Source organism: Chroicocephalus ridibundus, chromosome 19 (assembly GCF_963924245.1).
Source record: "Chroicocephalus ridibundus chromosome 19, bChrRid1.1, whole genome shotgun sequence".
In the NCBI taxonomy this organism is placed as follows: domain Eukaryota; kingdom Metazoa; phylum Chordata; class Aves; order Charadriiformes; family Laridae; genus Chroicocephalus; species Chroicocephalus ridibundus.
In genome coordinates, this window is record NC_086302.1 from 4311729 (window position 1) to 4445334 (window position 133606).

Consider the following 133606-nt stretch of genomic DNA (forward strand, 5'->3'; position numbering starts at 1 on the left):
TAACGCTGCTCTCGCCATGGGGGGAATTATTCTCCGCTAGGTTCTGCGAGGAGAGAAATTTTGCACACTTGCAGGCACTGCACAGGATGGAGATTGTCCCTGTGTCCCGGCCGTCCCTCCAGGCACAGAGTGCCAGACCAGTTCAGTTACTCTGAGATCCCTTTGTACTAGTGGCCGGTGAAGGATGCACATGAGCAAACTTTCCCACAGCATGACTAACCCGCCGGGCACCGCGATCCATAGATATTAGTGTGCAAAATCCCTTCTCAGGCTGGCTCTGTCCTTCCCCTCCAGCCGAGACTTTCCTTCTTGGGTAGTTGACTCGTTGCAGCAGAACTGGCTCAGCTTTCCCATGAAACTGCCCGCTGCAGATTGGGTTTTGCGGTGGCTATTGCGTTGGTCCCAGCCAGTTGGCATTTTGTGGCGTCTTTGGGAGTGAAGGATTTGGGGGAGTCTGGGGGAAGGAGAAAGGGATTGTGGCGTTATGTGCTGTAGGCGATGAGGAACTTGCTGGGAGCAACTGAAGGGTGGCTCCTGGGGGCAGAATCGAGAGCCTGGAGAGCTGAGATGCAGGTGCTTGACGCTGGGTCCAAACGGTTAAGCCCGTGCTTAAGCAGGGAGAGGCTCCCGAAAGCGTTGGATGGTTGTAAGAGAAGGATCCCGAGTATCATAACGCGACTCAATGTATTGGAAGTCTTTGAAGTCTTCTCCTGACATCCATCCCGTACCAGCATCTTTCATCCTTCGCCAGCGCTTCCCCAGCTGAAGCTATTAAAGGGAAACTACAGAAGCCATAAATCCTGGCTGTTAACATCTCCAGCGGTAAGATTTCACAATGAGCCCAAGTTGCTGCAAAAGATAAGAGAAGGCCTTGAAACCGAGGCAAGTTGGGACTTGGTTCCCCAGAATAGCTGAGCTTCACAGCTTCGTTGGGGGTCCCTCCAGGTTACTCGCTTTCGGGCGCCGAAGCTGGTTCTGCTGGCGGGTCTCCGGGTGCCCTGGTGTGAGTCACCCGGCGTGTGTCTGCGCTGGGCAGCGCAGCCCCAGGAGGGATCCCCCAGCTCCGACCTGACCCCAAGGGGTGAAACACTATCTGGGGGGGCTGGATGTGGGCTCAAACCCCCGCAGCTGCAGCGCTGTCCTGCTGCGGTTACGCTGCTGCCAAGGGTTGATCTTATCACATCCGCGGGGAGCTGAGTTTATAAATGCACCCGTTCCAGTGCGGCGGGGGCACATGTGAAGGACCCCCCCCGCTTTTGCATGTGCCTCCCCCAGAGTCTGCGGAAGGGCCAGGAAGGAATCCAGGAGTCCCGATTCCTCAGGATCCCTGCTTTGGCCACGCCGTCTGGTTGGAAGAGGCGACGAAAGGCGAGGTCTCTTTGTATCTTCCCGTTGAGGCGGTAGCCGGAAGGCTCCCCGCTTTATCGGCAGCGTTGGTTCAACAGAGGAGAAAAACGCAGCCCGAATTGCCAGACAGCAAATAGGAGCCATTCCTGGGAATGATTCCTTGAGTGAATGGGAACGTTGTTAGTGGGCAAACTGGAATCAATGTTACACTCATAATTTTATTTACACCCTTGCTGTGATCCTGATCTCTGCCCAGCCTGGAGCGCGTATCTGTACAGAGTTCACTTCAGTGTAAACACTTGGCTCTGCAGCATGTGTCGGTACATCAAATTGTCCGCCAGGCGCCTTCCTGAAGGATTCTTTTCATGGGAGGCTTTTTTTTTTTCTCACGTCTTCTTCACAGCACTAGTCTAGCAAGTTTCCTCTTTCCAGCAGCAGGCCAGGAAGAAGCGACGGGTGGCCGCCGGGCAAAAAGTCCAGTTACCCACATGAGAGGGCCGGTGGCCTCGTGGCGCAACGGTCAGAAGGTCTTTGCCCTCTGTTTTCCCATCGGTATCGCTTGTTCCTGCAGTTCCCACCCGTAGCAGCGAGAGAAAACCTGCCTCTCGGTGTGCTGGAGGTTGTGCTGGGGATGCAGCTGCTCCTGAGCCCTCCGAAGGGTGTTACCATCTCGCTGAAACGACTTTGGGTCGTTGTGGTGGGACACGACGTCACGGCGTCACTGCGGGACGACGGGGCTCAGCGAGACCCCACGGGGTTGGTCAGGGCGTGGGGTGGGCTGGGAGGGAAAGCAGTGGCGGGGGGTTGGGGGGACAGGGAGCAGCTCACGCCACGTCCGGCCAACTTCCTCATGCGAACATCTCAGACCTGTGAACCGCTCCATCCTGCCATTTCGTTGGCTTTGCTCTGCTCGCTCTCCTCCTCCAGGCGTTACAATGAGTCTCTGAGGCTCTCTGAATTCCTCCCCAGCATCGCCAGCTTACAACTGCCCTTCTGGGGGGAAGCTGCCCACCGCTCCGGCCACGCACGGCTCCTCGGGGCCGCGCTTCTCCGTTCCCGTCACATGCTGTGCCCCGGGGAAGCTGGTGGCCGCCGGTGGGGCAAAGCATATGCGCTTGGATGCGGGCAAGCTCTTGGATTTGGCGCTAACGCCCAGACAAACCCTAGGCTTTGAGGAGGCAAACGCTGCGTCTAGGAATTCGGATCAGCAGCTGTTAGGGAAAACCTCAGCAAGGCAGGAGGCTTCGGCGCTGCCGTTGCCCTCCAGGGATGACTTTGCTCTTTGTCAGGGCGTACGCGTTGCTTGCTCAGACTGTCTTGGAAAAAGAAGCCTCAATATCAGCTACACCGATGAGATCTGTTTTTTTTTTTTTTTTTTTTCTTTTTCAGCTGAAAGCCAAATCCTCGGTGTTTGCTGCCCGACTGACTAACTGGAGACATGACGGACCCCCCCTGGGCATTGCGTTAGTGCGAAGGTGCAAACGACCCTTGTCTATCGTTGTGTTTTCTGAGCAGATGAGGTGGATCTTGGGGAATCGGGACTCCTGGCCCTGAAGCTTTATCTCCTGGGTGCAAAAGGGGGTCCTGAGGGCCCTGGAAAAGGCCCCATTAGACCAAAAGCTTAATGAATTGCTGTGAATCTTCCATTTCTGCAGCATCCATGTCCTTAGCATCCTTATGCTAAGGTCTCTTATAACCTCTTAATTTCTGGAACAAGGGAAGGCAGCAGTAAGGGAGATGTGCAGGAAGAAGCCCTGGATGAATGGGGATGATGGAAAGGAGAAACAAGCCCAGGAGCTCCCGTGTCCTGAGCTGGCAGCTCCCCTACGGACCTGTCCTTGCTGGGACATGGGCAGGCGGTCCCAGATCCCAGAGGTGCCCACTGTTTTGGGTTGGTTTTGGTGGGGAAAGGGGCCTGTTTGCACAGTTTGGGAATATTTCCCTGGTGCTCCTGGTCTGGTGGAGCAGCGCAGGGCTGTTATGATCCAGCTGGCCTGTGGAGGTCAGCCTCGGCTCAGGGAATCTCCCCGGAGCAGAAGGGTGGCCCAGCTCCTGCCCCTCTACACCCTGCCCAGGTCAATGGCCATCAATGGGGCTGCACCTTTCCCCCCACCCAGGGTTTGGTGGGTCTCTCCGCCCTCCCGTGACATCCCGCTGCTCCTTCTTCATGGTCCAGAGGGGGAATGCAGAGAGGAATGTTTGACTTCTTGTGGGGTAGAGAATGAAAGAAATGAAACAACCAGAACACTCGGTTCTGACCCCATTTTAACAGTGCGGGTGTGTTCGGGCTTGCCTTAGAGAAACGTTTGTCCCCATGTCCTAAGAAGATCTGTGCCGCATCTCCAATGTGTTGACCCGTGTCTCACGTTTCTGAGCGTGCAGGTCGGAGATGACCACAGATGGCTATCAGGACTCTTCTTGGTATTTTTCTGTGCTTTTGGTGTTGGTTGGGGGTTTGTTTTTTTTTTTCAGATCCCACCTCATCCAGCGAGTGAAGAGCACTGGAAATTGATGGGCATTTGTTTGCTGTTGTAGGAATCCCCACTCTTGGAATGCTACAAACCCCTCCAAGAGCTCTGCAGCATGGACAAAGCACAGCTCTAGAGGTGGGATAGTTTTTGAAGGACCCGGGGAGCTGCATGATGCTTCTCTCCAAATCCTACCAAGCAGGCCAGTGGGACAAGCGCCTCTTATTACGGCATTTTAAGACCATCTCTTTCCCACAAGGCATTTCCTTGGCCCATCCCTGATGGATCCCCACTGAGGATCCTGAAGCATGGTTAGATACTTGGGTGGTTCCTCTTGCTGCGTGCTGTCTGCACAGTGCCCAGTGCTAATTAGCAGAGCTGAGTTTAGGCTCCTGAAATGACCTCTGCTGCTGGGCTCCTGTCCTGCCCACGGGATGTGGATTTTATGCCGCTTTAGTCACTAATGACAGTGATTGTGGTCATTATGGGCAATTGGGTTGCTGGAGCTCTGAAGCCAAGAAGGTCCCCGTTGCAGGTGCGCAGTGAGGCTTCAGGGGCAATGGAGAACCGATGGAGAAGAAAAGTACATCTCACTCCTTGATGTCTCCCGTAGCACTTGTCAACCCCTTTCAGGAAGGCTGGAACAGTGAGATCTGAAGGTCTCATGTCCCTGTTTTTCTGGTAATAGATGGGACAGGTATTAAACCCAGCTTTCCGGAGTTGGTGCCTGGTGCTGCACCACAAGCCCTTGCTGCCTCCTCCACCTGACAAGGGCCATGTGGGAGCCTCTGCCATGCAGAAATACATTTTTTCTTTTTTTTTCTTTTTTTTTTTTTTTTTTTTAATGCTGAATGAGCCTTGCCTATGGCAATACAGAATTATCTGACGTGGTAAGTTTGGTAAAAACCAAGGCCAAGGAGTCTGTCGGGCCTTTCTGCTGAGCTGTTCAATGCTGGACGTTGATGATGCCCTCTGGTGCCATATCATGGGGGATAAGAGCTGGGTTTAGGATGGTGTTGAAGGTCCTCGTCTTGCTGGTCGATGCGGCAGAGGTTGCTGCCAATGCCCTTCGCTCCAAGCCCGGTGATGATTTGGGTTACCGGGTTTTCCTCGGGGCTGTGTAGGAAATTCCCCTGGTGAAGATCCAGGAGTTTCCCTGGAGCTGGGCACTTTGGGTGTTATCAAAGCAATAATTCTTCCCATTTCCCACCTAATCGAGCAAGGAGAGCTTAAACGATGTGGATGCTGTTGGTAACCCCAGCAGACGCTCCAAGACTTGCTGCTGCTCCCCGGCTGGGTAACTGTCCTCGCTTTGTGCTCCCGGGGCTCCGTCACAGCCATTAATGTGCGGAGAAGTTGGATTCACGTTTTAGACGAGCTCAGGTTCTTTGCTGTTAGCAGGTTTCTATAGATGCCACAGAAAGCGTGTTATTAAGGCAGATGAAAGGCCAAGGAACGAGTTTGCTGTGCTTGTGCATGCCCATGGGGTAAGCTTTCTGCCCCTCCCCCAGGTTTTTTTGGGTTTGGTGTTTTTTGTTTTTTTTTTTTTTTAATTTTATTGGATCCATCCTGCATCAAAGTGGCTTCAAGAAGCGAGCGAGCTCCCCAGAAGGGCCCTGCCATGGTGGTGATGGAGCGAAACCACAAAGTGTTTCACCGCTTGTGAAGTCCCGGGCTGATGGCTGGGCCGAGCCAAGCTGGCAGGTTCATCTTGGGCTTCCTGCAGCCTTGTTCTTCTACCAAAAAAAAAAAAAAAAAAAAAGAAGGAAAAGGCAGCCCCCCCGCCCCTCCCCTTCTCCTCCCCGGAGCCTCCTCCACCTGCCCCGTGCACTTGCTGACTTGTGCATTCCTCCTTCCACATGTTATAAAGATTAATCGCTCCAGTTGGAGCTCGGTGTGACTGGGCAAGGCGAGACATTCCTCTGTTGACATATTGCTGCTTTTGACTAAGGGAAGCCAGAGGTTTTGAGCTCACCCCGGCCAGTCCGCATGTGGGCAAGCTCCTCGGGGTGTTTGGCCACCTCTTGTCTCGGGCACGAAGGGGACTGAGCCCCCCCTGGGCACGACGCGGTCCCTGGCAGGAGGGATTTCTGTTTGCAGGATGCGCGGCTGCCTCTTGCTGTTGCAGATCCCATGGTTTTGCTCTGGAGACCAAAGGGACAGCCAGGTCCTTTGGTGGCGGTGGTCTGGGCAGGTTTGGAGATCACAGAATGATGGAATAGTTTAGGTTGGAAGGGACCTTAAAGGTCATCTAGTCTAACCCCAGATAAACATGACTCTTTGCTTTCTGCCTCAGGAATGGGAAAGCGTTGCTGTGCCGTAGGGCAGGAGTGGCTGCGTTTGGGCAGCGGAGAAAGCAACATCTCTGTAGGACAGTGGGGAGCCTTGGTGGAACCATGGTCAAGGGTCTTGGGTCTGCTGCTGCCATGGTGGGCTGTCCTCTGGGCTGGCTTCTGCTGGCTTTGCCAGTGCTGGAGGCAGCTCTGCCTTTGTCCATGCTTAGCGTCATAGAGTCATAGAACGTGTTGGGTTGGAAGGGACCTCTAAAGGCCATCTCGTCCAACCCCCTGCAGTCAGCAGCGACATCTGTAACTAGATCAGGTTGCTCAGAGCCTCATCCAGCCTGGCCTTGAATGTCTCCAGGGATGGGGCCTCCACCCCCTCTCTGGGCAACCTGGGCCAGTGTCTCACCACCCTCAGTGTACAGAACTTCTTCCTCATGTCTGATCTGAACCTGCCCTGCTCTAGTTTAAACCATTGCCCCTCGTCCTGTCGCTACAGGCCCTTGCAAACAGCCCCTCCCCAGCTTTCCTGGAGCCCCTTTAGGGACTGGAAGGGGCTGGAAGGTCTCCCCGGAGCCTTCTCTTCTCCAGGCTGAACCCCCCCAGCTCTCTCAGCCTGTCCCCACAGCAGAGGGGCTCCAGCCCTTCAATCATCTTTGTGGCCTCCTCTGGACCCAGAGTCGCTGCTGGAGCTCTCAAGCACCTCACACCCTGGGGAGCTTTTGGCTGAGCGCACGTACCCTCTCTCCAGACCCAAATCAATCTCACAACCATACCAGATCTTCCTTCAGGTCCATCCCCTTACCATCTCCAGCCCTAAAGAGAGGAATGTGGCTCCTGCCTTGCCCAGCTCCAACCGGGCACAGGGAGAGACGGGAGAGGCTGCGGCAGAGCTTCGGGAGAGACGAGGTTTTCCTCGGGGCTTCCTCTGGGTGTTTCTGCACCACCTCGTGCCGTCCTCTCCTCTGCACGTCGGCCCCGAGCTGGGAAGGCAGGGCTGGAGGCTGCGAGGTCAAACCTCAGAGGTAAGTGGCTATTTCTGGAATTTCACAGGAGAGAGGAGAGAGCGGGAGCGGGATGCACGAAGGGAAAGGGTCCATCACCTGAACGAGGATGGGGAAGAGGCAGAGGTCTCCCCGCGCAGACGGAGGGGAACTGCTGTCGGGGTCGGGGGGAGAGGAAGCAAAAGCTGCAGATTCAGGTTAGATTTTAGGAAAAATAAAATCTCCCACCGCCTGGGCAGGCTGGGGAACGGCCGCCACGGGGGGGTGAAGGACGTGTTGAAGCGCTGCAGACAGATGTTTGTGTAAACACCCGCCTGCCCTGGGCGAGGGAACAGGTTCGGCGGCTCCTTGGGCTCCAGCCCTGTTTCTCTCTCTCGGCGATTTGTGTGCGCAGCTCGCTCACCGAAGCGCTCGTCCCACCGTAAACACGCGTTTTGGATCTGGAACAAAAGTTCAAATACCCATTGCTTTTGTTGCATTTTGTCATCTATTTCTAGTCTCCTTGAGCGCTGCAAAACAGCTCCTGGGTACGAGCAGGATTATACAAATGAAGCTGTTGTAGGACTGTAATTTCAGAGCTTTTTTTTTTTTTTATTACCATTAGTTTTTTCTTTTCTTTCCTTTTTCCTTTACTAAAAAAAAAAAACAAACACCCTTCTTTTGTGCACTTTGGACCAAGCTTGCCATATTTCTTAGAGTCTCCAGTGACTCCTTCATACTACAGACTTTCTGGAGTCCTCCTTGTTAGACCAAGAACTGCATGATTCATTGTGTGCTGGAGATTTAATACTGCACGTAAAACATTCCCGGTTCAAATTTGTTTTCTTTCTTTCCCCCCCTCCCCTCTTCTTTTTTTTTTTTTTCTTTTTTTTCTTTCTTGGCTTCTCACTTACATCCTGGAATTTTTTCACGCGATATAAAATAAATACATTCCCAAATACGTCCAGTAGGAAACGATCCACTTGGATTTTTCGGCTGCTGTTTTAAAGACCTTAAAACAATTTGGTGCTGTTCGTCCTTCTCCAGGGACGGCTGTGTGTTGGGAAGACCATCATCTCCCACCTCTCAGACCATCTCCCGCCTCTTGTGGCCTTCTGAAGACGCGCATCACTTTGTGAAGAGCTCGGCCTCTGCGTGCAGCCGGGCGCCTGCGTTTGGAGGCAGATATTGCTCACGGAAGACTCCGGGGATTTTTTTTGCAACCGTGAGATGTAGGTTTTTTTAGTGCCTAAATGGACCTTTTTGGTTATTCAACTTGGCTGAATCCCATCCTCTAAGGTCACCAGTGGCAGCATGTGCCCTCCTGGCGTTAATCAGTAGGTGGTTCGTGTCCGATGTCACCTGTGACTGGATGGCCATCACAGGAGCTGTGGCCGGGGTCAGCTTCTTCTGAGGACAAGGCCCTCTGACGGGCAGTTAAATTAATGAAAGGATGAGGGGGAACAGTTTTAAACTGGAAGATGGTAAATTTAAGTTAGATTTTAGGAAGAAATTCTTTGCTGTGAGGGCGGTGAGCCCCTGGCCCAGGGTGCCCAGAGAAGCTGTGGCTGCCCCATCCCTGGAGGGGTTCAAGGCCAGGTTGGACGGGGCTTGGAGCAGCCTGGGCTGGTGGGAGGTGTCCCTGCCCAGGGCAGGGGGTGGCACTGGGTGGGCTTTAAGGTCCCTTCCATCTCTAGCCATTCTAAGTGATGACCTGAACCCAAGAAGGATTAGTTGAACCCTTTAATTACAGGTTGCCTTATGCTTGCCTGTAGCGAGGTCTATCTGTCCTGCCCAGGCTCCTCTCCATCTGCATTTTTTAAATATATGGTAATGAAATTAAGTCCCTCTTAGCCATGTCCTGAGAATCAATTTTTCAAAGGAGCCCAAGGCTGCCTTTCCCAGGACTTGGGAAACGGGTGCTTAGAGCTGCTCTGGGCCTTTCACAAAGCCCTTGAGGAGTCTGATTTCCAAAGGGACCTCAGCACCCCGGCAGTTTCCATCAGCCTTGCAGTCCAAGGAGCCTGTCCCCAGGGTGCAGGGTGCTTGGAACAAGGTGGTCCTGCCTGCGGACATGCTGCCTGAAGCAGCGCTTGCGGCAGCGATGGAGTCACATCACCTACGGCTAAGGGTGGGTTAGCTTGGGTGCAGCAGCACATGAAAACTCCTCGACTTCTTGAAGGCCAAGAGCACCTCCTGGTTCTGCACCATGCCCTGGGGACACGTTACCCCGCTAATAACGGTGCTAACGATCTTCTGCTGTTCCCCGGTAGGCGCTTGCCTCCATCCCGCTCGTTTCCCGATGGAGCGCTAGTTTGCATCGCAGTTTGGGCTCAGGATGCAAATCCCATGACTCCTCTCGTTAACGTGGCGATCTGGGCCCATGGCGGAGCTGGTATCTCTGTGCTCGAGTGACTTGAGCAGCTCCTGTGTGTGTGTGTGAAGACAGTTACAGGGCCAGGCAGCGTTCCTGCTTCCGTGCCTTCTGTAAACACCTCGGGGGTCTAATGCAATTCCTGGCTGCCATCACTCCTCTGCTCCGCTCGAGGAACTGCCTGGAAAGACGGCGATAATCGTACGGGTTTTGCTGGACTGATGCGTGCTGGGACAGGCTCAGCTTGGAAATGGGGACTGTTGGAGCCAGCGGCAGCAGGATGACGGGAGATGCTGCCATTGGCCCTGCACCAGCCACAGTCCCGGGGGACTCCTCCAGCTGGGACCAAAAACCGCCTCCGCAGAGGTGGGGATATTTCGGGAGGTCAGCTCCTGGCTCTCCTTCTCCGGGTGACCCCAAATGAGACCTTTGCAGCACCTCAATCTTGGAGAAGAGGGTTTGCCGTCCACCTCTGAAGAGCTTTCAGCCACCATCATACCTCCACGCTGGGAGGCCCCAGCTCCTGCTCCCACACCAGGCTACGGACACCCAGAGATGGGGGCTCCTGCCCCACGGTGCCATCCAAACCTGCAAAACCTGGGGAAAGGAAGGGAAGGTGGCGAGTGCTGGACCAGAAGCTGTAGGGTCAGTCTCGTGGCTTTTTCCTTTAGTTTTGTATAGGGTCTCGGCTTCTTGTTGGCCAAGGTAAAATTGATCCCAGGGCTGTGACCACCCTTTGCACATTCGAGAGCGCTTTTCCAGGAGAGGTTCTTCTGCAGGTGCATCAGCTGCATCTCCACCAGCCGTGCCGGCGGTACCCGGGGGCTGCAAACCCCGCCGGCCGCCGGCGCAATCAGCCAGCCATCGCGCCGTGGAGCCTGTGGATCCCGCGGTTCCCGGGCTGGCTCGGCGGAGGAACCCAGCGCCGCTTTCATTCACCAGCCTGTAAACACCCGGTGGTTCAGGCGTTGCTTCATGTGTGGTTCAGCCATGGCCGCTGTGGGGGCTGCAGCTTCCCGGCCGGGGTGGGGCAGGCAGCTGGGGGCTGTAATTGCTCCAGCCACCCCACTTTAATCCACCTCTGTTGGTGAGTCAGTGCCCCGAGGGGCTTAAGTTAAGAGCTTGGGCTCACTATATATAGTCAGCGGGGCTGCGAGGAGGCAATTCAGGAACCTGCCCCTCCCCGTTGGCTCCCCGGGTACCGGAGTCGGGAGAAATACCCCAAGATGGGGAGTTAAGCAAACCTGTTTTACTTAATGCTGGGCCCAGACAAGGAGCCCATCTGCGGTCAGTCGTTGCAGTTCAGCCGTGGCTGAGGCAACTTCTCAAACCACTTGAATTTGCTCTTAAGACGGCGTCTGACGGGGCCGTCTCGTGGGGCAGAGCTCGGGGGCGGATGGGTCCCGGGAGCCAGGGTTTGTCCTCCCACCCCGCAGCTTCACGCTCTGCTTCTAATTGGGGTGGGGGGGGTGGGGGGCGCTGCTCGTGTCTCCCCTGTCCTGCAGCCCTGCGGGCTGTTCCCGTGCCAGTGTGGGGGACCGGGTGTCCCCGTCTCCCCACGGCATCTCCCCCAGCATCGCAGCTGCTCTTCATCGACTTTTGTTTCCACTTGCGGAGGGCAAATACTGAGCTCATCCGCAGCCGTGTCTCCTGCAGAGCCATCGCCGCACCAGACGCAGCTGCCCCGGGGGGCTGAAGCTCCTGAGGACCCAAACCTCCACCCCCCGCAAGGTGATGGAGAAGGGTGGCTTTACATCGGGGCTTCCTCTGTGCCCAGCTTGGCTGCGTTGGCTACCACACTTGGCTGAGCGCGGGGATGTAGCAACTCCCCAGCACACATGTTAGTGGTTTTGAGGGCTAAATTGGACCTTGAGAATTAGCAGCCTTGTAAGTCAATAACAACATGTCCTAATGAATGCAAGATGTCCCTAGGAAATGAAGGCTCCTTCCCTCGACTGGGATCCTGTGACTGGGAGAGGACCAGTAAACAAGAAGGAATGCTTCAACTGGAGATGAGCAGGAGATACAAAGTCGACATCTAGATCTTTCAAACACACCCCAAATGTGGGTGGCGGCGGGGGGTGGGGGTGGGGGGGAGCGCGAGCCATTTGCAGTTGTGAAACACGGCGGCGTCTGCCGCCTGCCCGTCCCCGGCATCTCCCCTGGGCGGGGTGGGCTCCCAAACCCGCCTGTTCCCTGCCGGACGGTGCCTCTTGCCCCTCGCCGTCACCGCCTGGGGTGGGACGGGTCCTGCAGCCATCCCGCCAGCAGCCCCCTGCAAGGGCTGCGTTTCCCTCTGCCCCTTCTCCAGAGCCTGCCCTCAGAACCGCCCGCGGCCTCCGCACGCATCCCCCGTGCCCGTGGGAGCTCCGGTGCGTCCCGCGGCCGTGCCGTACGGGAAGGCCGCGAGCAGTTGCGAAGGGGTTTGGAGGATGGAGCGGCCGGGGGCTGGGTGCGCTTGGGAGGAGGTGGAAGGGGCTGGTTTGCAGGTGCTGCCATCTCCCCTTGGCTGCCCCCATGGCGGAGGCAGGAGCTGTGGGTGAGCCGTGCCGGGGGGACAGGCCGCGGTAGGGCTTGGGGGCTGCTCCTGTGCCACCTCCCCTGCGGGCAGGGGCCAGAGCGGGCCACCAGGGCAGAGCAGGAGAGGCAGCGGGTCTAGCTCAGCCCTCCCCTTGCCACAGCGTCCCCCACCAGCGGGGACAAGAAGCTGCCAGCCCCTGGCTGCAGCCCGGGCACCGCCAGCGTCCCCAGGAGCTTTCCTGGCCACGCTCTGAACCTTCCCACCCCCAGCCCTGGCGCTGGTTTCACCATTTAACTGCCCCCCATGGCAAAGCTCCCCGTCCAGGGGTTTGCAGACTCGCTGCCGGAGCCTCTGGCGCGTTAGCGCTGCTCTCGATCAGGAGTTCCATCCTCCTGATTCCTCCGTTCCCCTAATTGCACAGGACTCGTCCACGGGGCTCTGCCCTGTCCAGAAGCAGCAGGAATTTCTGTCCACGGCTCTGGGCCCCGAAGCGTTCCTCGCCGTGCTGCCTGTCGCCGACACCCCCGCCATAACGCATCCCGAACGTGGCCTCCATGAGGGACACACACGACGACGTCCTTGCGGCGCGGTGGCTGCTGGCAGCGCGCCAGCTAGCTGGGATTAACGCCCTGCTTGCAAGCGTGGGTGATGCTCGGGGGCGACCTTGAAGGAACGGGAGTCTGCACCCCCGGGGCAGCGGGATTTTGGGGTGTGGGTGGCCCCGAGCGGCTCAGCATCGCTGGGAGCACCGGGGTTCATGCTCTGCACGTGTGGCCGGGGCGAGCCGGCTGCGACGTCCCGGGTTGTGCTGTCTCTCCGTGCCTTCTCCAGCTCGACCGCACCGTCCTGCCCGTCCAGTCTGGGGCTCCGTGGCTAAAACCGCTCCAGGAGAAGATCTAGGAAAAGGCCAGCCTGGTTTCACCGCCATCTCCTCCTCCTCCTCGCGCTGAAGTCGTCGTAGTTTCAGGTGAGTTTAACAGGTGTTTTATATTCACCACCCATTAAGGGCAGCACTCGCCGCTCCGTCCTGCCGGCTGCCTGCCTCCTGCTGGCACACCGCAGGGAATTGCTCCTTGACCCCAAGCTTTCCTCTGCCAAATCATCCCGGTTTGCTCACACGCGGCCTCGGGTGCGGAGCATGGAGGGGCTCGGCCGCGTGCTGGGACCAGGGTGCTGGGGCTGGGTCGGCTCCTGGCCGGCAGCAGCTCGTGGCAGCTCTGAAGTCAGTTGGGAAGAAAAAAGCACCGATCTCGTAACGCTCCTCCAGCACTTGCCGTGGTGTGCGGCAAACACCGACTGGGTCAGCGTAGAGTGATCCCCAGAGTCTGGCTCGTGGAGCATCACCGGTGACGTGTCCTCACACCTGCAGATGACTTTCTCTTATGGCCGTTGGCGCGAGCACCTTGTGGTACCTGTGCCAACCAGCTGGCCAGAGGCCGGACCTTGGTGTCCCCTCCGGGAGATGGCACCTCTTGGGTCTCTCCCCTCAAACCAGCCGTTTTCCCCAAACCTGCAGGAACCTGCCACCTTCAAGACCTCACCCAGCTCCACCAAAACCTGGGGCCGAAATTGTCCCATCTCTCTGCGTTTCCCACCCAGACGCCCCGACATGGCCACGGGGATGAAACCTGGGAGACCCAAGGGCCGGCGGTGGGTCGGGGCGCTGCCACTGCGCAGCCCGGGAGCACGCGTGGCTGTGGCGGGAGCAAGGAAGGGGCCGCGGGAACGGCGCCATTGCCCAATCCACGCGCATGGAAATGAACTGCCTTGTGCGCAAAAAAAAAAAAAAAAAAAGAAAAAAAAAGTCATCATCATTTTGCAGAGGTGCTGGGTGTGTGCGCGTGTGGGTGTTCAGACTCTGCTGAAGCAACCTTGGATGCCTGGAAAAATCTTCTTTGTGCATTTAATTAGCGGTAAATCCGATTTACATGCGAGATGCCTCTTGGTCTGAAGCTGCTCGTTGATTAGCAATTGCAGCCAATTTATATTGTGTACTTTGTTTGCCTTAGACCACAACGGCACTACCTGAACGTAACAGAGCTTTCTGCCTTTGCATTTCAAAGCTGGGCTGGTACCGGGCTGTTATTGCACAACCCGCTGCCCGGGGACGGGGAGTTTGGCCCTCGCTCCCCCGCTGCCGGCCACGGCTCTCGCCTCCCGCTTTCCCTGCGATTTGGGGACGGTGCAGCCGCTCGGTGACTCACGTTGGCTCCCCGCTCCCATGGATGGTGGGTCCGGCAGAGGAAAACCGGATTGTAGGGCTGAGCCGGGCTGTGTGGCTGATGGCAGTGAGGGGGGACGGCTGGGGACCACGCTGCTCCCCGGCAGCTGGCGACGGCTCTGCCCAAGCCAGAGGCGATGCTGCACCGTGGGTCTCAAACCGCGATGGGTCTCAAATCCCGCTGGCTTTGCTGGGAAAGAGCCACGCTGGCAGTGGGTAGGGGCTTCTCCAGGTCAAAAAAGCCTTGCTGAATTTTGGTGCGCGCGGAGGGGAATCCAAAGCACCTCGGCAGCTCCGCCGGCGTGTTTTCGGAGCGGGGAATGGGGACGGTTCCATGGAGCACCCCCGAAGCGGTGGGGCTGGGCTCGGCGCATCCCTCCCGCCTTCCCCCTGCGTCTTTCCTCACCGGTGCCACCGGTGCCTCGTCCTTGGCCGCGGGCTGGGCTGTGATCCCCGCGGCTTCTGCCCATCTTGCCTGCCCCAGCGCCGCTGCCCCATGTCATGGCCCCGCAGAGGCTGCAGGGCAGCGCTGCCCGGGCGCGTGTGTTGTTTCCTGTGGTCAATGCAAACCATTCCCGTAAACCAGCAGCGTGTGGGTTTGGTTCAAGTTCCTTTTTTCTTTTTTTTTCCCCTCCTCCAGTGTCTGCGCTAATAAGCCGGGTCCCCTGCCCAGGCTGCAGGGGGGGACGTGGGGTGTGAGGGGCTGCGCTTTCCCCCTGTCCTGGCAAAGCCCAGGGGGGTGTCGGGGAGAGCCGGGTCCAGCCCACTCTCTGCCCACTCCATCCACAGCTGGGGGGTGGGATGGGTCCCTGCGCCGGGAGACGGGGATGGGCGAAGCACGGCCGGTGCGGAGCCGGGAGTGAGTGTGACCCCCCCAGGTGCCAGCCCCGGGGTTTGGGGCCCAAAGGGAACCGCTGCTGCCCGCAGCTCCCTGTCCTGCTCCCTGACGCGCCCGGGTAGGGGGATGACTCTGCAACTGCTGCTCCATCCCGTGGCGATGGGGCGAGGAAGGGGCTGATGGTTAGCAAAAGAGACAAGGACTTCCGCTTTCATGCCAAAATTTCCTCCCACTCCTGAAAACCAGGGTCAGAACCAATTCTGTATTTCTACCCTCTTTTAGAGGAAACTGGGTTTTTTTCGGGCCGTTCCCAGAGCTGTGGGGTGAGTGGATGTGGTGTGTTGGGATGCCCGAGCCTGGTGGCTATCAAGTCAAACGGCACCTGGAGCAGCTCAGCCTCGGCACCGGCCCTACGAGGACCTGGGCGACAGCCCGTGCTCCAGCCCTTTTGCCGTCTAAACAAACAAGGAGGGAAGAGGGGAGCGTTTAACCCAGTTTTGCAGAGACGGAGCGAGATGAAAGCAGTTGCCTGAGGTCATTCCATAAATCTGGGGCAGAGCTCGGCTCCGAGCATGCACCTTCCCCGTCCTCACCCCGGCACTTGGGGCAGGTTTGTGTCTGCTCATCCTCTCCCTTTGTCTTCTCCATCGCTCCGAAACGCTCTCGGGTGCTTTCATCTGCACCGTGACGGCTCTCGATGCTCGGGGCCAGCATCTCCTGTGCTCCCGGGAGCCGGGCCGGCGGGTACAAGCCCTGCGCATCCCGGGAAGGTCCCACCGGGAAGGTCCCACCAGCTTTTTCCAGACGCCGGAGGGGTCAGGCAAGGGCTGATTGAATCCCGTGATGCTCTTTTGAAGTGGGTGGGAAAGCCACGTCCTTGTCACCTCCATTGAAGAGGTGCCCGAGGTGGGTGGGATGCAGTCGAGGTCCTTTTGCTGAGCTGCGGGGCAACGGGGCTTTCTCTGGCCCCCGTGGCCAAGTGCTTTAGGCCCTTGTTGGGAAATAGGGGTGAGTCAGGTGCCTCGTTTGTCTCCCGTTAATTGCCCCTGCTGGGCTGGAGCGGGGCGAGGAGTGCTCCCTCTCTGCCCCGTGTCCTTATCCTTTGCAGGGAGGGGATGGGTGGGCACCGACGGGGAGATGTTGGGCTCCCTGCAGCACCCCAAGGACGGTGACGCGCAGGGTGGGCTCCGCATCCCCAGCGTCAGCTCAGTGCCTGCAACCGAGCGGCTTGTCCCGCCTCCCATCGCCGTCAGGATCCTCACTTAGACGTGGATATTCCCGTCAGCCTGGAGCTGCCGATGGCTCAGCGAAGCTGGTGCTGCCTCACTGGGAAAGACCCACCGTGGGCTCGCGGCAAGCCCTTGCCCACCTCAGCAAAGCTCTGTTCGACAGCGGTGCTCTGCCGGCTCCCTCCATGCCAAAGCCACGGGAACTGGCTGCGTCCCCTCCCCGGGCCTGACACAGCCAGGTCCCAGCTGGGCTCAGCGAGGCAAAAATCCGTCCCTGGTGGGAGGGAAGGCTGGGGCCAGGGAGGGAAACCAGCCTTCCTCCCCCGGGAGCCCCAAACCCTGCAGAGATGAGTAATCCCCTCCCTCGCCAGCTGTCCTGGGTCTCTGCGCACTGGGAAACGGCTTCTCCGCGAGGCTGGTGGCCCTGGAGTCAAAGGGACCCCAGCAAAGCCACCGTGGTCCAGAGAGGGTCCCTGCTCCCGACTCTGCATCCCGGCCGGCTTTGCTCACGCTCCCATGGGAGGTTTGGATGCTCCTCCTCCTCCTCCTGGAAGGTCGTTTGGGCCTCCACGAGCCACATCCATCCCTCAGCAGCATCCCAGCTGACAGACGCAGATGTCCAGGTCCTGTCAGCGTTCGTCCATGTGTTCCAGTGAGGCCAAGGCTGCCGTCTGGGCAGCCTTGGGGAGACAAAAATGGACAAAAAGGTCGGAGCCATCCCTGCCATCCCAGTGTGGATGCATCCCTCCTGCTCAGCCGAGCCTCTGCGCGGCACATTCCTTACCAACGTCTGTCCAGGCACCTTCAACATCTCCCCGCGGTGGCAAACAGATGGAGGGGGCTGGAATTTCCTCCTCCTGCTTGGTCCAGACCTGAGGTGGGTTTCCAGCACAGGGATGACACTGGCTGGGATTTGGCTCCCACCAAAGGAACAGCGCTGCGACCTTTTTTTTTGTTTGTTGGTTTGTTTCCCCTCCTTTTTCTTTTTTTAAACAGCTGTTTGTTTCCCTTGTGGTTTTGGCAACCGGAGCGTTATTGTACCGAGCTCGCCTGAGCCTGGCCGAGCCGGGAGGGAGAGGCAGAGGCGAGAGAACCGGTATCTCACGGGCATCGGATGGTGGTTCTTTTGGAGCAGGGGCTGTGCTGGTGTCTGGGTCCATGCCCCGATCACCGTGGATGTGTGGTCCTCGAGCACGGCTTGTAGCTGAACGCATCCTGACGCGGAACGTGGGAAACAAACACAGGTCTCAAAGAGAGACCTTGAACTGAGTGAAAAGACACTGATTTCAGGCTGACAGCAGCGGGGTGGGAATGGGGAGCGAGTTTTGACTCTTGCAAAGCTCTTCGTGCTAGTGTGAGGTTCAAAAGGACCTTCCTTAGGTGCGCCAGAGCCAGGCTGCGGGACAGCAAAAAGCTCGTCCTAAAAACCTGCAGCCTAAGCAGACGGGAAGGCGAGGGCTGCGCTGCTGCCCTGGCACGGCCGGAAAGGAGGGATGGAGGGAGGGACGGAGGGATGGAGGGAGGGAGGGAGGGAGGAAGGGAGGGAGGGAGGCAGAGACGTGGCCAAGCCCCACAGGGAGCTGGTGGCCGAGCCAGAGCCGGCTGCTGCCTTTGCCGAGGAGCCGGAGCGTGTCCATCCCCTGCCTGTGCCGCAGGATGCGGGCAGCCACGCGCCCGAATCGCCGGCTTGTGGTGCAGAATTCAACAGAGACCCCTCGTCTTTGCGGCTCCCGGGGTCCCCTTTAAGTGAAAGGCTTAGCCGGCATTTTTTTTTTTTATAATTATTATTATTATTTTATATTGTGTTTATTTTACTTCGCAGACAAGCTTTGGCCGTCAGGGTTGCTGGTGTTTATAGGCCACTCCGGTGGAAATTAAACTGGACTTTTCCTCGCCAAAGTGCCGGCTCCGGGCAGCACCGATTCTCCCCGACGCCTCACCTGGGGCTTGGGGCTGCATTTCCTTCCAGCCGCTCATTTTTCACCTCCAGAGCTGAACCTCGTAGTACTTTTGTTGGCAAATGCAAATGCAAAAAAAAATAATATTAATCCTCTGCTGTAAAAACAGCTGATTCAGATCCGTAGTATCTTGATGTGGCAGAAAGAAATTAGTGCTTGCATGTGGGCTGAGAAAGGCTGTTTGTCCAGGAGAACGGGGGCGGGGAACGGCTTCCTTGATCCCTTTCTTTTATTTTTTTTATTTTTTTTATTTTATTTAAATGATTGAAATCTGCCTGCTTGCTGTACGGGCAGCGGTTGGTTCCTTCAGCAGTGAGACGATGCTGGGGAAACGTGCCGGGACAACCCCGCCGGCGGTGCCTGCTTCCACCTGACCCCCCCCCCGGCTCCGTCCCCGGGCACCCTGGGGTGGGCTGGGGACCCCCCAGCCCCTTCGGTCCAAGAGACGAGAGGAGCCAATTCCAACAGTCCTGGTGGTTTTGGAAGAGCCCCAGCAGCATCCAACTAGTGGATGGAGAGGAAATAACTAGGAAAAATAGGATTATTTATAATATATATAATAATATAATATAATATGCCCAGGTCTTGCTCTCCCCCAGGGATGCTGATGGTGGCAGAAGGGGAGGAGGTTCCTGGCACCTCCCTGGGCACAATCCGGCTGGGCACAAGCCCAGCGGGCCACTTGTCACAGCCAAAGGTGGAGGGGCCAAGCACCTGAAACGTGAGCATCGTCCCAAGAGCAAAGCTCTGCCCCCCCCCCCGCCCCGGCCCCGGGGAAAGGGATCGGATGGTTCCTGGGGGAGTTATTCCCAAAGTTGGACCTGGTTTGGTGCATCTCCGTGGACGGGCTGGTCCCGCCGTGGGGCTCGGTGGGGACGGGACAGGACGGAGCTCTGCCCACGGAGGACCACCAGCACTGGCGGATGCCTCCCCATCCCTGGGCTTGGGAGAGGTTCAAGCCTGGCATCCCATAAATTATTATTACTACCCTTTTTTTTTTTAAAAAAAAAAAACAAACAACCAAGAATAAAAATTCCTTTGCAATTGTGAAGCGAGCGCCTGGCAGGGCGTCTGCAAATGTGCTTTAAACTGACTCCGGCTGCCGGCAGCGGCGAGAGCCCATTCCATGGACAGACAAACCAAGGCACCCAGGGAAGCGGGGAGCCTCCGTCCCCTCCGTCCCCTTGTCCTCAGGTTTCTGGCAGCGGGAAGCTGGGGTTGAGCCTGATTTCCAGCCTTTTGCTTTGACCCAAATTCCTCTTTTTCTCTAAGCCCGTCCTGAGCATCCCCCTGTGCTGCCGGAGCGGAGATTTGGTCCCCAGCCGGGAACGTCGGTCCCTCCTGGAGCAGCCCCCAGCTCTGCGTTAGACCGGCAGCTTTCCGACTCGGAGGGGGAGGTTGGGGAGCAAAGAGTTAAAATTTATTCCATCCACCTGTATATTTTCACAAGCCTTCAGATAGCAATCAAGAATGCAGGAAACGGTGTATTTAAGGGGTCTGAATTTGCCAAAACTGTGCCACAAGTCAAACTTTTAAAGCAAAGTTTATTTGTAAAGTTACAGAAGGCCGAAGTATCTCCTGTGAAGGGGTAAGTCTCTTTAAAGCTATCCTATTTTTTCTTTTTTTCCCCACCTCTGCCTTTTAAAATGGTTGGGCTCAGGAAGAGGGAGAGGATTCATGAAGAGGGGCTTGGTTTTAATCTAATAAGCGGGTTTTTTTTTTTTTTTCCCCCCATAGGCAAGCGCTAGAGCTCATCAAGGCACAGATCAACCCCGCGCCGGGTTATAGAGGGGCCTTTGACGTTTGCCTTGAATAATTTCAGCTTGTTTGGAGCCACGCGAGGGACCCGATGGGGCTCGGCGATGCCCCAGCCGCGGCCCCCCAGCCCCGGGGGGGATCTCAACGCCGCCCAAATCAGCATCCCCCGCTGGGATGCTGCAACAGTGCGCGGCCAGGACACGTGCGAGGGCTTTGGTGATTAACCCTGCCCACCCCTGCGTGCTAATTAACGGGCATCCTCGGATCCGTAAAGGCTCCGCGAGGGTGTTTTACAACCTCTTTGCACGTGGCCTTGAAGTGACAGCCGCAGAGGCGGTAACTGGACCCCTAGCGCGAGGGTAACACATTAAAAGTTCGTTTATATATATATAAAAAAAAAAAAAATTAATCACGTTTTTATTTCTTGTGGTAGGTAGGCACTGGCTTTTAGTTGGCTACTGCTGCTCGGGGGGTCTCGGGAGGTGGCGAGGGGGCTGTGGGCAGGCACAGCTTAACCCGAGGACCGGCCACGTCTCCCGGTGCCGATGCCTTTGGCTCCCGGTGCCGGGGGAACGGGCTGGAGCAGAGGCAGCCGAGGTCGGAGGCAGCTCCTGCCTACGTGAGCGGTGGCAGGCAGCACGCCGCAGCCCGGCTCTCCCCCACCTCCCGCACCCAGGGCAGGGCGCTGGGGTGGCCACGGGCCACCAGCCCCCCGGCCAGGGGCTGGGGGAGCCGGGGAACACCCTGGGGCGGGGGGGTAGCAGCAAAGCCTTAACTCCATGATGCTTCCCAGCCCTGTGATACCCTGCAGTCTGGCAACGGGCTTGTCCCTGCCTGCGGAAGAGCCCGCAGGCAAAGCCCCGTGGCCAGGCGTGGAGGACATGTCACCAGAGACCCCCCCAGTGACATGTTGCTGGACCCCGATGTCATGTGGGGACGCTGACTTGGGGAACAGCTACAAAACCATCCGTCGGCGGCTTTTCCGAGGGCGTCGGGTCAGCGCGGCAGGGCTGGAGTGCCGGCATCCCGGGGGTTTGGCAGCCATCGCCACCGCGGCGGCGTGCGCAGGGCTCCCATGGGTTTATCCCAATCCCTCGGCTGCCTCTAATCCCTCGGGAAGGAATCGCTGATAAATCCGGGGCTGGGAGCGCTGCAGGTGATCCCTCGGCCGGGCACCGGCGGTGGCACCCTGCCACCGCAGACTGGGTGGCCCTTTCTTGGGTGGTGACTAATGACTCTTGTAATTGAGATGAGGCTTTAATATGCCCCAGCAGGTGAGCTGACATGAGGGAGGAGAGGGAGGGAGGAAGAAAAGAAGCAGAGATAGGGGTGAACGCGGCGTGTCTGGGTGAAACGGGCGCTGCTCAGCCAGCCTGACCGGTCCAACCAGCCCGTGCCGGGGATGCTGCATTTCGGCACAAGCCACCCAGGGCTGGGCTCGCACCTCCTCCCCGCCGCCGCGTGCCCTAACGCGGCACCCAGATGCCAAGGTGCATGAAAGGGTTGGGTTTGGGTGTTTGTTTTTTTTTCTTTTTTTCTTTGTAAAAGAAAGCACGAAGGCACCCAAGATGCCAGCTCTGGGTCGGGGTTTGCGTGGGGATTGCAAGCGCCGAGGGCTGGAGGGCGACGCTGGGGTTGCGACATGGCCCGGCCATGGAAAAAAAAAAATAAAATAGCTCTTTGCAGAGAACAATGTGGGCGTCTGGGCCCGGGGGACGCCCGGCACAATGGGGCTGTGCTCGGTGGGACGAGCCCTGCCTCCGGAGGGGACACGCAGCCGTGACAGCCCGGCACCGGGGCAGCATCACGGGGCTCCTCGGGCATCGCTGGCACCGGCCAGGAGCGGAGGTGGGTGAGATGGGAAGGGGCATTTTCCCCCGGATCTCTCCGAATCCAGCCCTTTAAGCCTCACCTTCAAAAATGGCCAGAAACCTACTTTACAGTCACTAAAAAAAATAAAATAAACTAAACGGCTGATGCCATGTGAAAGGGCATTTAGGAAAGCCACCGGCTGGTGCACCCGGGCGCAGGGACGTAACAGCCATAAATCTCTTCAGACAATGAGCTCCACGAAGCCGGCGATGACTTCGAGGGCTGGAAATGCCTCTCTGCTCCCCGACGACAGTTCTCAGGGAGGTACGCAGGTGCTGCCAGCACCGCGTGACCCCGCTTTCTCTCAATGAAAGAACAAAAATTTAAAAAAAGAAATAAAAAATAAATCCCCCGTGAAGAAAATCCCTGCAGCATTTTCCACACGCGTCTTTTCCCTCCACGTGGATTATCCCCTCTGGTTCCAAAGCCACAAGAAAATATCATCGTATTTTTAAAACGAAACCTCAAGGTAAATAAAGGCAAAGGTTTGCATCTGCATTCGGCGCTCGCCACTTCTATCGCCTGGGCCGGGGGGGTTGGGAGAAAAAAACGCCAGCGCAGTTTTCTGCCGATAGAAGATAGAAAGGTGGAGAACATTTTTTAAATGTTCTGAAAACATTCCATCATCTATAGGAATCAAAGCCCCATTGAAAGCTACAGAACCCCTCACATTCGAGGTTTTTAATGAAAACCAAATTTTTTTGCATGCCCCGTGTTTTTCTTTTGCGAGGATTTCCAGGGGAATACAACTGGAGCGGGGGGCGGACGTGGGGAACTTGGCTGGAGTTTCTCCTGCCCCAATAGGGCTTTCACTGTGGGTTTTTTTTTTTTTTTTTTTTAAAATGGTTTAAAGATAATATGGCCCTCGTATTTTTGGACTTGTCAAAGTGCTCTCTCTTGCCCTGGATCAACATGGGGTTATTTTTCACTGGAAAATAAATGATGGAGCTGGGGAGGAGGGGTGATAGGGGTCTCAGTCGCTCGTGGGGAGAAGAGGCCTCCTGAGGCTGCGGGCAGGAAAGCAAAGACCAAATTTTGGGCTTAATATTTAAGGGCGTTGAGTTGGGTGAATCCTGCTACGGCGAGAGGGGTTGGACGTACGGGGCCTTCCGTACCCGGGAAAACATCCCGCATGCTGCAAACCGCCTGGGAGCGCAAACCTCGGTGGGGTTTTATGTGTTCCCCCCCGCAAAAAAAAATCTGGGTAGAAAACCAGTTGCTTTGGGTCAGCTGAAAAGCCATTGTTGAGAACCATCTTTGGTTTAGTTTGGGGGTTTGGTTTTTTTTTATTTTTTAATTTTTCCCATTTGCTTTTAGGCTAACTCCACGTGGAATATACCCATCGCCGTGATGAGGATGCTGGCGGACGCTGGCGCAGGTGGGGGCATCGCAACGGTCCCGTCCCGCAGTGAGTGCCTTCTCCCGGCTCTCCCTTGGCCACCAGCGCCCCGAACCCCCCCCGGTGCCGCTCTGTGCCGGGGCTGGGGGCGGGGGGCCTCGACGGGGCGCGGGGAAGGCGAGTGGGTGATCACGGCCACCCACCCAGGCGGGGAGGCCGGTGGCTTGGCTGGGGGCCGCGGGTGCTGGACCACACAGCTCCGAGGCGGCGCGAGGGAGGGGAGCGGGGAGCCCTAAAAGCACCCGGCGGGCAATGGGGGGTGGGCAGCCGGGGACCCCCGGGTTTCGCAGGAACATTTAATCCTCTCGTTAACGTCCCCCATTAGAACAATCCATTCTTTCACTCTGGCTTAAACACCCAACTTTACTTTACAGCTCATTTCATTTATGACTGAGAAATGAAATTACTGTATCGATTTCATGGCAGACAGCGAAAAAACCTGGGTGTTCCCGGCCGTAATAAACCCGCCGGCTGCAAAGACAAACAGCAGAACCTGCCAAGCAGGGGGGGACGGGGACAGGGCTGCAGCCACCACGGGGACAGCAACAGGGACGGCACCTCCAGGTCCCCTCTCTGCAGCCAAACCCAGCTCTGCTACGGGGTGTTTTTTTTTTTTTTTTCCCTCCCCATCTTAAAAAATTAGCTGTATACGTTTGCAGGGACCCGGGGGGGCTTTGCAAGTCGCTGGGATGGAAAGGAAATACGCCGCCTGGTAGCACCGGTGTGAAATATCCCTCCTGGAGCCGAGCCAGAGCCCAGGCGGGGGCTGGAGAAGGGGTTCAGCGGAGGGGGATCACCAGGGCCCTGCGGTGATGGAGAGCCTGACCTCGTCCTTGGCCCCGTCAACCAACGCGTGCACCACAGCGCGGACAGAGCCAGCATTCGGGTAATCCAGCCCAAAAAGGTGGTTTATTGTCATAGAATCACAGAATGGTTTGGGTTGGAAGGGACCTTAAAGCCCACCCAGTGCCACCCCCTGCCCTGGGCAGGGACACCTCCCACCAGCCCAGGTTGCTCCAAGCCCCGTCCAACCTGGCCTTGAACCCCTCCAGGGATGGGGCAGCCACAGCTTCTCTGGGCAACCTGGGCCAGGGGCTCACCCCCCTCACAGCCAAGAATTTCTTCCTGAGATCTAATCTATATCTCCCCTCTTCCAGTGTAAAACTGTTCCCTCTCGTCCTACGGCTCCTCTCCCTGCTCCAGAGTCCCTCCCCGGCTTTCCTGGAACCCCTTTAGGGACTGGAAGGGGCTGGAAGGTCTCCCTGGAGCCTTCTCTTCTTCAGGCTGAACCCCCCCAGCTCTCTCAGCCTGTCCCCACAGCAGAGGGGCTCCAGCCCTCCCAGCATCTCCGTGACCCTCCCGCTTTGCTGCCTGGTGGGGCTGCGGACACCCCGTCGCTTCCACCGCTCCCCGCCTGTCCCCGGTGCCGTCCCGCCGTCCCTTTGGTTGCCCACCGGTGGGACTTCCAGCATCCCCGGGGCAGCAGGCCATCCCGGCGGGGATGCGAGGGGTGGGAGGTGGCGGGGGCCGCCGGGCGCGTGTCCCCCCCCGCCACGCGGACATGCCCCGTCACGCGTGTGCGCTCTGCCCACGCGGGCAGGTGCACGCCCCGGGGGTGCTCACCTGGGGGGTGCGCCGAAACGGCACCTCGCGCACACGCACTCACACACACACTCCGGGATGCAGCCTCGTCTCCCCTGCCCGGCCTAATTAAAGCCCGCTATCGCCCCATCTAACGCGATTCCAAGGTTAATGAGTCCTCGCTCTCCATCCTCCCCTGCCCCGGCTCTTTGAAGTCGAGCTGCTTTCATTGCCCAGTGTCTGGTGGCGGTGGGAGGTGCTCGGTGGAGCGCGCCGGGATCCCGGCACCATGTCGCTAACATCATTTTTAGCCTCTGTGGGTTAAGCCAAGAATGAAGACTCACAGGGCATGAGCCTATTTTAATTTAGGCTCGTCTGATCTCCCGGCCCAGCCCAACCTCTGCGCGAGAAAACACCTTCCCCGCGCCCCAGCCTGCTGCTGGCGGGGAATTCACAGTTATCCAGGCGGCTGGGGTTGCAGGGCTTAAATAAAAAAATAGCGTACGTTATTAAATTACAGCCCTCGTGCGGGATAGCACGTAAGGTGCTTCGGGGGGGGGATTTCGAGACGTGGCTGCAGTTCTCGGCGCAGCTGCCACTGGGTGCCGGTGCCATCGGGATGCGCGTCCCGGTGACATCCCTGCGGGGCGGGAGGGATTTCAGGAGGCTGATGGGCATCCAGGGAACTGGGTTTAAATCTGGCACCGGGAAAGACTCCTGAGCTGTGCAAAAGTATTAGTGTGCTTAATTCCCGTAGACATTTTTGCCTGTTTTAGCCCCACGTGCAGCCTTGATCCCAAACTGGCTTTAGGGAGAGATTTCCAAGGTGGGTACCTGGGAGGGCGGTGTAGAAGTGCCCCAAACTCTTCCAACTGGCCCATTCCCCACTGCGAGAGCCACGGTGCACCCTGGGTGGGGGATTAGCCCTTGGATCCCCATATCCCCCAGCATCCCTGGCCTCGGCTGTCGCCTCTTCCCGGCGATCCGGTGTCGGAGGCGCCATGGGGGCAGCTGCGACACGGAGCCATGGCTCAGCCGTGTTTCTGGCCAGGAGCGAGCAGGCGCCGGGGAAAACAGGCATCCTGGCACAAGCCGAGCAGCCGGGATTTGTTGTTGGAGCCCTATTTATGGGAAAACACGACCTGCCTTTTCTTTTTCTTTCAAATCGGCGAGTCTCCTCTGCAATATGTGGAGAGATTTGGGGTTGATTTTAGCTGTGGGTCGGGACTGGCCGAAGCTGGGGACAAATTGCTCGGCAGAGGAGCCATTGCGGACCTGAGAATCGAAACATCCTGGCTGCAACTGAGCAAAACCGTCCTTGCCACCCTGGAACGATGTTTTTATTGGGTTGTTTTCGTATCGCACCAAACTCGAGACATTCTGAGCGATCAGGAATGAAGGATTTGCGTTGGTTTTTGGGGCTTTTTTTGGGGGGGTTTTATTGTTTGGGCGTTGAACCAGCCTTCCGCCTCCCCTGCTCTTCTCCGGGCTCCCATCCTCGCCAAGCCTCTTGCCAGCCGGCCCCCGAGAAACGGCCAGCCGGGGCTGGGGGCCAGCAGGTCCTGCCGTGGCTACCAGTTTGCCCTTTACGGGCCTTGGTTCAACAGCTCCTTGCCTTTTCCAGGCACGTGGGAATGGCGCCGGTCACCCCGCAGAGGTGCTGAGCACCAGGGCTGGTGCTCTGGGCCAGGGACAGAGCCCAGCGAGGGGGGGCAGCTCCGCTTCAGTGGGGGGGTGAGTTTTGAAGAGCCTGTAAGAAGCAAAAAGGCTCGCTTTTTTGTGCCTGTCTGGGAATGGAAAGGAGAGAGAAAAAAAAAAACAAAACCCCCACCAACCCATCTATTTAAAAAAAAAAAAATATATATATATATATATATATAAAAATATATCTTTCCCCCAAGGCACGAGGTCCCGCTGAGTAAGTAAAAGTGAATGACGCATAACCCAACGCTTTCCCAGACACCCTAATGAATTTTCCATGTTTTCCACCATTTAGCTTCTAAATAGGCAGGATTCAAAAAAAACCAAACAACCGACCCCAAAACCCACCACACAACCCAACCCCAACAGCCCCCCCCAGTCCTTCCCAGCAGGACGGTCCCTGCAGCGGGATTACCCCCCCCCCCGGATGCTCACGGAGATGATGCCGAAGCGGGAGCCGGTGGCTTCGGTTCACAGTGGTCCAGGGGATGGGTGTCCACGGCGGGGGGTGACATCTATGGGTTCAGGGGGGTCCCCAAGGGTGCAGGAAGCACCTCACATGTAGCCCCACTGTTTCAGAGCAACAGGATCGTGCCCTAATGATGCCGATTGCTCATTTGTGCCAGGTTCGTTAAGGGCTTGAGGAGGGAAAGGGACGGTGTGGGCCAGGCGAGCCCCCGCGGCACAAGGCAGGCTCCTTCCCCTTGGTCCTGCCGAGCCTAGAAACTTTTTGCAAGTTAAAAAGTTATTTAGTAAGACAGTTTGGAGACAACACAGTCATTAAAATAGAGGCTGGGGTTTAGAGTTTGGTCTGGAAAAAGAATATAATAAGATTTTTTTGCTGAGACTTTGTTAGCTTTGTCCTCAAAGGAAATATTCTTCATTTTTCCTAGGAGATTTTTTAGCCTAAACTCCACTCAATTTAATATCTGAATGCTCAAAAAAATGTCAACCAAGCTCCAGCGATTTTTTTTCTTTTTTTTCCCCCTTCCCTTTCAGTTTTCATTTGCAAAAGAAAAAAAAAACAAACAAACATTTCTGCTGTGGCTGCCCCACGCTATTGCTTTCTGCCCTGTTTTCCAGAGCCCCCCCCCGCCCGACCCCTGACCCTGGGACAGTGGGGGGTGCCTGGCTCTGCTCTCTGGCTGCCTGGACCCAAATCTGCGGCCGCTCTTGGCTCTCAAAGGGTTTTTGGGGGAGGCCGATGTGCCCCATGTCCCACGCCGGCCTCCGGCTTCCCCATTTAAATTCATTAAATTACCGCAAAACCTGCCTAGAAGCAAGACGCGGGAGCCGCCGCAGGCTGGGTGCTGCGCTCGGCAGGTGGCCCCTATCAAAATTGCGCCCAAATAAAAATAACGCCTATATAAAAATGATGCCTACCTAAAAATAACGCCTATATAAAAATAACGCCTATGTAAAAGTAACGCCCCTCTGGCCCTCAGGTGCTGGGGACGTTTCACACCACGGGCTCCCCGGGCCTCCCAGCTCTGTTTCACCTGCTGCTGCGTCCTCCCGGCGCTGGCTCCGTCCCGCATCACCTCCACCGGCAGCGCCTGATGCGGCCACAGCGTCACCCCCCCGCCCCAGGCATCACCCCCAGCCCCAAAACCACTCGCAGAGGGGCTGCACCCCTCAAAACCCCCTTTTCCGCGGGTGACCCAGTGCACGTCGGTACCAAAACCCCCTTTTTCTTTGGCCTCTTTTTTTTTTCTTTTCCCCTTTCCTCCTCCTCCTCTCTTTTCACGGCAGCTTTAACCGAGGCTGCGAGTAAAGCGGGGATCAATTCGGAGCGGAAAGTTCCTGTGAATAATAGCTACACCTCGGGGGTGTTTCTCTCCCAGTAGCTGTGAAGAAAAGGCGGGGACGTCGAGGGCTTGACTTGAAACATATTTCCACTGGCCAGGGCTGAGGAGCTGGGTTCTCACCCATATTAGCATTTATTGTGGTTTTGTTCGGGCTTTTCCTTTTTTTTTTTTTTTTTTTTTTTAATTATTTTCTTTTCCCCCCGTTCTTTCTGCGAAGGGCTACGCTGCGAAGGAGAGGCAGAGCATCGCCTCCGAGCCCTGCTCGACGGGCTGGCATCGCCCTGGCACGTCGCTGATGAATAACGCTGGCGTTGAGTGGCTCGGCTCCTCGGGAGCCGCCAGCCTCCAGCGCGTTGGCACCAGACGCTATTGTAGGCTGGGAAGGGTTGGGTTTTTTTTTTTTATATTTTATTTTATTTTATTTTCGCTTTTCAGCTGTCACTTGGGTTCTGGAGGCGAGTGGTGAGTGCTAAGGGGTTTGGGCCTGGACCGCCTGGGAATGCAGGTCCTGGTTAGGATTTGTGCTGGAGGTTTTGCGTCTGGGGAAGCGGCGCGGCGATGACAGGCCGCGGCCGGGATGCGGGATGCTTGGCCTGGGGATGCAGGGATCACCTGCCAGGTCTAGCTTGGCACAGCACGAGTGGTCCAGGCCCACCTTGACGAAGCCTAAAGGGGTTTGCTGAGAGCTCAGAGCCCCGGGGAGGGGGGGATCCCCCCCGCACTGCACCCCTGTGAAGGGTCCTCCCTCCTCCCCAGACATCCCTGCAACGCCTGCTCAGGCCAAACTGTGGGTGAGAGCAGCCACGACCCCTCCCGACACTGGCTCCGGGCACCGGGATGCTTGGAGAGATGCCCAAAAAAAGACCCCGGAGAAAGCGCAGCGTGACGAACCTTCCTCCGCACCGGGGCACAGAGCTGCTCCCCCCGGCGAGAACTGAGCAGGCGGAAGGCAGCGGGGAGACTTGTAACCGTACGTTTATTATTTCCACATGGAAAGTCATTAAAATGATTACACGGAGGCCTGATGATATAATCACGTACATTGGATAAGAACGTCGACACCGATAATAGAAAAGCAGAACTGACCACTTCGCTGTGGCTTCGTACCAAGGCGATTTCCGCAGAGGAGCCCGGCTCTGGTCTCACTGAAGCCAGCGCAGCAGAGACGGCTCCAGCGAGAGCTTCTTCCAATGACTTCAACGGGAGCAGACCCTCCTCTTCCTCCCCCTCCCTCCCCGCCTCCCCCCTCCCCAGTGACAAGTGCTACAGGTTAAAAAGATGGGCTACATATTAAATATAGGGCATTACCTTCAAGTAGGGCTGGCATTTTACACAAATAACCACATTATTTGGTATCACTAGCATTTTTTTTTTTAATGTCCATCGTAAGACACCATTAAAAAAAACCAACAACTTTAGCCTTCTTTATCTACAAAGATCTTTGTGCTCTTCTCCTTAGTCGTTTGTTGTTATTTTACCCTGCACATACAAGTATTAGAAGCATTATTAAGAATCGGATCCTTCAACACATTTAAGAATTATATTATTATAACAAATAAGACCAAAAATTAGATTTTATAGTTAAATATTCTGTGAGCCAGACAAAGGGGTTTTACTGTACAAGCGGTTGTGCATTTTTTTTAAAAAAAGCAAATTATAGTGCAAAGCAAAAAACGTTGGCCTGTCTCGGGACCATTTGCATACAATAGAGGTGCATATATTTACACCTTCACATGACAATATGTCATAAAAATAACATCGTTGCCATTCTTTTTATTATTTTTTTTATATTTAAATTCGCTACGAACAGTCTTAAATTAACCTAAGTACTACGAATGCCTTGTTCTCTTTGTGCTTTCAATCAGTGGCGCGATCGGATGATAAACGTAAATGCATCAAAACACAGGCTGCCGTGGTCCAGTTTCTACAGCTGGCGAGCACCGGCGAGGCGCTCGCTGTCGCTAAGGCAAGTGAAGGTTGCAGTTTTGCTGGGGTAGGGCTTTTTTTTGTTTGTTTTGTTTTTTTTTTTTAATAATTATTATTATTTAAAAGAGTTGTTCCTGTTGCTTATTTAACTCGTGAGTGGTCATCGCAGCTTTCCAACGAAGGCAGGATGTCTTGCTCCAGTCTTTGACGTGGTAGTGCAATTACAAGGCTCTGTACCTCAACCGAGTGCTGACAAGCTGCCAGCTGAGATTTGGCGATGGGCGGCGCAGCTGCAATGGTGTCGCTTGGACGGAGGGGCCGGGGGAGCAAGGTGGGCTTTCAATTCTCCTAGGCCCATGCAAAAATAGTAATAAAAAAAAAAAAAAAAAGGCTCGGTTACTGCTGGCGCTGGGATCTGGGACTGTCCCTGTCGCCCTGCTGCAGGGTGGGCTCTGGAGGGCAGTGGGTACCGCGGTTACAGCTCCTCGGGAACCTGCCCGCGCACCCTCAGCCCTGCCGGCGTGGGGAATCCTGAATCCAGCCCAAATTCCCACGCCAGCAGCAAGAACAGCCGGCTCACGGGAGGCGACGTAACCCTGCGGTGTCCCTCGGAGCCAGGCCACTAGCCAGGCCTTGGGGGAGCCCCTGCCGCCCCTCCGCCTGCCTCCCATCACGGTCCCGCTTGGATTGCAACCTCTTTGGTATCAGCTGTGAGGGTGTGTGGTGCCCAGGAGACCTGGTTCCTCCAAATGCCACGTGAGGCAACCAGCTACCAACAGTACCTTTAGTGCCCCTTCTTCAGCTTATTCATCTCCAGCAAGGTACCCCCGCTCTGGGTCACTCGGGGGAAAGGGAAGGAGGGTGAGGGGATGGAAAATGCTAGATAACGTCACTTCGCAATATTCCCACCACCAAGGGACTGAGTAGAAATTGCTCCTTTCTCCAAATCTCAGTTAGAGCTTTCAGTATGAACTAAGTCGTTTCTTAATTAAAAAAAAAAAAAAAAAAAGTCATCACGTGTCAATCCGCTCTGGGTGAAAACATGGGAAAGAATCGTAAGGGAAATACGACGCTGCATGTGTCGCCACTCAGAGAGGATGAAAGGAAGACCCAGAGACCGATGGCAGGGTCATGCCAAAGGCTCCCGAGCCCCTTTTGCAGCTAACGCGCTTAGAAGTGCATCTCATACATCTGGGATTGTCCTGAATGCCGCCTTCGCTTCAGCCACCATCACTGAGATTTGCTAAGAGGAGCAAAGAATTGAATGGTGAGGTCAGGACAAAAGAGCAAAAAAACCAAAACAAAACACGTCTCGTAAAAAGTACATCTCATATGTAAACATACAGGAAAGGGGGGTCTGTCAGGCACGGGATCAGCCACGTTACTGTTTTAAAAATGACGACAATGAAAAAAATGAACAATACAACCTCTGTCGCCAACAACAAATAATAATAATCACATCACAGCTCTTGTTCACGTGGCTGATGCCGGCCGACCCGTGAGGAGCGCGCCGCCCCCACGCGTGCCCGAATCCCCGCGGTTGCGCTGTAAACCGGACTCTCACGTGCCGCGCACGGCTTTGGCGTCGTCCCGGAGCTCTTTGGTGGTCAGGGGCCCTACGCTGGCGGAGAGGGAAGGAGAGGAGACAATGGGGTTTTTTTTCTTTTTTTTTTTTTCCTTTTTTTTTTTTCAGTTCAATCTTCCTGCAGTGGCAGAGAGATGGCTTGGACGACTCCCTGGTCTTTTCTCTTCTCTGAAACATTTTGCAGAAGAAGGGTGAGCTTTTCGTAAGTTTTGAATGCTTTGTAGGGGAAGAGGTGCGAGTGAGATGACTGAGAAGTGTTCTGCAAGAAACAAACATCTGATTCCACACTTCCTTTTTTTGTTTTCCCCCCTATGTACAATCCACATACTTAAAATATATGAAAGGAACTACATCAAGCAACAAATTCAAGCCTTGTGGACGTTCATCTTGAAATGTAACGTTGGTCTTGGTCCGTCTTCGCTTGATGTTTGCCCATGTTTGCATGCAGAAGATCCTGGTTTGCTTTTGGTTTGGGAGACTTTGGTTTACCCTTTCCCTAGGCATCGTTTTGCTCTATTCACTACCGAAAGGAGTAACGTAACGGTGGCTGATTAAGTTAAAGCTATCGGTGCCCGGTTGAGTTCCTCCTAGTAGGGTCTCCAGACCGACTCATCCATCCTCCCAGTAGTCGTCATGGTCGTCGGCGAGTTACTGTGGCTCCCGTCTGCATCCACCCCGTCGTTCTGATTACCCAGGTTGGGATTCATTAAGTTGTTCCCCGCTGAGGCACTTGTACAAGAAGAGAGCATCCGGGTGGGGGAGCGCTCGCCGCCTGCCACCATGGAGAACTGGTAGGAGCCCGAAGACGTGCCGTAGTACAAATGGTAGGGAGAGGGGTTGGCCTGGAAGGGTCCACTTTGGTTTTGCGTGGAGCCGGGGTAAGGGGGAGGCAGGTAAGTGTGGTGGAAACGCGTCGTGGTGGGCATGCTGGTCATGCTGATGCCCCCGATGCCAGTGGCGGAGGGCGTCGCAGTGTAAGGGAAGGCAGCAGACATGGCGCCGGGGTAATGCATCCGCGGGTCGGAGAACCTGGTCTCGGTGAGAGCCGGCAGCGTCGGGAAGGAGCGATCAAACTGCCGGGGGTCAGAGAAGGGGCTCAGATCTGACGTGCCTGTTGGGGTAGAGGAAGAAAGCGGGTGGTTAGAGCGCTAAACTCGAGGCTTGTAGAGTTTGGCCTGTAGCCTGGGCCATCCCCTGCCCAAGGAATTAAAGTCAGAGGGAAAAGCATCTCCTGGATCTGCCAGGGAAGAGAGCGGGGGAACTTAAATATAAAAATCCTAAACCCATTTGTTTAAGTTGTTCCCATTTCCTGTCCTAAAATTTGTTGTTTCCTATCCAAGAAGGGACACGGCTCAGCTAACTTCTCTAGGGGTCGATTCATCTCTGGCAGATTAAAAAAAACACACCCCATAAACACAGAAAAAAAATGTTTAGCCATTACATCAGCTGTGTAGTAAATAAATGGATGCAGGCCCCAGACGGCCGGTCCCTGAGATAGTCGGTGGTGTGTATACACACACACGGAGACAGAGAGGAAAAGCTGGAGTCCAGACCAGCCTGCTAAGCCTTCTTGTGGGTGGCCTGTTCGTGCTGATACCATCAGGGGATGGAGCTGATAAACACACAGCTGAAAACTCCCAAGCTAGGAGCCACAATATCCCTCTGCTTGATTTCTCTGTGTATTTTTCTCCTTCCAAGAGGATAAGGAGAGTGAGAAATTCAGGCTTTCTTCTGCTGGGGGAAGGGAGACTTGGGTCAGCATGGTGGGGACGTTACCCAGCTCCCTCGGATGCTGGAGTCCCCCATGCCTTTTCCTGGGGGATCTGAACCCAAAGGGGATCACGGCCAGGCTGTAACCGGAGAGGGACCTCTGCCCAGTGCCGCTGGGTCCCGTCCTCTTCTGGGAAGCCTGGGTTAGAGGTGGGAATCCACACCAGCAGATCCTTTGAGGACCTTGAGGCTTTTCTGTGGCTCTCGAGGCTGATGCCATTTCCTTACAGAGCCCAGCACGCCCCGGACCTTGGCACACCTGAGACAGAGAGAAATGCGTTTTGCTCTCCAAGGAGAGATGCAAAACCCCCGTCCTCGAGACCTCAGGAGCCCACGTCAAGCTCTGTCACTAGTTACATGGGAGATGGCTAGAAATGCTCTGCCTGCGCCTTTCTCAGCCTTTTAACACCCCTCATGAGACGACAGTCTCCAGAAACAGCAGTTCTAGCCCAAAGTGCTTGGCTGGGGCACCGAGCTCAAAGCCACCAGCTGGAGGTGGCTCTTCATCCTTTTCATTACTCCCAAGACCCCTGTTTTTCCCTTGTTAAAAGCAGGGGCATCACACCTTTCCGCTTCAGTAGTGGGATATCTCCTGGCCTCAGTGACTTTTTTTTGTCACTGCTGGATTTTGAATCAACTCACAGCAAGAAAAGGTGTGAGATGAGTAGGATAAACACACTTGTTGGTTTTAGATATGCATATGTATATAGACACACATCCATATGATTGTATATTTGCTATGCATGCATAGCCATGTGTGTTTTATATATATTTATTATGATGAAGCATTTTTTAACTTCTCAGGGCTGGTGTTCCAGGCCCTGCAGCATTCCCCTAGGAAAAAATACTCGAGCTAATCCCTTCCAGCTAACTAGTGGCAAGAGCATGCTCTGGAGTGGCAGAAAGGGAGGGGATTTGATCTGAACCTTCTTTCTCATCCCAGGTGAGTCCTTCAGCCATCGGCTGCGGGAAGGAGAAGGGGAAGGGAGGTTCCTCCCTCGCCTCCGGCCGTTTTGCGGGCGATCGGCAGCGCCTGCCTTCCCACGCAGGCTCCACGGAGGAGAAAGGCGGGGGAGCACCTGGTTTGTGAACGTGGCTGCGGCTTTGGTGCGAGATAAGAGAGGAGCAGCTCAAAGCTGTCACGAACCGCACCGCTCTGCACACACCCGGGGCTGGATGCAGCCGAGCCCGGCGTGGAAGCGGCCGTCCCTCTTGCATGCCATGTGGAGGGGTAGCGTGCTTGGGCTGGCTGGAAAAGCACGACGCTGTGAAAAACGCTCCCAACTGACCAAACCAACCTGATTTCACATCTCAGCCTGCCAACGGGACGCTCTGCCCCATCCCAAAGCCGTGCTACTGCCAAAGCAGCACCAAAACTGCTGTCAGGCGTGCTGAGCTGAGGTTTAGAGACCAGCTCTGCAAGAAGCAGCTTGACCAGGGCCTGTAGCTTTAGCAATCATAGGATAAAGGGACAAAAATCCTGGCTGAACTTGGACTGGAGAGAAAAGGTGCTACTTTCTGAATGCTTCCTCCTTACGCGCACGCAGCCCAGACACTGTGGTCCAAGTAGGTGGACCTTTTTGCTATACACTGAGAGAAACCAGCCTCAAAATGCCCCCGAGCCCCCCAGAAAACCCAGACTGCTGCTCGCTACCTTCCCAAGAGCAGATGACAATCTCCAGCGACCAGACCGCGCTCCTTCGTTAGCTTTCACATGCCCATAAATAATATTCCATAAAATGCAAATCGAAATAAAACCTAAGTGCTCAGGGCACATTTCCCTTTTCCTCTGTAACACACTCAAAGGGTGGTGTTTTTGTGTTTTTTTTTTTAAAGGCTATGTTTTATTGGCCTGAGCTTGCAGCGTTTGGCATTGGGTCCTTGCTACTAATTTAGACGCAAGCGTGTCGGCGTGTTAATTGCAGGCGCTGTGTGCGACGAGCGAAGCACAGCGAGACTGTCGGCTCCGGGGACACTCCGGCCACTGCCGGCAGAACACCGGTGGCAGCGGGCGAGCTCTGCGGATGCCAGGCTTTAAACCCCCCGGTCTCTGACAGACAGGACTCGGTAGATCTGAGGGTGTGTCAGGGTGCATCCATCGGAAAGCAAATTCCTCGGAAAGCAAATCCCTCCGAAAGCAAATCCCTTGGCTCTGCCTGCCCCAGCCAGGGAAACCCACGGCCCCACGGGGCGAGCGGGGCACCCAAGCAGCCATGACCAACTCGCTTTCATCTTCGCTGCACCTTGGGCTTCAAGTCTGGCCCTTCAGAATAAAGCTCCAGTTTTCCCCGGCCAGTCTGAGGCTAAAATCCCCCACACAAATAACCCCAAAAAACAAAAACCACTTGCGTATTTTGTCTCTGTGTGATCTTGGGGGGGTGGTGTGTTCAGCCTTCCCAGGCTGTGGCAACCTGACACCGGGCTGCTCCGCCGTATAATGTCGGTCTCTGTTTTCCCGTGGAGCCCCCAGGGAGGGGAAGCCCGTCCATCCCCGCTCCCCGCCGCGACGCCCCGGCGGCACGGGGCTGAGGCGGCCATCGCCGGGCCGAGCGGCCTCCCCGTTAACCACCGCCATGGCGCCCACGGCACGGCCCGCCGCGGGGCTCGGCGGCGACCTCGGCTCCCCGCAGGGCCCGGGGCGGGGGCAGGCGGCCGCCGGCTGAGAGGAAGCCCCGGCCGCGGCCCGTCCCGCCGCCAGCAGGGGGCAACGGCCGCCGGGCCCGCGGCGAGAGGCGGCCGCTAGAGGGGGCCGCGGCCGCGCCGGCCTCGCCGTTGCCCGGGCTCGGCTGGGGGAGCCGCCAGGCGGGGACCGGCAGCCGGTGGGGAGGGAGCGGGCCCGGGCCGCCAGCGCGGCGGGGAGCCCTGCGGCCTCCCTACGCTCTCTCGGCGGGGTCCCTCCGCCACCTCAGCGCCATCGCCTCACGGCTGCCCCTCCATCCCTTCTCCTTCACCTTAGGGCAGCCCCTCCATCTCGGCGCCCTCGTCTCAGGGCTGCCCCTTCATCCCATCTCCCTCACCTCAGGGCTGCCTCTCCATCTCAGTGCCCTTGCCTCACAGCTGCCCCTCCATCTTGGCTTCTTCACCTCAGTGCTGCCTCTCCACCTCAAGTTCTTTCACCTCAGGGCTGCCCCTCCATTCCTTCTTCAGCTGCCCCTCCATCTTGGCTCCTTCACCTCAGGGCTGCTCCTCTGCCTCACGGATCTGCACAGGTCAGAGCCACACAGCCCCATGCCCGCCATCCCAGCTGGGGGGCATCATCCCTGCTGCCCTGCATCCAAGGAGATCCCTGCTGAAACAGCCCCAGCAAGGTCCAAATAAAACATCGCCATTATTACCCTCCATAACCACCTAACTCAGCAGCAAAGCAACCCTCCGTCACGCTCAGCCGGCCATCAAACGGCAACCCGGAGCAAGCACCGTGCTAAGCAAACGCCAGGGAAATAGGAGGTGGCGAAGCTGTACCCTCGGGCCCCGTGCTCCCTTGGAAATCACAGCCGACAACAGGCTATAAAAGCCGCATCTCGCTGTCCCTGTCAGAGCCCGGCGCATCTCACACACACACACACACACACGTCTGCGTGGAAGCCCTGCCTCGGAGGATTTACTACGGCTTCCTCGCTCACTCGCCGGCCAGCCCCCATTTGCTTTTTTGGACCCTGGCAATCCGAGCTTGAGTATTTCAGTTGTCCAGTTGCCAATCAAAATATTTGAAGGAAATGTTTATTTTCTTCTCGAAATCGCACCAGCTGCTGCACTAACTGAATAAGCCCATTTAGCTGTAAGAATTTAACCATTGTAAGAGTGAATTGAGTCCCCCAACTACTCCAAAATCTGACCCAATCTATCAGCGGAAATGTCAATGTTTTGGATGGGAGTTTGGGGAAGTGTGGAATGTGTATTAAATAAAAGCCATGTAAAGGTCAAAGCCCTGATTAGTAATGCCACTGTCTCCTTGTTAGGGCCGTGCTGCCCAAGGGACCGCGGAGGCCGGGACACACCCCGGTATTTAATTGTGCAGCTGCAATTTGCACCTTTTGAGGACCCCCAAGTCCCCCCGCACGCGGAGCCGGATAGAAACAGGCTTTCAAAGCTGCTCAGCCCCTTTCCAGATAAAACAACCGCGCTCAAGTGACACAGCAGCTTTCTTTTCGCCCTCGGAGACAATACGGTCTTTTCTTGGGTGGCTGGCATGGAGATAAGGTGGAAAGGGCTGCCTGTGATGGGAACTGAACCTCGGCGGGTTGGCGGCAGAGCCGGGCAGGGCGGCCAGGGCCGGTGGTGAGCACGGAGGTGGGGAGGCTGGTTCGGGAGGCTGGCGACCACAGAGGTTTCTCTGGGTGTGTTCAGCCGCCTCCCTTAAGACCACGCCGGGTTTGGGAGCTGCATTGGATGGACTGAAACTGGTCCCTGCGCCCGTGCTGGGTCAGGACTGGTGGAGCTGCTCAGAGTTCCCTGGAAGCCTTCGTAGAGCCGAGGCAATGGGTTTTAGGGATTAATGGCACTGACATGCATCCATCCCAGCAAAGCAGTAGGGGCTTGCACTGCCTCCTAACCCAGGAAAATACCTCTTCTGCCTGGGGAGAAGGAAGGGCAGCAAACATCAGGACCTCTTCAGTGCTGCAGGGCTCGATGTACAGCAGTAGGAGGAGATTATCTGTCATCTGGGGCCGTGGAGTGACGCATGGAACCTGAGCAATTCCACAGCACCCGAGACATCACTCTCCGGTCCCCATTTTAGAGATGTGGGGAACATGCAGTGGCTCATTGAATAAAGTCAGCAATAAACCTAAGCGCCTGTGTACATTACACAACACACACAAGTACTCATAGTGTGTGGTACACACAGAGAGAATAAAGGAAATTTAAAGGGAACTTGATAGTGTGGCACTCTCCAAGTGTATAGAATATATAAATACCTTCAACCTGGCCATATATCACCGTTTTATTTATGTGCATATACGTGCCTTGCAAAATTGTCATGAAAAATATAGCCCGGGGGAAAAAAAACAGCCTCCTTTCCTGTCTTATGCCACGATGACTGACGACAATGTAAACACTAATGATACTTTATGCTTATGTATATAATACGCATGCATGTGTGAGATGGAGCGGGGACAGAAATTCCCTCTCTGTATATACCTTTGGCTATTTTTTCTTCACTAGTTTCTGTGATGCTCGGACCTCCACGTTGTCTTTCAGCATTTTTCTGACCTTTCTTCCTCTCTGCTTCCTTCCCTTGATCATAACGGCTCCATCTGGGAGCACGGAGAGGCAGGTTGCCAAAGATGGAGAGAATCTGCTCTGTACGAGGAAGGTGCACGAGATGCATTTGATCTCTTGAAGACCCAGCTCATCTCTAGAGAAGGCGCCGCTCTCCTCCCCACCCACGCATGCAGGCACGCTCTCACGCCTCTGTCACATATGTGAACAAGTTCATTCGTTTCCAAGTCAGAGCCAACTAAAAAAGAAAACGGCCCCTTCCTCCCACCCCACGAAAAACAGAGCAAAATTTATTTTGGGGGAGGAGGGGAGGTGTTGAAAAAAATTGAGGGTGTGAACAGCATCCGTTGTTACACGCCCATGGAGCAATTGTTCTGTATCTGATATAACCAGCTCACGAACTGGGTGCAAGTACTTCCTCTGCAGAGTTTGTAAAAAAAAAAAAAAACAAAAAACACAACACCCAACCAACCCCGAACCAAAACACAACAACACACATGTCGCTTATCACAGCATCGCCCAGGCACCACCTCAAGATTGCCGAGCGCGTCTGCTGCTCAGTTTCCTAATTCTCTTCACGTACGGCATGCTGCTGCGTGGACACGCGCTCAGCCCCCAAACCTACCCCTAACGCCGCTCTCCTGGCTCCTCTCCCAGCGCTTTCAGTCAGACCCCAGGTATGCCGGGCAACAGCCTCCTGGTCTATACAGGCAGGCAGGGCAGCGAGGCAGGGAAATTCCCGGCTGTTCCCGGCTCAGTGAATCACACACCACATCTCAACCTCCTCTGGGTCCACTGGGATGCTCCCAGACATTCGTGGGACCCATCTGGGGAGGACCCTGCTCCTAACATCCAGTCTAGATTTATTCAGGGCCGGTTCAGCCCCATCTCTTGTGCCAGCACTGTCCTTCATAGCTTACATTAGCTCCTCTCCCTCCCTGATGTTTACCCCCTGGATATATTTATACAGAAGCAATCAGCTCTGCTCCCAGCCTGCCTTTTGCTAGACTAAACAAGCCAGGCTCTCCCGGCTTCCTCTCCCGCCACAGCCTCTCTCTTCCCCTCGCCATCCCTCTGCCCGCATCCCCCTGCCCGGCACGCACCACATCGGGCTCAGTCCCCGCCGCTCCATCCCGCAAAGCTAATGAATAAACTAACGGTGCTAATTGGAGCGGGTGGGTGGGCTGAACGGGAAGCGCTCCCCTTGATTGCAGGCACTCCCTCTGGCCTGCCTGCGCTTTGCTCTTTACCTGTATTCAAAGGGTATTAAAAAAAATTAACAAGCCCTGACTACATAAAAGGAAGTTGCTGGATTTACAACCCAGCCTGCAGCTAGACCACCTTGCCTGCCGAGCAGGTTTGGACCAGGCCAAGTCTGCCATGGGAAACCCACTGCGGAGCGGCAGGGTGATAGGGGAGGCTGACGGGGTGAGAGGAGACGGGGCTCCAGCCCCGCTCTGCACCGCAGCCCGGCAAGGCGGGCAGTGCCCTCCTGCAGCGGGACCCCGGGCTGCAGGCTCCGCATCGGCACTCGGAACCCGGATCCCAGTAGGTTTCAGAATCCCAGCACGTTTCAGAATCCCAGCACACTGGAGAATCCCAGCACATTGGAGAATCCCACGTCAAAGGCAGGATGGCATCCCTGGAGCCTGAGGCAAATTCAGCCGGGCTCGTTGCAAGCTCGTCTGTTATTTCGCTCGTCTGCTGCTGTTTCGTAGGAACTGCAGCACCTCGGCACCCTGAGCTGCGGCTGGGGGACGGAGGCGGCTGCATGTCAGCGTCAAAAGCAGCGGTGGCGGGTGCCTGGACTCCCTCCTGGGGGATGCTCCCATCCGACACTGGCCTGTGGTTCATCTTTGACCGTTACACGCCAAATTCATTTAAGGGACATCCACCGTGCAGCGGGCAAATGTAATTGAGAGGAGCAGAAAAGCAGTTTAAAGATAGGCACAGAAGCCTGCGGAGCCTGAAAGCAGGCAGGAAACCCATCTTAAGCGCGTTCCTTCCTTTGAGGCTGAAGCTGAATCCCACAATATGTTTTCTTCCCACTAATGCTTGCCTAGCTTCCTTTGGAAACAATTTAGTCTCTGCCCATGGTAGAATGTTTTTATCCATTAAGAAACGGATATTTTAAAGAAACCATAAGTCAATCTGGACAGGGATTAGGAAGCAGCAATTCAGTGTATTTGCTGGGCCCATAATTCAGGACTTAACCTCAGAGCAGCCACGTTGCATTTCGGAAACAATAGGGCACTCGCTGCTTATGCCAAGAGGCTTCTTAAAAGTAATGTAATACTTTAAAAATGTATATTTAAAAAGAAAAAGAGAGAGAGAGAGAGATTTCACTTTAAATGCATATGGTGAGGCATTCTGCTGATGACTGGCCTACGTTGAAAACGTTGCGCTGGCTTTAAGTAATGGATTGGAAATCAAGCTGGTTAAAGCTGAGCAGTTTCCAGATCAGGAGATCTGAAAGCTGTTCGCCAGCAAAGACAATGTCTCCCAAACCGTTCAGCAGACGCTAAGGCAGGGAGAGGCAGGATGGAGTTTGCAAAAGGATCCAGCATTTACTGCTCTCCCTGTGAAGTCAGGGGAATTTGGTTTCGCTGGAGCACTATGAAGAGTGTGCGAGGGGATGTTAAGCGCATTAATCAAAACAGCTTGCTCTGTAACTGAGTAGATCAAATTTAAAATCACTCTGCAATTGTCCTCGTGTACGCAAGGCTCCTACATGTTGCCGGACAATGCACACAATTGCTTTTGAGTGGTTGAAGATGTTTCCACCACAAAGCTAGAACACAGGGGCCGGCTGCGTGGGCGGTCCTCCGCTGTTGCAATGGGAATAAAACGGTTCAGCATGAACCACGGCTGCAACACGGGCAAGGGCGAAGCGGCGCGCGGAGACCTGGGGGCTGCTAGGACCATCCCGGTCCTCCCCGTGTGTCTGTCACCGTCCCGCTTCCCCAGAGCAAGGGGACCCGGAGAAGTAGCCGAAGGCGGGCAGAAGCAAGTTCCTTTAACATCTTGCTTCACTTTTGAGAGCTACTTGATTTTTTTTTTTTTTTTTTTTTTTTTTTTGTTAAGAAGACAAAACTCGAAATGAAGCAAGCACGCAAGGCTCTGGCTTCGCGTGCCCCGTAATAAGGAACCATTTCCAGCCATCCTAATGACAGCTTGCTGTCTCGCTGCAGAGACGGGAGAGCCGGGATTTCAAAACCTCAGATTTTCCAGACCTCACTGGGGAAGTATTGGGCCAAATCCTCAACGGGGGCAAACGGCTCTGCTCTGCTGAAGCCAGGGAAGCAGCACCAGCTGATGAGGGTCTGCCTGCCCTACCTGCCTGGCTGCCGGGCCAGATTCACACCGCAGATATACCGGGGTGAACCCCGAATTACCCTATTTTCCCCCCAACAGCAGTGGAAATGGGAAAGAAATCCAGTCTGTGGAGGGAGGCAAATGTCTGTCCCGTTTGCAGGCAGGCACGGGAAGGGATTGATTCTCTGCCCCTCTGCATGGGGTAAAGTAAGATCGAAGCCACTGAGATTCCCTGACACTGGGCAGTCGGAAACCAGCGCGAGAGCAGGATCTGCCCCCTCGGCCGCGGCGCTGAGCGCGCTCTCCTCCCATGTTTCCTGGCATGCCCTTCAGAAACGATCGGTTTTCTCTTACCGGGAGGTTTTTGGTTTGAGACCATTTAACCTCAGGATGATCGTTTTACATGGGGGCTATTTATAACCTCCAGGGGCTGCTTTACTGAAAGTCTTCTGCAAATGGCCGAGGGCCAGATTCTTCTCCCATTTACACCAGCGTCCTTGCCGTGATCTCCACTGCGGCCACAGCCTTCGCTCCAGGGGAGGAAAGATTGGACTGGGCCAGAGCAAACACATCTCCGAAGGACCCCAATTCCTCCCAAAGATCAACAGCGTCTCCTACGTGTCTGTCTGCTTCACAGCCCAAACCCCACGCGCTGCGTTCAGGGATTTGAGGTGCCCGAACCCCTCCTCGGTGGCCAAGGCTCTTTCTGAGCATCTCGCCTCCCCAGCCGGGTTTTGCCAGAAGCGGATTAGGAAACGATGGCTCAAACTGCTCGGTCAGCAGAACCGGGAGGCCAACCACCTCCGGCACACAAGCGGAGGGCTGCTGGGCGTAGGTGCTCGCAGAGGGAAAACCTGCCCCTCCACCCTCCCTGGCCCCCTTCTAATCCCTGCGCAGGGATGCAAAGAAGCTAAAACCGATAAAGTTGGGAAGCACCCAGGTAAAAGATAGCGGGGGCCGGATGATGAACTCCAGCCTGCCCTTTTCGTCCCTCCTAACCGATATCTCGTTAGGCTTTTTTGCTAATCGGCTTCTCGTGTGTGTGTTACCTAAGAACGTGCCAAGTCGTGAGAATTACAGGCCTGTTAACTCCTGTGTTATTCTTGGCACGGGCCGGGCTCCACTTGCTGGGGTAAAAATTATGATCTTTGTGAATAAGCTGTGTGTGTGTGAGAGAAAGAGGGGGTTTTTTTAATTATTATTATTATGATTGGTTATAGCCGGTGCTGTGTCAAAAGGACAGGGCTGAGATTAAAATTACTGAGCCGCTTCTGCTCCCAGTTACGCTGGTAAGAGCCCACAGTCATTTTCAGGCAGTTCTTCCAACTTGGGAACGAGGGAGCCAAGAGCCGAGCGTGCACGAACTGCCTTTTGCAGCATTCCTGGTACTCTGGATTCACTCCGCAGGAATGATTTTAGATGGCTAATTTTGTGTGTCTCCACTCCTGCTGTCACTTGACATTTGGGAATTTGGCACAGACGGTAGCTTGTGGCCAGTTTCATTTTTTTTCTTGTTGAATTTGTGTCATCACCTGATTCTTTGCTCCAAACGACGCTCTTTGGGTTTCTGGCACTACAGGGGACCGGGCTAATTTAAAATACGCGTCTTTTTTTTTTCTTCCCCCAAGAATCTCTTTCTTTATTACACAGCCAATGGGACGAGCCTATAAAATTCTTTTTCTCTCTCTGCCTCTCGCTTTTTTTAACAAAAAATCAAATGATAATCCTCCACAAAATGCCCGGGTTCTTCTCTTAAACTGCGCTAATATCAATGAAAATTCCAAGCATACAGATTTGCATTTCAATGAGAAATAAATTAAATTTTCACTGTAATTTTGGGTTGGGAGGAGCGGGGCAGCTTTTACAGTTCAGGTAACGTTTTCGAACACGCTTTTGCGCCAGAGACACCCTCTTTTGCCAACGACAGCGAGGGTTTTTTTCCAAACATCTGCGTCACTTCTGAAAACGCAGCGTAAAGGCGTTTGAAACTTTTCAGTCTGAACCCTTCCAATCACTAAAAACTCAAAAATGAAAACAGCTTAAATACTATCCCTTAAATCCCGTTAGTATTTCTGCCCGATTTTCAAGGGAAAACAACTCCGAGATGAAAGACACATGGAAAAGGAGCACGTTTCACGCGCGGACAGGAGAACGCTCGCTCTCTTCACGCATCGTGGTGGCGTCTGGCTGTGCTGAGAAGCGCAGCAAGCTGGGGGCAGCGGGGCAGCGGGATTATTTTCAAGCGCAATGCTTAATTTGGCGGGGGGGGAAAGGGCTGAAATTCAGATGCATGGGAATGAGCAGCCCGACCTCTCTCCCGGGTAACTCCGGTGGCAATTCCTCCCTCTTTCCTGGCGCCAAGCCGCGATGCAGATTCACAGGGAAGGCCCGAGGGGTCGGCTACGCCGATGGCAAATATGGGAAGAGCAAAGCCTCTGTGTGTGTGTGTGTGTGTGTGCGTGTGTGCGCGCGCACGCGTGCGGCCGTGCAGGTGTGCATACGTGTGGGGAATTATGCTGGAGTCGGGTGATGGATCACCAGACTTGGCATAAACACAATGCAACAAGATAAGAAACCATTTGGATTAGCATGTAAAGTATAATACACCCTTTCTAGTTGACGCTTAACCGTCTACGCCTTCATGTCAAAGAAGCTACTGGATTCAAAGTACGTTGCTGTGATCTCCCGCGCTGAAACTGCTCGGTTTTTCCTAGATCTAATGGTGCACAGAGCAAAACCACCCGGATTTATGATTCAGAAGCCGTCTGCTGATTTAATGGGTGCAAAAAGGCTTCCAGAGTCAAGAAACCCAACCAAACCTGGCCTGTCCCTGAAGCTGGGCTCCTTACCCGGGGGAGAGCTGGACTCCAGCCCTACAACACCATCCGGAGGGAAGTTAGCTCGGCCGGGATGGCTCTGCTCCCTGCCCGCCCGCGTCGGGAGCACGAAGGTTTGGGGTGCGACGCCAGGCTGGGGCACCCAGCCAGTTACCTTGTATTGGAGTTTGAGCCTGGGACCCAAAGTGGCTCGGGGTGCTGAGGGATCCGCGGGGGTTGGGTGTTGTTGGGGTGACTCTCATGGACTGGCGCAGCCGTTCCAGCTCCCCGTAGCGGTCGGTGAAGGGTTTGGCTTGGTCTTCTAGCTTTTGTCTGTGCCCTGGAACATGATAAGAGAGTCTGATATCTAATCAGTTACCCTTTGGCTAGAGCGCCCTGGTTAAACACAAAGTCAGCGCAGTCGCTGTCTTCGCGGTTTGCTATTATTGGCATGGGGGTAACGCATGGCAGCCCCGGCAGAGATTGGCTCTCCAGGGGCTTTGCACAGCCCGCACCCACGGGAAGACCTCGCGGTTCAGACAGATGAAGCCTGCTGAAGAAGGGACACAGCCTGGAGGTCCCAGATCATCCGACAAGTTAGCGGCGGATCAAGGAGCGGGATGCGTGCGCTGGGGTCAGGGTGCCCTGCGCCGTGCCCAAGCGACCAGCCTACGCCAGCCCTCACTTGCTCCGAACAAGGAGGGGAGACACGTGCAAGGCAGGAGGAACCCCATCTCCTGGCAAGGTGGTGACTGGGGAACCAGCAAACAAAATGTTGAATTTTAAACATTTTCTATAGCGTTTGCTCAGTGCACAAAGAACAAACGCTCGTCTCGCTCCAGCCCCCTCCCCAGCTCTGCCCACCCAACGGGGCCAGAGCCAAGCAGGGCTGGAGGAGGCGCGGGAGCAGGGATGGGAGCCCTGGTACCACACCTTGGCCATCTCACTTCGCTTCTTTCTGTTCCTCTTTTCCTACCCGTAAAACGGGGAGACTATTCACCTACCTCCCCCAGGCAGGGCAGCAACTAATGAGCATTTGTAAAGCACTCCCAGCTCCTTAGGTAGCAGCTGCTGGAACAGGGCAATAATTATTAAATTTATGCTAATTGTCCCGAGGCAAGAGGCGCATGAAATACACTTGATACATAACTTTCGCATTTTACTATATTAATCATCGCCGAATGGCTTCACTCTCTCTGGGCCAGATTCCAGTCTCAGTTACACCCGCACAAAGCTGGAGGGACTCCAGAGAAGCCGGAGCTGCTTCAGTTTTTACATCAGTGCCGGGTTCAGACCTTGGACTCTCCTTGTTCTTTACCTGCCGCAGCCAGACGGCTGTGCAACACCCCCCAGCTCATTGCACCTGCCATGAAAGGACCTTCCCAAGGTGGCAAACGTCTTATCCCGGCATAATCGGGAGCAGAGCTCGGGGGCATTGGAGGTGTGCAGGCACGCCGGGGAGGTAGGAGAGGAGCTGGGAAGAAACCCTTCTGCAGCTCTTCTGAGAGCTGAGCCTTATCAGATCCAGCTCTCCAGCCCGACATCCACCGAGTCAAGCTCAGTTCTCGGTGGCTTTTAAGAAGAAAAGCGACGCTTTTGAAAAGCGCAAAACGCAGCCACCTCTTGCTCGCACCCCTCCTTCCCGCCCCCCCTCACATCTGCCGTAGCGTGAGCTCGGTGTCAATTTATAGCAAAGTAACAGAAAGTCCCCAGACTTCCCCCTCTTTAAATCTGATGTCTGATATCTTCTGATCTCGCGTTTGCTTTGCTCCTCGCGCTCAGGCTGCCCTTTCCTGGCTGCCCGTGGAGACGCCGGACAGCTCGGATGGGAGGAGAGAGCATCGACTCCGGAGGGGATTTCCCGCTCCCAGCTGAGCTCCCTGCCCCGGCATTGCTCCAGGGGCATCCCAACAGCAAACCACCCCCAGCCACAGCTTTTGAGGGGCTGTGACCCTCCCCTGGGAGCTCCACATCCAGGTGAGCCCCACCATCCCCCCCAAACTCCATAACCCCCAGGCTCCCGGGTGTGTAAAACCCCAAACCGAACCACAACGTGCTGACACCAGCGAGCAGAGCTTGGTCAGGATGAACTCCCAGCAGAAAGCAAAACCCAGCGGTATTTTCAAAATAGATTTTCCCCGCTGTGTGAAGGGAACCTCAAATCAACACCCTAAACTATCTCTTCCAATCTCTGTGCATCCCGAGACCTCGGGCATCTCTGCGTTATCCGAGGGCCTTCGGAGACACGCGCAGCATCTGTCACACGGTGTTTGCGCTTTCCCCAGGGGGGAACCCGTGTGCAGTGAGGTGTCGTGTTTTGGTCCACATTTTATTATTTCAGTATGCATTTGAGCCCAAAAGAAGAAAGATAGGTTTACGTTTTACCTTCGCCCAGTTTTCTCAGACAGAGCTTGGCGGAGAAGTCAAAAGGACTTCAAAGGCCAAGTTCCACAGAAATTTAAGGGAAATTAAATTCTCTGCCTCTATCTCAGCTGAAACCCTATCCTGCGGTAGTATCTGGCATGTGACGGAGAAAATCCCGAAAAATAAATCAAGTGATCTCTATGCTGATAGTGTTTTTAAAGATTATTCAGCCGTACGACTTAACCCAGGGCTTCATGTGGCTGCATCATGCTGCAGTGTGGTTGCTCCGGTCCCCGTGCTGTCTGAACGCAAACGCAGCCCTGTGGGGGTTTTTAAGCCTCGAGTAAATAGCAGGGCTGTGCTTACACCCTCCAAAAGGGGCTGGTTTGCGGGGAGACCCAGCAATTACCAGCAAAAACCCCAAAACCCTGAAACTATCCTTGATAAAAAGAAAGTAGAAAACTTGATGCGAATACAAGTCAAGGCAGACGCAGGGGCTCATTTAGGAGCGACAACCCAGAGGGGAGCTGCGGTGGGGTCAGGACCCTTCCCGGCACTCCTAGACCCTCTCCGGTTCATATCCCACTCCTTCTCCACTGGTGGGACCTGGCAGCGCTAAACCATAAGAAACAAGGCAGCGAACGAGTTAAAAAACCACCAGCGTGGACTGCCAACCCGCTTTGGTACAGGCTGTCTCCCCAGGACTTCCTGCCGCTTGTCACTTAGAGCTGGGGACGTCAGACTTTGTCACGCAAGAGAGAATCGCTATTAATGGGTTTCTTTCATCAGAACAACCTGAGCTTTTTAATTTCTGCAGTGGTTGGCTTCATTAAAAGCCCTTCCCCATCTACCCACAGCTGTCACGGAGAGGAAACCAATGCCGTCAAGTGAACAATAGCTCATACCTTAGAGAAGAGGAAGGTGGTTTCTAGCTTAACCCAAGGACTGACTCAAAGCCTCCCGAAGCCAGTGGGCGGATTTTCAATCGACTTCGAACCGCTCCAGACCTCATCCCGAGAAATCTGTCGGAGAAGTCTTACTCACCCCGACCATGCGAATTTTTGGGGCATGAAACCTGCCGTTGGGCTGGAGCTTTTGCAGTGCGTTTCCAGCTGCGCTAGCACTGGCTTGCAGGTCAAGATTTACGGAAACAACAGTCCTCAGTGCTATAAAACGACGGCAGCTGCTGACCTTGGGCACTTCTTGTCAACAGTGCAAGGGTTTTAATGCTGGATTGGGTTTCCGAATCAGTTAACTCCGATATTGAGTATGACATGATGTAAACATTGACAGATCACCTACGATCCTGATGTAATAACAAGATCTGTATCAGCATATCAAACAAACAATCCCATTGAACACTTCCCAGCTGGAAGAGCCGATGTGAATTTGACACTTTAGGCCAGTAATAAGAAGCATACTGGAAGTTTTGGGTGTTTCCTTGGAATGCAGGCAGTGAAACAGTGTGCGCCGCACTGGAGCTCAGGCCCTCAAAGCTATGATTTAAAGACATGCTTTCTGCATTAAAACATTTCAAAGACCAAACAGATCCTGCTCTTCCTTCTGCAAGTGTGCAACCTGACGTGGCTTCCGAAGCTGGCACCTGGATGGGGTTTCCAGGCAGTGGGGAGGCTGCCCATGGTGTTCACCAAAAGCAGCTTATTTCCCCAGATTACGGAGATGCAGAATTTAAAGTTGATCAAAGGTAGAAAGGGGCTCCAGGAACTTCATGGCTTGAGTGATACCAAAATCTCAGTGCTGGCAGATTTGATTTGAAAAAACACCCTCTGGGGTGTCCTGATTAATCTGTGTTTAGATGTAGATGGGGTTACAGTCGGGAGAGACGAGGAACTACAGCCTGCTCTCTGCCCTCGCCAGGTTTGGATTTGGGTGTCACGTTCATCCCTGTCCCCGCCGTAGCTCCGTGCTACCAAAGGACGGGGGAGCAGATGGTGGGAAGTGGCTTGGCCCTCCCCAGACGTCTTGCTGCGAAACGCTGGCGGCAAGCTGGAGCGAAGGAAACACGGAGCGTTTCAGCTCGGGGGGGGATGTTCATTAACACACACATTTGCAGATCATTTCCTCAGCTCCGCCGAGGAGGAGACAAGAACCAGGAGACGGTAGCGTGGGCTGGGGCAGCAGCTCGAGCCGAGCCACCATCCACCTTCAAAGCAAGGCTCCATCATCCCACCGGCAAGCGCCCGCCATCCTCCACCCAAGGCTCTGCTCAAAGGCGAACACCTTAGCTGAGAAGGAGCTCACCAGGAGCCGCCTGTGCAACGATGCTGCACGCAACCCGGTGGCTTAGTCTCTACACGTCTGTGAGAACGGACCACAAGAAAGCAATCAGCAGTGGATAAAACTCCGTCTCAATGCGCAAAACACCTTTCAAATCCCTCCTGTAGCCCTCAAAATAGGTACTTCAGAGAGACACGCCAATCCTCTACAGAGGGTTGAATTTTTTCCCAGTCTGAGTCTCGGCTAGACTATCAAGTCCCAGCATGTGCTCCAGAAACAAGCCACATGTGAAACGCCTGTGTTATGGGAACAGCAGGCCTGTCCCTTACAGCAGATGTTGGGGTGGTTTCATCTTTGCACACCTATAATGCAAGATGTGAACATCCCTCAGGTTTTCCCTGGAAAACCCACCTCCGGCTCGAGACTCTCCATGGGAGATTCCCAGCCAAGAAGAATTTGGTGGAGCCCCACAGCCAGCGAAAGAGGGAGGGAGGACAACCTGGAGGGGAGGACAGCGTGGAGACGGGAATCGGGCTGCCCTGCAGCTGGAAGGGACTCAAACATGACATCTCCATGGAGGATGGTGGAGATGGACGTAGATGATGGAGATCTCCACCAAGCTCCGTTGAGCGGCAGCAGCTGGCAAGCGCCAACGCAACTTCAGCCCGGCTTCTAAAAGTTGAAGCCCAGAAGTTCACAGGAGGGAGCAGGAGGAAAATGTTAGAAGGAACCGTCTCTTCTGCTGCCGAACAAAGTCAAGCACAGATAACTCATTATTCACATGTTTGAAGTTGGCCTGCTTACGCCATTTGGAAAGAGAATCAGTCACGGCGAGGCTTTGCTTTGGTTTCCTCTGGCTTTCGTGAGACACTACCGCTACTGTCTTTCTCCAGCTTGGAGAGAAAGGGGAGTGTGTCGCAATGCGCCTCGGCTCGCATGTCCTGGCAGAGGATTTACACCGACTTGAACAACGAAAGGAAAATAATATTTAAGGGGGTGGGGGAGAGAATGAAAATAAAAATAAAATTAAAAAAAAATTTAAAAAAAGGGCTGCTAATTTATAAAGCTTTTTTAGCCGGTGGTGGTCTGAGATGAATTGGCTGCCTCTAAAAGGAGGAAAATAAATATCCCTCTTTTTGAAGGAAATAGGCTGGCTCCCGGCCAGCTGGCAGGAAGCAGAGAGATATGTTGCATTTACAGTAGGTTTTTTTACTGTCTGAAGCTCCAGCAGCGGGAGAGATGTTCGTTCGAGGCAGCCTGGTATTGATTAGCTGCCTTTGCAAGCCCCTCATCTCCTCTCGCTTATGGGTCGGTCCCTTGACTTCGCCCCGGCCCCTCTCCCTGCCCACCCTGCGACGGGAGGCCTGGCAAGCGGGGGGCAGCTTCTGATACACCCTCTTATTCCCCTGGGAGACCCCAAAACCAAGCCCTCCGGAAGGAAAACAAAGCAGGCCGTTAATTCCAACATTTAAACAGAAATCAAGGGGAGCACTCCCAACACGTTCTGGGCTGCGAGAGCCGTGGCCCGTGTTCACATCAAAAGGAACATCACACCCAAATTTCCACGCAACTTCAGCACAAATCCCCGAAGGACACGGGCTCCCCATTCCCAGGGTTTCAGCGGGGAGACTCAGGCTTTCTGGATTTGCAAAATACTTAGAGCACTTCCCGGCACAGGTAAAGCTGGGGGCATGCTCGGCAGCAGGCCGGGTAAAATTCATCAGGTTTTAGCATTCATCCCGCTCTGCCTCGCTGAAAACCCCGCAAGTTCTTTCCTGCACCTTTCCGTCCCCAAAGACCCCTGAAAACCTGACTCTGAGCCCGCAGAGGGAATTAGGTGGGTTTTAAAAGTTTCGATTTGCAGATCTGAAAATTTCACCCGGTGCGTCGCAAACGAGCAGATCGGTGCGCGTCTGCGGGAAACACAGCAGCTTTCATACCGGGGTGCAAAAACCACCAGCCCCGCTGACTTCTCTGCAGTTGCCCCCCTTTTCCAGGAAAAGGGCCAAATTCATTTAGGGGCCCGTGATCCAGTTCTCATGGCATCGGGCAAAACCCCGGATCCGAAGGTCTCAAAGCTGGGTGCTTGGGAGGGAGCAGCCAGATCTCAAGCACCTCCAGCTGGTATTGCCTCAGCCACGTCTGGGATCAGGTTTTCAGCTGTCGCTACGCAGATCAGTGGAGCGATGCCAATTTACAGGCAGTTAATGCCTGCTATCTAACAACCTGAACTGGGACCAGCGCGGCACCGGCAGAGCTGGTTTTTCCCAGTTAACAACCTGTTCCATTAGGGCAAGCGCATCAAATTCCTGTGGGTGACACTGGTTAAGGATACTCTGCCCGGGACGGGGAGGACCATCTGCTGGGTTCAGACCTGCGCGAGGAATGTGCCGGGGTTCAGCTAATGGCTACGAGACGCATCTGGCGCCGCGGGGCCACGCAGCAGCCCGCTGGGTCCAGCGGCATTTCGCCAGCCGGTCCCGCGCCCTCGGTAACACCGCGCAACCCGCATCAGACCCAAACTTTCCCAAGGTTTCGAGGATGCTGAGCGCTGGGTTTCCCCTTTGCCCCAGGACAGAGCTGGAGCCGAGCCCTGACATTTGAATGTTAATATCCCCCGATCCCAGGATTGAGCTCCAAGCTCCATCTCCAGAGGCTGGCTGGTATGTCGGGTAATTACAGCTCCTGATGAGCTTTGCCAGCGCACACAACGCAACGGCTATAAGCGAGAGCCCCAGAGCAACGCTACCTGCGCGGCACCCTTAATCCTCTCTGCAATGCCGCTCCTCCAAAGCCAAAAAAGCGGAGCTGTGCACGGGGTAACCGCAGGACGGGGGTCTGTGCCCGGCTCCGCGGCTGCGGGCGGCACGGGGATGGGATGCGCTCGGCCGGGAAGCTTCGTGGCACAGGGCTCGGCTGCTCGGCCCCTTCCCGCTGCCATCGGCCTCGGTGCGAGGGCTCGGAGGCTGGGACGGGCACCAGTGATGCTCTTTGCTCGTTGCGTCCCTCTCCTTCCCTCCCCTCGCTCCCCCTCTCCCACCACACTGCATAGATTCACTGGAAAGAGCAAGATAAAATAATGCAAAATCATGTCTGAGCACCTTCCGCTGCAGGATATGATTTATCTCTGGCTGATTGCAGAACAGGTGACTGGTCTCCGGCAGCGGAAGAGAAGGGTCTTAGGAACTAAATTTCATCTCACTCTGAGTCAAATCCTCTTCCTCCCTCCGCCACATCATTAAAGTGATTGGTTGCGCTGATAAGCCCTTTTGAGAGGGAGAAACGAGATGTGTCCTGCCCTGACATCTGATGTGATCTTGTGGTTTTGTTTGATAGTTCTGGTCCTTCAGCTGTTGTCTTCCCTGAAATGAAACTTGCCTTTTAGCATTGACTTTTTTTTTTTCCCCTCCTCTTTTTTTTTTTTTTCCTCTCTTTTCCAATCCGTGACCCTTCGCACTGTCCTCCCGAGCCTGCAAATCCTGCCCGAGGGAAGCGGGGCCGCCTTGGATTAATACCCCAGTAACATGCAGTCCCATCAGCATGATAACTGCCCCCCAACGGCAGCCTCCCCGTACGTGCAACACTCCCACATCACCCGCGAGTTCTTAAATCCACTTTACAAATGGGGAAACTGAGGCACGGGGCAAAACATGCCCCCTTGCGAAGGAGCGAAGCTCACCAAGATCCTTGCCGCAATGCTCCCAAATTCTCCTTTTTAGTGCCGCCGTATCCCGACACCTGCATCCCAGCCCAGGACCTGGATTCCTGGGCCACGCAGGAATTCCTTTCGCTATTTATCTGTACAGCACCCGGCACAACTCGCCCCCGGCATCAAAATGCCGCCAACGTCCGCTTCTGGAAGAAGCCTTCGATGAAACTTAATTCCCCAAACATCCCCCATCCCCCAGAGGACCCTTTTGCTCCAGTTTAATCTCTTCCAAAGACACTATCAATGCCCGCTTCTCCGATTCGGATTTAACGTCGAAGCCGGAGCGGGTATGCCTCTTCCACCCCAGCTGAGAATCGTGCCCTGGGGTTTTCCCCGAAGCTTTCAAAAGCAGGAGGTGTTGCAACCAGTTTCAACAAAGATTTCTTTGTACAACGCGAGCAAAAATCATTTCCCCGGTCTGACTCCCACTACTGCGCCGCTTAGAAAATATTGGTCATTTTTAAGCGAAACGATTTTGAAGTTATTATGCGCCAGGTGATTATAAAAGGAGAAGTGGAACCTACTATACGTGGCGAATAAAACAATGAGAGGGGTGAATTTACTGGAGCACGTATCATTTTGATTGCTCTATTAATACTCTTTTAGGGGCCGGGATTACAGCCCGGGCGACGCAAACCCATCGCTTTTTGTGCCGTCGGGCCGCCTTTGTCCCCGCTCCGCTCTCCCCGGGGAATGCCCTGCAAGACCCGGGCACCGGGTGTCCCCCGGGGCGTCCCCGTGCCCTGCCGAGGAGGGGACAAGGTGACCCCCCATGGGGCTGGGGGGTCTCACACCGCCCGACCCATGGAAAAGCAGTGCTGGGCTGGTTTCCTCCCCGAGGGATTTTTATCCACCCTCCGCAGCGCTGAGCCCCGACTCCCCCTCGCCTCGTCTTTGCAGGATCGGGCCCCGAAGGGGTTAAGTGGATAGAGGTGAATAGAAATTAGAGGAGGAGGTAGTTTAACATAATTGCTTGCGATGCATGTATCAACAGCGGTCCCGAACTGCCTCTGCAAGAAAACAATGCCCTGGACGGTCTCGGCAGATACCAAAGGGTGCAAATTTCCCCGCTGGGATCAAAACACATTTAGCGATGGGAATACAAACAGAGAAACCCTCCTTTCGCAGCAAGTACCGATTTGCAAGGGCTCCTGCATGAACTCGGGAGCCCCGAGCATCGCGCCGGCGTCTCCTCATCCCTCCCCACCCCGGGGCCGGCGGCTGCCCCATCGCCCGCGGGACGACTCCGTGCTCCCAGAGCTGCGGCTTCAGCCTCGTCCTTTGCCTTCCCCCGGCCGCTCGCTGCAAAGGCCGCGGTGAACGGGGCGTTCGGGAGGTTGTTGAGGGATCTGGTGGACAGAGGGTGAGAGCGGGTGGTGGGTCGTGCCCCGCTGGAGCTGCCTGGAGGGGCGTGCAGAGGCGGCAGCGATGCCATGCCGTCCTCCCAGCCCCTCGCCCCGGCCGGTGTTTGCTTTTCATTTGTCTCCATCCAAAGAACAAATGGGACAGGGAAAGGTGGGATGGAGCTGGACGGTTGGGGTGGCCGGGGCTCTTGGGTTCAACTCATGCCGGGTCCATGCAAGTGCCCCATCCCAGGCACCAACAACCCTGATGGCAGCCAGAGGGACAGCAGAGAAAAAGCCGATAAAACTAAAATATTAAAATACCTTGCATTCCCCCTGAGGATTTTCCAAACCTGCCTTGTTTCAGGACACCCCCAAAAATCCTACACCCCATCCCAAGCCCTTTCCCTCCTCCAGGTAGGACCCTCCGTGGGGCTGGGTTGAAGCGGGGAGAAGCGGAGACCCACGAGCTCTGCACAGGCTCCGTCCGGCAAAACCGGAGGCTGGAGCACGGCTGGGATTAGCCTGATGTCCCCAGGCCGTGTCATCCGCCTGTGCCCAAGGGCCACCGCGAGGAAGCACCATGGCAGGTCCCTCACCAGCGATGCCGGAGCTCCCAGGTGGCCGCATGGAGCCCGAGGGATTTCCCTAAACATCCGTCTCAAACGGCTGCAGCGTGTCCAGAGCAGAGCTTTAACAGGGAAGCGAGAAAGTGTCACTCAGGATTTCCTCCTCTTCCTCCCCAGGGAAGGGGACGGGTCTCGAAAAGTGGGAAATCAGCGTATTTTAAGCACCGCATTTTAAATTAGAACAAATTATAGCAATTTTACATTGACAAATGGCTGTCCAGGAAGCGGTGAGGTCATTTATTTATTTAAATGATCCTGTTGGTTTGATTTACTTAGTTTTCTTTTCTTTTCCCCCCTTCTTTCCTTGTTTTTCCCCTCTTTTTTTATTTTTTCTTTCCCTAATTCACGGACAAACTGGGAAACGTCTGTATATTTATATCTAGGCTAAGGACAAGCAGGGGAATAAAACAAAAGACCCAAATAATACCCAAAACTATCACCCCACGGGAGCACTTCAGCACTGAGCCTGCTTTTAATTACAGAAACATCTCAAGTTCAAGTTTTAGGCATCCCCACGAGGAAGCCTTTTTGCCAAGATAAAGATCTGGAATCGTACAATACTGGCACGGCGCAGCCCCCGTCCTGGGTCTCCCTTCGAGCTTCTGAGAAGCGCAAGACCCTCTAATAATTTATTATCTCTTCGCCAAGCGCTTGCCAAAGCCGTAGCAAATCTCCCGGGGTGGCAGCGCCCGGGGCACGCTGCAGACCGCGGGGTCCCAAAATTGCCCGTAGGAATATGGCAATAGGGAATTATTTTGCTCTTACTCCTCTTTGGCTCCCGTCCCATCCCCTCTTCCTCATCCTCGCCTATTTTAGGCTGTCCCTCGCTGACCTGCGCCCGTATCTGCCACTCTGTAGATCCCGATTTCCCCAGGTGCCAGGAACGGGAGAGCTACAGATTTTATTTCCCCATCCGTGACATCCCGAAGGGCCACGACGCATCGCCCCGAGCCTCTCCGCAGCGCGCCCGAGCCCCGCACGGCTCCTCCCGCTCCCCGTCCCCTCTCCAACTTGCTTCCAATCAGAACAAAACCACGAGAAAAACTTTTTTCCCCCTGACCTGTGGATTTACACAATTCCCCCCCCCCCCGACTCCCAGCACAGGTCCATGCGACGAAGCATCCCGAGACTGGCCCGTCGGGCTGGGAGGCACACGGCAGCGCTGCCGTGGGGTTCCCGGGATCACCCCCATTCCCAGCTGGGGGTCACACGGCGGCGCTGCCGTGGGATTCCCAGGATCACCCCCATTCCCAGCTGGGGGTCACACGGCGGCGCTGCCGTGGGATTCCCAGGATCACCCCCATTCCCAGCTGGGGGGCACACGGCAGCGCTGCCGTGGGATTCCTGGGATCACCCCCATTCCCAGCTGGGGGGCACACGGCAGCGCTGCCGTGGGATTCCTGGGATCACCCCCATTCCCAGCTGGGGGGCACACGGCAGCGCTGCCGTGGGATTCCTGGGATCAGCCCTGCTCCCCAGGAGCAGCTCTGCCTTTCCCAAAGGTGCCGGCAATTCCCCTTCCATGAAGCTCAGTGTCCGGCGGGGCTGGGATGCGGTGGGTGAATTCATGGATCAGCCACTTTTCTCAAAGGTAACGGGAATGTTCCCACTTTGCTTTTCTCTCTTTTTTTTTTTCCCCTCAAAACGGTGCAAATGAGGGAAGCCCTGAAGAGCTGCTCTTCCTTACAAGCAATTACCAAGGAGTCAGAAATCCCTCCCGGAGCCACCGGTGACAAAAGCCATCACAACCAAGAGTTAGCACGGAAATCACCGACCCTGCAATATATTAAACACATCGTTTTGTACTTTTGATGGCGTTTAAGCCATTAAGGCAAGAAAATACGGCACTGCACGGCCTCGGCTCTGGGCAAGCTGCCTTCAAATAACTGCTTGGGGGCCGTGGGGGCACGGAGATGGTCGGGGGGGGTCGAGCCCGGTGCTGAGCAGAGAGGGTGGCGGAGAGGGATATCGCTGTCACCTTCCCGGTTAAAGCACGGCAGCTTCCCAATGCGGGAAATGCAAATCCCGCGTGCTCGGCCTCCCGCCACGTCCCCCCCCAGCCCAAAATCTGCAGGTCAAATTGGGTGGGATGGGAGGCTCGAATCAGCGCGGGATCAGTCCATGGGGGTTTCCAGCTGTCAGCATCATCCCGGGGGCTCTACTGAGCTTATTCTGATTAACGGGGCGGAACGTTGGAATATTGCGCCTCTTCGCTCTTCCCTGAGTTAAATGGGGTTTAAGTTTTGCTATTTCTGGGAGTAAATCTCAGACTCCTCCACAGCCATGAGGGGAAGTAGCGGGGGGGTGTGTGTCTTGCCTCGCTAGCACAGTCCCCCGCATCCTTTTCCTCTCTAGTCTCAAACTGGAGCATCCACTAGGAGGAAAAAAGACAACCCACGGCACAGACTCCTCTGAACTCCAAGAAAAATGGATTCAGATGAACCCTAAATGAATTAAAATTAAAAAAAAAAAAAAAAAAAAAAGTGAGAAAGGCTTTTTCAGGGTGGTTTGCAGACGCGCCGGGGTTCGGGGAACCGGGGCGGCACTGGGCGTGGGACGAGAGCCGAGATGGGGGTGAGATAAGGGGGTGTGGGCAGCGGGGCCGAGGTGTGCCCGGGCAGGACGGGGTGGTTCAGGGCGCTGCTTCTATCAGCAGGGCTTCGAGGTGGCTGGAGAAGCCGCAGCAAGGTATGTGTCATCCCCGGTAAGCGCTGGTACAACCCTCCCTCCTCCCCGGCTGCCACTGGGGCAGCGCAAGCGACGCTGGAAGAAATGCCCTTACAGCGGGGCTGGGGGCACCCAGGGCCACGGGCACCCTCCTTCTGCAGCCACCCCAGTGACAAAGTCCTCTTCCAGCTGGATTTACAGACAGGATTTTCCCCTTTACAGTCAATCTTTCTCCCAGTTTCTCACTTTTTTACCCCCTATTGAAGCCAAGACCCCCAGCACGGGGTGCTCAAGGGCAGCCAGCACCCAAGCCGCAGCCTTGCGCCCACCAACTGCCACCACCCTGGGGACACAGATGCCACTGACACCTTACACAGGCACCGACGAGGGGGTTTCCACCCTCCGCAGATCCCAAACTCTTCATTTCCTAGCCGGGCCGCGGCTGGGGCTGACGTCGCGCGTGGGGGGCAGGCGGGGAGGGAAACCCTCACCCAGCTGAGGCTCTCGAAAATACGTAAGCAAAAAGCGGCGGTTCTTGGAAACGACTCAGAGCCGTGGGAGGTGAGAAGCCTTTCCACCCACCGGCTACGTGCCGCGCCAGGAGGGAGCCGGAGCCACGGACACCCGGCTGTCCCCTCCAGGGTGGCACTGCTCCCAGCACGGCCCCATCGCTCCCTCCCCAGGGTCATGGCGAGAAGGAGCCTTTTGGGGAGGAAAACCGGCCAGAGAGGGGATTTGTGCCTGTGCAGGATGGGGCCCAGCCAGAAAAGCCCTGCAGGGACAGGATGGAGAGGGGATATGAAATGCTCTTGTCTGGCTGGGGGGAGCCCACCTATGAGCCCCCTCCTCGTCCCAGCCCAAGCCCAGCAGACGCTGCAGTGTGGGGACGTGCTCCTGGCACTTACTGTGGTCACACTCAGCGGGGACACGACCGAAAGCACCGAATCTCCAACGCACGCACCCAAAACGAGCAGGGGAGGAGACACCAACCACCATCACTGACACCTCCGCGAGCATTCCCACCCCCGCCTCCCCCCCGGCAACAGCACACAGGGCTCTGGGCACGCTCTGGGCACAGAGGGATGGTTTGTACCCCAGATGAGCAGGGCTGGGTATCGCTCTGCTTCCCCACACGGGTTATGGTGGGTCATCAAGTCCCCTTGGTCTCCTTTTCCTCCTCGACACGGCGGCCAGGACAGCAGGGGTGGGGTGGGAACCAGAAACAAGGGGTTAAGGGCAAAGGGGATTTATAAAGGTTAAGGAAGACTGAATGGCAGCAAGAAAAAAAAAAATAAGTCAAAGAGGAGGGAAAAAAAGGCATTTAAAGGAAAAAAAAAAGGAAAAAAAAGACTTTACACAAGAGTTCCCAGGAGATGGGGATGAAGGGGCCGGTGCTGCCAGGGGAGCTGGGAAGAGGTGGGAGCGATGGAAGGGGAGGGAAGGGGAAGGGGAAGGCAGCCAGCAGGTGGGTGTGATGGGGGAGGCCCTGGTGATGCTCCCATTTACCCAGGAACAGCCTGAACATCCCTGTGTAGCTTCCAGCTATTCATTTTTCCACGTTCTGCCTCTCGTGGATTATTTCGCCGGCAGCCGGGGATAGGAGAGGGCTTTGCACCAGGGCTCGGCCGAGTCGGGCTCTGGCTCAATAAAGAGCTGCAGAAAAGTGGTGGTGGGGGGAGAAGGAAATTCCACAGGAAGTTCAAATATTTTATTACTTCCTGTTTGTACAAAGTATGTCAACACTTGGCACCCGCTGCGCCATTTGTTTAGAGCTAAGGTGTCAAGTTGAAAAAAAAAACCAAAAAAAACCAAACCCAAAACACATCCTTTTTCTTTCCAGATCTGACCCAGAAAGAGCCTGAGCACGAGGGGGAAAAAAAAAAAAAAAAAAAAAAAAAGAAAAAAAAAATCTCTCGGAGCGAGCAGGGCACGTGGAAGGAGCCTGGCGGGGGATTCCCAGGGACCATGGCGGAGCCACCGAGATGGTGGCTCGTTATCAGCCCCCGGCGCTGCTCCTCGCTTGGCTGCGGGTCCTTCAAACAGGGCGCTTGGGGGTCCTCAGCCCCACGGTCCAGCTCTCCCGGTCCATCCGGGCTCCATCCCCCAGCCCCGCGAGGGGCTCTGGCCATCACCTCCCTCCCTTTTCCCTGGGATTTCTCACCCGACTCCACTCGATTTCAGACTCCTCAGAAGTTTTTCTGGGCGCAGCTTTAGTTGAAAAGACTTGCTCAAGGGCTGAGATGAAGCGATGGGACAGGGGTGGGAAATTAATGGGATGCTCAGAGGTGGGGCACGGAGCCCAGCCGCGTTTCTGACCCAAAAACCCCCACGAGAACGGTTGCTGGAGGAATTTCGCCGCATCTGAGAAGACGATGCCCAGGGCTTTCCCAGGATACCAAGACAAATGGCCGATTCTTTCCACATTTAAGGGTGCTTTTCTGCCCGCTCACCCCAGCCCCACATCCAGCCTCCAGCTCCGGCCGGCGCCGATCCTGCACAACAGCAGCCAACGCGCACCGTGTCCCGCTCATTTGCAATGCTACGGCCAAGAAGGGGGGAAAAAAACCCCATATATTTTCCCGCACACACATACATATGCATTTAACATATATATATATGTAAAAAAGTATATATAATATACACACACACACAAAAATTGCAATTCCTGCTGGCAGCTCTCACCGACCGAAGCCAAGCAGGGGACGGCAGCGCGAGCCGTCGCGTTTGGCCAAAGTTAGTGATTATCGAGGCTTTCCCGGCTCTGGCTGCCGGCCGGTGAGCCCATGGGTGCCGCAGCACCGAGGGGTGCTATGCCGGAGAGCCACCCAGTGGCAGGATAACCAGGAAAAACCATGTTGGTTTTCCACGAGCGAGCCCGGATCATTTTGCAGCCGGTATTTCCACGCCAAGAGTTTTTGTAGAAGACTGCAGGGTCGGAAGGGCAAAGGGCATGATTTCATTATTATTTTTTTTAATTTCAGGCTCATTAGAAAATGTAAACCAACACGGTGTGGCAAAGACGGGTTTTTCATTTTTTTTCTTTTTTTTCTTCCGACGCAAGGCGCTGTGTTTTCAGCAAACACGAATTTAGGCCCCAGGGTCAAACTGGGCACCAAAATGTGACGTTTTGCTGCCAACAAATCTACGATCACGTGAAAAAAAATATAATCCAAAAAACCCACAACTTGGGTCTTAAACTCCTTTGATCAGCAATTTATGGGCTGGGGGGCTGCAGGGATGGGGGAAAAGAGGGACCTTTGGGGTCCATTCTGACCTTTGGGCAGAAGCAGCGAAGAGACATCGTACAGACCTCCCTAAGGAGCCTACACCTCCGGCACAAACGTTTTGAGGCCCATAAATCAGAAAAAAATAAAAAAATTTAAAAAAAAAAGAGAAAACTGCTGACCTTGCAGCCCGGGACGGCGTCCTAGGGAGGGCATCCCTCGGGCACACCAAGCCAGAGCCAGGACAAGCCGCTCCATCCTCCGGTTTTGCCTAATTACGCCAAACGAAGGCACGGCCCCAACCCAAACGGCGCAGGGCGAGCGTGCCCAGGGCTCGGCCCCCTCCAGCTCCCTGGCCTGGCTACAAAGCCTTCGCCTCCCTATCGGAAAAATTAAATTAAAGATGGGGAGCGATGGGCCGAGGTGTTGAAATTCCGGAGGAGCGGGTGTGATTCAGCAGGGGTTTGGCGAGCGCCGGCTATCGCTGGAGTCAGAGCAAACCAAACGCTAAGAGTAGTAACTATCTCGCCTTGTATTATTATTTATGTATTCCTGATGATTATTATTATTAGAAAGGCGATCCGATGCGGCAGATAAAGGGCTGAGCCAGGAGTCAGGAGACCTGGTTTCTATTCCTGACCTGGAAAAGTTGTGAAATTCCCTGCCCAAACCCTGCCTGCTTCCCAATCCCTGGCTGAGCCCCTTCCCACCGCGCCCCACGCCTGGGACCTGCCTTGGGTTTCTGGCTTAAAAGAAGGAAAAAAAACCCGACCCAACAGCGTTGCATCGCCTGGATGCCGGCTTGGCAAATCCAGCCCGGCAGCTCAACAAGGTTGAGCTCTCGCGCTCCAAAATTAAAAAAAAAAAACAACAAAAAGTCAAGGGGGAAGGAAAACCCAACGAGCCCCGATGCAAACCAAAGCCCTTCGCCGAGGGAGCGGCCTCCGCCTGGCCCGACATCAAGGGGCGCCCATGGCCCAACGACAGCATCAACAGAAAATATTTTCTAAAGCATATTTAGAAGGATCAAACCGTTTCCCTTCAATTTGGGCACCGACAGCTTTACACGCAAAGGGAACAAACTCCGCATTATAGTCCCCCCAGGGTGGTGCCGAGGGAGCAGGAAGGTGAAGCCGGAGCAAAAAGCCGGAGACGGAGGCCCTGGGGATGAGGTCCCGCCGCACAGGGGGTCCCGCAGAGCAAATAACCCTGATGGGAAGAGGAAACTCCTCCAGCCGAGAGCACCGGAGCATTTCCCCCGCGCTCCTGGGATCGCGGGAGGTGCCAAGGTGAGCTCAAACCAGCTAAAAAACAATCCGACGAGGGCCGTTGGCAGCAAAGAGCCACCCTCAAGCCAAGAGGCACCGTCCTGCACCCAGCGGGGCCGACTCGGTCAAAACAAAATGACATTTCTTGTGGTTGAATCGTCTCTTTGGTTTTTCTCAAGCCCCGCAGCCCCCGCCTGCCGGCGCTGCCAGCCAGAGCCTTCTGCCACCCGAAAGCGAAACCTCCACCAACCAAAAGGGGAAGGTGCTCTCCCAGCAATCCCGGCAGGCAGGCAGAGAAAAGCATGGCGCGGAGGAAACCTGCAAACATTTTTCAATCAGCCTCCGAAGCCGGGCACGGCATCTCTGGCTTTGTAACCCCCCCAGCGATGCCCTGCGCCCCACCGGGTTTGAATCCTCTGTATTTTTGTTGTCGGAACCCAAAGCATCTTCCCTACATCCCAACCGTCGTGGGGACTGGAGCTATAAAACCACCCCTCCGCGATGGGGTACGGAGCGTGGTGAGAGCAGGGACATGCTTCTATTTAATCCGCGCGGAGAAAATAAAAGCAGCTGAGCCGTGGCCACCACAGCGCGCGTCCTCGGGGCTCATTTGGCCACGCCGGCTCGTTAGCCCTGCGCCCTACAAACGATGCCGGCCCCGGCTGGCTTTGCCCAGCCGCAGGGGCATCCTGCATCCTTTGGCCACGGAGATATCGGCCCCCTGCACCCCCCCACCCAGCCCCTGCACTTCTCAGCGCCAGCCAAATAAAATACATCACTTACTTCGTGGCTCCCGGGGTCCGTCCACAGTCACTTTAATGGCTCGGTGGTAGGTGGCGACTTGGGTGGGGTTGGTGAACACGGTGATGGTCAGGGTGAAGCTTTTTCCTAAGGATGGGGGAGGGGGGGGGAGAAGAGAAATGAGGATATTCAGATATTCACGTAGGCTCAGCTCTTGTGGGAGCGAAAGGCTCCTGGCTGGAGCAAGCTCAGACACAAATATCCACATCCACCGAACTCCAACACACACATCATTTAATTTTATGAGCCATTATTGCCGAGACACAAAGCTCGGCCGGCTCCCGCTGGGGTTCAGCCGGCTGCAGCGGAGAGAGCTTGGACCCGGTTCAGGGCAGGAGCCAGGACCTTCTCGGATGCAAAAGTCGCTTGTCGCCCCCCTCCCCTGCCCTGTCCCCATATCGACCCCTTCACACACAGCAGCTTCCTGGTGCCTTCCCGCTCAGATGCTTCCCCTTTTCCCGTGGGAATTCAGCCCTGAAACACAGCACTGGACCCCATCTGCGAGGGATGGGTTTGGGTCCTGGCGCCCACGGGATGCTCCTGCAGGAGGAGACTGGGGAGGTGGCACCAGTCCGCAGGCCCCGGGCGCTGCCGTTTGCTGGGGAAACCTGGTGGCTTTGGCCCTGCAGATGCATCCACACGGGGACGGTTGGAGGGGAGCTGCGCCGGGCTCTCGGCCGTACGGGCACCCACAGCCCACCTACGGGGGCGCAAGGGCCAGAAATTGGAAATTGCAAAATGGGAACTGAATCCAGACAGCTTTGGCCACCAGAAGTGGCCACCACACAGGTGGCCCCACCGGCTGCGGGGACTGTCCCCCTCTCCCAGCCCTGACCAGGCAGCGGGAACCCACTGCAGGGAAAGGGCTTGGATACCATCATGGGGGCTTTCAGGGACGCTTTTGAAGCACCGAGCTTGTCACCTTTCTTTTAAAAAAAATAAAATAAATTAAAAAAGGGGTAAAGCAGTGAAAAAGTCTCTGGGGAGGCCAATTTGGCAAGAAGAAAACAGTGACCCCTCGCTCCAGCAATACAGCGTCCCATCCGCAGCCCGAAAACGCTTTCGGCATTGCGCAGGGTGTTACCACCCCTGCACCCATGTGCCACCCCGCTCCCCCCATCTAGCGCCCACCCCAACCCCAAACCCACTCCCCTCCCGCAGCCGCGGCATCCTCATCCCGGACCCTTCGCCCTCTCCTTGCCCAATCTTGGCTGCCACCGGCCACTCGATGGCCAGCCCATGGGGATGCTGTGGGAGAAAACCACTCTAACCAACCCCCCCAAGAGCAACCGCTGTGGGATTTCAAACGTATCGAGTATTTCCGAGGTGTAAACCCCAGCAGGAATCGGGCTGGAAATGCCCGTGCAATAGCCCTTTGCTCCTCCAGCCTTTATTTCACAAATAAATGCCGTAAAAAACCACCTCTTTTCCCTTTTCCCCCGCTAAAGGAATTAAGGGTTTTCAGATCCCGACCATCACCTATCTAGAGGGCTGGATCCGAGAATATCCGTAGCAAAACAAAACGGCGTTTATCCAGCTAGAAGGAAAAAAGACTAAACGGAAAAATGAAATTATCTATCTCCTCCGGAGAGCATCCTGCAGTTATCCCAGGTGGGCGAGTTTCCCTGCGGGAGCAGCGGGGGGGGGGAATATGTGTGTGTGTGTGGAAATGCCGGCTTTAAAGCAGCCGGCAAAGCATCAACCCCTGCCCTGCCTCTGCCTTCAGAGCAGCACTACACGCGGCACAAAGCTTCGGCTCATTTTCCGCACGAAAAAAAAAAGGAGTTTTTTGTTTTTTGTTTTTTTTTTTTTTTTTTTTTTTTTTTTTTTTTTTTTTACCCCTCCCAGATAGAATTTGGGTGAAGCAGCGGGGCTGGAAACCTGCAGGGAAAAGCCGTTTTGCCGCAGCCCGCGGAGCACGGAGGCTGCCGGGCGCCGGCGCGGCCACCGAAAAAAACCCAACCGACGCCGAGGATTTGTTTGGCAAAAAGGTTTGCAGAACCAGAGCGCGGGGCTGAGGATTATGAGGAGCAATTATTTAGCAAATTCCACCGGGGGGGTGGGGGGGGGGAGGGAGCCTCTCGGTTTTCACGCGTCCGGCTTGCGAGACGCGCAGCCCTCCCGCACGCCCGAGGAGCGGAGCCCAGCTCCGTCCCCGTCTCCTCTACTTACTAATACATCTGAGGTTTTTTTTTTTTCTTAATTTTTAATTTTAATTTTTTTTTTTTTAATATATTCTCCGCGTGAAATAACTCCCCTGCATTTCAGCCCCCCTCCCCGTTGGCTGGAGATAACGAATATCACCCAGCAGCAGCTCCAGGGAGCGCGGAGCCGGCCGGGGCCATTTCTCCGTCTCTCAGCAGCTCTCAACAATCCTCCCATGAATCGAAAATGACAATTATTACTCAGCAGCATTTTTACTCATTTCCCGCCTTCTCAGGAAGCCGGCCTGAGGTTCTTCATTCCCACCGTGCCCCGGCCCCAGCCGGCTGCGGGGGGCAGGATCCCAGCTCCTGGCTGGGGTTGGGAGCACCCACGGCTCCGGGAGGTGCTCCGGGAGGATATTCCAGCCGGGAGAGGAGGCGGTGGGGTGCTGTAGGCATCACTTTCATTTTAGACATTGCAATCTGAGCAGAAAAGGTGGGGTTTTGTTGTTTTCTTGGGGGTTGGTTTTTTTTTTTTTAATTTAATTTTTTTTTTTTTTTTTTAGAGCAAAACAGGTCCTTCTACCCTCCCTTTGTCTTCCATATGGAGATGGTAGTTTTGGAGGTGTGGGGGGGTAAGGACATGCTCGTCCCAGCTCACAGCGCTGGGGAATGATCCTGGACACGTTAATATTAAAAAAAAACAAAACAAAAAAAAAAAAAACGACAACCAATTCTGAACCATTTCAGCCCATGTTTTCAAACCGAGAGCCCGGCTGCCTCTGTGGCGCAGGGAGGGCTGTGCGCGGGGGCAGGCGGTGCGGGTTTACGGCTCCACGCACCCACGCTCCGCATTTACACCAACATTTCCCCCCACACGGAGCTGGGCTCCAACAAACCCTCTTGCAACGAATCCAAATTTCTGCCAGAATAAACGAAACCAGCACCGGGCTTCCAGAGATTAAGCCAGACAAGGGCAAGCAAGTGCGACACCACAGAATAAAAATTCAATAGAAACGATTTTTTTTTCCACACTAAGCAGGTCTGAAAGAGCCCCTCGCCAGAAAAGCGCGGCCGGACACAGGGAACTAAGCACATGCTTCACGCAGCAAGAAAACCCCCCCCGTGTCACCTCCACACCAGCCTCACAGGGACCCGATGGGGTTATTTCCCTGCAAATATTACAAAAACTTATCCCACAATAACATATTAAAAAAAAAAAAACAAAAAAACCTCCTCACTCCGAAGCCCGTTAGAGGCAGCGGAAGTGTTTCCACTGCTGTAATGAGTATTTGCCAGGACTCTGCCGGCGGAAGGTGACTATTCACCCAAGGGCTTTCTGAGACTGTAAACTACTGTTAATTCAGAGCTTGGGACTGCAGAGGAGGAAAGTTAATAATGAATTCAAGAGTCAAGCTGAGATTGGGTTGCATTCAGTTTGGAAATTTGTGTAAGGAGGATTTAAAAAAAAAAAAAAAGAAAACCAGAAAGAAAAAAAAAAAGAAAAGAGCCTAAGAGAATAATTGATTACAGAAATGAAAGCTTAATTCATAAAAGAAAAACATTTTCCATCCATCAACCTGCAACCAGTTAAGTGGAGAGTTTTAAAGAAACTGCAACATGGAGAAGGAGCCAACAGGAAAAAGGAAATGTATGAAAGAATGTAAACTATTCAAGTTTCATAAAGAGGAACAAGTAAACAGTTATTACATGCAAATAATTCCTAACATCACTGCTTTTAATTAATGCAGAGAAGTCAAAATATATCTGACATTGTGTGTATACATTCGAAGCCTTTTGAGACTATGCTGCCATGTGGCCATTAAAATATAGTATTCTCATTTTTGTTTCAACGAACAATTAAGTGCTTCGGTCTGCGGCGTTTATTGGTGATGAAATGCTAAAATTCTACTTATTATTCTCTGAAATTCAGGTAGGGTTGGGCTGCGAGAAGGGAGGGAAGGACGGGCAGGGCTGGCGTTCGGCATTTCCAGGGGATTTATTTCCCTCTCCTCAGATGCCACAGCCCGGTTTCCTTGAGGGTTTGTTTGGGGCGGGGGGGGGGGAACCACCACCAAAAAAAAAAAACAACAACCACCACCCAGCAGCGTGATCCCTTTGGTTCTATCATTTAGCCCTAACCTCAGAAAAATTTCTCACCCGCTTTTCCGCGCAAAAAAAAAAAAAAAACAAACCAAAAAACCCGAATAAACCTTCCCCCAAAAGCCCCCCGCAGCTCTGCCCTGCGCCCGCCCGGCTCCCGCATCTCCCCATGGAGACGAACCTTTCTGCACCCCCTCCGTGCCGAGCATTTTAATTTCGACACTTGAATTATTTATTTTTTTTCCCCCACCATTTAAAAAACTCAGCTGCCGGGTGGGGTGGGTTTGTTGCCCCTGAGCGCATTCACCTGCGGAGGGGATGGATGCACCGAGCCGGGGAGGGAAATTCGGGAGGATTTCGGCCAGCCCCACACCTGAGACGAATTCACCACCACGGAGCTTTTACAACAAGGGTTTATTTCCTGCCCCCCCCCCTCCCCCAACTCCCTGCACCGGCCATTCCCGACACCTCGGTAGAGAGAAAAATCCCGGGAGGAGCGGGGCAGAGCCGGCGGGGCCGCTCCCGCATCCCGGCTCCTTCATCCCAGCTCATTCATCCCGCATCCCGGCCGCTGCCCTCTCGGGAACCGCTTCAGGGATGGGGAGATTCCTTCCTGCGTGAAAAAGCTCAGCCCGCAGCAACGAAACCACCGGCCCGCGAGAAATACACCGTTAATATAAAATAAGATAAAAATAACGCCTTTTCCCCCTTTCCTTATTTTCTCTCTATTTTTTTTCTTTTCCTACAAAGCCAAATAAAAAGGCCAACCGTTTCCTGGCCGGTACCTACCCCTGCCGCTTCTCCCAACAAATCGGAGGTCGTTAAATCTCGCTACTTGGTTTTTCATCACGGCGGAGGCGTTGCGGAGCTCGGCCGAGTAGTTTTCGTCGTTCCCTGCCATCACCGTGACCACCGTCCCATCGGGCACGTCGCCGAGGGCTACGACCTGGGGCAGGACCAGAGGATTTTAGGCTAAAATTAACCGCCGTCGGACCTAACCTGCCCTACGGTTTCCCCCCGCCCCCAAAACCAAAGCAAAACTAAAAGCAACCCGAGGAAGGCTGGAAAATCGGAGGGGGAAGGGGGGAAATGAGCTAAAAAAAGGGGTTAAAAGGAGCCAGGGGCTTCCGCGGGGTGGGGGTGGGGGGCGTCAGCCCGCCCTCGGCCCCGCCGGGAGGGAATTGTGCTGTTATTTTGTTTGATTTAGGGGAAAATAATAATAATAATTAAAAAAAGCGGTGACGAGCGCCGGGGCCCCGGAGCTCCGCGCCTGGCCCCGGGGAGCGAAGAAGGGGAGAGGAGAAGGGCCCTCCCCGCCCGGGGAGCAGCGCCTCGAGCCCCCGGGGATCCCGGTTTGCAACGGCCCCATCACACACCCGCCGGGCTCCCCGGGGCTCCGCTGCCGTCCTGCCCGGCTCCCCGCGTTGATTTTTGGCTGTCCCGGTCTCAGCCCCGTTCCTCCAAGCCCCAGCCCCGGGGGCGCAGCGGGGATGCCCGGCCCCGGGGGGGCCCCGTCGGGTCACCCCGTCCCGCGGGAGCGGAGCCGGGCGGCCGCGGGGAGCCCGGGCAGCGCAGCCCGGTGCCGGCGCTTCAGCTCTTCGCCTTTTTTTTTTTTTTTTTTTTTTTTTTGCAGATTACATCTCCCTTCCCTGCTTCTCTCTCCCTCTCCCAGGAAGGTAATTAACCTCCACTCTCATTAAAACTTCAAAGTCGCCTGAGAGCTCCTAACTGTACGGAATATCTAAGATGCTGTGACCGCGGGGCAATGCGGAGACTTGATTAAAAATAATAAACCGGGCTCCCTTGAAGGTGATGTCAAGAGCGAGTTAAAGCGAAAGGGGCGGAGGGAAAGAGGCGAGTAGGTCGGGGCGGAGGGCAAGCCCGGAGCCGAGCCGGTCCCTCCGAGCCACCGGGGCTACCTGCCCGGTCGCAGCCCTCCCCGGAGCTCGGGACTTACCTTGAAGGCGACGGGCAGCGTCTTGTTGCACCTCCAGTGGGACGGCAGCACCGAGCACAAGAAGTTGGGGCTGTCGGTGCGGACCAGTTCGCCGGCGTGGTCGGCCAGTACATCCACGACGGAGCGGACCTCGGGGCGAGCCCGGGCGCCCGGGGCGGGGGCCCCCAGCGCCCCGCTGTTCTCGCCCATCTTACCGCAGGGGAAGGCCGTGGAGGGGGGTGTGAAGCGCCTGCTGGTGCTCGGGTCTACGGGAATACGCATCACAACGGCGGGCGTCAGGGAGCCGCCGCGGCCGGGGGGTACCAGGAGGGGCCCGGCGGGGCCCGGCGCCCACCGCTCGGCTGCGGCGGGGCTCGGCGGCGGGGCTCGGCGGGGGCAGCGGAGGCCGGGCCCCGCGCTGCCTCGCTCCGTCCCGGCAGATCGCCGTCCTCAGCGGGGAAAGCCGGGGGGTTGCGGGGCGTCCGCTGCCGCCGGGCTGCGGGGCTCGTCCTCCCCGCCGGTTTGGCTGCGGTTCCCTCCGGCCCCGCCCGGGGAAAGGCGGCGCGGAGCCCCTGCAGAGCCACGTCGCGGCCGGGCGCCCTCGGTTGCAGGCGGGTCCCCCTCCGCCGGGCGGCCCCGAAACCGGCTCCCAAGTGTCAGCCGCGCCGCCCGGTACCGTATTTACTGCCGGCCCCGGGGGGGGCGGGCCGCGCCCTGACGGACGGGACGCCCAGCCAATGGGGAGGTGGAGGGGGGTCCTTTCACCCGCCCCCCGCCCGGCTCCCGCGGGGCGAGGGGGCGTGGCCACAGCCGAAAAGGGGCGTGGTCAAGGAAGAAAGAGGCGTGGACGTGTTTGAAGTGGGCGTGGTCACAGCGAACCACGCCCCGCCCCCCGGCGGGGCGGGCGCACGTCGGGGCCCCGGTGGCTTCTCGCCGCCGCGGCCGCCGGAGGGTTTTGGGGCGCGATGGGGCCGTTTTGGGGCCGGAGCCGCCGCCGCGCAGCGCGGTTGGGGATACAGCACGCCCCCCCCCCACCGCTGCCGCCCCCCGCGATGGCTCGGCCGAGGCGGGCCGAGGGGGAGCGGCGGCCGCGGGGCAGCCGTTGGGGACCGCCGGCACACGCGTCCCCGACGGGGGGGGCTCGCCCCGCGGGCTCCGCTGGAAACCGCTGATCCCCAACCTCCCCCTTCTGCCCTCTCACCCCCACCCCCCCAAAAAAAAATGAAAACCGCCTCCATCTCCGGCGGTCCCGGGGCGCCCCCGGCAGCTCCCCCGGGGCTGCGGCTGCGGGTAGGGCCGGCGGCTCCGGCCGGAATCGTTGGCGAGAAAAATTCGTGGCGAAGCCACCGGTTCTGCGGGAGCGCAACGAAGGCGGCGGTTCACCCCGCTCCGCGGCTGCCCGCGGAAAAGCCGAACCGCGGGGCGGGAGGGAGGCAGAACCGGGGGCCGAGGCGGAGATTTCTGTGCCCGCGCTGCCCGGCTGAGCTCCGCCGGTGGCGTTTAGGGACCGGGACGGCCCGTCGGAGCGGGGCCGGCCGGGCCGCAGCGTTCCCGGCTTCAGGCTACGAATTTTCCTTAAAACAACCAAAAAAAAATAATAAACCCCAACACCCCCCAAAATTTCTCTTTTCCCGACTCCCCTCCGCGAAGTAATGAAACGTTTTCCTCCGAAATGCGGGCCGGGCTCCGCATCCCTCTGCTCGCAAGACCCAAACACCGTGTTTGCTCAAAATAAAAACAAAAAATAGATATATATATATATTATTTTTTTTTTAACTCGTAGGAGCGGACGTTCCCTCGCTGCAGCGCCCCGGTAACAGCGCGGGTGGCTGCGCCGGCCCCCAGGGGAGCCGCGCCGGGAGAACCGGGTCCGTCGAGCCGGTGCCGGGGGCGGCTCGGAGCCCACCCGGCCCCGGGGGGTGGCGGGGCGCGGGGGGACGGCCTCCAGCCCCGCGTGTCGGGCCGTCTCCCGCAGTTACCGGCGCTGAAATCCTGCCCTTTTTAGGTGAAAGCGGCCGCCGGGTTTAGTTGTATTTTTCACCCCCCGTTCAGCAGCCGGGGGGGACCCGGACAAAACCCTGGGGCAGAGCTGCGGGCGGGGGGGACCTGCCGGGCCCGGCTGCCGCGGCCCCACGCCGGGGTTTGCCGGGGGATGGGGGGCTCCAGGTACCCCCCTTCCCTCCCCGGTACCTCCCCGGTGGGGAGGGGGGGCACGGAGGGGATGGGGGGCCACACCGCGCATGCGCTGCAGTGCGGGGCCGCCGCCGGTAGTTGGCGCCGAGGCTCCGCCGTGGCGGCTCCGCGACGGGGCGGGCGCGACGGGGCGGCCCGGACCGCTGACCCCCCCCCCCCCGCCTCCTCCCCGCCCCGTCCGGGGCCTGCCCCGGCCCGCTGCAAGGCTTTGCCGCTCCTGCCGCTTCCCGCTGCCGAACCGACCCCCCAGGACACACCGCCTTTGTCCCAGCCGCCTCCCTGGGTAGCCCCGGGGGTGTCACCCCGTCATCCCCACTCCCCGGGAGCTGCACCCCCGGAGCCGTGCAGGGCGGGTGAGCCCCATCGTGGCTGCCCAACCTGACCCACAACACCTCCATGAGGTGATTTCAGGCTCGGTCCCAGCAGGACCGAGCTGCCTCCCTGCGGCACGATGCTCGTTTCCAGCTCTATATTCCCCGTTTGGTTGCTGTGTCCCTTCAGCGTCCCCTCGCAGCCCTGCCACCCACAAATTCCTCTAATCCCTTTTCATACTGTTGGAAAGGGCACCCAATTACACCACCTTGGTGTCCCCAGACCCTCCCCGAGGTGCCGCGACTCAGTCACCGATGTATTCCCAGACGCGCAGGGTACCACGTCCCGCTCCCTCCCCAAAAAACAGTCTCTTCGGCACCTTCTGCCCTCCCACCCTGACTTGTTCTTGCCTTCAGGGTGAGGGGGTGCAGACTCGCCCCCATAGCCCATTGCGTGGCCCTGCACTTCTCCGCTGTGCAGGAGCAAAGCCCGTCACCGACTTGCAGCGATACAAAACGAGACCCAAAACACAGGGCAGTGACAAACCAGGCTCCCCCCAACCCCAAACTGGCTGGTGACCCCCAGTCCAGCAAAGCAACCCAGCGGCTGCTCCCACAAAGAGGTGTTCAAGCGAGCAAAACCCTCCCAGAGCTACGGGGACCTGCAGCACCGTACCCTCGCGGGAATTATTTTTATATTTAAATTATCCTTTCCAGCACAGCAGGATTCAGAGTCTCAAACAGGGGACAAATCTCTCACTGCTCTCGTCCTCCACAACCCAGGGGACATTGACGCGTGGGGATTGTTCCTCCGCCACCCTCCCTGCGCTCCAGGGGACGTCAACAGAGTGTAAGACCCAGGATTTGCAGGGGCCTCTTTTCAAATACTGAAAAGCTACTGTTCGCATCGCAGGGAGGTCAGCGGCTCTTTAAATCATTACTCGCTGGGATTACTTCCCTTACAGGCTCCTCTGTAGTTTGTAATTCGTTTGAGCTGCTCTTTAGCAGCAGAGCCACTCGTTTCGACGGCAAGGAAGCGAGCGCAGAGGCTTTATAGGAAGCTTTCTATTAAAAATTCATCGCAAACTCTGCCTCAGACCTCTCAGGAGCACGGCGCTCAGTAGGGCCATGCGGGTGTCTGGATCTATTTTGTAGTTAAGGGAAGGGGATCTGAGAGCAGCACGCAGGGAGGGAGCGTGCTATTCATTCATAAATCAAACAACAGATGCCGGGTCCAATGGGGTGCGCGATGGTGACAATTTTTAACCCCTGCGTGTCACCGCTCAAAAGGGGCTCCCCGGGGGCGATTACAGGCGCTGCAGGCAGAGGTTCCTGCGGGAGGAAGCCGCGGGGCTCAGGGGAAGGAATAAGGGGAAACTTGGGGCTGGGGGGGGGATGAGAAAAGGCAGCGGCTGCCCCGGCCATAAATCAGGGGGAAGGACGGCTGCGCTGGGCCGAGGGACCAGCTGCGGGACGGGCCTGTTGACGACTCCAGCAGCGCTGCACCACGCGCCCCGGGGCTGGGCGATACCCGCGGAGGGGGAAACCCTGCTCAGCGCCCGCTGCCAGGGCCAGGGCTGCAGCCTGACATCAAGTCCCAGCCTGACATCGAATCCCAAGCCGGGACATCCGTTAACCCCCCGGGAGCCATGGCTGCCCAAATCCACCTTGCTGTCTGCGTACGCAGCCCCGGCGCCTGGCGTCCAGCATCCTTGCTTGGGGCAGAAAGAGGAGGAGGAGGAAGAGGAGCAGGAAGAGAAGGAAGACTTTATCAAGAGTTTCAGATCCTGGCATGAAATGCTGTCACCAGGGAAAATCAATATGAGATTCCCACCTGGTTACCTGGGGCCAGGTTTTGTTCATCATCATTTGAACGGCTAGAAAGGGCTGGAGAACTGGTCAATGACTCTCCTCGCAGCTCTGGGGGCTCGCGTCTCCTCCCAGTTCTCCCCGTTTTATCCCAGTGCACTTTATTACCAGTCCTCATTTCAATCAGCATCTCCAGGGAGATGCCCCACACGCATGCGCATCCACACACGCATCCTCGGCCGCTGGGGGGACCAGAGCCGTGACCCCCAAGCGTATGCACGGGGTGAATCAGGAGGGATGCTGCTGCCGTCGTGCTGCCGTCGGGGGATTTCTCATCCCTCAAAACAGGGTGCGAGGGGATCCAGGACCCACCGCTCCCCCGGTACCAGCCCTTGGTGGCACCCTCTGCTCCGGGCGTAGCACAAATCCTCTAGCGTGCGCAGCGCCGACGGGATGAGACGGGGTTTTGAAAAGCTGCGAAGTGACTTAGGAGCACGAGGGCGATTGACGTGAATCCTGCGGTTGTGAAGTCACGAAAGTGCCATTCTTCATTGTTCGGGACCACGATGCTCCTCTCCCCACAACGGCCCGACAATGAGGAGCATGTTCAGGGCTCACATCCTCTGTGCTATTGATAGCACCACCGAGCTTTTTGGAGCGTGGGTCCCATCTGCCACTTCCACTCCTTTTTAAAAGATCCTAATGACTGTCAGATCCTTTTAGTTCTTAATTAATTTCAGAGTTCAACTGCAAATAGGAAACAAGGCAGCTTTTGCCCTTACGCATATGAATATTACTGTTCCATTTAATGTGGTTACTGGTGGAATGCTGTTATTCATTCCTGCCTGCAATAAAAGCCACATGTTTTTAAAACTTTGCACTTGAAAAAACTTTTAGGAAAGAAATCAAGTATGTTTTGTATGCATGGCATGAGATAAAAACTAGTCATAAATATTCAAAGAACAGTTAGAGCTTTATGCTTGATTTAAACAAGTGAACAGAGAAGTACGACGGTTGGAGTAAGTGGAGAATGAAAGCCCAATGCTCCTTTAAGAATGTGCTTATGCAGAGAAAAAGAACCATTCATGCAAAGGTTATGGAGCACCTAAGGACATCCCATCTCCTCCAAAAACGCCCAAAGGTGGATAGCACAACTGGAAACACTGGGCTTTGTTCACAGCTATTCCAAGTTCACGGGAGTTTCTCTCTCTTTGGTGGTTTCGGAGGGGTTTGAGAGGGGTGCGATGCCTTGTGCCAGCCCCTCTGGGGAACGAGGACTCTTCTTGCACGGAGACATCTCCAACGTGTCTGTTCCCCACGTTGGAAGGCAGATGGTTGAAGTCGTGGTGAGCGTTTCATGGGCCACCTGGGACTCCCGGACAGACCTTCCCTGGAGCCCCCGGAGCCAAAATTCTGAAGGAAGGGACTGATCATCAGAGCTTTGGCCAGTGCCTGTCCGTGGCTGTGCCACCAGAGCCCAGGGCGGTGCCGAGCCCTTCAAAACCCAAAATGCGACAGGGGGAGAAATAAAAAAAAATTCCAAAGGAAAGAAAAAGGGGAAACGTCTGGATGGTGAAAAGAGGAACCGAAAGGCACATGATGACGAGAAAAGTACACGGGGTGGACGCAGAGGAACACGATGGGATTTCTAATTTCGAGGAGAGGCGCTCCGAGGAGCTGCTCTCACGGAAGGGCTCCCAGGCCGAGCGCCGGGGCGCAGGGGAACCCTCCCGCACGTGCCGAGCAAAGCGCTCTTGCAACACCAGAAGGCTGCAGAAAGCCGGTTCGTGCCTCAAAAGACAGACGCGCCTTGGGAAAACTACCCCATCGCTCGTCCCCGTCCCTGGTGGGGTGGGAAGATCCACCTCCCGTCCCCGTACGGCGGGTGAATGCGTTTCCTAAAGACCGTTTTTCACTGCGGTCCCCTACAGCCTGGCACAACGTGTTGGGGCGATGCTGGGTATGGAGCGGGTGCCTGGTGCTCCGGTGCTATGCCCAGGGCAGCAGGGAGCCCGCGGGGACCCGCGGGGAAGGGTCTCGCATCCAGGCAACCGAAGCAGCGGCCGGGGTCCGTGCTGGAGCCCCGGCAGGGTGGAGCGGGGCTGTGCCGAGCTCCGGCTGCCAAGTCCCCAAAGGGGATCCCTCTGGGGAAGTCACAGGCGAAGAGAGAGGGAAAGCGAAGCCTCACGCTCCTGCACGCTCACGTACCGCCCTGCCAAGAGCACCCGGCTGCTAGAAACCCCGGGCAGAGCTTTAGCTGCTTCAGGGTGTGATGTCTGCAAACTACCCTCAGACATGGGGGCAGAAATGGGTATTTTCCCCCCCCAGGGAGGGAGCTGGCAGCTGCCTGCGACAGGCGCTGGCGTCAGACAGGGAACTCCAATTTCCCTTTTGGTTCAGGTCTGATAGAGCATCTCAGGGTCACGTCTCAGCAAAAGCAGCTTTACAGGCGAGTGCAAACACACCATATCTCTTTAACTTCCCTGTGGGAAATCTGTATCGCAAAGGGAACCCGGCTCGGTCACCCCGAGGGCACCCCGCTGAGTCGAGACCCTCGGGCACCCCTGGGACCGGCCACCCCCCAGATGTGCTTTCCCCAGTGGCCTTGCGCATCGTTTGCACCTTGCTCCGAAGAGGATGCCGGGGTGGTGCCACCTCTCGCCAGCTGACCACAGGGCAGCGGAGATGCCTCGCGGCAGCTTTGCTGAATTTCCAACGCCCTTCCTGGAACAACCTTTTGCTGAAGGTTGAGAGCTTCCCCCCAGAAAAAACCTCAGCCTGCGACGCCTCGGTGCACCGGTGGCCGGCTGCGGTGGCCGGCGGTGACACCATCACGGGCATCTCCTCCCCTCCTGCCTCAGCCCCGACGCTTTCCCCATCTCCCCCTGGAGGGGGTCACCCCATTTCTCTTCCCTGTCAGGCAGAGCCAGTGGGTTGGGAGCGGGGGGACAGGTCAGAGGAGGTGCTTTATAAGCGCGTGGTTCCGAAATGCACCTGATCCAGCAGCTTTCATCCACGCGAGGGCTTTCTCCACCTGTCTGCAGGCTGATGAGCTCTGCAGAGCGGCGCCAGGGCAGGCCGGCTGATGGTTGTTCTCCTGTGAGAGAACGGTTCGGAAAAGACCCCAAAACTGATATTTAAAGGGAAAGGTCAGGGATGGGAAGAACGGGACCGGCTTGGGGCAATGGAGCCTGGTGAAGCTGCGAGGTCTGCACCAAGCGGCACCGCGTACAGCTGAAGAAATGGGAACAGGAGGCCGTCAGAGGGTTTCTCCAGCCCATCGTGATGCCGCTCGGCCTGGAGCGGGAGCAAACGGCCGGCAGCGCCCAGCTCGTCCGCAGGCAGCTGCTGCCCGGCCCCGCGGGCACATCCCGCATCCCTGCATTCGGCCGTCCCCCCACGTCCACCACACTCGGGCTGCTCCTCGAGCGGCTTGGCCATGAAATCACCGGCACATGCAGCTCGACCTCAAGGCAGAAGACAACAGATGAGGTTTGGGCTGGCTGGCAGCAATGCCAGTGCCGGGATCACACCCCAAACACTTCTGTCAATGCAACACGTTGGCCCTTTGCCACAAAAAATGAGGTCCTGGGCAAGGACCGGCTCTTCCCGTGCCGGGTGTTTATCATCCCTATGTGATCTATCCCCGATTTCTGCCGCCCCCGCCAGCCTTTGCGGGAATCCGCAGCAGAAACAGTGAAGATCCTCCATCAGCGACATGGAGCAACCTCAAACTCTGCCGTCAACGACTCGCCTACAGCAACGTAATTCTGAAAAAACTGGCCTCTTGTTCCAGTTGCAAATTGTCCTGCAGGCCCAACACCATTTTTTTCCAGGTTCGTTTGCCTTTCGCAATTGTTCACTACTTTCACTTCTATGAATAACTCTGGGCGATGCTCTTTTGCCGCAGGGCTGTGGTTGGGCTGCTTTGACTAGATGGGCTCCGGGTTGTGTTGCTTCTGCACCTTCCTGAGATTATTTTTTTCTGGTGCAAACGTTTGCTTTCATATTTGCCCTTCTGTAGAGACTCTCATCGACGTGAGTTTGCACGACGTCCCCGACCAATAAGTCTGGTGGTTGCAGAGCGGCTCCAAAAAAACAAGCCCCCGAGGGGGTTCAGCCGCCGAATTCACCCGGCATTTACGCATCCCTCCAGGCACAGAACAAACCCCCGACTTGGAGGAATTAGTCACAGGCTAAAAACGACGCAGAAGGTCCTTTGCTGGTTTCTGGCTACGAACTCAGACAAATCAAACGCGATGTTATTTAGGAACTGCTGTTAAGTCACTCTTTGCTCCTCATCCATCTCCAGTGGCTTGGAAAGGGAACTGTACCCGCTCGCCTCCATCAAACCCCCGGCCCTGCGCTCGTCAGCGTGAGCTCATTTTGTATTTTTGCAGCATTTTTCTTCTAAAAGCCCGTAAGCGAGCAGGAGGTGCCCGGGTCGGCTGGCCGACACCGCGAGCAGGCTCCTCGCCCCGGCCCAGCCAGCGGCCCCGGGAAGTTGGAGCGGTTCAGCAGCAGGTTGGGGCTGGAGACAAGAGAAATGGAGAACTTGCCCAGACAAAACGGTAGCGGCTTTCGGTCTCGCACGAGCAGCCAGCTCTGCAGGGAGAGAGGGGGGATCTTCCCTGCGCAACCCAACCTCGGACGTGTCCTGGGGTCTGAAGCCGCTCCGCACCTGCCTGATCCTGCAAAACTGGGGGTTTTGGAGAATGGTTTCATGTTTTCTCCTCCAACCGAGCAGCGGGTGCCTCGCTGGCAGGAGGCACGGGCTCCAGGCGAAGGCATTGGGAGGGAAGCGAGGTGTCTGGGTTCAATCCGTGGCTCCGTTGCAGCCTTCCCCAAGGACCCCGGGGACGCGGGGGGGCTCCCTGGCAAGGTCCCCCCATCTCCCACCCCTCGGCCATGGCAAAACTCCCCCCGCACCATCCCCTGCCCCGCAACACGGTCCCGGCACCACGGGCACATCCCACCTGCGGCACCGAGGAGCTGAGGGCGCTGGGGGCTGCCAGCGTTGGTGGGAAAGCAGAGCTAACAGGGAGCAGAAATATGATATTTTGGGGTAAAAAACCAAGTGAAGCCAAGCTCTGTGCCCAGCTCGAGGCGCAAAAGCAAGCGCACGCCACTAAAATGGGGTAAATTCGGGTCTGAAAGGCTTTGCCACTTAGAAGTGCCAAGTTGCAGCAGAGGGCGGGAAGGTTTAAAGCACGTGGATGGGATCCAACCCCCAAGGGGACGGGGATGGGGACGGGACCCCACTGGGTGTCCCACCGCCCCGCTCAGGGACGAGGAGTCAGGGCCGGGGCTGCTCCTCCCCGCCTCACACTTCTGCTGAGTTTTATGGAAAAAAAAAAAAAAAAAAAAAAATCGGTGGGCTCGCTCCTTCAGTGCGATTTTTCCAAACCGACCCAGGGATAATAAAAAAAGGTGTTTAATTACAAAGTTCAAGGTAATTGGTCACAAAAGTGGCCAGTAAAATGCAGCGCGGTGGAAAGGAGCTACAGAACAAGGGCTTAATTTTGGAACGGCACATCGGATTTATTCTTTACGCTCGCTGCTTGGCACTTTCTCTCTCCTAATGAGGGAAAACAGCACAGCCTTTCGCAAATCCCCGCTAAGTAGTTTATTCCTGACTTCAAGTCACTGCAATCGCGGCACCGTGCTCTGTCCTTAAATTATCTCCATCCATATGCTTCCAGTTTAAAGGGAAACGGCGCAGCCCATGTCTGGCATTTAATGTCTGCCAGGCTGTGAAGGAACAGCCTCCCCGGCTTTTCCGTGCCCCCCATGGATGCACGGCCCCGCTCACAGCTCCAGCATCTTCTTGCCACTCGCTTGCCCCCACCATCCCCGAGCGCGGGATGCGGGGAACAAAAATTCCTTTAAATATTTCGTCGGCGATCCGAGCAGGAATGGAAGTAGGCATTTTTAGCAGCAGTTTTTTAGTATTTGTAATTGAGTGTAGCTTCCTCCCCGGCTTTTCGGCTTCTCGTCGGGAGAGAAATCGAGCTACAGCTGGGGATATTCCTGTCACAGCCCCGGCAGCGGCTGGACGGGAGGCGTGTGCGGGTTGGGGAACGTGCCGCTCCTGGGAATAACCCACGTGCTCGCTCCAGAGATCAGAAAGCAGCCGCTCCCGTCACTTGCTGAGGTTTTCCTCCCAAAAAACCCCACCCCTCCCCTTCCTTGCGAAGCGAACGCGTGAACCTCCAAGCTGCAAGCAGTATTGAACCCGCACCCACCTAACGGGCGCGCGGAGCCCGTGGTGTCGGGTCCGTCCTGGGATGCTGGTCCTGCAGCCAAAGCAAGGCAGGAAACCTCTAGCAAAGCCCTAAGGGAGGTTTATTAACATCACAGAATCACAGAGTGGTGGGGGCTGGAAGGGCCCTCTGGAGATCACCCCGTCCCACCCCCGGCCAGAGCAGGGTCACCCACAGCAGGTGGCACAGGAACGCCTCCAGGCGGGGTTGGGATGTCTCCAGAGACGGAGACTCCCCCACCTCTCTGGGCAGCCTGTGCCAGGGCTCTGCCACCCTCACAGCAAAGAAGTTCCTCCTCGTGTTGAGGTGGAACTTCCCATGGTCAAGTTTGTGCCCGTTACCCCTTGTCCCGTCGCTGGGCACCACTGAGAAGAGCCTGGCCCCATCCTCCTGACACCCCCCCTTTCAATATTTAGCAGCATTGATGAGATCCCCCCTCATCCGTCTTTTTTCCGGACTGAAGAGACCCAAATCCCTCAGCCTTTCTTCATCAGAGAGATGTTCCAGTCCCCTCAGCATCTTGGCAGCCCTTTGCTGTCCCCTCTCCAGCAGGTCCCTGTCCTTCTTGACCCGGGGAGCCCAGAACATCTTTGAATGACCAGCTTGCCCCGATCTGCGCAAAGGGTGTCGCAAACTCTCTGTGTGCCGATGGAGAGCACACCGGCACTTTGTCTGTCTGTCCCCGCGCCAGGCTGAGCCCTGGCCGGGGCCCAGGAGGCGCCGGAGGATGCGAGAAGCCAGGGCAGACTTTGGTCCAGGGTTGTGCCGCTAACATCATTCCTACCATTTTGTTTTGATTTTTTTTTTTTTTAATTCTTTTTTTTTTTTTTTAGAAGCTATTTTAACAAAAACCATGCCGCCTTGTGAAATCGCAGCCCGATATAGCTGCCATAAACACACACACACATCCACACAGCGACTGAGAAAAACCAAAGCGGCCCCCAGGCCCTAAATCTCATCGTTACCAGGAGAAAAGACCCTCGGAAGGTGCCTCCTCCCAGCTGGGCTCCTCCCTGCGCCGACGGCTTGTCGTTACGAGGTCAAACCCCACCACGATACCAAAAACACCGGTAAAACCTCAGCGAGGGTGGTGGGTGCCCTGGACCCCGGTGGGGTGGGCTTGGGAGGGGGACGACACGTGGCTGGTGCTGGCGGTGATTTGAGGCACATCCCTCACCAACCACCGGCCCAAAACGCGGTCGCAAAGCTGGTGGCACCTCGGGGACACAAATCCCTCGTGGGACGCTCCTCGCCAGGGTGATGGGACCATCCAGGGTGGCAGGAGGTCCCTTCCCAGCCGTCACGGGGAGGGGGCTGCATCTCCCCAAGGGGAAAAACAAACCCAGGAGCCTCCCACCCCTCCATCCAGGATCCCGCCATCCCCGGGGTCAGGTCTCTACAGGACCCTCCTACACGAGGGAGTTTGTTGAAAAAAAGCCCATTTTTCAATGTCTCCCTTCCCAAATGAGGCCTTTTCTTTTCTTTTTTTCTTTTTTTTTTTTTTTTAAATCTCTCCCTTCTCCTCCTATTTTGGTTGTTTTTATATTTTGTTTTACAATAGCTTGAGTAATACATTCCTCATGTTCCAAACGCACTCGCTGCTTCCAGTGGGAATGGAAAATCATTGTTTCTTTTTATTTTCCCTTTTCTTTTTCTTTTTAATATGTTTATGTTATGGAAAATACCCCCAGATTGCAGACGCGACGGCTGTCCCACTTTCTTAAAAAAAAAAATAAAATTAAATAAATAAAAAATTAAAGCATTTTTAGAAAGGCAAGGGCTGCGGAGGAGGAGGATAATGCTGCGGTCGAAGGCTGTGCCTGGCACCCCGTGGACGGCTGTTGTGGGCAGTTTGGGTGTCGCTTTGGGCTGTCAGTGCATCGTGGCATCACCGTGGTCCACGTACAGCGCCAGGCGCGCTGGGGCCGCATCCTGCCCTCTCGGAGCAGCCGGATTGGGATGCTGGTGCCCTGCGTGGGAGGTGGGTGCTCTCTCCACCCTTTTCCCACCCCCTCTTCTGCGAGCAGGGGTGCCCAGGAGGGAGCTGCTCCCCCAGGGATGCTTCTGCAAAGGGCTTTGCCGTCCCCACCGGCCGGGAAACCACATCCACCGCTGGCATGGCAGCTGCTCTGGCAAGGCCAGGACGGCAAAGGGAAGAGGCAGAAATAGATGGAAACAGAGAGAAATTTTTCCGGACAAGTCAGGGAGCAGCAACAGGTCCAGAGGGTGGAGGAGGGTTTGTATTTGCAACCAAAAAGGCTGAAGCATCCGTGGTTTCAGCCAGCACCAGTGCTGGGGATGCTCCCCCTGCTCCAGCAAGTGTCGATAGCCGCTATATAACCGGGGGGACCAAAGCTGGCGCACCCCAACACCCCCAAGAACGCAGGGCTCATCCCCACCCTGAAAAGAAGGTCTTCCTTCGCCTCTCCGCTCCCTCTGCCTTCCCCAGCAGCGGAGCATCGCAACTCCCCAGCCAGCAAGATGGTCAGCCATGGTTACGGAGCGGTGTCGGCAGCAGCCGGCCATCAGTGCGGGGTCTCACCTCGCCCACGCCCACCACAGGCTCCGCAGGGAGCCCACGGCCACTCGCTTTGGTTATACCGGTGACAGGGCTAAAGCTTCTTTGCCAGGAATTGATGCTAAAGGCTGCTGGGATGTCTCGGACGAAAGGGACGGGAGTGTGGATTCAGGCCCAGCCTTTGCGTCAGCTCCATCCCCGGAACATCAGGAACGAAACGCTGGAGCCAAGGAAAACGAAAGCGTGATGGGAAGCCCTGGGGGAGAGCTCAGCCCTCGAGATCCACACCTAATGGACATCACCCGCGCAGCGACAGTTTCTTCCCACCCTGGATATACCCAGGAGAAAAATGGGGAGCGGAGGCGCCCTGCAGCAGGAGGGAGAGGGGATGCGCATCCTCCGGGATGAGCCCCGAGTTCCCAGTGCCACTGGAGACCTGCTGGCGGGTTTTGCCATCTTCTCCCCTCCCTTGCCCGGCCGCGTTCGGGGAGTATTTACGGCGTGGATTGGGCTCGTCGCTTCGGATGGGAAGTCGCATTCTCGCTCCTAATGCCGACCATGTGTGGACGTGAGCCTGCAAACATACGGCTCATTCTTTGTTTCCCAAACCGTACGCGGCCAAAACAGTGGACCGCAAACACTGACGACATTTCGGAGGAGATCAAGTCAAAGAAATCATCATGAATTAAAGTGCTCGGCAAAGGGGAACGCTGCTGTCTCTCTACCCCTATTAGATCATAACAAGGTGATGAGAGACGATGGATTTATACTCTTTCCCACACACACACAAATATATTTAAAAAAAAAAAAAGGGGGGGAAAAAAAAAAGACATGCCACCAGTCAGCAGGGTGCCCTTGGAAAAGGCAAAGCCACTGACAGTCAATCAGGAGCCGGCGAGCTCCGAGCGCACAAGCCTTCCCCGGGAGGGGAGGATGAATGGAGGCAAAATGGATTTCATGGCCACGTGGTGCTGGGCAGACATCCCCGGGGGTGTCCCTGCCTCCGCTCCCCACTCCCTCCTCTGCCGTGCTTCTCCCACCAGCAGACACAGATAACGTACCCGGCCGCGGGCAGGGATGGTCCGTGTGCTCATTCCTCCCACCCCGTGCCCAAGCACCGCAGATCCCGGTGCAATGCACCGCCTTCGTGCTGCAGGTTGCCCATATGTAAAAAAAAAAAAATAAAAATTAAAAAAAAGTCAGCTTGGATGCTCTAGGATGAGACAAACCACCTGCCTTTAGGGAAACGCGACGGCAAAGCTCGGTGACACCATTCCACGTGCACGCTGTGAGCCGGTGCCCGCTCACCCAGCCTCTGCCGGAGGCATTGCCCGGAGCACGGCGTGGCAGCAGGAGGAGGAGAAAATGGCTCGAAATACTGTCAGGGTTACAGTTTTCTGTGGTCAGGAAGAAACACAGAAATCCATTAAAAGGAAGTTTGCCGAGCGGGAATCCTGCGGTGGCCAGTTATGGGAAGGGTGGAAAAAGAAACCTCTGCTTGGGGAGAGCTGGGGCCACCACCTCCGGGAAAGCCCCTGGCGACCTGGGGGCGCAGCAAGGAGAGGCACCAGGCCGGGACACCGCCGGAGCACCGGGGAATAGCTGGAGAACGGGGATACAACAGCCCCAGCAGGAGCCCGAGCCCCCAACACAGCGATTGTGAAACTGTGACTAATCCACGCTGGTGGCAAACTGGGGAAAGGCACGGACTCAGTGACCTTCCAGAGAAGAAATAAGGGCCGCCCAACGCACCAGGGCCGTTGGCATCATCCACTTTCAGAAGCCAAAGGCAACCGGCACTGCCTCCGCCACCGCAGGGTTTCCTCCCGCTCCTCCTCCAGCATCTACTGGGGCAGGGCTGGGGCCAGGAGAAGTCACTTTGTCCATCCCAGCACCGCATTCCGGGGATGGGGTGGGTTCCCCATGGGCTCGTGGTTCATTTCTTCCCCTGTGGGGCAGATGATGTTCTCGGGGGGATTTCAGACCCCCCGGCAAGGCTGCCCCGCAGGGGACCACAACCCCGCTGCCTTCCCTGGGAGCAGAGCAGCTCCACAGGGACCCTCCAAGCCCCCATGCTCCCTGCTTTAGGTAGAACCTCACCTGTTTGTTAGGCTAACGAGGACATGGAGGGTCAGCAGAGACCCTCAGGCTCCCCGTGCCTGCATGGGCTGCCCGCTCCCTTTAGCAAAGCGGTGAAGAAGGTGCAGAGGCAGGAGGAAATTTGCCACGACCAACCGGAGGCGAGGACCCGGAGAGCCCAGGAGAAGCGGCAAAGCAGGGACTAAACCCCAGGGTCATTCCCAGCTCCCTCGGAGCAGCACTGGGCGCTGCGTCATAGCCCAACAGGGCTGAGGGTGCGCCTACGTTCCTGCATTTGCAAAATAAACAGTAAAATTCCCTCCCTGGATGCCAGGACTGAGGCTCGATGCCCTTTGCCTCCCACTCAAGGGCACGAAGCCACCTGGGGAAGGCGGTGGGTCGACAGCAGCTGCCCATGAGGGCACCAACATGACGGAGAAAGAGGCCACAAAAAGCGATAAAACACCGTTTCGTTTTCACCGGGGAGCACGGATAGACGGTGACGGTTTATGAGCTGCTCCTGCACGCTTGTAGATTTACAGAAACCAAGGGAAAAAAATGTCAAACATCACCAACCTGAGGTAGGGAGAGGTGAACAAGCCCGGCGCGGACACCCCGAGGAGCCAGCCCGTGTCACCAGCAAGCCTTCGCAGGGCTCAACCCCACGGCAAAACAACTCCCAACCCTCAGTTGAAAGCTCCAAGAGCATCCGAGCCACCGGCGCCTCGCTCCTCCCTCGGTGGCCCCACGGAGCATGGCACCCCGTGGCCGTCCCTGCAGGTTTCCATTGAAGATGCGGCGGTGGCTGCTGAGAAACCCGCCCCTGTGGCTGAGGCCTCCTCGCCCCGATAGCCATCGGCAACCAAGAGCTGACTCACGGATGTGACATTTGTGGTTTGATGACTTAGAGCCAACCGGTTGCCACCGGGACGGTGGCTCCGGAGGTCCCAGCCAGACCCAAGAGCTGAGCCACGGAGTGCTTGGATGGACAGAAAAAGATGCAGTTTGGGGTTGTTTTTTTGTTTGTTTGTTTTTTTAAAAAAAAAAGATAGAAAAGTGTTTGGCAGCCCCACGGGCAGCTCGGTTGGGTCCCATGTGCTGCACCAGCAGCAGGGAAGAGTCCCCCCAGTTTAACCCAGTTTATCTTCCACCTTCTGGCTGGTCTCCAGGGGAAACGAGGAGGCACAAAGGCAGCCCCCAGGTCAAGCCGGCGCTGGCCGCCAAAAATGGGGTTTATATCTCCAAAACTGTCGACCAGAGGCAAATTTATTTCACTCCCCGCCAGATATTTTACTGGGCTGTGAATCTGGCATGTGCGAGTGGCGATTGGTGCCGCTCTCCCACGTGGGACTCCTCCGCCCGCCCCATTGGAAAGCTGAAAAAAATCCCTTTTCTATAAAAAAGGAAAAAAAAAAAGCATTTCCAGACTAACTAGTGAATACCTTTGGGATTTTTCCTCTCATTCCTTAAATATTTGCACAAACAAGCACCCATTTTCATGGATGTGCCCAGAAAAAGCAAACAAAAACTCTGAATGCGGTCGAATCCCCCAAAGCCATGAGGAATTTAAATGAACGTTCATGAATGTTTCGCGGCGCTCACCCAAATCTAGCCAGGCAGGAGAAGACACAGTGAGCTCCTTAAGGAAAACAAGGATTTCTTGTCCTAATACTAACCAAATGTTTCACCATTTGGCCATATTCCATCCTCGGTGCAATCATTTAATTCTCCCCCGTTTAATAAAAAATTATGGCTGAAACAAAGATGTTTATTGCTTTTATGAGTTCTTATTTGTATGGAAATTGCATACAAGACGTGATATTTCTGTTTCTCGCTCCCTTTTTATTTTTAAATGAGCGAGCCCAGTTAAACCCCGGCATTTCTTCATCTGGCTTGCGGAGGGAGAAGTATAGATTAAAAAGAACCGTGCAAATGTTTTTTATAAACTTCTCTTATTTCCTTGCCATGGGACTGCCTTTAATTAGCTGCAGGGAGTACAAAGGACACATTTATAATGCCACCGTCTCCGAGCCGAGGGCATTAAGATGAACGTGGCTATTTTGCCTATTCACCCTCTTTTCCGGCGTGGTGTATCCAGGATGGGGCCGGGGAAGCTGGTCTGGGATTTACCCCCCCATCCCTATCCGCGTCCCCATCCCTGGCTCTTTCTGCTGCCTCTCCAACACCCCCTGCTCAGAGGACGGCTCAAAGCCAAGGAGATGTGGTGACGCAGGTTGACACCACCGATCCGCCTCAGAAGGACACGTAACCTTTTGTGTTCTCAAAAATAGGCCAAAAATCTGGTCTGCAGTGACACTTTTCTAGAAGACCTGTTGCATGGCAGCCTCCCCGTACCTAAATGGGGCCTGAGGGAAGGATGGGGAGGGACTCTGGGATCAGGGAGTGTAATGATAGGACACGGCGTAACAGTTTCAAGCTGAAGGAGGGGAGATTTAGATGAGATCTGAGGAAGAAATTCTTGGCTGTGAGGGGGTGAGCCCCTGGCCCAGGGTGCCCAGAGAAGCTGTGGCTGCCCCATCCCTGGAGGGGTTCAAGGCCAGGTTGGACGGGGCTTGGAGCAACCTGGGCTGGTGGGAGGTGTCCCTGCCCAGGGCAGGGGGTGGCACTGGGTGGGCTTTAAGGTCCCTTCCAACCCAAACCGTTCTGTGATTCTATGATTTTCTCTCTGGGTAGGGATTTAGAATCACCCTGCCCTGACCTGCTGGGGCTCAGTGTGCCGTGCCGAGCCATCACTCAGGACCTGCGTCCTTGCAGCCGTGACCAGCTCAAGCTTTTGCTTCCGACCTGCCGTGACAAACTGGGGAAGGGAAAAGGTGAGGGTTTGCCAAGCTCTGCCCCACGCGTTAGCAAAGCCCCAGCTTCTCCCCAAAAAGATCTCAGCAGACACCTGGGAGCCGCGGTCCCAGCAGCTCCAGCCCCATCCACCCCGAGCAGCCCCGGCAAGAGGACGGCGGTTGTGAAATGAAGGCGGCTTCAATTCTGGGGACGTGAGATGCTGCTGGGACCAAGGCAGGAGAGAAATTTGGGGAGAAGCCACCCCCTCTCACAGGCAGTTTGCCCATCCTGAGGTGGCCAGGAGGGACGAGAACATCATGTCCCAGGATGTGCAGAAAGGCCGGGAAGAGCAGGGTGAACAAATTCATCACCCAGAAAAGTTATATATTTAGCAAAGCATTACATGCAGTTTCTGCATGTTTTCATAGAGTATTATATATAAGTAAACACAAAATTGTAAGCTGGAATGCTGCCCTTATCTCCCCCAGCTCTTCTCCCCTTGCAAACTGGTTTCTCTTTAGAAGCAATTTCCATTTCCGCAGATTTTTGCTGCCCCCGCGCATCACTCGGCCAACGACTCGGACCAACACCTCAAATCAATCCCGGCACCGCTCGGACCTTGCCAGCGCCGCAACGCAAATAACACAGCCAAAATAAACGGCAGCAAACCCCCAAACCCACCCCAGAGCCGGAGCACCGCAGAGCCGGCAGAAAACCCCGGCGGGGAGCGAGGTGCCAGCGAAGCCGCACCAGAACCCACTGCCGGTTTGCTTCCTTGCAAAAAAAAAAAAAAAAAAAAAAAATAAAATGAAATAAATACAAAACCCGACGACGTTTCCTGCCGCCCGAGCAACGAAAGAGCCCAATCTGTACTCACCGCGCAGGAAAGCGGAGGAGTAGGTGGCGAAGGAGTCGAAGATGCTGTTGGAAGCCATCCCCGCTTCGTCCTGTGTCCCGGCTCCCCTGGAGGAGGAAGAGGAGGGATGGGAGAGGCGGCAGCGAAGGGAAGGAAGAGGAAAACCCCGCCGGCAGCGCAGGTAGCCCCGGCTGGCTGGTGGTTCTGTGGTCGGCACGGCAGAGCCGCCGGCTCGGCATCCGCTGGGTGGGAGAGCGGCGTCACCTGATCCGTGGCGTCAACGGGCCGGAGATATCGCTGCAGACTCGGGGTGCTGGGGATGGTTTTTTTCCCCCCCCTCTATTTTTTTTTTTTTTTTTTTTTACTAATAATGTTACGGTTTCTAGTTGGTGGTTCATGGGAGGCTCGCTCGGACTCGCGGCTGAGTGACAGACGGGAGCAGAGGAGACATTTCCCTTTAATTAATTATATTGTTGCCTTAGAAGAAACGAAGACGAGAGCCCGTAGATTCCTAATTGGGTGATTGAAGTAATAACCCATTTACATGCCGTGGTTTTCTCCTTTTAACTGCCTTTTCTCCCACATTCACCACTTGTCTGTATCCTAATTTCGAGCTGTACATGGCTTTCCGACTCCCAGCTGGGTACGGGGACTGCGTGCCGAGACTGTTTCCATATGTGTAGATGGGTGGTTCTTCTTCACAGGGATTTTATGTGAATTAGTATTAAGCAAAAATATGAAGCACATGCGGCAGAATAAACAGCGCTGGCTGCGGAGGGGGAACCAGGGAAGGTGGAGAGGAGGAGGAGGAGGAAGAGGAGGAAGGCAGCAGGGATGGCTGGCCTCCTGCTTTGCCCAAATAACAGCAGATCATTTTTGTAGATTTTTTTTTTTTTAAAGTAATCAAGCCAATCCAGTAATACAGGCGCAGCAAGTTTGCGGGAGCACCTAAAGATGCTGTTTCTGCTGGACCATGGAAAGGCCAGCACCCAAGGGATGCTCACATCTGGAACAGGAGCCACCATCAGGCACTGCCTCGCCTGCGGCTGACGGGTTTTCTCCTAGAAAATTGCCATTATCACCCTCGGAGATGAATTTTCCCTACATGGGAAGAAATGCTGAACTGAAACATGAGATGATATTTGGCCTTTCCTTTTTTCTCCTCGTAAGAAAAAGCAAAGGGAGCTCCCTGATGGAGAAAAACGGGTGCAAACTAAGCCTGAGCGACCGAAATCCACAGGGAAACAGGTCCCAAGGCAGAAGACAGTGGCCATCGGGGCACATGAGTACGATTTCAAGGTATTTGGAAGGTTTGGTGTTCCTCACACCTTGCTGCTCACCCCTGTCATTCTCCGTTGAGTTTTCCATCTGATGGATGTTGGCGGTTGGACGTATCGAGATGTTTTCAGCTGAGATGTTACAGATCCTGCAGCATCATTGGAGGCTGGGGGGGGGGGCGGGGGGAAGAGCTGCTCACATTTACTGTGGCTGAAAACCCCTTGTTTGCTGCTTTTAAGCAAAGGCCAGGGGGAAAAGTGGTTTCAGAGCGGTGAAAGGGGCAGAGGTTGTGCAAACGTTGGCACAAAAGGAAAGGGAAAAAGCAACCCAGCCTGGAAAACACCCATCGCCGCACAGAGCGGGGTCTGTGGCACTGAACAGCGTCGCCTTGTCTGGCCTGCCAGACACCCACCGCGGCCACAGCGCCAGCCCCGGGGTGCGAGGCCACGGGCAGCGACGCCGCTTCTCCCGGAGCGGTGGCATCGCCCCCCTCCCAGCAACACGGGGACACGGTCCCCCGGCCCCCACCGCTGTCCCGAGGGAGCAGGGTGGCTCAGCCCCGCAGCATCCCGCTTGCCACCCCTGCCTGCTTCAGCCTCACAAGCCTCTTGGCTCGTGTCTGCATCCGCTTGGGTGACGTTCAGATTTTTTTTTTAGGGAGGGAGCTATTTTTGGATTTTTTGCGGCTCCTTCCCCATGGAAGAGCGCTGGCAGTCTCAGCCCCTACCTGGTTTGGCTTCCACTGGGGGTGATGGAGAGAGGAATGAGGAGGAGGAGAAGGGGAAGGTGCTTTGAAGGTGTCTTCCCCCTCCCACATCGTTAGGTGCCAGGTGGGAGCTCTGGTTCAGCTGTGCTCATTTACACACTGACCAAACATCCTTCAGCAGCACTAATTGGGGGAGGCTCTGGATGGGGCTTTTCTTCTCCATTCCCCTCCCATCCACCCCCCCTCTGCCCTCAGTCACGGCTCCACCGCCCCAGGGACACGGTCCTGAGCCCCTTCGGCGCAGCCAGGGCTTCTGGTCCTGGTCCTCATCCTCACGCCACCCATGGAATCAACGTTTGTCAGAGAATTTCTCCTCCTGCTCCTTCAAATCACAGGGTTTTTTCCTCGTGTGGGGCTTTAAATTAAAATACTCCCAAATTGTTGCTTCAGTCAGATGTGAGGGATGTTACGGGGCTACAACCGGAGGGGTTTTCCATGCGTTATCCGGGCACGGTACCCGCACGTCGGGGAGATTAACGACCAGCCCAGGCAACGCTCTTAATTACACACGTTTATTGGCACCTGGGTGAGAGTCACGGACATCCCCCTTGATTTAGTGTTCACCGGTGCTCCTGGAGATCCAAAATTCCTCCCCAAACCCCCAAGAGGCTGCAGAGCGATTTGAGGACCAAAACCACGTTAAATTCTTGCCCTTTTACATCCGTTTGCAAAAATAGGTCCTTTTTCGTTAGCAGCGTTACCGCGGGAGCTACGAAACGGGGCCAGGATGAGGTGAAACCCCACAGAAACCCCATAGAAATTCCCAGACAGGGGAATACAAACCGATCGAGGGAGCTTCTGGGATTAAAGATGCAGCTCTATTTGTACTTGCAAAACACGGTTTGGGAATGGGCGTGTTTTAAAAATAACTGATTAACATGCAATTAATCCACCTCTGGGATGCCCCCGCCCCGTTCAGAGCCCGGTGCACGGCTCGCCCCGGCAGCCGCGGCGCGGGGTCGGTTTTTTGGATGGGTTCGTTCCCTGCGTGTCCGGGGTGAGCTCGGTGCCGGCTAGAGGCAAGTGGGCACGATGCAGAGGGCGAATATTCCCTGATAATAATAATAAAATTTATAGAAAAAAAAAAAAATACCAGCGACGCCAGCCCCGAACCTTCCCCACTTGCTCTCACCGCCCCGAAGCTCTGGAGTTGCTTTGTGGCCATCGCTGCGAGTGAAGGGCAAACCCAAAAAGCCACCGAGCCTTAATGCTCCCCCCCAACCCTTGCAAACATCTTCTTCCCCCGGCCCCGATCCACCCCGGCATTTATGGTTTAGCAAAACCACTGCATTTCTCCCCCCTTCCCCCCGCCTCTCCGCCGGCTTCTAAGAAAGCCGTGACGATGGTCCCTGCGGCAGGCGGGTGGCCGAACGTGGGCTGGGGTGGCAGAGGGGCTTCGCAGCTCAGCCCCGTCCTCCACGGCTCGGCCAAACCCGCGGCCGGACGCAGCCCCCTGCCTCGCCCCGTGCCACCGGCTGTCACCTCTGGGAATGGGGCAGCCAAAATGGGCTCCCAAAGGTGCTTGTGGTGGGTCTGGCAGCGCCGTACACACACACGCCCCCCACACACTCACACACCTCCCCATGCAGCCCCAGCGCCGGCAGCCTGAACACCAGGGAAATGCAAGAATTAAGGGTTTTAAGCGCCCGCGGGTCTGCTCCGTGCTTGGCGCTTCCCAAACAGCATCACCACGTGCAAGGCGGGACGGGGCTTTCACTTTGTAGATGGGAAACTGAGGCACGGGGCGATGGGGACCGAAATACCCATCAATCTGGGGAGATGACTGAAAGAAGGTAAGTCCTGCCCTTGGTGCACAGCATGGCACCTCTGCCATGCGCCCTATCATTTCGGCACGCAGCGTTTTAGCCAACCCAGCCGCCAGCATCTCGCCCAGACATCCCAAAACCGCTCATCACCCTCTCCCACACCCGGCTGGGGCAGGACGCGGTCGCCTGAGCCATGAGGCCACAATGGCGCATCCCTGCTCCGCCGCCAATGCCGGCATCCAGCCCCGGCTCTGCCCGAAGCCATGGGAAAGGAGGCATGTGATGGGCTCCATAAAAACTGTCTGGACCCAGGAACAACTCCCGGTTGTGTCTGAGCTTCACCCCAGCCCTTCCTCACCGGCGCCAGGGCGCTCCGGGAATGCCCATGGCCGGTGGTCATTGCCCGGCCGCGCGGAGCCGCGGGCACGTGTGTGCGGCGAGAGGCACAATGCCGGCGTTGTCACCCCCCACCACCGGCAGAGCAAATGCCTCCTGACCCCGGAGCAGGGACCGGACACAGGATCTCTCCCATCACAGCTGCCTTGTTTTCCCTGATAACCATCACGGGGGGTGCAAGGGAAAGCACCCGAGCGTGGGAGCTGCTGCGGTGGTCCGGGGTGCCCGTGCCGAGCTGATGGTGGTGCCGGAGCCACGGAGCGGTTGAAGTCGATGCGGTGGAGCTGATGGTCTGATGGAGCTGCCGTCCGGTGCCTGCAGCAGCAGCCGGGGAGGGACAGGCAGGGGGACACTGCAGGGGGTTGTGACAACAGCCCTGCGAGGAGAGGGAAAAAAAAAGAGAAAAATGAATAAAGCGAATTTAAGAGGAGATCAAGCCTCTGAGGCAACTCGGTGGTGCCTTTGGGGACAGACCCAGCACCTGCCTGGACACTGCCAGAGCCTGGAGGGGCGCTGGGGACAGTGGTGTTGGCAGGGTGACGGGGACGGTACGGGCTGGCTGTGCTCCTGCGGGACCCCGCGTCTGCCAGGGAGGGGGTGCGATGCCAGCAGACCCCGCGGGACAATAAGCAGCTCCTTGGAGTTGTTTCCAACACCCATCCCCACCGAGCACCCGCTGAGCCGTTGGCAACCCCCTGCCACCCCACCGCGGGCAACCCAGGGGTCCGGGGGCATTTGATGGGGTGAAGGACACACAGCCCCCCCCCACCGGAGGTAACATCCGAGCAGAGACATCGCAGCAGGGGCGGACCCGAAGGGAGAACCCCGGGATTGCGCCATCGCCAGGTCACGCCGCAGTCACACGCCGGCGGAGCGCGGTCACGCCAGAGCCCTTCGCCTGACCCAGGGGGTCACAGACAGGCTCCGGGGAGGGCTGGTGGCACCCTGGGGGGTGACAGCCCCACCCTGCTACACACCCCATCCCGGCGAGCACCATCCACCCACCGGCACTAAGGGTTTTGTTGCTTTTCCAAGTGGGATGAGCAAAAAAGTGTGGCTGACGCCGCTTCACATCCATCCCCGCGGAGAGAAAGTCTAAAAGTCCCCCAAACCTCAATTCATCCGGGGAACATGAGGAAATTCTCTTTCCTTTTTGGGTTTAAATCCATCTGCCCGTTCTGAAATACCCAGGGGATCATACCGTGATCGGCCTCTCCCAATTTTAACAGTCACTCTCGCAAACGGCGACGCAAAAACAAACAATTTATGGCAAAGAACGTGAATTTTTGTGTCTGGTCTGTGGTCTCGGAGCGTACGTTCTCCAAGAAGAGTTTCCTGCAGAATCCAAGGAAGCCGAGGCCGTCGCTGGTGGGTTCTCACTTGACACGTCTCCCACCGGGCATGACCCCCCCCCAGAAGCCAACCCAGGTTCATCAGCACGGAGGAGATGAGGAGCAGCCTGAGGTCCGTTCCCCACAGCGCTCCGAGCTACGGACCCACCACGACTCCCACCAAGAGCAGGGGGATCCCGCAGCGGAGAGCACGGAGCGGGGCTCCAGGCATTCCTCATTTTGCAAGAGTGGGCATTAAATAAGGAAAAACCATCATCTGGAGAGCTTGGGGGAGAACGCCGCCACCCTCCAGCTCTCTTCTTTCCCTCCCCAGGATTCAGGGTTGGATTTACCGTATGAAACAGGAGCAATAATTCACATTTCAAGGGGTAACAGGGAAGCACATTTCAGGGGAGGCAGGGGCTCAGCCTGGCCACGTTTTGGGGCAGTGATGAAGAGGAGGGCTCCCAGGAGGGTCAGGATCCCGGCTTTGCCCCCAGGAAGGACCCGCTGCCCTCGGTAGGACGCGCCAGGCTCGCGTTGGGCGGCCGATGGCTGCTCCTCTCCGCGAGCCGCGCGCGTGGGCTGCAGCTCGTTATCGGGGAGCTTTTGAAGTGGTTAGAAAAATGAGTACTATCCCCGCAGCCTGTGGGCAGAGGTGGATTCGGAGACGTTTTCCACCTTGAAGAAACAAAAAAGGAAAGACAAAGCAAACCGAGACGCGGAGACGTCGCCACCCACGGAGGAGCTCAGCGGAGCGCGGCCTCGGTGGGGACCGAGCATCCATCCACGGGCCATGGAGACCCCCCCGCCCACCCCGCGCCCCTTCGGATTCCTGTAAAACACCAAAATAATTAGTCTGGACTTCGGGGGAAAGGTGGAAATTGCAACCCCTGAACACTCGGTAAATCAAGGAGACAGTGGAGGGGGCACCCTTAAACATAGGTGTGTACATATATATTTATGCACATACATAAGTTCATCCCAGTGCCCCTCACGCTCCTGCTTTAAGGATCTGATCTATCAGACTCCTCGTTCTTTCCAATTTTAAAATCCACAATCAAATCAAAAGGGAAAGGTGTGCTGGAAAATTTGCTGATGCACGGTCGTAACAGAGTAGAAAATACTGGGATGTTCGTGCAGCCACAGAATTGTGGAAAAGAGACCTTGAGGAGTCGCCCAGCCCCTTCCTATGGTGTGTGTGTATATACATATAAATATATATATATATATGTTTGAATTTCCCCAGAATTTCTAAGTGATCTAATTGGAATTATTGCCTGGCATTTATGGAACATTTCACAATGAAGGTGTCTCCATAAATAAGATTTGCATCTTTTTTCATTAAAAACTTTTAGCTGAAAATGGCTCATTTAATAAAAAAAAAAAAAAAACAAAAAACAAACGAAAACACAGGTGGCAACATGGCTGAGATCTGGGGTTTTTTCCACAAAACCCTCATTCCCCCCCCTCAACCCCCGCCATTTCTTTCGCTTTTAAGTAGAAAGTTTCACCTTTTTACACTGAAAACCGACGTTATTTTTGTTGGTCGATTAGCTATTGCTCAAGTAATTAAAAAAACATAAAGTACCCCCCCACCCCCGAGGCAGCCCGGGGGCCGCTGCCTTCTCCGTTTGCAACCTCCGTCCAAGCCCGAGGTGTTGCAGAGCCCCCGGCTCTCCAAGCCTGGGGGCAGGGCGGGGACAGGTACAAATCTGGCTGTTTGAGTAAATCCTGCAAATAAAGCTGCCCACGAAGAGGGTGCGTTGGAGGGGAGGGCAGAGCTCTCTCCCCGCAGCTGCTGGGGGAAATCTCTCTTTCCCACAGGGGCCTGCAGGAGCCCCCCCCCACACACACACACTTTTCAGCCAAAAAAATTTTGCTCCTGAGCACTTTTGTTGAGATGGGAACAGCCTGGGAGCAGAAACATCCGAGCGCAGGGAAGAGGCACGGCCGGGAGAAGGCGTTGTCCGTTGGAAGATGGTGCAGAAGGCATCGGAAAAGCCGGGCTCCTGCTCCTCACCCCAACCAGCAGCGTCTTCAGGCTGGTTTTCCACCCCAAATCCAGGCACACCACAAGCACTGGTACACCACCCCGGGGAGAATATCCACCTGAAAAGGGGCTTGTAGCCCTCCATGGTACCCAACACACCGGTTTTGGCATCACGGTAGTTTAACTTCTCTCAGGGTTTCTCTTCTAAGGCCAGTAAAACCAGTAGAGGACACAGACGTGGCGGGAGAGCTGCCTGGGTTACTGTTTTGGCACCTGCTTGTACATCGTGGTCACCAAAGGTGCTGTTAGCCAGATAGTGCTGTTATTTTGCCTTCCAGAATAACTCTCATAGAATCATAGAACAGTTTGGGTTGGAAGGGACGTTAAAGATCACCTTGTCCCACCCCCTTGCCCTGGGCAGGGACACCTCCCACCAGCCCAGGTTGCTCCAAGCCCCGTCCAACCTGGCCTTGAACCCCTCCAGGGATGGGGCAGCCACAGCTTCTCTGGGCAACCTGGGCCAGGGGCTCACCGCCCTCACAGCCAAGAATTTCTTCCCAATATCTCATCTAAATCTCCCCTCTTTCCCCCTCGTCCTCAACGCAGCGGTGCCAAGGGACAAAGGCCCAGCCATGGCTGGCGCAAAGAGCCGTGGGAAGGTGAGTCCTTGGAGCTGCCCTGCGCCAGTGGAGTGAGGTGTCTCTTCTTTGAGGTTCAACCTGGGTGTTTTGGAGGTTTTCCCCTGTCTGGCTTCAAAAGCACCAGCGGTGCAGCAAACCGGGGTGAGCTTTTACTGGGGCGATGGGTTGGGATTCAAGAAAGTGGGGTCTGACGCCCAGCCCAGCCGTGACCTCGGGCATCTGCTCTCAGAAACAGGATCCTTCGTCAATCCCACCCTGCGGAAAGCAGCCCTGAGAGCAGCGTGGGGTGGGGGCTGGCATGGGGTCAAAGCCCCGAGTCCCGCGAGGGTTCGACCACGACCAGCTCCGAAATCCAAGTCTCCAACACAGCAATGTCTCTGCCGGCTGTAGGAAAGGACCCCGGTGCCTCCGGGGTGGGGGTGAAAGCTCCTGTAACGCCAACGATACACATCATTTATTACCAGCTGCTCACCGGTTCTCCCCTGCCATCCATACTGCAAGTACTGCGTTTTATTTCAGAGACAAAAAAATCTTTATTAGGATTACTACCGAGTTACTTGCTTTCCTCCAGAGAGAAGAGATTCAAACCAGAAGAGCTAATGGCTTAAAGACGGGGGACGAATTTAAAAGGATTCAACCCGTGGCGTTCTGTTCCCATTCATGCAACACCCCTCTTGCTAAACAAAATAACATTGCCTCTGTTTCTTACTTTTTTTTTTTCCCTTTTCTGGTCCTTTTTTTTTTTTCCCCTCGTAGGCAGCTGTTTCTCTTGATCACATCTGTAGCAAATCTGCGCTTAATCCCCCACTGACAGAAGCGCAGAAGAGGGTGGAAAAATGGAAGGGCCGATCCCAGCGCCCGGGATGCGGCAGGGAGGGAGGGAAGGGCTGTAACGGGAGCAGGAGGCTCCGGATGGGGTGAGATGCTGGGAGCGATCCCTGCTCCTGACCCCGTCCCCCATCCCCGCCCCATCCCGTCGTGACTCCGAATCTGCAGAGCCGCAGGATCCAGCTCCACCTGCCTCGGGGAGCCGTGGTTGCCAGCACAGAGAGATGCAGCTCCAGGTTCTGACTCATGGCTTCCATTTTATTTCCCTTTATCCCGCCGTCGGTGGTCTGAGCCCTTTGCCGGGCTGTGCCAAAAGCAGGTCGGCAGGAGGTTCCTCCGTGTCGCTTCACCCCACGGTTTAGTGGTAACTCGGCGGTGCTGGGTTACCGGTCGGACTTGATCATCTTTAAGGTGGCTTCCAATGATTTTACGATTCTATGCGAGGTGGGAGCTGATGTTCCGAAGAGGATGGAGAGCTACCGCTGCCCAGGAAAAGCATCCCCGGGGTGACCCGCGCTGCACCCGCAGCCCTCCTGGCCAGGGGAGCAGGGGGTGGCCCCCCATCCCACCGCTTCGAGGTTATCCCCGTGTCACCTCGGGCAGGTTTCAATTTGAATGTGGCACCTCGGGGTTCCTGGGGTTCCTTCAGGGAATGTTGGGGAACAGGGTGTTGTTTGATGGGCGGATTCTGCAAAGCCTCATTCGCTTGCACCGGGAAACAACGATCAGACCCGCCTTTCCCACACCTTCCTCCCGCCCAAGCGATGGAGACCCACGGACACAGGCAAGAGGTGGCTCGATGCCGAGGAGCATCATTCAGCTGCAGAAAACACAACTGAGGACCGAGCCTGGCTGCCCGGGGGATGCCGGAGCCGTGCCCGGCGGGGTGAGGAGCGTCGGTGGGCGCAGCCCCTGGCGGGTGCTGGGACGGTGGGATTTTGGCTGGCTCCTGCCAGCCCCCAGGGATGTGCCCGGAGCGAGGAGCATCCCGGGCAGGGAGCAGCCAGGACGCGGCGATGGCAGGAGCCGAGACCTGCGTGCAGCAGGACAGGGGCACTTTGCCACCGTCTGCCAAATTCTGCAAAATTTCACCCACCGTAAATAGAAATAAAGCAATTTTTGGCCTAAATTGGGATTGTTATCATTATTATTGTTGGCGTCTCACCGTAGCCAGCGGGGGGGAAGGTTGAGCACTTCACCTGCAGCATCCCAAAACGCGAGCGCAGGTGAGAACGCCCCGAGAGACGTGGGGTTTTGTATCTCCTCCACGGTGCGTGGGGCAGCCGGGGAGGGCTGGGGGTCCCCGGGGAGGGCTGGAGTCCCCACAAAGGGCTGGGGGTCCCCACGAAGGTCCGCGGTCCCCAGCACCCACCGGGGGGACGGCGCAGGGGGCACGTCCAAAGTTTCCCTTTGGCCCCCAAAGCGCTTGGCGAGACGCAGCAGCGCCGGGGGGGGAGGCTGGCGTGCAGGAGGGGGCACGGCCCCCCACCACCTCCCGTCGCTCGGTTTCCCCACCGCCGCCTGCTTTCACAGAAACCCTCTTGCCCCCAGGTGCTCCCTCCGCCTCCCCCACCACCACGGGCTTCTCAGAAGGGCCCATCGCCCCCCCCCCGGCGCTCGCCACTCTCGCTTACTGGAAAGAGGTGCGGAGAGGGCCCCTGGCACGCTCTTTCCTTTCTCACCGCTATTTTTTTCTTGCCTTTTCTTTTTTTTTTTTTTTTTTTAATTTTTTTTTTTTTTTCTCCTTCGAGCAGGAGCTCGGCGGCATCATGAGAGTGAGCCCCGGGGTTGGGGCGGGGGGGGGCGGAAGCGGCAAGGCGGGACGCTTGTCACGAAGGCGGGTGGCAGGTGACGGAGACACGGCGCTCGCGGGCAGGATTTGGCAAGGGATGGCTGCGACGCGCCGGGGCTCGGCTGCCAACTCGGACAAACAAAATCAGGGAGAACCGTAGGGGCCCCGGGGGAGGGTGCTCAGGGCACCCCTGAAAGGTTTGGGGGTGACGCAGTGGTGGGTTCATGCTGGGAAAATTTCCCCCCCCTTCTCCATTAGGGTGTTTTGGGGGGCGATGGGGGGGAAAGGGGAAGGCGTGCGGGAGAGGAAGAGGATGGGGGAAGCGATGCTCGAGCGCCGGCGGGGTCCGGCCACGGCTCGCGGCAGCTATTTAAAGAGCAGACCGTGGGAAACTTCTTCAGACGTGCGGTTTCTCTGAAACGGAGGGACTTGTGTCTTTGCTGCCGCTGGGTGAGTCACAGTCAGAGCAAGAGAGAAGCGGGGGGGGGGAAGAAACACACACCCCCCCCAAAAAATAAAAAAAAAGAAAAAGAAAAAAAAAGACGAAAAAAAGAAAAAAAAAATAGAAAAAAAGGACCCAGCCCAGCCCCCAGCGGTGGCAATTAGTGCCGCTGCCTCCGAGGAGCCACAGCACTGTTACCTCCCGCGCAGGAGATCAAGGTCAGATCTTTTAAGAGGAGGAAGCTCCAAAGAGGGGCTTTTTTTTCCCCTCTTCAAACAGGAAAACTGTCCCCCGCCTCAAAACACCAAAGAAAGAAACCCCAAACCTCTTATCTGAAACGCTATCGCCTGGTGGAGGGGGGGCAGGAGAGATGCTGAGGGCTCCTCTGACCCGGAGGGGACCCCGCAGGGGACCCTGGGTGGCTCTGGGACCTCGGGCAGCTGCGGAGGTCGAGCATCCCCAGCCCCGTCCCCAGGGAGGGACCCCGGAGGTCCTGGCCACCAGCCTGAGCCAGGAGGGCCCCAGGTGCCCCTGAGGGAGCTCGGCTCTGCCCCTGACCCCATGGTGGGGGGCACAGACACACACATCCAGGATTTCTAAAGGCCTTTTTCCCTTTCCTTCAGGAGCCATTCGCTTCCCTGCTGAGGGCTTCAGCCGCTGCCTGAGCAATGAGGGAAACTGAGGCACAACCCAGCGCGCGCTCCCGGTTCATTGTGGGTGAGCAGCACCTCTGTAAACCAGGGGCAGCCCTAGGCTGGAGCGACTCCAGCTGTTGAAGCGGCATTTTTCCGGGTGAAAAGTCCACATTTCTGGTTCTCTCAAAGCCATCCTGCGTGCGATGTGAGATCCGCCGAGCCCCGGGAGCGGGCTGAAGCAGGTGGCTTCAACCAGCGAGGAGTCACAGCGGGAGCTGGGAGGTGGCTTTGCCTGGGGACAGCGTCAGTGCGGAGACACCCGTGGGGTCGCGGGGTCTTCGGGGGGCACTGCTGACGCAGGCAGGGGGCACAGGCAGCTCCAGGGCGGGGGTCACACCTCCCCGCAGGCGTCGCCGAGTCTCCTCCTGAAACGAAACTGCTCCGAGATTGAAGTTTTGAATTCTTGTAATTTGCTCTGAATCATTTTGGAACGGCCTCTGCAGGTGACTCAACCTGGGGCGGTGGTGGAGGGGGGGGAACCTGAAAATAAATGACGAAGCCACATTTCATTCACGTTTGGGAGAGACCAGGGGGGAAGGTCAGGGCACGTGCGGTGTCGTGCTGCTGACGGCGGCGATGGGTGACGGGCGATGGGTGACGCCAGCACCGAGCCAGGGCGGCAAACGGGCGCTGGCTTTTCCCCAGCAGCTCTGGGCGCAAGAATCCGTTTTTTTTCCCAGTTCCTGAGCAATTTGGAGAACCACAGGAGAAAATGTTGGACTAGATGACCTTTAAAGGTCCCTTCCAACCCAACCCATTCTGTGAGTCTATGATTCTATGAAATACCGAGGGCCCAAACCCCACAAAGCAGATCAGAAATGGGGAAAAAATTACAGCGAGGTTTGCGTTGGGCTCGGGAGGAAACGCTTCACGTCAGGCACCGATTTTTCTTAAGGTTTTAATTTAGAAAGTAACAACTTTTAGTGTTGAAGCTACTTCCTCCAGGCTGTCCCGGCAGGCTAAGGGGAGATCCAAGCCCTTTGCTGCGAGCCCTCGGGGCTCGACCTGCACGTCCCCCTTGGTGCGGGCAGCTGAGCCACCCCGGGGTGCCATGGGGTGGGTGGGGGGGGACGCGCCGGGGACAGCGGCAGAGCGAGGTGCGAGGAGCAGGTGCCACGCGGGGACGGGGACGGCAGCTCTGGCTCGGCGCCGCTCGGAAGGATTCGAAACCCGGCGCCCGCAGACGCTGCTGAACTTCGCAGGAACCCTGCGGTGACACAAAGACATGGGCCAAGAGTCACCTTATCTGTGACCCAGATAACTGATGTGAAACCAGCCCGGCGCGGGGGGGGGGGGGGGGGGAACGGGACCCAGGTCACCCCGAGAGGCGATCGAGCTCCCCCCCCCACTGCAGCCGTGCTCCCTGCAAGAGAAAAGGGCTGCGGGAAGCCCCAGCCCTCGCTCGGGGTGACACCGGTGCTGGAGAACCAGCGCAGTGTGGACACGGCTTTTACACCATTTCTGCCCCAAAACCGCTGAGGGTTTTTGCTCTGGGGATGGCGGAGAGAGAGGGGGTGATGGGGATGGGGGAGCACCCCCAGAGGAGGGCCAGGCTGCGCCGCAGGACCCCGGGGCTGAGCATCCCCCCGCCCAACGTGTCCCCCGCTCTGTCCCCCGCCGTCCCCACGGCCGGGAGGAAGCGGAGGAGAGCGTTTTTCCACCACCCCCCCCCACCCCCCGCCACGTCCCGCTGCATGAAATCATGAAATCACCCTTTTTTTAATTTTTTTTTTTTTTTTCTCAGCAATGCAGCAGACACAACACGCAGCAGCTTCCGGCGTCGGGGGTGTGTGTGGGGGGGGAGAGCCGCGGTGCAGCGGCTCACGCACCCCCCCGGCCGCCCGCCGCGCTCCCCAAGCAGAAGTCTGCATCGCGCTGGGGAAGTCGGCGGTGGCCAGTGGCCACCCAGCGTGGTTTGCAGCCCCCAGCGTGCTGGCGTGGGAGAGGATGCTGCCGAGGCCAGGGGGGGGAAGGCGACGGGAGGGAAGGAGACATGGCTTCCAGGGTCCCCCCCCTCCACCTGCAGCTCTCTGGGGCTTGAAGAAAAAGCCAGTGTTGCAAACCCCACTGGGGATTTTTCTTTCTAGGGAGGATTTATGCTGAATTACTGTCTTTTAGCACTTTGCTTCTCTCTTCCCCAGCCCGCCGTGGGGGCCAGTGGTGGTGGTGGTGGGGGACGCCAGCCACTGCTTTGTCCTTGCCCGCCAGGCGGACGCGGTGCCGGCCCCCCGTGGCACTTGGGGTGGGTCCTTGTTGACCATCGCAGAGCCCCAAGACCACAAGTCCTGGGCTACGTGCAGAGAGGGAGGAACAAACCCCAGATCAGCACTGGCTTTGCAGGAAAAAGCAAAAGGAAAAAAACAAATCACAAAATCTAAAAAAAAAAACCCAAAACACCCAAAACAAAAACAACCTCACCAAAAAATAAAGCAAAATAACAGTTTTTGATGGTTTCCAAATCTAAGAGGCATGCCAAGCCTGGGCTCTCTGCTCCTCCTGTGCTACCCAGGAGCATCCCAGTGCTGCATCCCCATCCCTGGAGCTCGTGGGTGATCACAGAGTGGTGGGGGCCGGAAGGACCCTCTGGAGATCATCCCGTCCCACCCCCGGCCAGAGCAGGGTCACCCAGAGCAGGTGGCACAGGAACGCCTCCAGGCGGGGTTGGGATGTCTCCAGAGACGGAGACTCCCCCACCTCTCTGGGCAGCCTGTGCCAGGGCTCTGCCACCCTCACAGCAAAGAAGTTCCTCCTCGTGTTGAGGTGGAACTTCCCATGGTCCAGTTTGTGCCCGTTACCCCTTGTCCTGTCCCCGGGCACCACTGAGAAGAGCCTGGCCCCATCCTCCTGACACCCCCCCTTTCAGTATTTAGCAGCATTGATGAGATCCCCCCTCAGCCGTCTTTTTTCCGGACTGAAGAGACCCAAATCCCTCAGCCTTTCTTCCTAAGAGAGGTGTTCCAGTCCCCTCAGCATCTTGGCAGCCCTTTGCTGTCCCCTCTCCAGCAGTTCCCTGTCCTTCTTGACCCGGGGAGCCCAGAACTGGACCCAGCGCTCCAGATGTGGCCTCCCCAGGGCAGAGCAGAGGGGGAGGGTGACCTCCCTCCACCTGCTCGTGTGATGGGGACGGGGCGCTTGGGGTGGGCGCTGGGGCTGCCGTTCCATGACAGCGAGGACAAAACCGCAACGCTCTCGGCCCAAAGAGCGGCAGATCCCTGGCCCAAAGCTCCAGGCCGCCTCCCCATCCATCCCCCGGTCCCCGTCTCCTCTCTCGGGATGGATCCCGGGCGGGCGATGCGGATCGTGGGGCGAGGAAGTTTTTCCCCGAACACCATAGGAATAATTCACCGAGAAGCTCATAAACACTTGCAACCGCGGCCAGTGCATTTCCTTGATTACCAGCCTGAAACTTTTCATTAGAAATTACTTATTAAACAGGGATCTAGCCTTTCTCCCGGCAGGCAGGGGATAACGAGTGTTTTATTAAGTCGTCAGGAGCGAGCGGCAGCTAATGCAAGCTGCATCCGCTGCATCCGTGGGGCTCTGGACTTCGTTAGCCACGGATTATTACGCCATTTATAATTAAACGTTCCATGCTTTAAAATACGGCGTGGCAAGCAGTGGTGGTACTCACCGATCCGGCGGAAGGGATGGGGGAAGGCTCCTGTAAACGTTGCGTGCCGTGCTGCTGAAATCACCTTCCCGTGGTTTTGGCTACTGGGTGATTCGACCAATTCTCCAGTTTTTCCAGCTCTTCCTCACCAGCCAGGGGGTCTCCGGGCAGGGAAGATCCAACACCCAGGGGTTTCTCCGAAGACCACGGCCACGAGCTCAGCGGCAGCATCCCCGCCGGGCACCGCGGCAGCGAGCGGTCGACGGCACGGAGCAAAGCCCCAGCCTTCCTCCCCGCCGTGCCTGGGGTCTTCACGGAGGAACCCCCCGGAGCAGCCGCTCTCCGGCATCACCCATCTCCGTAACGCGGCCGTTTCACAGCAGCACCGCGGTCTGGAGCAGCCTGGCGTTTTGGCTTGCTTTTAACCCAAAAGAAATGTTTCGTTTCTGATCGAATTGGCAGGATTTTTCGCAGGGGAAGACCAGCCTTCTCTGCCCCACCGCAGAAAGACAAACCTTATGGATGAGCCGACGGCCTGTCCTCTCCGCTCCGGGTTTTGCCAAGCCTCTACGCTGTTATTTTGCCCCAGAAGTAACTCGGTGCTTGTGCCCGTCCCAGGGATGCTGCCGAGGGGGAAGACAGCCCCGCGCGAAACACAACATTTCCCTTGGCGTGGGTCCGTGGTGTCCTGGAAAGCACCCAGCCAGGCTCAGATTTTGGGCTGAAAGTTGCATCTGGACCAGCATTTGCAAACCCAAGACCCTTCCCGAGCAGCAACGGCCACAGGGACGGTCCCAGGCGTGTTCGAGAGCGGCAGAAATTAAGAAGAAACAATTAGGAAGGGGAATTTGGGTGAGCGACAGGCTGAGCTTTTCTCTTGCCTGGGAACGATCCCATAAATTTCAGCTGAGTGAATTAAGTGCAAATTGATGCCCAATTTGTTACGCGGCTTCGATATTTCAGTCTTGTCAAGAAAGAGGATACACGAGAGCGGAGGGGTTTTCGAGACGGGTTTTAGGGCAGGGAAAGAGGGGAGATTTAGATGAGATCTTGGGAAGAAATTCTTGGCTGTGAGGGCGGTGAGCCCCTGGCCCAGGTTGCCCAGAGAAGCTGGGGCTGCCCCATCCCTGGAGGGGTTCAAGGCCAGGTTGGCCGGGGCTTGGAGCAGCCTGGGCTGGTGGGAGGTGTCCCTGCCCAGGGCAGGGGGGTGGAACGGGATGATCTTTAAGGTCCCTTCCAACCCGAACCATTCTGTGGTTCTGTGTGATTCTGTGAGAGGAATGAACGCTTCCCTGATGGAAACCGAGTCGCAGCACGTGAGCGCTCGCCGTGGCGCGGAAACAAACCCAGACCAAACCCAAACTTGTCCCAGTGCATCCCAGACCGGGGCAAAACCTCCCAAAGCAGCCGCTCACCCTGAAGGAAGAAACCTCGAACGAAAAGACTAATTAAAAGAAGATGTTACCCCTACACATCCAACGCCGGCAATTTAAACCTGACGAGCGAGGAAAGAAAGAAAAACCACACTCCCATTATTTCAGCCTCGCTAAGTTGGGTCAGTTGGGTTGTGCTTTTTCATTAGGCGCTCCCTCTTGCAATAAGTAATTTTCCTTAATGCCTCGAATCACTCTTGATACCGCTGTGGTGCGCCTGTGGCCGACGTGAGGTATGAGGAGGTCACAGCTGATGTGTCTTCGTTGGGATGGGGTTTCATTAAATGTGAGTGACCACAGAATTTAACGGTGGAGCCCAGCAACACTGCCCACTAATTGCTTTAGCGCGCTGCTGGTACCACCACAATTTCCCCTCCTCGGTACTGGGATTTGTCTACTTAATCCAATGCCCTTCGTCAGGATTGTAGGGAGATGTGGCCTCGTTACGTAAATACGGCTTTTCCCAAGTCTTTGCTATTTCTTCAGCGTTGAGAAGAAGGAGACAGCCCTGCGCAGGACACATCTCGGTGCCAGGGGAGCATCGGCGCCTGCAGGACCTCCAGCTCCGTTCCCCAGCGCTGGGAAGTGACCTGCTGGTGATGCCACTCAACGGCATTACCCACCGCAAAGTGTCACTGGGCCCATTTCACAGATGGGGAAACTGAGGCGCTGGCAGGGAATTGCCCGAGGGCATCCCACAGCCTGACGCGCATCTGGGAAAAGGCAAAACTCGTGAAATCACACCAAAAATCGGGGCATTTTCTGGGTGCCCACAGCACTTGCAAAAACGCAAATGCCTTTTAAGGCGAGTGGAGCCGAACACCCCACAGTGTCCCCGCGAAGCCGCAGGTGAATGAAGCAAAGCCCCATCGCGGCCGGGAAAGGGGTGACCAAACCAGGGACCGAACCCGAACCCCGTCCCCGTGTCCCCAGTGGCTCCAGCCCCGCGAGAGGCTGCCTGCGGTCGTCTCTGCTGAGCGGCGTTACGCCTTGTTTTGCTTGAACTAAGTAAAATCCGTCCGCTCTGTCGTGCTGTTTCTATTCCTAAATCTTGCATTACATTGAAAGTCTTTTAAACCGGCTGCGCAAGAGAACTCTATGCGGTTTCTAGGGCATTTTCTGTTTAACTTGCATTAAAGTGTACCGAAGAGTTACAAGTGCATTAGCGGTCCTGTTCCCAAATTGCTGTTACAACCTTTGCCCCCAGCCAATCAATCTTGCTGACACCCATTAAAATGAGCTCATGGTGCCGTTTTTATGGCCGGATTAAGTGGTATATCTGTAGCTCAGGCGGTTCGGTAAGGGCGTCACACTGCTAATGATTTCTTTATTGATCTTTAATGATTTCCTACATTAGTACAAGCAACATTAGCCTCAACAACATGCTCCGGGACAGATTGACTAAATAATTCACTGCAGCAAACTGTGATCACATAACTGCACATTCCTCCTTTGTGTTAAGAAACAGGGGTGGAAAATGCATAATTATATGCTCCGATATAAGACAAAAAGCCGTTGCCTCCCCCCCAGGTTTCTCCCAGCCGTGCCCCCCCCAGTGCCACCCACCGTCAGAAGAAACTTTCCCATCAGGGGCCGATGATCCGCCCCAAGTTACTCACCGGGAGAAGAAATGCATCGGCGCAATCGAGGCTTTGCTCCGCTTCTGCCCGAGGAAACGCAGTGCTTGGGGGGCTGGGGGGGCCGGGAGGAGCCGGGATCCAGCGGGTCTCAGCTTCTGTAGGCTCAGAGGGGACATCACTCACGTAAGGAGCTGCCACTTCCCCAGCCGTCCCCCTCCCCACACGTGTCCCCGCAGACACCCCGCGGCTGGTGGCTGACGGGCGACTCGCGTTTAGTCTTAAATATTAAGACCCCGAAGCCCAGGGCTCGGTTTGCAGCCCATGGGGGTACCCGAGGTGTGGGGAAATGCCACCCCACGGCTGCCTGCCAGGGGGCTGAAGGCTGCCGGCCCCCGCGGAGGCAAACCTGTCCCAGCTCGCTCCGCTCCACCTCCGAGCATGCCTGGAGCAGCGAAGGAGAAATGAGAGGTGCCGAGATCCTCAGCGGACCGAAACGAAGTTTTAAAATCGCTGGGACCAGTCTGACTTCCATTGCTAGCTGGAGGATGGATGGATGGAGGGAGGGATGGATGGATGGAGGGATGGAAGGAGGGAGGGATGGAGGGAGGGATGCCTCCCTGTGCCACCAGCGTGCACAGGGTGGACAGGATGGTTTAAAGGAAACCTTTTGCCGAGCCCAGCTGTAGAGGAAGGTCCAGGGCCACGGCCAGCACGGGCGTCCCTGCAGGCAGAGCACTCTGCGGTAGCAAGAGCAGTGCCAGGGCCATGACAGATCCCTGGCAGAGGGGGATGAGGGGAGCTGCCGCGGGGCTGGGAGCTGCGCAGCACCAGCCACGCTCCCCTCCATCCCCTTCCCGGCTGCCAAACCCCGGGGAAGCCCTTCAAAAGCCGATTTTGCAGCATCGCTTCGCTATTTCCTTGGTTCAACCTACCCGGGAGCTCCTTCCATTGACGGCACGCTGAGGACCGAGGCCAGGATGGGGACGGCTGCTCCCTGCCAGCCACCGGCCACGAAACCATCCCACCCGGCCACGTGGCTCGGGATGTATCGGGGGTCTCGGGCGCCGGGAGAAACCAGGCGTCAACCTACAGCCTTCCTGCTGGGAGGTAACAGGGGAGCGCCGGTCCCGCCGCCGCGCCGTTTAATTGGGGAAAGCACTTGGGTGGCGTGGGTCAGATTCTCCACGGGGGCTGGCGCGGAGCCAGATGAGGCTGGGCACGCCACAGCCTTCATTAGCGTAACTGGTTGCAAACCACAGCTCTTGACCTGCAAATAGAAACGATTTCTTCATTAATGGAGATGTCAACGGTGGGGAACCTGTGGTTTCTAACGACGCAGCCATTTTCATCGAATGTACAAAACTATTAAGAAAACAGAAAACCGGAGCCTTCTCCCCTCTCCCCCGACTCAACGCGGGGATTTTTGCCGTGGAATGTGAGGTGGTGCTTCCGAGGCCCCGCGGCGGACGAGCTCTCTCCTGCAGGGAGGCTGAGCTGAGCGTCACCGTCACTTACTCCTGTTGGCCAGAAAAGCCCTCCCTGATGTTTCCACCAGCACATCAGTGCTGGGAAAGGCTTCGGGGGGCACCTGGGGGTGTCACGGCTTGGCGGTCCCATAGGACAAGGCTAGAGGGACACGAGGCGGTCAATAGGGGCTGCTTTGGGGACCTCAGCTGTGACTAACGAGGTGTCTTAATGATGCTCCAGTCCCCACTGCCCCAGATAAGTGCTGGGGGGAGCTGCCTGTGTGCCACAGCCTGTGCCCCCCCCCCCCGGCTGGCACTTGCCTGGCACGGAGCCCACGGTAGCCAATGGCTTCACTGGGTGGTCTCAGAGCCTAGGAAAAACATCCCAGAAAAAGATTATTTTTTTTCCAAATCTTGTTGAAAGATTTCAAAAACCCGGTACAGATGGGCTGCCTAAACAAATGAGGCTGCTCGGACGAGTCCAAATTAGAAGCCAGAAAAAGACAGGCCGTGGCTCTAAACAAATAAACAAACTAAAGCAAGAGCTCGTTTGCATCCCTCCGCCCTGCAACAAACCGCAGAGGATATTCTCGGCTGAAACGCAGCGACAGCGTCTAACACCTGGCCCGAACGCTGCCGTCAGCCGCCGCTTCAAAACCCTCCCCCCCAAAAAAAAAAAAAAAACCCAACTTGCCGAGGGCCGTTTTCCACCTCTCCCGCCTGGAGATGCCGCGGCGCGGAGGACGCGCTCGTCGCTCTAATTATTATTTGCAGGAGCGAAGCAGCGCCGGCAGCGGTGGGTCTGAGTCGTGCCAAGCGGAGACGCTGCATCCCGAGCCAGCGGAGCGGGATTTTTGCCGTGGGCCCGTAGCAGAGCATCACCTGAGCATCTTCACGGCGGTTCAGAAAGGAGAGCCAGTTTCTGGCCTTGTGGTTGTGGGCAAAGAGTGGAAAAAGGGAAGGGAAGAGCCTCAGCCGTGCTAAGCGGAACAGCTTCTGCTTATTTTACTTATTTTGCTGGGTGATTTTTTTATTTTTTTTTTTCCTCCTTTAAGGCCACCCCGGGTGGCTGGGCACGCAGGCTGGTAATGCCGCGGCCTCAGGAAGAGAAAGTGGGTTTTCTACGGAGCAGAAATAGAGCAAAAAGCAAGAAAACAAACAAACAAACCCCACCGAAACAGAGTACTTGGGATGGGAAAGGCTCGGACCAAATCTGGCACTGGACAAACAGCTCTCAACGCCGGAAAGATTCACATGGAGAGCTTGGAGCAGAGACACGGGGTGGAGAGATGGGCTGCGGCCCCAGCCCTCCCCGTGCAGATGTCCCTTGTCCCTCCAGGAGCCTTTTCCCGATGGTGAAAACCCCCACGGATCAGAGAACGCGGCTCCTCGGAGCCGGTTCTGCTCCTTCCCAGCCCAAAACACCTGCACAGCCCGGCCCCTGCCCCTCCTCGCAGTGGACATCCCGCAGGCGCGACTCCCGCCTCGGAGCGGCCGTAAGACACCGTCGCGGTGAACTCGTCAGCGGGAAGACGTAAAGGATCTCGCTAAAGGGTCCAGCCATCAGCCAAGGCCTCCGCGGGGAGGAATCAGCGTCGCCCCCCGTGCAGCCAGGGAAAGCGACGTCCAACGTTACTCGCTGAAGCTCTGAATTTCCACTCGCGTTTTGGGGGGGGGGGGGGGGGGGGGGACAGGCGTGCTGCAGTTGGAAATGCCACCTCCTTGAGTAAATTCTAGTTTAAGGTTTGGGTTTTGGGTTTGGTTTGGTGTTTTGTTTTTTTTTTTTTTTTTTTTTTAAGGGGGGCGGCATAAAGAATAAATAAATAAATTTGCATGTCATCCCACAATCTACACACAAGCAAAACCAAGCGCCAGGTAGGCGGGCAGCCTCGCTGCGCCGGAGGGAGGTGACGGGCAGAGATGGATTACAGCACAAAAAAAATCAAATATTTTTGTTCTCACTCGTACCCGTTGCATTTATTCGGCACAAAACACACTCCGGAAAAAGAGCATCCCCTTGGCAGAGCAGTAATAAACCATCATTAAGGGACAACCTCCTGCCAAGGGGCTGCCTGTCTCCTGGGCTGAGCAGAAACCCAATCCCGCGGGTTTTCAGCCCGTTAGACCCCAGGAAAACCTCACTGGTGTGCGGGCAGGACAGGCAGGCGGGACAGGCAGGGATCCCTGCCCTGGGGGAGAGAGGACGGTGCTGGCGGCTGCGGGAGCCCCGACCGCGCTTCCCATGTGGCTTCGGAGCCTCCAGCCGCTGCCGGCCGTGGCCAGTGGCTCCGACGGCGAAGCCACAAACAGCCCCATCTCCCAACCCCTAATGCCTATCGACCGGGGACCCCGCGGGGTGCCGCGGCGGTTGGGGACATCGATCGCTGTCGCAGCGGAGCAGCAGCCAAGGCCACGCAGGGTGGCACGGGGAGCACAGCCCGGGCACCAGCCCCGCGCGGGAAAGCCACATGCCATGGCGTGTCCTGCCAAGGGACCACGGCAGTGGGTGCCACCCCGTCCGCCGTCGCCAAGGGTGACCAGGCTGGGCTCAGCTCACCCACAAATCCGGAGCTGAGCCCTCGAGGAGCTCCCAGCTCCACACGGGAGCATCCTGGGTGCTTCCAGCTGGATGCTGTGCTGGGAAAAGCCCCAGCAGCGCTCGCCATGTGTCCCCGGTGGCAGGACTGGTGTCCCCATCCCATGGGGCACCCAGTCCCACCGCGCACCCTGCACCCACCAGCCGAGCGTGGGGCTTTGTCTCCCTCTAGTGCACATGGCTCCGGAGCAGCTCCGTGATGGGACGCAGAGGCCAGGGCACCCCTGGACATGGCCGGACCCCCAGGGCCGGGGGGCTGTCACACCGTCCGGCCACCGCACCCCGCGCCGGCTGCGCCCCACGGCACCCACTTCCCTGGAAAAAAGCTGGCAGCAGCCTAACGGCAGCACTCACGGCGTGTCCGGCTCATCCTGACGTACGGGAACGGGTCCGAGCGGAGGCTGCCGTCCTCTTAGGGTGCAGCTGGGACACGGGACCCCGAGAAACCACCCGCCTGAAGCAACACCCGGAATTTCTCTCCTACAGTGACACAACTGGGAGAGTTTTTTTTCCTGTCCCCACGCACCTTCTGTATTGACTTTCGCAGTTTGTCCTGTTAAATGAAAACTCCGGCAGGGGTACAGGGTGACTTATTATCCTTGCATTGCAATATCTAATCCACCGATATATCTATTATTCATTTATTTTTCTATTATTCATTTATTCACTGGGAATTTAGAGGCAATCAAAAAGGCACTCTTGGTCATTTTGCTATAAAAGCATTTTTGATCCTCCTCCTCTGCCAACGCGAACTTGTCTCTCTCGCTTAAAATACATTAATGACCCATTACAGGGATGGGATCTGATGCCCTGCTTATATATAGGAGCGTCTTCGGAGATTTTGAAATTGATATAAATAAACAGGGGGCTTGTTGTTAATGCGCTCATTAAGCAAGGGGTGGGCTGGGATGAGGAACACAATATTTTCCACTCCAACCTCCCCGGGGGCTCCGCTATCGTCGACGTTAATGCCTAAAAACCAAGCGACAAGCCGGGCTCTGCTCCCCTGCTCCAGCAGCCAGGAGGACCCGAACAGCGCCAGGGAACGCCACGACCCCTTCACCCACCCCAAATCGCCAGGAATTGCTCAAAAGGTGGTGGGGGCCACATCCAGCGCGTTTGGAGGATGAGGTGATCGCCCACGGGAGCGGGAAGGTCCAATCCTGCCGCTGCCCCCTCCACCCGAGGCCGGGATGCTGTGGCGGTGCTGCCGATCAGCTTCCAGGTGCATAATTGCGATTTTAATGGCGGCACACAGAAAACCTTGCAAGGGATCCTGGCCGGGGAGGCAAAACTTTACTTACCAGAAAAACAAGCAAACAACCAACCAAACTAAACAAAAAATAATAATAATCCAAAATTCACAGAGTAAGAACTAACAACGGCTGATGATTTAGCCGGTGCATCTCTGCATCACGGCGCTGAGTGCTGCGCCATGCTGGCACCCTCCTTGATTTTACTGGGGCCAGCACCTTACGCCAGGATCTCTGATGGGGGAGATGCCGGGGCTTCTCCGGGTGCAGCCTGGGACTGGTTTGTACTGGCCAAGAATTGCCTTTATTCGCCAGCAATGAGAGTGGGTTGAGCCCGTCTTGTCCTGCAAGCCATGCACAGCCTGGGCCGCGGCATTCTGCCTCGCCTTCAAGGGCCACGCATCCCGCCAGGGTCCGTATCCTACTCTTTTCCCAGGAGCTAGAGGCCCCCTCTGTTAATTAGGGGTTGGATGTGAAATAGCTTCACCCGCCGCCGCGCCGATGCCAGTCTGCGGAGGGCAGGGCTGGCTGCACATCGTCACCTCCGCTTGGCCCCAGGTTGGGAGTCGCAGGGGAAACGTCAGCCAAGAAAAGCCAGCGGCAACGGGAGAGCGAAGAGGAAGAAGAGAATTAGAGAAGGGTGATCTCTGCCTCTGTGCCACCGCTCCCGTTGCCCATCCCCAACAGCGTGGGGACAGGAAGGTCCCTTCCCCAGGGCTAGAAGTCACCAGGATGATTGAGCCAGGCGAAAGGCTGCCCTTGGCCCCTGGCAACCCCAGGAAAGGGAGTCAGTGCCCGGCTGGCACCGACCCAGCCCTCGCCACCGTGCTGCTCCCAGGACGGACCAGCTGCAGCCGTGGCCACCAGACTGTCCCAAACCCTGTACCCCACTTGATGGGGCGGGGAAAGCACCGGCGCAGGGACCGCATCCCGGCAGCCCTCGCAGCTGTGTGACAGCCCCTAGCTTCTGTTTTCCTGTTTCCAGCAGCGGTCACCCCGTGGGGTGGCCTTTCCTCACTTCTCCCTTCGCTCCTGGCCCGAGATGACGCCGGTCCCCAGCTCCGCAGGTGCCATGACCCGATGGCTTCACTCCCAGCAGCTCCTTTTGCACGGGCCAAGGGCAAGCGCAGGCAGCTGGGCACCCTCTGCAAAGGGCTCCTCCTCTCCCTTCCCCAAGGGAACCAGCCCCAAGCATCGCCCAAAGCTGCTCAGCAGGGCAAGGGTACAACAGGGCCACTGTGAACCCAAAACTCATCCTCGACCACCAGCATGACTTCCCTCGTCTCCACCGGCTGAGCAGAGCCTACAGGGACACAGTCGCCCACCGCACGGCCGCCTCTCGGGGTTGCGCTTTGAGACGAAGCCAGACGAGGTGGTTTGCCGACATCCTACTTCTTCTTTAGCGTCTCAGCTTCTCTTCTCCCACTTCCATAAGCAGCATCCTCTCTGCTTGTGAGGTGGGGAACGGGCTCAGCAAGTGCCTCAACCCACTGTCTGGTCCATCTTCCAGGAGAGCAGGTCACCTCTGAGCATCCCACCCAGGAGGAAAAACGAAGGCAGGGAAGAGGCTGGAAATGAGGGCTTCACCCAAGCCTTGACGTCAGCTGGAGATCTTCTGTCTCTTCCAAAGGGTGCTGGATCAGGTGTCCCCACGCGATTGCCATCACCCGGTCACAAGCTCCGGCGGTACCATGCCAGTGGCAGAGCCGCGAGCGGCTGAGGGCGCCATGCTGGCGGACAGCCCAGGTTGCTGGGCCCTCCCCCAGGCCCGCCGGCTTTTGAGATGAAAAGAAGCAATAAAATCCCAACGGGAGAAGAAGTGGCCGGTCGAGAGCCGGGATGTGAGTGGCTCCCTCCCATCCTGGCCGTTAAACGGTTGTGGAGCCCCCGCAAAGGGCAAGTCCTTCACGGCACAAAGGGCCCAATATGGATTGGGGATGCATCCCACAGCAGGCGTTTGACCCTAGAGGATTCCCGGGGACACCGAGCTGTCCCCAGGTGCCCAATCCTGCCCTGCGCCGGCTGCACGTGGAGCCACACGGAGCATCCGCATGGAGCATCCCTGCTGCACTAACCCCCTTGGCACCTCAACAGCAGCTCCCAGCAGCTGCAAACCCCAAAACACCCAATGCCTTTTCCATCACTCGGTCCTCCAAATACCCACTTATCCTCATCCTCTTCCGAGGCCGCTGCAGGGCACGGCGGCTGCCTTAGCGAACCCCCACGGCGGGCACGATGCCCCTGGGCCACAGTCAGGGCCAGGCAGAAGATGTTAATTATTGCATTAGTGAAACACATTTAAAACAAAACCAAAAAAAAACCAACCCAAAAAACCTCCACCAAAAACGAAAACAACCCCAGTCCCTCGCCAAACAAATGGCACCAGCATTATGGAAAAAAAATAAAGTTATTACTGGCTGCAAACATTCAGGCTCCTGAGCAAGGTCTTTCATAGGTAATTTCTGTTGTAATTAACATCTCTGGGGTTAATGGATCCGAGTTTCAGGGGATAAAGAGCCGCATTGTTAACAGCCCGCGCTCCTGGCTGCGTCCGTCCAGGCTGGGGCTGGACCGACCGGGAAATCTCCACTTTCATCTACCATTAGCGTCAACCCAGCTGTTATACCCAGGAAATTAAAACTATTCACTGCAGTAAAGTTTTAACGTCCGCGGTTTTATTTGACGTCCCGTGACTTATGGGCTGGACTGAATCCCCCTGCTCTGATCTCTTGGATTTATGAGTTTGAAAAAGGCACCGAGCGACGGCACCCGGCCGCTGGGCAGGGAGTGACACAGGGCCCTGAGCTGCCCGTGTCCCTCCGACGGCTCCCGGCGTGGCAAAACACGGCAAAACACATGGCAAAGCTCGGTTTGCAGCTCGGCAGCTCCGCGCTGCCTCTGTCCTTAGGAAACCGCTGCGCGCTGGCCTGGGAGATGCTCGTTTTTCATATCCATCAACAATTCTGTGCAGGGCGGCCACTGTGGAGCAGGGCATCACGAGGAAAGCCAGGAGAAGGGATGGGGACGCCGCAGGGAGGGGGAGAAGGAAGGGATGGGGACGCCGCGGGGGAGAAGGGAGGGATGGGGATGCCCTGATGCAGATCCTCCAGCACCAGCCGGCACCGGAGGTGGGGACAGCCCTTTCCAGGAGCAAGGAACCCCCATTGTGTAGCTCATCCCTGTCTCAAACGGTCCCATGTGTTTTACAGCCTCCCGGCCAAGGGTAACTCCCTGTAAATTTCCGTGCTGGTCCGTCCATCAGCGATTTGTGCGCTTGGGAACACAGGACCCTGCACCAGCCTCCACTGATGAGTCTTCACCGTGGGCAAAGCCAGCAAATCAATAGCGCATCCAAAGCTTTAGGGAGAATTACACTTGGTGCCCCATCTCCAACCCCCCCCAGGGACAAGGAGCTTCGAGCTGTGGGAAGGGAACATGGGGGTGGGAAGAGCCGAAGCGGCTGCTTGGTGTCCCCCGGCTGTGCTGGGAGCCTGGAGCTACTGCAGCAGCATCCTGGATTTCAGCAGGCAAAGAAATGCTTAACGGATGGATTTTGCATCCATCCTTGTGGCTCCTAGAATATCTTCATAAGCCACAACGTGCCCTTAATCCCACAACAAAATCAAGTCAAAGAGCAATTAATATTCTGATACCTGTGGCTAGCTGAAGATTTCTTTTTCCATTTCACTCCAACTGTGGTTTTGTTTTTTTCCAGCCATTCTCTGGTCAGTGGTTTTAGGGGCACCAAGGTTCACTTTTGTGGGTAACCTCCACCGTTAGCTGTTGATTTAATTAACTCGGGCTCCTCTGCCTTCTTGACCATACCAACCCCAGCAGGGCTGGATTTCAAACACAAGCCATGAGTATTTCTCAGGGCTTAAAAAAAAAATAAAATAAAAACCACCCTGAGAAATTAAAAAAAGACGACTCTGAACGACTGGGCTCTGCAGTTCCAGGGCAGTGATATTGGTTGCTTAGTCCTAAACCCAATTAACAACGAGCACTTGTGACTCGTTTAGCCCCTGCTTGAACCGAGCGTTAATGAACGCGTTCGACAGCTACAAGTCAAGGCACGACCACGGGGATGCTCGTGGCATCTCCTGGAGGCACTCACTCCTGGAGAAACTCTCATTGCACCCCAAAAAAAAGGGGAGAGAAGAGTTTCTGGGCAGGTCAGGCAGAGAGACAGGGAAGAGACCCACATTGCCCCACAACCACTGCCCCCATGAGCAGCATCTGCAGGGCCAACTCCAGGGGGGTTTGGAGGAGGAGAAGCCTCCGAGTCCTCTGGGTCAGGAGCGACGGGAAAACAACTGTCACCTACAACGGCGTTTATCAACAAAGCCACCAACCCGGACCCCAGCGAGAAACATGGTCCCCAGCCTCCAGGGAGGGGCCGGCACCCAGAAACCCCCAGCGAGACCCGGGGATGTCCTCCGTCCCCGGCTGAACCTCCCCGACCTTCGCCGGCAGCCGAAACCCCGGCTGAGTGATTGGCCCAGGCAGGTGCTGCCTTGTTTTTAGCAACCTCGTTGAAATTTAAATTGATTTGTTATTTATCCAACTGACAACAAAGAGAGAAAAAAAAAAAAAAAATAGTCCTAACGCTGTGCGCTGGGGAGATTGGATTCCTGTATCACTGTCAGCTGCATTAACTTACTTCCTGGACCTAAATTCAATTAGGGCAGCATTCCCTAGCATTAATAAATCAATACCAATGCCATTTTGATATATTTTGAATGTCTTTCATTATATATTTCAGGGCAGGGATTAGTGCCGAATTCGAAGTTAATGGGACGTGACAAGGCAAATCAAGTTGGGGAGGTAAAGCCTTAGAGCCGTGAGCTGTAATTGCTTTCTGTTGCAAAAGATTGCGGCGGCAAAACAAAGAGCTGCGGAACTTTTCTTGCCGGGGAGGAGGAATCCCAGCCAGGGACCGTCTCTCTTTGGGAGGGGGAAGAGGAATTAAACACCAGCAGAAAGTCTCCGGCGGGGATTTCGATAGGAACACGGCATTGGGTCCCTCCTGAGCAGCTTTTTGGGATGGTTTCGCACCTCGCGCATCACCCCCCACCCCGGGGACTGCCGACGGCTCCAGCTCCAGCTCCCCGCGCTCTAGGCTGGTTTTTACATTAAAGGATTGCGGGCAAACTGTACTGGTTTTGAGGCTCAGTTAAAAAGGGCGAGACAACGGTGCCCCAGCAAAGAATTTGTCCCCCAGCCCCTCTGAATGGTCTTTCGAAAATCAACGTCAACACAAGCCGTTGGGTCTGTACGTGCACCCCGGCCCGCTCGTCTCAGCCCGGCCACTTTTCACAGCAACAGGGCGGTCAAAACCCAAATAATTTCTACTGCAAAGGTGATGGGAAAGACTTTTCCTGGGGCGAGGAGAGTTTCTGGGCATCAGGAAGAGCACGAGCAACAGGTAAGCACAGTGGGGCCGCCAGTACGGCTAAAGACGTAGCAGAGCATCCTTGATATTGGCATCCTTAAGCCTAGATATAAAAGGCAAAAATCCAGATACAAGAGGCAAAAATCCAGATCCTCAGCTGGGATTAACCTCGCCGACTCCCGCAGATGACCCAGCCCTGGTTTTGGCTTCTCTGGGCAATATTCCCTCGGCAGCCGCCGCAGCAAAGGTAAATCTCCGCCTCTCCTCCTCCCCGCCTCTCAAATTGATCGGGACAGTCCTGATTGCAGATTAAGTGACCGGCTATCAGTGACTTGAATCCTGTCCATCAATCACTCAGTTGGGTCCCTTGCAAAACATTAGTGAAGTAATTTCTCAGAGCGACTCTTCCAGACAATAAACCAGGCACCTTGCAAAATGGAGCGCGCGACGGTTAAAGGTCTTAAAAGCCTTTGCCAATTATGAATGGCCTGAAGGGAGCCATTCTTGCTGCATCTGGGGATGAATAAAGATGGAAAATAATAGTATATCAATGGCATTGCAACTTTGCTGTATTAATCTTTTAAGAATTAAAGTTGCTTGGCCCTTCCAAACGGGAATGGCACGAGATACCTTTGGGTTTTGATGCATTAAGAGTGGGAAAACGTGTAGTTTCAGACAACTCCTGACCCGTCCCCACCGAGTTTGTTGTGGTCGTGTCCCTGAAAAGCTGTTGTAGCCTGTGCAGGGGACAGAGACGCATGAGGAAGGGCCCTGTCCCCTCCACCAAAACCCTTCCTCCTCCACCAAAAACCTCCCTGCACTCAAACTTCAAAGCGTCAGAAAAGCCCAGCGTTTCCTTTGCCAAGCAAGCCAGCTCCCGAGTCGCATTATCCTGTCCATAAAATCAAAATATGCTGTTAAGAGCAATTAAGAGTCAGGATCGCCTTTTGAAACCAGGTGTTTTCACTTTTGGGGGCACCATAAGCTGCAAGAATTGGGGATTTATATAGATTTTCCATAGCTGACTTGGAAAAAAAAAAAAAAATAAACGGAAGGAGCCCGCTAAAGCGTAGCCCCGAGAAGGCAGGTACAGTCGCATCCTCTTGCAATTCATTAGATCCTTCCTCCTCCGGAGGCAGGTACTGATCTCACCCGCGGGTCAGGCGAGGGAAGGAGGTATAAAAAAATGCCGCGCTGTTGATTAAAACCATTTAGCCCCGACAGAAAACAAGTAGCTCTTTTTTCTGAGTGGGCTCCAAAGTCTCATAAAAAGGCACCGAAAGGGGAACGACCTCATAAACCTCAGCCCCGAGCGCCTTTGGGAGGCGGTTCAGGTCGGACCGCGCCGTCAGATGAGGGACCCAAAACATCTTTGTCCCTAAAAGACAGCGATTGCTGCCCTCCAGATGATGCAAAAAGCCAAATCTGGCTTAACCCCCGCAGGGGAGCCGGGTCCGGAGGCAGGATCCGACGCCCCCGGCCAGTGCGGTTTCCCAAACGCCCCCATCGGGGCTGGGCTCCCCCGAGGTCCGTTCGGCCGGTGGGGGTCTGGCTCGGCAAAAAGCCAAACAGAGAGTTTTTGGCCACATCCGCGGCTTGCCAAATTAAACAGGGCATTTTCTGCCCACTTCTGAGTGACTATAACGCAGGTTTATGACTCCTGGAGGGTGTGGAAAGTCGGCTATCACGGGTTTTTATTTAACTTGGCTGCGAAGACTGAACAAAACCCCAAAATAGACGTTCAATTAGCACAAGGAGCAGGGAGGATTTTTCCACCTCGGTCACAGGCAGCACACGCCCCCGGATGGGTTCCACTCATCAATTCAACGGGTAAATCCGGACCAAACAGACCCAAAATACTATCCAGGCATTTCCAGCGTCACATCCCGGGGTCCCCTACGAGGAGAGCCGAGCGGGCGGTGGGTGACGTGCCGCCCTCGCCCCTGTCCTGCAAGGGCCACCCGACGGTGCCCACGTGCCGATGGGTTTTCCTCGCCTGTCCGTGGTCTCCCTACAGCTTCCCTCGGAGCCGCTTTCGGCCGTGCCCTCCTTCCCGCAGGCAGCTGAACTCCATCCCGCACAAGGCGGCAGCCACATCCCAGCCAGCAGCTCCAGGAAGCCACCCCGCAACGCACAAAAGGGATTTATTCCCCCTCCCAGCCTCCAGCTTTTATTTTTTCAGGCTCAAAACCTTTCCCGTCCGCATAACGAGCGGCTCCCATCCCTCCTGCAGCCCCATCCCGGCACTACCTGCCTCCCCCCGGCCGCGTTCGTGCCAGGTGAGACCCCAAAAGCAACCACCATCTGGGCTGGTTTCCCCCGACTTCCTCGTCTCTCCCGCCCCGGGGTGGTGGCGGGGGATAAAGGAGAAGAAGAATCAAGAATGGCTCTGCCCAGACGCGTTGCACAACCTTTAAAAAAAGCAGAAGCCTCGCTCGCGAAGAAACCTGCTTTGGGCAGCCCAGACGAGCCCCAAACCTCGCTGCCCACAATCTTGAGCAATAATTTATCGCAGCCACGCTGGGGATCTTCTTCCCCCACGCCGCAGCCAGCCCAGCGCAGCCCGGCCCCCGGGAAGGCTGGAGGTTTGTTCCTGCATCCAGCTGCAGGAGCTTATTAAGGGATTATCCGGGTTTTATTAAGGGGGAATCTTCATCCTGCAAACAGGACACGGTGCTGCCGACTCGCTCCTCACCCAGGGGAAGGAAGGAGGAGATGCAGAACGGGGGTTGGAAAGCTGGAAGACCCCACATCTGCCTAAGGCATGTTTGATTTTTCCTATTTTTTAATTAATTACAGATGTAAAGCCAATGGCAATGAAGAGCCGGGGCTGTCGAGACCCGGAGCTGGTACAAAATCCCGCGGACAAATGTGAAAATTAGACAAGGCGTTCGATGACCTGTGGGGATAGATGATAAAAAAACACCACCAAAAAAAAAAAAAAAAAGATATTTCAAACATTCCAGAAATAACACAGGCAGTTCCTGAATTACCACCGCGTTAATGGAGACTGCTCCGCCGGCAAGCCACCAAAATCTGCCGTAATCCCACAAAAATCAATGCAGCCATAGCGCTGCCAGCCTGCCGGAGCGTCGGCATCTTCCTCCAACTCCTGAGCGGCGTTTTTCCGAGGCTGCTCCGACACCGCGGCCATGGGGCAAGCACCCGCTCACCCTCGGCATCCCCCCGCCCGCAGATGCTCCGGATCAAGATAAGAGATCACCGCGCCAAAGCCGTCGGGCCCAGGGACCGAAGGCAGCGGGGCAAAAAGTCACGCAACCTGCAACGCGACCCCTAACTCTCCTTTTCTACCCCAAAATAAAAGCTCTTATTTCCCTCCCTGGAGAAATTTGTGAGCCTGGCGGAGCGCCGGCAGGGCTCATTTCAGGGACAAGCCCATCTCCCCCGACTTCTTGCCTTTACTTCAGACGTGACCTTTTGATTTCTCGGGTAGAGTGTAAATTACATGTCGCCAGCATAAAATATTAAATCCAATTTATATTTAATTATTGATGTTATTATGTATTCCATAGTAATGGCAGCAGGAAAAAAAAAAAAAAAAGAAAAAAAGAAAAAAGAAAAAAATCCGCCATCCACCCCACCATTAAATAGCTCGGTTGCATTAGCAGCTTCTTGAGGTTAGATATCTTCCTCCGTTCCTTCTTAACGGTAAGATTGATGGCTATGGGGAAGTTTGTAAATAGTCTTCCAGAAATATTTTATCTGATTATTGTACCTATAAAAGGGAGCGGGGAGGGGGAGAAAGGGCCCTTTTTAAACCGCTACTAATTATTTGCTCAGCTAAAGGGCAAACAGCTCGGTGAGCGGCGCGCGTCTAATGCTCTCCAGCAACCCCACTGGAGGTCGGCAGCCCCAGTAGCCCCCACAGGCAGGGATGGGGCCATGGAAACCGGTTAAAAAAAAAAAAAAAAAAAAAAAAAAGGTGGAGAACCACAGCGGGGGTTTTTTTCCAGCTGAGATTTAACCAGGATGTTAAGCTTGAGTTTGACATTTTTACTAAAATATTAATCAATTCTGTTTTCAACTTGATTAAGCTAATTCTCTCCCCATATATATTTAATGCCAAAGCCACCCGAGGTGCGCAGGGCTCCGCCGCCTTGGTTTTGCTCCCGTGGTTCTCACGTGGGATGAAAGGGATTTTACGGACGCCCAGTACAGACCGGGATCCCGGCGGGGAAAAGCTCATCCCACCACCCCAAAGTGCCGCGGGACCGAACCACCCAAATCACCTTCACCCCCCGCCACGGCGGCTTCGTCCTCACCGAAACACAACACTCATCCCATTTCTTTCTGCAGCGCCCGCGCCCCCCGCCAGCGCCCTCAGCTCCCCGCTCAGCACAATAAAAACAACATTATCCCCCTCACTTAAAACTCAAATCAATAGACCAAATGGAGAGGATCCGACTCAAGAAAAGTAAAGAGAATTAATTCATCCGGGGACTGACAGCAGGCCACTAAGTGCTCGGGTGTCACCGCGCTGGGTGACAACCTTTGGGACCGGCCAAGCTGCGGACACCGGGGGGAAAGTTTCTCCAGCCCAAGCACGTCACGGAGCTGCTCTGATTAAAGAGCCTCGTCGGAACAAATAAGCGGGTTCCTTGGTGTTCCCCCCCTCCTCCTCCGGAGGTTCGGCAGAGCCGGGCAGCCGCTCGGCGCATCCCCCGACGCCGGCTGCGGATGATGCTCCAGCGGGAGCTGCTGGGCTGAACCTGCACGTTTAGCGACACCCAAATACTCCCCAAGCTTCCCTCCCTCCTCTATCGTCTTAAAGATCGAAACCATCCAGCACTTCGTGTCAGCGTTTCAAAACAAAGGGCTCCCACTTTTTGATGGGAAAGGTGGTGGGTTTTTTTCCGCGTAGAAACGCTTCCTTAGCGGCTCTCTAAAACACCCAGAAGCCTTTTCCAGCCAGTCCAAAACACAGCGCTTTGATTTTTATTTTTTTTCACTTTCGGTTAGCTGAAAAGCTTTGCAGGTATTTCCAGGGAGCCAAACACCAGACGAGCTGCTGCCCACCCCACCCTCGCACTGTGCGGAGACCCCTAAACCTACTGGGCCAGAGCCCCCAGGGGACGACCCCTTTCCTCCTCTGCTCCCCAGCGGCAGCCCCGGGCCGGGGCAGCCCAAATTTCACCCTCCGGCTGTCGGCCAGCCCTTGCTTTTCCCAGGGCTCTGAGCTACCTCAGCATCCCCACGGCTCCGAGGAGGAGCAAGACTCACGTTTGCCAAAGCAGCCCCCGCGGTTTGCAGCTCGGGAGCAGCCGAAAGCCCCTCCGCCGCCTCTCGGGAGAGATGCTGGTGTGCAGCACAGGAGCCATCACACCATCCCATGGCACGGCATCCCCAGCAGCCATCACCTCCCCTCCCTCCCTCCCACTGCAGCTGATTAATCCCTAATTGCCTGCACCCCATCCGGCCCACGGGACAGCTCAGGTGCCGGCGTTTGTCCCTGCCTCTTGTCACTCCCCTGAACTGGCTCCAAACTGTGGGTCTGGGCTTCAATTCTGAACGCCCAAAGGGGTTTAACACGGGGCCGGGCTGCGGCACACGCTGCCTCCGCGTCCCTCCGACCCTGCCGAGGGGTGTGAGAAGAAAAATTCACCCCAAAGGGAGCCAGGGGCTGGAGCTGCATCGGGAATGTGCTGGCTCCCCGGAGCACAGGAGCATCCCTCAGCACGGGGCAGCTCCGCGAGGGCCGCAGGGTCCCAGCGCCGTGGTGAGGCTGGAACCAAGGGAGAAAACAAGAATATTGGGTCTTTACGTCCATTTAAATGCTGAAGTTTGGGCTTTCCCCAGGTTTTTGGCAGGATGGAGCAGCTGGGAATTGCAATGCTGTGTGTCCCAGCACCCCGACGCTCCCGGCGACGGCCCCTTCCCTCTCAGCAGCTCCTCGTTTCAGATATAAACGATCCCCCGCTCTCAGGGAGCCGCTCCGCCTGCGAGCGCTGCCCCATCCATGGAAAAGTGCTGCCCATCCACGGATAAGCGCATCCAGCCGCAGGCAGAGGAGCCGGCGAGCATCTCCCTCCCAGCCCATCGCCAGGGTCTGCCCCGCTCCTGGCACGGCGCAGCCTGGCTCCGGCCCCTTCACGCCTCTCATCGCAGCTCTCCGCTCGTTGCTCTTTTTTATTATTTTTTTTCCTTTTTTTTCTGCTTTAGCTATTTTTTCCCCCCTCGGGGCCCAGCGGCAGGGCGGGCGAACCCTCCGCCACCCCATCACCCAGCCCCACGTTGGTACCTCCAGCGCCGAAACCCCCCCCTCCCGCTCGGCCGAGCGCTCGGTTGTGTTATTAATTAAAGCAAGCTGTCATGCCTGGGAGATTTATTTTCTTTGCCGTATCTTTAGCAGTAAACGCCACTCGGAGAGCTCAGAAGACCGTGTCAGATCCAATCAGCTTCTGAACAGCCTTGTTTTGTTCCTTGTCCCCCTTGAGTTTGACCGATCCCTCTTTTCCATTCCCGGGAAGGAAGCAAGTGCTGTGCTGCGCCCGCGCCGCTCCCACGGCCACCCCTGCACCCTCGGCACCGCGGTGCCACCCCTGCGCCCGCCCGGGCACCCAGCTGTCTTAATTACCACCCTCCCTTAATAAACATGGCCTTTGTATCCTATTTGATCACTCCCCTTGATGCCTAAATCGGTTCCAGTCGAGTCCGCTGCCCAGACCTCCGACCTGGCAGCGTCGATTCCCAAATTGCGTTTGTCCACGTCCTAATCTCTGCATTTACTTTAATGGACATTTATATACAGGAATCATGGCCCAGCCCCTGATGTTTCGCAGAAACCCTCAGAGCAGCCCCCAGCAAGCGCCGCACACGGGTGTCAGGGACCGGCACAGCCCCACCTTGGCGACCCGGAGGGATTTCTACACCTAAAAATATACAGCCTGGATTATTTTTTAATTTTTTTTTTCCCCCCCTCCCCCTGAAGACCCAAATCCAAGCTGCGCCAGTACATTTTACGGGCACACACAGAGAAACCCCTGCTCGGTCGTTGCCTGAGGACAGCCAGCCGCCTGCGGGGACGCAGAGGGACGGCCACCACCGATGGCAGCGCCAGCACGGTGACAACCGTTGGCAGAGCCACCGCGCCGAGCTGACGCCTCCTGCCAGGACATTGCTTGTAAACAACAAGTGAAATAACTGCCCCGGGCGGCCGGGGAGGGTTCCGCCTCCCCGCTCCCCAAAACGGGGTCCTGGGTCCGGGAGAGGCGGCCGCGGGCGCACGGCTCCTTCCAGGAGCTCCGCTTTGGGAAACCCAGCAAAGACGGGATCGATCCACCCGGTTTGGGGGAGCAGGCGGGGAAACAGCGCAGCTCGGAGGGAAGCAAAAGACGACGGGCCCCGGCTTGGGTTTGGAAGGGAGGAGAGCTGGCAAGGGAGAGGGATGGGGCGGCCGTGACCAGCAGAGCTGAACCCTCCGAGGGGGCTCCTCCAGGGCTCGGCCCCGCTGCGAGGGGCGAGCGCTGTCGGCATCCCGCTCACTCCGTACAGACCCATCTGGGCTCCGGAGGCGTCCCGGGATGAAGCCGTTTCCCCCCTTCTCCCGCCTCCTCGGCTAATTTTACTCCGTCTGGCCGGAGCTCGCAGCCCCTGGTTCTCGTTACGCCCCCCGCCGCGAACCAGCGCCGGCACGCAGCATTTTTGCAAAGTTACAGGGTAGCAGAAATATCCTTGTTTTGTTTTTCCTTTGGCCACTCTGTCGCGCTTCCAAAGTTGGGAAAAAATTACGAAGTAGCAAAGGGGGGTGTGGGGGGGGGAACCAACAACCCAAACCCAACCACCAACAAACCCCCGACCAACACAGATTAGACACACGCAGAAACAGCCTCTGTTCTTTGGGGGTTGATCGTGCTCCAGAGCGGAAGAAGGGGGAGGACAGGAGGAGGGAAGAAATTCAAAATCTAAAAAAATGGAGTTTGTTTATTAAAAAAAAAAAAAAAAAAAAAAAAAAAAAGACTCCAAAATCCACACAGGCGGCGACGCCAGCCCCAGCCAGCCCCTCGCGCTCCATCCCTGCGGAGACGACCCGTCGGCTGCGGTTCCCCACCACCAGCCCCAATGGGGGGGTCCCTGCCCCACAGCGGGAGCCTTCTTGGGAGGAAAAAAAAATAAAAATCCATGTTTCCTTCTCCTTGGCCCTCCTGGCAGATCCACCCTGGGCTTGGATGGGGCACGAGAGCCCGTCCCCGCATCGTGCCCCCGCACCGAGCCCTGGACAGGGCAGCACGAGGGAGGGGGGTGAGGACGAGGTGAAGGTGATTAATGGCATCTGGGAGAGATACAAAACATCAGGGAGAGGGAGAGCAATGAGGTCAAAGAAAAGGGATGGCGCTGGCATGGGAAGGAGGGGGTCCGGCCCCAAAAGGAGGGCAAATAGCGCTGCTCAGAATGGCTAAATATGCACCTGGAGCTGTACGCGGTGAGCTGGCGGCAGCAGCGAGCAGGACCAGGAGCCATTACTGGCCCCCACTAAGAGGGTGGGCTCTGCGGAGCCGCTGGGGCTGCAACTGCCCACATTTCTGCATGTCACACGTCCAAAAATCCACGGCCCCAAGGGCTGAGAGGGAACCCGAAACCGAGCTGCAGCCGAGGGAACCCAGGGCAACACTCGATCCCTCGAGGTTTTCATCGCAGCCCTTCCCCGAAGGGCAAAACCACGTGGAACGGAGGGTATAAAGCACAAAATGTCATGTTTTCCCCCCAAAGCGTGAGAGCTGAAGCCATCACACCCCCGATGGACGGGTGCAAGGTGGGTGCCGGGAGGAAATCGTCCCAGCGGCGGGTGAGGAAGCTGCGGGGCCGGGTCTGGATCCGGCACACAGTCCTGGTTAACACATGTCGCAAAACTGAAAGCCAAATGGAGAAGGAAACAGAAGGTGACAGTGAAGATACCGTGACTAACGGGATCTTCCAGGGCCGGTTAGAGGAACTGGCTTTGCCTTGAGGTGGTCGGGGATGTGCTGGAGAGCTACGGGCGGCCCCGCAGATACCATCGAAATGCCACCCAGGTGGTTACGAGAATGACAGATAAAGGCGGCCGAGCAGGAACAGATTTGCAGAAGTGACACCCTCCGGCGCTCAGCACCAGTTTTTGGCCGGGGCTGGTGGTTTCTCTGTTTATTCTCCAAGCAAACAGCTACAGCCTGGCTCCCGCGCTGCCGGAGAACCCTTCCCAAATCCAGCCCTGGACGAGCAGCCTCTGAGGGTTTCCTAACGCCCACCGAGGTTCGGAGGCGGGCAGAGCGCCGGTGCGTGGCAGCAGCACGCCTCCGAGGTCTCCCCTTGCTGAGAAACCACCTTTGGGGTCCTGCAGTTAAGCACCTTGTTATCACGCTTGAACACCCAAACGCTTCCGCATCGGAGCACTTTTTGCTTTGGTGCATTTATCCCCTCGCACAAAGGAGGAGACGACCGCTCCAGGTGCCTCCAAAAAAAGGAGGGTGGGGGGAAGGCATTCACACCCCCCCAGCAAAGACCAGCATCACCGAGCCCTCCCAGCACCTGCGGGTATCCTTGGGGAAGGGATGCTCCAGGCAGCTCTCCCAGGAGCATCTCCCATGGGATGATCACAAAGGACTGAGACGGGCCATGGCTCGGGGTGGGGGACTTACAGCACCGGAGGAGAAGGGACCTGAGCATCCACCGCCCCACGGGACCGAACATCCCCATCGCGAGCATCAGCTGCCGGGTTTGATCCTCGGCAAGAGCTGAGCAAACCCAGCTTGCTCCCAGCCCCTCTCCGCTCCTTTCACCAAAGTTTCACCATATTAAGCAGCTGAACTGCATCATCCAAGGAGTGTCAAATTGGTTTTAAATGGTTCTAATTATAACCAGGAAGTTTTAAAGTGTGTGGGTGGAAAGGAATGCAGCAGATTAATTTAATAGCAGTTACCACGGCACAATAGTCCTTCAATTAAGAGTTCTTTCTGGCTGGGTTTTTTTTCTTTTCCCTGTTAATAATAAATGTCACAAATGAGAATAGACATATTACTTCATCAGATGCTTTGGCATATCTTGTCGCCGAAAGCCTTTTGTGCAGAAATAGTAGCTGAAAGGGTAATTTTATAGGGCTTAGCACTCACTTAACACTTTAGGGGCCAAAATCAGGCCTCAGAAGAAACCCAATAAGCTGCACCTGTTTACATCCCAGCAGAATCCCACTCCACAACCACAAAAAAAAGCCCCTGGTGCAGTAGCAGGGCTTTGCTATGGTGCGTCAGGCACGAGCCTGGCTGGGGAGCATCCTGCTGCCAGCGGCTGGAGAGAGCCGGGGGGCGCGGGGAGCTGAGCTTTGCCCCCCCAGAATGCTCCCACTCTTCTCCTTTTAGTGTCCCAGCCCTGTGAACCCCAGTCCTGCCCCATCCGTGGGGCGGCTTTGCAGGGCGCGGAGGGAGCAGGACCCCGCTCTGGCTCCCTGTGGTCAGGGAAGGGGCCGGCTTCCTCCCCTCTCCGGCTTTGAACCGCGTGGGGGTTCCCGAAATCCAGGTGTCGAGACGGGAAACGACACGTTTCCCAGCACGTTTCTCCTCTGCAAAGAGAGAGGCTGGGGAAGGGGGGGCTCGGGGTGTCCCGCGGGGAGCCCCCCGTGCCCCGGCTCCTTCCCGGTGCTAACTGGCGGACACGGTGCGCCGCCTCCCCGACGGCGAGCAGCAACGAGCATCTCCCTGGAAAAGGGACGTTGTGGCCCCATCTCTCTGCTCTGAACTCCCCTCATTAGAGACATCAAACCCCATCCCTAATTGCCTCACACCTGAAACGCAGGCTGGCTTTCCGGCATCCCTCCCCGGAGCCGGGCAGCGCTCAGGGAGAGCTCCTGCCCCCCCGGCCATGCTCCCCTGCCTCTGTAATCTGATTTTTCTTCCCAGGTCCCGGCTACGTCCAGGCGCAGGGTTTCTCTTTGCACCTGGAATTTTTCCCCAGATCCGGCTCCCAGCGCCGCAGAGGGGAAACTGCCGGCCCTGGCCCTGCCTGAAATAGCCTTTACCGTTCTTTTTTTTCCTCTTTGAAAGGTTTATTCTGGTGGGTAGTGATGGGGGAAGACCACTGGGATAGGGGAAAACCACGGAGCAACCCAACCCAGGCAGTTAATGACAAGGGAGGATGCAGCGGCCGCGGCCAGGAGACAAAAACAGTGGGAAGAGCGACCAGAAGCATCTTTAAAAAGAAAAGCTGCGGCTGGTGGGAGGCTCGGGGCAGGGGCAGGAGATACCCCGACACCTCCGGGCTCCCCGGGGCATTGGGCAGAGGACGGGGCTGAGGGGGAGATGGCCCCTCCACTGGCATGGGTGCCCCATGGCCCCCCAGCACCTCTGGGTTTGCACCCAGGGATGGTGTACTGGGAGCACTGGGAGCCCTGGGGGGAGCTGGCTCCTGTCCCCCCAGCATTGCCGATGAACCGCAGTTTGGGGGTGAGGTGCCTGCTGCTTACCGGCACCGTCCACCCTTTAATATTTGATGATGGGTAAAGTGTGCTGCCCGCGCGGGGGGGGTTACAAAAGGCAACGATCAGACTCGGGGAGCTCCATCTCTGCGGTGGCAAAAATACACGGGCAGGGGGACAGCAAGGCAGGGGTGTGAGGCATCCAAAAATGGTCGATGGGACCCACATGGGCCAGGGGTGTCCCCGGGAGCTGCAGTGGCATCGCCTTCGCCCAGCGCTTCCCCGGCCCCGCTCAGCCCCGACTCTCCTGCCCTTGCCATGGTGGCCGGCGAGCCCACGGGAGCTTCCCTGCACGCTGCCAAGTGCTGGAAAGCTGCAAAGACTGACTAATATTCCCCAAAATCCAGCTTCGTCTGGGTGATTTGTGTTCGCTTTTGGCCGATGCAATATTGAACAGATGCCTGGAGGGACTTTGGTACTTAAAAACAACGCACAGGAGGTAAACAGGGAGATTTATTATTTTACTTTTGTGGTTTTGAGATAGTTTATGACACCAGGCTAATAACTCACAAACCAAAATCTTCATTGATCGAGGAAAACGTTACGTTATCCTCCCTCCGCGCCTGGAGAGGCTGCTCCCCCGCAGCCACCCCCTGCCTCACTGCCCACGGGGGACGGGTCCGTCCTGGCACAGGATCCCGGCGGGATGGCCGTGTCCCAGGCCCCGTGTCCCACAGCAGGGAGGGAAGCGAATCCCCAGTGTCCAGGGCAGCCTCTCGGGATGCCCGCGGTGCTGCGGACTCACTATAACTCGTGCTGGGACCAGCAGCAGGAGCGTCCCCCGCCACGCTGCCCAGCATCCCTCCCTCTGGCCTCCTGCTCCCTCCTAATCGCAACAGCGGGACCGCAGGTCCCATCCTTCCCCGTTATTGACAGCTAATTAATTGCCACTTGTCACATTCCCCCCGGGAAATGTCCGCCCCCAGCGATCAATCCACGCCGCTGCTGGGTTTTGGGAGCCTCGATGCCCATCCCGCAGGAGCCGGCAGGATCCATCGCTGCGGAGAACCAGCCTGGCGCCTCCGGAAGAGTGTGGCCCCGTGGCACGATGCTGGGGAGGGCTGCCGGGGCGGCCGTGCCGGCGGGCCATGCTTGAGGGCAGCACGGTGGCCGTGCCGCTGGGCGATGCTCGAGGGGACACTCGCCAGAGGCCGGCGAGGGGAGAAACGCGGAGACGAGCACCCCGGGCCGCTCTCCCGCTGTCTCACGCCGGCATATTTCTGTGATATATACTGTAAATCTGCTTCATTTGAAATTCACGGTTAATGACTGAGGTGCTCTCATCCAGGAAACTCCGCGAGGTTCCGGCTTTTAAGGGAAAAGATGTAACCGGGCAGGAGTTGAGGAGCGCTGCGGAGAGCTGCCCCGCTCTCCAGGCACTTAAGAAGTCTCCAAAAGAAACATCAGCCTCCCCAGAAGGGCTGTGATTTATCAGCCCCTGGGGCTGCGAATCCCAAATCATCCCACCCCGCATCCCCCAGCCCATCGTCCCAGCCCGAACTACCATCCCGGACGGATGGGCTGGAGCACGGACAGGACTCGGGCAAAGCTCGCCCGCAGCCCCTTGTTTCACCGGCACCGGGGACGCCCAGCGGGACCCTCCGCGTGGTGCCGGGGGGGGGAAAACGGGGTGGATTTTCGATTTTGCCCACCCGCTCGCCGCCAGCATTAAAGGCAAACCGTTGCCATCATTTGAACCCTATGATCAGGAGCCTAATTCAATACAATCAGGCTCATTGTTGGAGGGCCGAGCATTTAGCTGAAACCCTAAGCCAGCCCTGCAGTAATTTGGCTGGGGAGGAATTGATTTTGACCATCAGCACTTTCTCATTTTCAATAGAGTACGAACGTAACCAGGTTAATTTCTGTTAAGCGCATTACCCAGGTACTTTTTGCTCTCCAGCCCAATGATTATGTGTCTGATCTGAAAGATTATAATTGCAACCCGACAGGACACAAACAGTTGTCCATGATTGAAAGGAACCGGACTGACAGAAAAACAGCTTCTCTTCTACCTAAAAACCAAACAATCTTCACGTTTCCCCTTCTTCATGGGTAATGACTACATGCAATAAAGCAATACATTAGATCTATTCCAATAAGTAAATATGCTCTAATTAATCTTAACCTCCAGTAGTCCAGGATGTCGCCCATCTCGCTGGATTAATGCAGTTACTGCAAGTTTGATTTGGTCCTACACAAGTTTTAGGTCTGGTTTTCCTCTTCTTTGCCCAAACCAGCGCTTCTGCTGGCAAAGGGCTTCCCAGCACCGTCGCTCACAGCACCCCGGGGCTCCCGGCCACGTGGGCAACCCGGGCACTGCCTCTTACCCCGTCCCCAGTTGTCACCCCGGTGACAAAGGAGATTCGGCCACGGGTCTGAGATGCCGAGGAGATGTCGACACGCCACCGGGATGGCACTGCAGCGAGCCGGCCCAGCGGGACCATGGTGAACCAACCCCATATGTGCCACCCATGCTCACCCCTGCGGTTCCCCCCAAAATCAGAGGTGGGGAAGGGTCCCCGCGCCCCTGCCCGGCTGAGGATGTCCATCCCCCCGCCGCCACCACCCATCCCAAGGGCTGGGACTGCGATGAGCGCCGGCTTGCCTTGTCTCCAGCCCTGCCTGTACATTATTTCTCCTGATCATCATAACTTTCTTCCGCTTCTAAAGCACCTTTCATCACGAAACAGGATGGAGCGCGGCAGCTGTTGAACAGCATGGAGCTGCGCTGCACAGGCAGGGACGGGCAGGAAGTGGAAGCGGCTCCTGCAGCTGCTGGGACCGCGCAGGAGAGCTGTACTCACGCCACCGCATGCCGGGGCCTTATCACATCCCCCAGCACGCTCACGGCTCCCGCCTGACACGCGAGAAGCCCATGTGGCAGGTCGCACGTGACGGCACCGATGTGACACGCGGCGGCTGGGGAGGGGCGAGCTCTGCTGTGGGACCAAGGGGGGAAGAGCGGTCCTTGGGCGCAGCCGAGCATGGCACCTTCCCGCCCTCTCCAGCGGCACCTACACCCAGAGCAGGGACCCGCCGGGCTGCGGGGCTGACCCACGGCAGTGCAGGTCCGAGTGGTAGCGTTGCAGGTCTGGATTGTGGCATTGCACACCTCAGTCATGGCATTGCACACACAAGCCATGGCACTGCCCATGCAAACCATGGCACTGCACACCCAAACCACGGCATAGTACACCCAAACCATGGCACTGCCCATCCAAACCATGGCACTGCACACCCAAACCACGGCATAGTACACCTAAACCATGGCACTGCCCATCCAAACCATGGCACTGCCCATCCAAACCATGGCATAGTACACCCAAACCATGACACTGCCCATCCAAACCATGGCATAGTACACCCAAACCATGGCACTGCCCATCCAAACCATGGCACTGCCCATCCAAACCATGGCACTGCACACCCAAACCATGGCATTGTACACCCAAACCATGACACTGCCCATCCAAACCATGGCATAGTACACCCAAACCATGGCACTGCCCATCCAAACCATGGCATAGTACACCCAAACCATGGCACTGCACACCCAAACCATGGCACTGCCCATCCAAACCATGGCACTGCACACCCAAACCACGGCATAGTACACCCAAACCATGGCACTGCCCATCCAAACCATGGCACTGCACACCCAAACCATGGCATAGTACACCCAAACCATGGCACTGCCCATCCAAACCATGGCACTGCACACCCAAACCATGGCATAGTACACCCAAACCATGGCACTGCCCATCCAAACCATGGCACTGCACACCCAAACCATGGCATAGTACACCCAAACCATGACACTGCCCATCCAAACCATGGCACTGCACACCCAAACCATGGCATTGTACACCCAAACCATGACACTGCCCATCCAAACCATGGCACTGCCCATCCAAACCATGGCATAGTACACCCAAACCATGACACTGCCCATCCAAACCATGGCATAGTACACCCAAACCATGGCACTGCACACCCAAACCATGGCACTGCCCATCCAAACCATGGCACTGTACACCCAAACCATGGCATTGTACACCCAAACCATGGCACTGCACACCCAAACGAGATCATGGCATTGCAAACCCAAGCCATGGCATTGCACACCCAAACCATGGCACTGCACATGAAACCATGGCATTGCACACCCAAACCATGGCATCGAACACCAAAACCATGGCATTGCTCACCCATATCCACACCACGGCATTGCAAACCCAAGACATGGCATTGCAAAACCAAACCATGGTATTGCTCACCCAAACCCAGACTGTGGCATTGCAAACCCAAACCACAGCACTGCACGCCCAAATCATGGCATTGCAAACCCAAGGATGGCACTGCACGTGAAACCATGGCATTGCACACACAAATTGCAGCATCGCACACCCAAACCATGGCATTGCACGCCAAAATCCCATTGCACACCAAAATCACAGCATTGCACACCCAAACCACAGCATTACACACCAAAACCATGGCATTGCTCACCCAAACTGTGGCATTGCAAAACCAAACACCATGGCATGGCTCGCCCAAACCCAGGCTGTGGCATTGCAAACCCCAACCGCAGCATTGCACGCCCAAATCACGGCGCTGCAAACCCGAGCCATGGCACTGCACATGAAACCACAGCACCACAC

At 56.3% G+C, this 133606-nt stretch overlaps 1 protein-coding gene and 1 long non-coding RNA gene across 3 annotated transcripts; one reads left to right on the plus strand and one right to left on the minus strand.

Moving 5' to 3' along the window:
* The first annotated feature begins 5169 nt into the window (after positions 1-5169).
* On the plus strand, positions 5170-13622 carry LOC134525226 (uncharacterized). Of its 2 annotated transcripts, none has more exons than XR_010073727.1 (5): positions 5170-7122; positions 8128-8312; positions 9354-10099; positions 12397-12942; positions 13492-13622. It is a non-coding gene; the product is annotated as an uncharacterized LOC134525226 (long non-coding RNA). The 2 variants fall into 2 exon arrangements; XR_010073728.1 differs by lacking the exon at positions 5170-7122 and adding an exon at positions 7167-7298.
* A 15899-nt stretch (positions 13623-29521) lies between these two features.
* Positions 29522-88302, minus strand: RUNX3 (RUNX family transcription factor 3). Its single transcript, XM_063355798.1, has 6 exons — positions 88245-88302; positions 69420-69664; positions 68252-68408; positions 63198-63302; positions 45148-45312; positions 29522-32962 (listed from the first exon to the last, which is right to left on the minus strand). The coding sequence occupies exons 1-6, from the start codon at positions 88300-88302 to the stop codon at positions 32439-32441; spliced, it is 1254 nt and encodes a 417-aa protein (XP_063211868.1). The 3' UTR covers positions 29522-32438.
* Between the last annotated feature and the right edge of the window lie 45304 nt (positions 88303-133606).

Excerpts from the sequence above, each read along its gene's own strand:
- RUNX3 (XM_063355798.1), bottom strand. The coding sequence starts at position 88,302 with ATGGCTTCCAACAGCATCTTCGACTCCTTCGCCACCTACTCCTCCGCT. Across the intron at positions 69,665-88,244 it reads CTCCTCCGCTTTCCTGCGCG|ACCCGAGCACCAGCAGGCGC; the intron begins GTGAGTACAGAT and ends GTATTCCCGTAG. Across the intron at positions 32,963-45,147 it reads GGCTCAAACTCCAATACAAG|GCACGTCAGATCTGAGCCCC; the intron begins GTAACTGGCTGG and ends CTACCCCAACAG.